Source organism: Ahaetulla prasina, chromosome 1, assembly GCF_028640845.1.
Source record: "Ahaetulla prasina isolate Xishuangbanna chromosome 1, ASM2864084v1, whole genome shotgun sequence".
NCBI lineage: Eukaryota > Metazoa > Chordata > Lepidosauria > Squamata > Colubridae > Ahaetulla > Ahaetulla prasina.
Window position 1 is genome coordinate 153979225 of NC_080539.1, and position 144179 is coordinate 154123403.

General features: G+C 40.9%; 1 protein-coding gene across 1 annotated transcript; it reads left to right on the top strand.

Annotated features, from left to right (window-relative positions):
- The first annotated feature begins 40680 nt into the window (after window positions 1–40680).
- On the top strand, window positions 40681–44378 carry KCNF1 (potassium voltage-gated channel modifier subfamily F member 1). Its single transcript, XM_058178432.1, has one exon. It carries the CDS (start codon window positions 42069–42071, stop codon window positions 43530–43532), a length of 1464 nt encoding a protein of 487 aa, XP_058034415.1. The 5' UTR covers window positions 40681–42068; the 3' UTR covers window positions 43533–44378.
- Window positions 44379–144179: the final 99801 nt, after the last annotated feature.

Sequence of the window (144179 nt, forward strand, 5' to 3'; positions counted from 1 at the left end):
ACACTTCTTCAGTCACCTCCAACTGCTACTGTGAAGTGTAATGTCAGCTCAATTTTGAGATGGCCTTCCAAAGACTACCATTAATGAATGCTCTTTCACTTTTAACTTTAGATTATAAAACAGTCTTGAATACCCAAGACTATATTTTATCTTTTAATCCTTTCATACAATTTTAATGTTACTTTAAATGCAGCATTTATTTTTAATCATTGTTTCACATTGATACCTTTTGTCTTGGTTCTATTTTTCTGGGCAATCAGCCTTAAGATTCAGTATTAGAACTATTTCTTTGAACACCTTCATGCTGACAGCAGCTTCACTCCCCCAAAGTCAACATCAAGTGGCTTGAAGATTATCCATATTGTTTCTGTTTCCGTTAAGAGGAAATGTTGAGAGCAAGAAACAAAAGTTGCTACCTCGCTCTGAACTTCTGAAGGAATCTTCTGACTTCTTAATATTGCTGATGAGAAGTAAAGTAGGCTGGGCCATTTTACCCACCGGCTTATTATGTGCTGAAGTAAAGAATTTTTTCTTCCATTTGGGTTATGGAGTTTCTGCCTCCCTTCCACCCCTCTCTCTCTTTCCCTGTCTCATTCTCTCTCCCATTCTCTCCCATTCTCATTTTTTTTCATTCTCTCTCTGATTCTCTCATATTCTTATTCTCTTTCTCATTTTTTCTCTCTCTGTGATTCTCTCATTCTCTCTCTCTCTCTCTTTCACACACACACACACTTCAGTTATCTCTTTCAGGTTAAGCAATGCTATGCAAAGGCAGACAATGAATAAATACTACTGTTGGAGGACATATCCATCTGGTTCAGTTCCAAGCCAGGAGAAAGACACTGAAAACATGGAGGCTGCTTGGAAAGATGGTTTCATGATGAAGCAGAACCACCAAGTATATGATTCTGGCTAGCTGAACACATGGAGTTGAGAGTGGGGGAGTATTTATACCTTCTCTTGGTCTTTGCACTTGAGCTTCCTGTTCCTGTGCAAGAACATGTATTCTATTGGCTGTTGTCAGACTCCCATGGTGCCATGTAGAAATCCTAGGAGTTTGTCTGAGCTAACTTTGGTTGAAGTTTGAACTGCTGAGATGATGCAATGAAGGCTTGTGTTGGGCAATTCCTATTGTGGCTGGGGGCTAATCCTGCCTTTGTTGGACCCTTGGGTCAGGGTATTTGCTTATGAATAGAGCTAACTATCTCTTTGTCTCTTAAGTGCTAACATCTGCTGAGAGCTATTAAGAAAGGTGGGGGCTGCTTTCCAAGAGCATGTTTCTCCATTTCTCATCCAGGGGGAAATATAATATTCTGCCTTTTTAATATTTCTCAAAATATTTCATTCTTCTAGGAGAGGGGTGGGTGCTAACATTCTACACTACATAGCAAAAGAATTAAAGCAAGGCCAGAGAAATATAGCTAAATCTAACTTGCAATACATTCACTATACTTTTCTTATCTTTCTATGGCTACAAACTGTACTGTAGTAGGTACTTACCTCCTATTTGTTCCCTATGACTATCATTAAGTGTTGTACCTTATGATTCTTGACAAATGCATCTTTTCTTTTATGTACACTGAGAGCGTATGCACCAAAACAAATTCCTTGCGTCTCCAATCACACTTGGCCAATAAAAAATTCTATTCTATTCTATTCTATTCTACTCTATTCTATTCTATTCTATTCTATTCCTAGAAATTCAGTGTAGTAAATGTAAGAGATGCAACCGTATGCATCAGAATTGGGTTCTTTTAGTCCTTTTCGTTTTGTTCCATAGCCATTTCCCCCTGTGATTCATGTTTGTCCCTACTAAAGAATGGTCTTTTTCACATTTAGAACTTCTTATCAAGATGAGTGGAGTCTGCAGGAAGGCCAAAAAAATAAAATAAAATAAAATAAATGCCAGAAATGATGCAGTGGTGCAAACCCCATTCCTTTTGGATATGGACTGCGGATATCTGCAAAAAGAGGCTGTACTTACAGTGTGATGCTTCTTCCATCATCTTGTTTTGTTCCCTCTGAAGATATGTTGATTAATCTTTCATCACGATCAGAGCAATCATGCCATTCCATTTATTCCTTAATTCACATCATTTCCCAAACTGAGATTGTTTTGTAGAAGTTTCAGTGAGGCCACAGCTGACCAAGTGTTAGATTCGGGCAATAACGAGGCAGGAGACCAGATGAGTGACAACAGCTCTTTAGTTTATAGTGAACCCAGCAGCAAACAACGGTAAAACCCCTCCTTATATACAGTTCAGCTGGAGGCTTCAGCCAATTAGCAACGTGCTATTTCCCGCTCTTATTTTCCCTCCAAAACCCTTAAAGATACATTACACTCCTCCCCTCCCAGAAAACATTTTACCCCTATTTACATAAAATTAACATTTACTTTTCTACGTAATCACGTAAATACGCAGGGCGTCTCCTGACTCTTTCGGACCTGCGCAGTTCATTATCTGGGAGTGAGTCGAGCTGGCCGGAGGGACTGTTCGTTCCTCTCAGCTCCTCCTCCAGGCCATCCGGCCTTGGATTACTTGCAGACTCGTTCCTGCTTTCCTCAGGAGGGACCGGTTGGTGTCGCTGGACTTCATCGAACTCAGATAAGTCCCGCGTTTTTTCCGGGTTTGAGTTAGCTGTGGATTCAATCATTGAGTAGTCAGGGCCTGTTTCATCTATTTCTGGTCTTGTGATTATTCTTTTTCTTAACTGGTCTATGTGGCGTTTCCAACCCCGGCCATCCTCTATCTCTACGAGATACGATTTGGGCCCGGTTATTTCTAGGATTGTTCCCTTTTTCCAGTTTGGGCCGTCACCATAATTGTGTGCCCATACGGAACTCCCGACTGTCAATTCCCTTGTTTTGCCTGGTGTTGTTTTGTACCCGTCTGGTGTGTAGTTCGGGTTTAAACGGTCTAACTGGCATCTAAGCTTTCTCCCCATCAATAGCTCTGCTGGGCTGCGGCCAGTCGCTACGCAAGGGGTTCTGTGTTGTACCGCTAAGAAGGTGTCAATTTTTAATTGCCAATCGCCTGGCCTGAGTCTGGACAATGCCTCTTTCGCACTCCGGACGAAACGCTCTGCAAGGCCGTTCGTCGCAGGGTGGAAAGGCGCCGAGAGGACATGCCGGATGCCCTCTTCCGCCAAATACCCCTCAAATAGGGTTGCAGTGAACTGCGGACCGTTGTCTGAAACTAGGGTGTCTGGTAACCCGTGTGTTACAAAAAGGTGTCTCAGTACTGAAATGACAGCCTCGGCGGTCATGGATTTCATTAGAATGATTTCCAGCCATTTGGAAAATGCGTCTACCACTATTAGGAATGTTTGGCCGTGGAAGGGGCCGGCAAAATCGATATGGATTCGGGACCATGGGCCCTGGGGTTTTTCCCACTCTCGGATTGGGGCCGTTGGTGGTAGTGGTCTGGATTCCTGGCATGCTTGGCATTTCCCAACCCTATCGCTAATCTCCATGTCCATCAAGGGCCACCACACATAGCTCCTGGCTAAACCCTTCATTCTCACGATCCCAGGATGGCCTTCGTGCAGAAGTTCCAGAACTTTTTTCCGCAATTTCTCTGGGACCACCACTCTATCCCCCCAGAGCAAACACCCCCCTTGCACCGATAATTCCCCGCGCTTTTTAACATATTCCTTAAAACGCTCGCCCGGCGCAGCGGGCCAGCCTCTTTGAACCCAACCAATTACAGTTCGCAATGTAATGTCCTTGTAAGAAGCCCGAGCCACCTCCTTGGAAGTGACCGGACCAGAGTCCAAAGAGTCAATTAACAAGACGGGTGTGCCCGGGGTGGGGTCTTCGATAGTCACTGGTAGTGGGCATCTGCTCAAAGCGTCTGCATGCCCTAACTCCTTTCCTGGCCGATGTAGCAGTTTGTACGAATATGCAGCCAGAAAGATAGTCCATCGGGTCAACCTGGGCGAAAGTGGTATGGGCGCTGGGCGGTCGCCAGCCAGCAACCCCAGTAAGGGTCTATGGTCTGTGATGATTTCGAAGTCACGACCAAAAACATATTCATGGAACTTCTTTACCCCGGAAACTATGGCCAGGGCTTCCCTATCCAACTGACTATAGTTCCTTTCAGCCGAGGACATTGTTCGGGAGTAAAACGCTATGGGTGCTTCTGTGCCATTTGGTAGCCTGTGGCTGAGCACAGCCCCCACCCCGTAGGGGGATGCATCACAGACTAGCACCAATGGCAGTGTGCTATTGTATTGGATCAATAGGCTATCACTGGACAGGAGGTTCTTTACTGCTTCGAATGCTCTAGCTTCCGCCTTTCCCCAAGACCATGCAGCATTTTTTCCTAGTAATTTGTGTAGCGGCTCGGCTATAGTAGCCTTATGTTTTAAAAAAACCGCGTAAAAATTTACCAGACCCAAAAACGCCTGCAACTCTGTTTTGTTTTGGGGTGCTGGGGCCTTTCTGATTGCCCTAACCTTGCTCTCAGTGGGGTGGATCCTCCTGTCTATCCGGTAGCCCAGGAATTCTACGGATCCTACCCCGATCTGGCACTTGTTTAATTTGACTTTTAGACCGGCGGACCGGAAAATATTCAAAACTTTTCTCAGTCGCACCCCTAGTTCTTCCATATTGTCAGCGGATACCAGTACGTCATCAAAGTACGGTACCACCCCGGGGAGCCCCTGCAGAAGCCGCTCCATTAAATTTTGAAATAATCCTGGTGCCACACTGACCCCAAACTGTAACCTGGTGCATTTGAAAGCACCCCTGTGCGTTACGATTGTTTGTGCTTCGGCCGTGCTGCTATCTACGGGCAACTGCTGATAGGCTTGGGCCAAATCTAGTTTGGCAAAAACCTGCCCCTGCCCTAGCGAGTGCAGCAAGTGTTGCACCACTGGGATGGGGTAAGCGCTTTTTTGCAAAGCTTTGTTTAGCGTCGCCTTGTAATCGGCGCAAATCCTGACTGACCCGTCTGGTTTCACTGGGGTGACTATTGGCGTCTCCCACTTCGCATGGTCGACTGGCACTAGTATCCCCTGGCTTACTAGTTTGTCCAGTTCCCGGTCAATCTTGGGCTTCAGGGCGAAGGGAACCCTCCTAGCCTTTAAACGGATAGGGGCAACTTGAGGGTCTAGGTTGAAGGAGATAGGGGTCCCCTTGTACTTGCCCAGGCAGTCTTTGAAGACATCCTCAAACTCCTTCATGAGTTCGTCCTTGAGGTCGATTTCATTTCGGAAGACTCCTGTCACTCCCATGCCCAATTTCCGGAACCAGTCCAGTCCCAACAAACTCGGTAGAGTCCCATCGACGATGGTGATGGGCAGAGTTTTTTCGAACTGTCCATACTTGATGTGGACGGTCGTCACCCCTCGAACAGGGATCCTGTTCCCTTGATAATCCTGCACTCTTAGCTTCTGCGGCCGCAGTTTGCGTTTCGCGATGGCAGGCAAGTTTTTTTCTAAGTTGTTCCAGGACATGATCGTAATTGAAGATCCAGTGTCCACTTCCATTCGGCACGGCACTCCTTCGATGAGTGTTTTAATAAAGATTTTTTCTAGGCGTTGATGCCTGGCCCACTCTACACCAGTCTGGTTCAGCTTCGCCTTTTTAATTGACCAATCCCGGGCGTTTGCGGTTCCCGCGCTTTGATTGGTCAGTTTGAATTTTTGGCGGGAAGGTTGGGGCGCTCGGCAGGCCTTCGCGATGTGCCCTTTTTTTTCACATCGCCGACACGTGGCATCCTTAAATTTGCACTGCTGCTGTTGGTGTTGGCCTCCGCCACTCGCGATTCGCCCGGTCTTCCTCTCCGCCTCCCAGTATGGAAGACTTCTTCCTCTTCCTCGCCTTCCGACTCGGTCTGGACTTTCTCGTTGTGGACCGGGGTTGCTTTTGCTCCAGCTCCTGGCGCCGTCGGCTTTTGCAGGGTTTCTGCCGCTTGGGTAGACATCTCGTGAGCCCTTGCCTCGTCCAAGGCGATCGCGAGCGTCAGGTTGCTTCTAGACAGCAGCCGCCGTCGCAAACGGATGTCCCTGACCCCACAAATTAGCTGGTCGAGCAGCGCGTCTTCCAAGTCTCGGTACTCGCAATGGTTCGCGGCTTTCCTCAGTGCTGCCATGTAGACACTGATGGACTCGCCTTCACGCTGCATGCGCTGCCTTAATTCGAACCGTTGCACAAACTTGGAAGGCGTTGGTGCATAATGGGCTTTCAACGCAGTCTGCAGAGTTTGCCACGGTACCGACTGTACCGGCGTTGGCTCAGACAGCGATTCTGCGGTGTCGAAGACCTCGGGACCGCAGTGACTCAGGAAATATGCCCGTTTCCTGTTGTCCGAGACTCCTTGGAGCTCGTTGGCTTCGAGGAAGCACTCGAAGCGAGCCATGTATGACCCCCATTTTTCCTTTGCTGGGTCGAATGGCGCTGGCGGTGTATAGCTAGACATCGCTATTTGCCGCCTCTTACTTGCTGGGTTCGTAAACTCCTGGCGCCCTTCATGCCTCAAAATCCCATCCTCATCGCCAGTGTTAGATTCGGGCAATAACGAGGCAGGAGACCAGATGAGTGACAACAGCTCTTTAGTTTATAGTGAACCCAGCAGCAAACAACGGTAAAACCCCTCCTTATATACAGTTCAGCTGGAGGCTTCAGCCAATTAGCAACGTGCTATTTCCCGCTCTTATTTTCCCTCCAAAACCCTTAAAGATACATTACACCAAGCAATATATCAGTTCAGCTTTCCAACACTGACCATCTCTGATATTGCTTTGTTCCCTATTATGGAAAGAGAGAGATCCAGGTGTCTTTTACCGTGTGCAGATCAATGCTCCACTGCTTTCGATTGATGTACCCTGCCATAAAGAAAACAAGATTGGAATACAAGAGCAGGCATTTGGTGGGAATCTGTTGGACAGTGTCCATCATGCTTCTGATGGCTTTATACAGCGTCACAAAATGGTTTTCAATTTTGTCAACATCCTTTTATTGTGTGACACAAAACACAAAAGTGAGCTCGGTGTGCCAGGTGAGATTTGCAGGAACTGAGCAGAACAGAAGTTTTACGTCTCCGAATCTTGGATGCAGTTTCTATAAAATGTAAAATCTAATAGACTTTTACACAATTAGCTTTGGTTCATGTTCCACGTGTTACAGCTCAGTGCAATTTCTCCATCGACCAAGCTACTTAGAAATTAATGGTAAAAACTCATTTTGTTCAATGGAGCTCATCGATGTCAATAAGTTTGTACTTTTCTTTAACCCATCTTCCTCTTTGCTGAAAAGTGCAATGCATATGGACAAAAAGCTGCATCCGTTTTATCCACAAATTTCTATTCTTGTAATGTGATTTTCCTTTCTTCTCTTTTTTACTTTCCATTCCAGATGTTCCCCTTTCTTTTATCCCAAGCTCTTCTCCCCAACTTTCTTCATCTACTTGGAGAACGTGCAGAGAGAATGTTGAATGAGAAAGAATATATGTTCCACTGTCAAATGCCATTCCATCAGCCAAATCATTGGCTACAAATTATCCTAATATATTGGCTTCTTGAAAGTATTGTCAATGCTCGAATGTGTGACAGATGAACAAATTGGGTGTTCCTTTAATTACGATGAGGGAATAATAGTCCAAAACAGGGATGCAAAAAATGTAATCGAAAGACCACATGTGTCCGTTCAGTATACATTTGTCGATCTGGGTACCCTAAATTGCGGTGGGAAAAGTGTTTTGATCTTTCTTTAAATTTTGAAGATTTGGAGACTTTTAAGGGACAAAACAGTACTTTAAATATCACAGATGCTTAAGGTACCCATTGCAATCTTGAATTTCCTTCTAGCAATTTTTGGAGTGTGGTCTTCTACGTGAAGTGCAGAGCCTTGTATAGTCCTTAAGCTTATGCAAGGAATAAAGTAAAATAAATAAATAAAATAAAAATAAAGTAAAAAAAATAAAGTAAAATAAAGTAAAGGAATACTTTACCTGACTCTGTGGTCTCTTCCCATAATCCTAAAAGCTTTAACCAAAAACTTTCTACTATTGACCTCACCCCATTCCTAAGAGGACCATAAGGGGCGTGCATAAGCGCACAAACGTGCCTACCGTTCCTGTCCTATTGTTTTTCTTTTCTTCTTCCTATATATGCTTATACCTCCTAATATTTACTCATATATATGTTTATATACTATATAACCTTTCTGTATGATACTTACATATATTGTTGTGACAAAATAAATAAAATAAAATAAATAAATAAAGGTTATGTTCTGATCTAGAGGCATCTTTAATTACATTCTTTATGTAATGCTTTGAGTAATATATGACTAGAATCATGATAATGATCATTTATCCTACTTCAACCAGGGTGTGTTTTATCTCTTTTGCCATTTCTATCTGAAAGTTATATTCCATATGGAATGTCTTAAATTCAGGACTGAAAATGGGATAAGGAGATATTTACTTAAACATATGATGATAGCAGGCATATAACATCTGCATGTACAGTATCAGAGGTGGGTTTCAGCAGGTTCTGACCAGTTCTGGAAAACCGGTGGTGGAAATTTTGAGTAGTTTGGAGAACCGGTAGTAAAAATTCTGACTGGCCCCACCCCTATCTATTCTCTGCCTCCCAAGTCCCAGCTGATCGGGAGGAAATGGGGATTTTACAGTATCTATCCCCTGTAGTGGGGTGGGAATGGAGATTTTACAGTATCTTTCCCCTGCCATGCCCACTAAGCCACGCCCACCAAGCCATGTCATGCCCACCAAGCCACACCCACAGAACTGATAGTAAAAATTTTTGAAACCCACCACTGTACAGTATGTTAATAAGGCATGCAGGTACACACTCATACACACAGTTGCCAGATATGCAAACACAGAGAAAAATCAAGACCAATTGGAGTTTGAAAAGTATAAGCACTTCTGATCAAATTGTATATTTCATTCTCTCTGTAAACATAGGAAATTAGGATGTGTGCTTACTATTTATATGGAGTTGTTTACAGAGTCAAAAATAAGAAAACAATATGGTACAGACATTTGAACACCCTTTCAGTCAATACTTTGTAACACCTCCTCTGGCAAAAATAATAGCTTCCAAATGATTCCTTTTGCCAGCTAAGAAAGTGAGTAAGACGATTTGTCACATGTTCTGCCATGATCTTTGCTTAAAAGGTTGGCTTCTGTTGTGGGTAAATAGCGTCAGGGAGGAAGGATAAGGGGAAGCACTTGTTCTTTTCCCTTTAAAAGTGCAAAGTGGGCAAAGTCGGCTACTCCAGAGGACCTTCAGGATCCCTTGATGTTTGCAGAAGAAAATATTGTCTTTCTATCCTTGCTGGAAATATCTTCTTCTAATGCTGCTTCTACTAATGGAGTTTAATCTATTTTTCAGTCACCCAAGAAGTAAATGTATAGACTAAAGTTAACAGATTTCTCTTAGGATGGAAGGAGCTAAACAGACAAAATGCGTTTTTGCAAATGGCATTGAAGGCTTCCTCTTGGGAAACTGGGGGCGACCAAAAATGCTGTTGTCTTATCTTGGCATTAATACCTTAAGTTGTGAATTGCAGCATAAAGCATTTCTACTTTCCTTTGCCCTAGATTAGACTTTATCCCACTTTATTATTTAAATAAATAACTCAAGGATAAATAACTCTAGACCCACTAAGACCCACCTTAGTGGGTCTAGAACTCACTATCTCCTGGTTTACTTGGTCAGCACCTTAGCCATTAGGTCAAATTGGCTCTTTATTGTATAATGTACAGCAGGGGTGAAATGTTCCCGGTTCGGACTGGATCGCCTAATCCGGTAGCGATGGCGGCAGGTGGTTCAGAGAACTGGTAGCAAAAAACCCTGCCCCCCCCCCACCAATGCCCAGCTGAGTCGCGGAATCATCAGAGTTTTTTTTAACTTTTAAAAGCATTTTTTCTTCGGCTGAAAAAATGCTTTTAAAAATACAAAAAAAAGCCTCTGATGATCACACAGCTCAGCTGGGATCGTCAGAGACTTTTAAAAGCATTTTTTCTACAACTTAGAAAAAATGCTTTTAAAAGTAAAAAAAAAAAAGTTGGCCATGCTCACCCAGTCACATTACTCCCCCTCCATCAAGCTATGCCCACAGAACTGGTAGTGACAAATTTTACATTTCATCCCTAATGTACAGGTAAATCCTCAACTAACAACCACAATTGAGCCCAAAATTTCTGTTACTAAGTGAGACATTTCTTAAGCGAATTGTGCCCCATTTTACAATCTTTCTCCCCACAGTTATTAAGTGAATCACTGCAGTTGTTAATTTAGCAACACGGTTGTTAAATGAATCTGGCTTTCTCATTGACTTTGCTTGTCAGAAAATCATAAAAGGGGATCGCATGACTCCAGGGCACTGCAACTGTCATAAATATGAGTCAGTTGATGAGCATGTGAATTTTGATCACCTGATGGTGATGCGGATGGTGTAACGGTTATAAGTGTGGAAAATGGTCATGAGTCACTTTTTCAATGCTGTGGCAACTTGAAATAGTCGCTAAATGAACTGTTGTACACTTAAGGACTACCTGAAATCTCTCTACCTTTTCAAATATCATAAAGATGCCATCTGGTCCACAAGATCATGGCTGCTTGTTGGCTTTGCTGTCAGGTAGAAGTAAACGTGTGCTGTGTGATGAACAGGAAAATGTTGTTTTCTCTACAAAAAGGGAACGCCAATCCCAACAACTTATGAACAGGATGCAGAGGCAACCTGACATTGATTACTCCAGACAAAGTTATTCTATTTATCCGAGTCTCAAGTCCCCACTCTTGCAGCGAAAAATGACATAGAACCTTCTACCATCTTCTCTGAACCTTCTAGTTCACAGAAAGAGTAGTGAAAGCTTGGAACCAACTTCCAGTGGAGCAGTGATGGAATTCAATTTTTCTTCTTCTGGTTTTGTGGGCGTGGCATGGCTTGGTGGGTGTGGCTTGGTGGACGTGTCAGGGGAAGGATACTGCAAAATCTCCATTCCCACCCCACTCCAGGGGAAGGATACGGCAAAATCCCCATTCCCTCCCCACTCCTGGGGGAAGGAAATTGCAAAATCTCCATTCCCACCCCACTCTGGGGCCAGACAGAGGTGGTATTTGCTGGTTCTCTGAACTACTCAAAATTTCCGCTACCGGTTCTCCAGAACCTGTCAGAACCTGCTGAATTTCACCCCTGCAGTGGAGGTAGTAGGTCAATCATCAGTAACTGAGTTTAAACTTGCTTGAGATAAACACAGGTTCATCATCCGACATTAAAACTAAAATGAAATAAAAATTAGTAAAAACACAACAATAATTAAAAATAATAAATAAATTAAACAGAAAGCAAAAAGAATCAATAAACTCAAAGGGAAGACTTGATGGACCACTAGGTCTTTTTCTGCCATCAGTTTTGATGTTCCTATGTTCTCAGCTGCAAATGAAACTGGTGAGATTGCCCAGGTGTGACAGATGTTCTCTTTGTCTTTGTATGCAGAAGGAGGAAGCTAAAGTTCTGGATCCAGAAAGCTGGAAAGAAGTAGAAATCAAGTGACAAGTGGATGAGCTGCCAATAGAAAGGGCAAAGCAATTTATAACTTTGAGCAAGAATAAAAATAGGTGGCTAATTAGCAGTCTGTCTCCAAGGGGAACATCTTTAGCACTTAAAAAAAAAAGGAAAGAAAAAAGAAGCCATTATTGCATCTTGCTCAAATCATCAGAACGCTAATTGGGAAAATTACTTGCCGTGCTATAAACTCTGAGAATGTTTCCAAAGTCCTGCCAGTGTTACTATTGCAGAGTACCATATTTGATGTTGGTCTCAGCCTTTACGTAGCATCCAGGCTGCCAGACATATTGGGCTATGCAACTCAGGGTGGAGAATTTTGAGTAGGATAGGAGGTATAGCTCTGAAACTTTACATACAGAAAGGCTGCCATTGTTGTTTCAGCCTTACACACTGCTCTCCTGCTAAGAAATTAATGGGCTTGTTTTGTAGTTTTAGCAGCTGGCTGACCTTGTTGAGGCTCAGAAGCTAATTGGAATTAGGCCAGGCTAGGTATTTGAATAGGAGGCAGGAAGTTCCAAGGCTGAATGTGGGAATGAAAAATAAAAATGAAAAAAAAATGTGGTAGGCCAAGTCAGAATTAACAAGTGCTGGGATTTTGATTTTGATTAATACAGGTAATAACAACCGGACAGTGGTAGGATTCAAATAATTTAACAACCAGTTCCCTGCCCTAATGACCAACTGGGTAGGTGTGGCTAGATGGTCATGTGACCATGTGGGCATGGCCAACTCAACGTGACTCAGGTTGATGGGTGCTTCACCTGAGCTGTTACAATGTAATAAGGTTTAGCCAGAGAGGCAGTTTCTGTAAGCAGGGCAATAAAGATTAGGCTAGAAACAACACCAGAATGTTTCCTTCCTGCCTTCCTTACAGGATTAGCCCTGTAAAGTGGAAAAAAACAGAAGGAGATTTCTTCCAATAACCGGTTCTCCGAACTACTTAGAAAGTTAACAATCGGTTCTCCCAAATAGGTACGAACTGGCTGAATCCCACAACTGGACCTTGATAGCCTGACTGGAATTCTCTCTTCCTCTTACATCAAAGAAAATCAAGGCAGGTTAATCTTAAATTTCTTTCTCACCCTCTTGTTTTCAAGAAATGACAGTGGCTTGTTCGGCCACAAATGGGGACAATGCAGTGGTGGGTTGCCCCCGGTTCGATCCGGTTCTTGTGAACCAGTAGTAAAACCAGGGGAGGCTCCACCCACCCACCCAGATGTCATCACAGATGATCTGCGCATGCGCAGAAGCTCAGCACGCGCGCAATCCCGTTGCAAACCGGTAGTAAAGGTAAGTAGAACCCACCCCTGGGACAATGCCTTTGCTTTTATAACCAGGAGATCAAGAAGCTACCTACAGTGTGGCCTTGAAAGCTCAATCACGCAAAGCACTGTGGGAAAGGAGAAACATCATTCTTATTTACCAAACTTTTAACATCGCCAAGGTGAACAGTTCCCCAGGGTTGATAAATGCATTAATGGAATTGCACATGTTCCTATCACATTTGTGAAAAGGAAAAAAAGAAAATACAGACAGATTCAAAGTGGTCTGAAGAGATGCAGGATTAGCTGAAGCTCTGGGGACTGATGGAAATCTCTTGCATACTTAATGGATTGATTGCTCAAGCCATTCTCTTATAAATAGTTCAATTGAGTGGAGATTATGGAGTCACTATGGTAGATTATACATTGGGCATAAAATCAGAATATATAATCAGCAAGTGGACCAACTATAATCAGAAAGTGGGCCAAGTGGCATTGTGAGATTACAAAGCCATTTATTTATTTATTTATTAGAATTTGTAAACAAAAATGTGAACAAAAATAAAAGAATAAAACTACAATGACAGGGACGATAGGCATGTTAGTGCACTTATGCATGCCCGCTCTACTATTTATGATTTATAAAGTTGAATTGCTGGAATTATTTAATAACTCAGAATAAAGAAATAAAATAGATTGCTGCTAGGAATGTAAATTAAAAATATCTTTGTCTGGGAGAATAATATTAGAGAACGTTGTCTTGAAATGCAGAAAATAATTATCTGCCACTCCTGCAAAATAAACAAAATAAAATAATACAACCCGACATTAAAAACTCAAGAACAAAGAGAATTTGTTCCCCATAACCGCATAAGGGACCAGTTTAGAAAGGAAAACAGTAAACTAACAATAAACAAAAATCACACAGTGAATATGTGATGTTTTTAATATACACTTGTCCCCTCCTTCCAACACTTTTTCCATATTGCTCCAGCTAGGCTGTAATTGCACTTTAATATAAAGAAAAAAAAACCCAAAACTGATAAACAAATACAAGGAGAACTCTGTAAAGAAGACAAACCAATATGAAAATCTTATCATCTGGGCACTGCAAATATAAGTACCCAAAGAACCTAGATCAGTGGTGGGTTTCAGCAGGTTCTGACCAGTTCTGGAGAACCAGTAGCTGAAATTTTGAGTAGTTCGGAGAACCGGTAAATACTACCTCTGACTGGCCCTGCCACTCTCTATTCTCTGCCTCCCAAGTCTCAGCTGATTGGGAGGAAATGGGGATTTTGCAGTAATCTTCCCCTGGAGTGGGGAGGGAATGGAGATTTTACAGTATCCTTCCCCTGCCATGCCCACCAAGCCACACCACGCCCCTACCAACCCACACCCATAGAACCGGTAGTAAAAAAATTTGAAACCCACCACTGACCTAGATGACTGAGAATCTCCATAGACATTTACCCAAAGAATGGAGACTCCATAGAAAGTAAAATTAATAAGTCATTATTAAAACAACAAAATACCTTATCCCACCAGACTTGAAATCCTAGGCTTAGAAAACTTGGAACTCCGTCGCCTTCGACAAGACCTAAGTTTAACTCACAGAATCATCTATTGTAATGTCCTTCCTGTCAAAGACTACTTCAGCTTTAATTGCAATAATACAAGGGCAACCAATAGATTTAAACTTAATGTAAACCGCTTTAATCTAGATTGCAGAAAATATGACTTCTGCAACAGAATCATCAGTGCTTGGAATACTTTACCTGACTCTGTGGTCTCTTCCCATAATCCTAATAGCTTTAACCAAAAGCTTTCTACTATTGACCTCACCCCATTGCTAAGAGGACCATAAGGGGCGTGCATAAGCGCACAAACGTGCCTACCGTTCCTGTCCTATTGTTTTGCTTTTCTTCTTCCTATATATGTTTATATGTGTATATACTATATAATCTTTTTGTATGATGTTGTGACAAAATAAATAAATAAATAAAATAAATAAATAAAACAATATTCTTGAAACAATCAATTTGGTCTAGTGGTTAAGGAGCTGGGCTAGATCAGGGAAAACTGAATTTTACTTCTGACTTAGGCCCAGAAGCCACAGGCCATTCTTTCTCAATGTAATGAGAACAGCCACAGGAGGACACTTTTGAAACTGTTGCCTAGAAAGCTGCATGGACTTGTCCAGACCGCCAACAGGAACCAACACTGACTCAGACAGAAATATATATGTATATATAGCACTATATTCTTAATTAAGGAAATCATTGTAGAAGAATCCTGATGACAGTTCTGAAGAACAATTTCTCCAACCCACTCATGAGTGAACTATGATGGCCATTGTTCGCAGCCAGCATGAGTTTGATTATAGTTCAACTTATCTGGAAAGTTAATGGGTTAGGAAAAGCTGCAGTTAAGACACAGAACAAATTCCTGGAGTTCCAACTGAAAATTTGGCAAAATTCTGACATTTTCCAGCCCTAGGAAGCGTTTATTTTTTGGTGATGAATTCAACTGTCATGAAAGATGTATTATTATTTTTTTGAAATGCTGTAGTATGACTGAAAAAGGTAATTTTCCTTGAAGTAAACGTTGGCTTCATCACTACTTCAGCTGCCAATTTTTCCTACATTATGATTATTAAAATAATCATATCCATTAAAATAATAACGGATAGGGTAGAAACTTAAATATTTTAGCATTGTATAGTGGTGAAAGTGTTAATCACTAGAAGTGAGGAGAGTCACATTCACATCCATTGTGAGCCATAGAAGTTCACTGAGTGATTCTGGGCTTGCCATTTTCTCTCAGCCCAACAAACCTCTCACAGTTGTTGATGTGGGAAATTATGGGAGGACAGAGGACTACGTATACCTCCTTGACCCCCTGAAGAAAAAGCAGGACATAAATCTATCAAGCAAACAGAAAATGCCAACCAACCAGGAGGGCCTCTGAGGCTGATTAGGGCAGTCAAGCAATCCTGTGTAAGAAGGGGTAATATCTCTGATATTAGTCCTTACAGGATTGGCAGAATTGGTTGTGAGGCAATCTCTTCTCTCTTGATGTTGTGCCTCCCTTCCAGCTGGAGAAACTAGGGAAGTATCTTCTGAGCCTTTTGCCACCCCCACCCCCACTACCTAGCGACAGGCTATTATGCAATTTCTTATCTGATCATTCCCTTGGCATGTTTCTTAGCTCATTCTCCCAAGATCTTTCCCACATACCATTCAGTGGGTTTCAAAAATTTTTACTCCTGGTTCTATGGGTGTGGCTTGGTGGGCGTGGCTGAGGAAGGATACTGAAAAATCTCCATTCCCACCCCACTCCAGGGGAAGGATACTGTAAAATGTCCATTCCCTCCCCATTCCAGGGAAAGGTTACTGCAAAATCCCCATTTTCTCCCGATCAGCTGGGACTTGGGAGGCAGAGAACAGATGTCAGAATTTTTACTACTCTCCGAACTACTCAAAATTTCCACTACCGGTTCTTCAGAACTGGTCAGAACCTGCTGAAACCCACTTCTGATACCATTACAGATTGTTTGAAACCAACAAAGAGGTACAATAGACCAAATTGTATGAATTAGAAAAGTCCCAAATTTCTTACAGAGCCAGCAGAAAAAAAAGCCTTCTGATATCCATTCTTTTTAAAAACAATCAGGAATCAACTATTGGAATCATCCGTTGGAAAATCAATAGATGCAGAATGAAATCTTCTTAGGAATTAATACTATCAAATTGACATAAGAAGTGCATTTTACATTTCGTAAAACCCAAATTCACTGATTTGCCAAGAATGGATTTTCCAGTTCCTTATTCTATAGTTCATACATATTACAAACATATATTTCATCAATTTCATAGACAGCAGACATACTTGGAAGCGGAAGAGATATTATATGTATTTGAACTAAAACTAATTATTCAATTGTATAGGTAACTAAGACATAATTAAGATAATTTATAAATGATGGTAATTGTTAAGGGTAATCTGGGTTCACAACCAAGGTTGTGGACTGTTGAGCAGAGTACCCTACGCATGAAAACGACTGAGACTGGTTGTATACAATAACAGTCACTTGCAGACAAACTGGGGTTTGATATTCCTTTACTTTTAGGGAAAAGGCAAAGTCATAGTCCAAAAACAATCCAGGTCGTACACATATAAAGCCAGTCAGTCAGTCTTCATACCAATGTAGACTTGCAAAACAAACAAGCAAGGTCTTCTTTCAGTTTGGCAAAAACAGTTCAATACACAACAGTCAGTATCTTGAGGAATCAGTAACTAACCATGATCAAGCAACGATCATAAAGCTCAAATATACAGTTGCAGCATGTCATTAGGTTACAATGCTGTAGCGTCACTCTAGATTCCCTATAGTCCTTTTATACATTGGCTACAGAGCTCAACCAATCAGGATGCTTGCATGATGCAGCAAAGCCTTAAAGCAATATCATGCTTTTCTACAAACATACATAGTTAGTTTATATATTGCCTGGCCAACTAGTTAGGCAAACAACAATTTCCTGACAGTAATCCTCAAAAGAACTCTAGAACTGTATTGTGCATTTAGCACAGGGGTGTCAAACTCGTGTTGTCATTCAGAGTCACGTGACGTATCGGGACTTTCCCCCCCTTTGCTAAACCGGGAGTGGGCGTGGTCAATGTGTGACGCATCTGGCCCGCAGGCCGCGAGTTTGACAGCCCTGATCTAGCATAATACACAGAATTGCAGTAACATTTCAGCTTTGTGTTGTATGTGAAATCTGCAATTCATGATTCAGGGACTTGAACCCAGGAAATTGAATGGAGGAAATTACAATTAAGCTACCTATGGTTAAATGTGTCATAAGAGCTCAGCCTTTGATCTATTTTTCGTTTGAAAAATAACCTGACAATTTCAATCAGTTTTATTTTTTTTTCCTGGCTGGCTTAAGAGGTTTCATTATGATTTGATTGCAAGATAATTGGTGAATTCTGTCAGATTAATGTATCCATCTGGCTACTGTAATTTTCATTTACTCCATAATGGCAAAGAAAGAATCTAGTAGCTTTATTTGAATAAGTAAGCAGAGAAAGTAAAGTCTTTTGTAAGATTCCATAGCAATAAGGAAGATCAACATTTAAAACTTAGCTAACACATCGTTTCAATAAATATTTGTAAACTGTGGTTGGGTATTCACAAGACATGAGGCTAAGCAGAGATTGGCTCCTTAGGCTGGCTCAGCAAACTGTGTGTACCAGCCGGTGTAGTTATTTGATGTTTCCATTTGTTATGTATATTATGTATTGTGTGATACATATTATGTGAACCAAATTACGGTAACGTGGTGGCATAGTGGTTAGAATGCAGCATCACAGGCTAACTCTACCCACAGCCAGAGTTCAATCTAACGGGCTCAAGATTGATTCAGCCTTCCATTCTTCCAAGGTCGATAAAAGGAAGACTGAGATTGTTGTGGGCAATATGCTGACTTTGTAAATCCTTTAGAGAGGGCTGTAAAGCACTATGAGGCAATATATAAGTCTAAGTGCTATTGCCAGTTAATTTAGTATGTCATTTTATCTACTTCATTTATTTATTAATCAAATTTTTATAACTGTCCGTCTCATATATACTTGGCTTTCAGTGGCTTACAAGCAATTAAAAGATATAAAAATGACAAAAAAGCACAACACAACCATTTAAAAACAAGGGAAACAATATAAAAACATAACATTCATAAAATTAATGCAAGGCAATTAGATCAGGGTGAAATCCAGCAGGTTCTGGAGAACCGGTAGCGGAAACTTTGAGTAATTTGGAGAATCAGCAAATGCCACCTCTGGCTGGCCTCAGATTGGGGTGGGAATGAAGATTTTGCAATATCCTTCCCCCAGGTGTGGGGTGGGAATGGACATTTTGCAGTATCCTTCTTCTGCCGCACCCACCAAGCCACACCCACCAAGCCACACCACGCCCACCAAGCCATGCCCATAGAACCAGTAGTAAAAAAAATTGGATTTCATCACTGAATTAGATACACATATGCACACACAGAAAGACGCAGGCAGACAGGCATCCTATTTTTTTTTTTGGAAGGAAGTCCCATGGATTCTGCTGATTTGCAGCTTCTGTAGCAGAAATTTTATACATTTTATTTATTAATTAATCAAATTCATATTCCCTTGCAATCACAGGATTATGGCAGCTGACAAAATAAAATATATAATAAATGGAAGAACATAAATGAACTGAATCCCAGACAAAAAACATGGTGCCAGTCTTCAGCTATTTCCAGAAAATGGACAGTGTTGGAGACAAGACTTCCCCTGGGAGGTGATTCCAGAGGGCTGGCCCCATCACTGAAAAAACAATGCTTCTGGGCTTCAGCAGGCACCTGGAAGCTAATAGGAAGCCAGTGCAGGGTCTGCAGAACAGGCAGTAATATATGAGCCGCTTTGATCCTGTGATTAAGGCACCAGGCTAGAATCCAGGAGATTGTGAGATCTAGTCCTGTTTTAGACATGAAAGCTGGCTGGATGACTTTGAGCCAGTGGCTCTCTCTTTCGAAGTTTCAACAGCACAGAAAAAAGTGACTTCTGACCATTTGTCGCACTTAATGACCGTTGTAGCAGCCCCATGGTCACAGGATCAACTTTTGGCTGGCTGGCAACTAGTTCATATTTATGACGGTTGCAGTGGCCGCGGGTCATGTGACCACTTTTTAAGACCTCCTGACAAGTAAAGTCAATGGGGAAGCCAGATTCGTTTAACAACCATGTTTCTGACTTAATAACTGCAGTGTGGCAAGAAAAGTTGAGGGCAAAAATGGGGCAAAACCCATTTATTTTAATTATTTATTTTTTAAATTTTATTTATTTCGTCAAGCATGTATTTTATGACAGATACAAGTGTAAACATAACTATAAATACAAAGGGTATTTATGTAAAAGGTATGAATAAAAGAGAACATTAGGACAGGAATGGTAGGCACACTGGTGTGCTTATGCATGCCCCTTACAGACCTCTTAGGAATGGGGTGAGGTCTACAGTACACAGTCTAAGGTTAAAGTTTTGGGGATTTGAGGAAGAAACCACGGAGTCAGGTAGTGCATTCCTGGCGTTGTCAACTCTATTACTGAAGTCGTATTTTCTGCAGCCTAGTTTGGATAGGTTTACCATGAGTTTGTATCTATTGTGTGCTCTTGTATTGTTTTGGTTGAAGCTGAAGTAGTCATTGACAGGTAGGACATTGTAGCTGATGATTTTATGTACTATGCTTAGGTCAGACCGAAGACGGCGGTCTTCAGTTTGACCTAACAACTGTCTCACTCAACAGAAATTTTGGAATTAGTCACAATTTGAGGACGACAAGTACATGCTAAATAACAAAGGGAAGGGAACTAACTCTTTGAGGTACCACACAAGGGAGCAATAACACTTCTCTCTCTCTCTCTCTCTCTCTCTCTCTCTCTCTCTCTCTCTCTCTCTTCCCCTCCCCCATCTGACTGCCCTATGTTTTAAATTCAATTTACAGGGAAACTGTAATTTGAGTAATCATAGGTTTTATCACTGAGCATTTAGTAGGCCATTATGATTAAGCTTTGGCAAGGAAACAAGGAAGGTGAATATATTCACAAGAGTGATTCATACTCTAGTGAAACCAAGTATGGACTCCATGTTCCATTTGTTCCAAAGTGTGGTATACAAACTCAATTATCAGGCCTCATTATCAACGTCTCAGCAAAGTTGTCAGAGCATAGTATTTCAGGATGGATGCTCTCCAAGATACTAATGAGATTCCCAGTGCTGTATAAAATCATTGCAATATTTTTAAAGTGTACTAAAAACTGTTCCTTGGTGGACAATAAGCAATGGCTAATCTTTCCTGGTTTAACTGGAAATGTATCATAGGGGATAAGACGATCCCTTGCCATTTTTTTTACAGACCTACAATAATTTTTTCCGGAATACTAATGATGCATGCAGGCAATAATATGGAAATACTATGTTTTCCAAAATAATGTCTATGTTCTTAATAAATGTTCAGTATTGTTTTACTTTTAGTGTTCTTCTCAGGCATGGCCCCCTTGTGAATTGTATTGCGTGAGATGAGCTATTTTAGTGATGGATGACCTTCAAGGGTTTTGCCATCACAAGCCTTGGGGGATGATATATAACAGGGGTCTCCAAACTTGGCAACTTTGAGATTTGTGATTTCAACTCCCAGCATGGCTGGTTGAGGAATTCTGGCAGTTGAAGTCCACAAGTCTTCAAATCGCTGAGTTTGGAGACTCCTGAAATATAAAATGGAAGATACTAGGTCTATAATGTCCAAGCACTTACAATTTTCCAGCTTCAATGGAATGTAACCTGGAGTATAGCTATTTTGAGAAGGGCTCTCTGTCACTACAAACAACAGTAACAACAACAATCAGGTCTCTTTTTACCTTCCCCACTTCAGTGTCTTCAGTGAAAGAAAAAGGGACAGAATCAAGTTTCTTCCCTTATTTTCTTATTTAGAAACCTGGCTCAGAACCAGCAGGACAGCTGGAATCCCTTCTGAAAGTAAGGTACAAAAAGATCCACAGAGGTGGAAAAGGAACCTGAACATTATATCAAGTCACATGAATCCAAAATATTTGCCACCTCTTTGCCAACAATTCTCTTCTTGCCCATTCATTTCATGTTGACTTCTGGAACTACTCCAGAAATTTGGCTTCAGCTGAAAGTTGATATTTCCTCTTCAGAATTAAATTACATTTCCATTCCATCGTTCACAGTAGGAATTGGGATTTCTTTTAAAGGGCCTTACTTCAGCAATACAGTATGTCTGTCACCCTTTTATCATTCTTGTAATTTAGCACAGTCCCAAAGAATTTAAAGAAGCTGACTATACATAGGGATGTTCAACAAGCTTATTAGGCTGGTCTAAGGTGACCCGAGGGCTATATTTGCACAACATGCCTACTCGCTGTTCAACTATCCTGGTAGACTCAATTAATCCCATTTCCTGCTTTCATAAGCGATACTATGTCATAAATTAACAACTGTGAGTTGACACTTGGGTAAAGCGTGGTTGGTTTATTTATGGATCAATGTGCCATATCAACCATTGTGTTTCTTGAACAAGTCTCTGAATTTCTCCAATTTTGGATCTGAAATGCTACTCACTACACCAAGATATATAAACACAAAAGAAGAACATATGTTGAAACCTTTTTATTTGCTCCAGAGGGAATGCTGGTTTTCATACGATGCAAAAATTAAAATCAGCTTATTTATTTATTTATTTATTGAAAAGAGTTTTTTTAATTTTTTAGAAACATACAAACATAAAAACATCTTCCATTCAAATTTCAAATACAATGTGTCGGTGTGTGGGTTACATTTTTTTGTGCAAACAACAATTACCTATCATTAATTTAGCCTATTTTATTCCATCATTTTAAAACAATTATATCATTCAATAATTTTTACCTTATTAAAAACTCTAATCTTCTTTATCATAATTTTCCTTCGAACCATTGGTAAAATAAGTCCCATAACTTATAAAATTGTTTATCTTCCTGATCTCTAATTTCAAACGTCAATTTACTCATTTCTGCACAATCCATTATTTTCTTGATAATTTCATCTTGCAATGGCAATTTCTCATTTTTCCAATTCTTTGCAAATACAATTCTAGCTGCAGTTATTACATTCACAATCAAATATCTCAATTGTCTACTACTATATGTTTCAGGTATAATTCCCAGTAGAAAAACTTCTGGTTTAAAGTCTATATGTTTTTTTATCATTTTCTCCAACCATGTATGTATTTTACTCCAGTATCTTCTAGCTTCTATGCAAGTCCAGCACATATGGTAATAAGAACCAGGTATCTGTTGACATTTCCAGTATTTTTCGGATGTTGAACATTCTGGCTATTCTTATTGGGGGTAAATGCCACCTGTAAAACATCTTATACATATTCTCTTTATATGCAGTAGACATTGTCATCTTATAATTTGGCCTCCACAATTTCTGCCATATTTCTAGATCAATGCCGTGCCCTAAGTTTTTCCCCCAAGCAACCATAGTCTCTTTAACTTGTTCTTCTTCTAATTTAATCTCTAACAAGTAACCATATAACTTTCTAATTAAATTGTTATCCGTACCTGTTAAAATTTTATCTAGATTAGTCAAGTTATTATAAAAACCTTCTGTTTTAAAATCGTTATCATATCTGGAACATATTTGCAAGTATGAAAGCCAACTCATTTTTATACCCTTTATCACCCTTTTCATTCAACAATTCATTATATCTAACAATTTGTTCCTTTTTAAAAATTAATGAATATGAGAATGCCTCAATCATTGATACCCAGAGTGGAATTTTTAAATAATGTTCTTTCTTAATTCTTTCTTAATTTAATAACAAAGCCTCTCTTATAAGGTGTCTTCTAAAGTACCCTTGTATTTTAGTTCTCCATACCATAGAAATGCATGCCATCCAAATAATAAATCATGACCTTCCAGTGTAAGTATTCTAGTATTTCCTAGGGTTATCCATTCTTTTATCCACATTAAACTTGCAGCTTGGTAATATAACTCCCAATTTGGGAGGCCAAAAGTTGGTTCTCAATGGATTTGCATCTTTGTTTTCAATACCTCGGTATCTGCCATTGTGAATTTTGTCTGAAAATTGTACAACCACAACTAATATTGTGATGCTTCTCTCCCTTTTTGGAGAAGAGCTTTCCCTCTGATATCTAAACTGCCCCATTTTAGCTCAACTTTGGAGGAAGATTGAAGTCATGGCTCTTTAGGAAAGTGGCTGGGGAGAATGAGGATTGAGTTATGTCTCATTGGGATGGGCCATGAATGGATATTGTTTTCCTTATTGTGATTCCATGTTAAAGTTTTTGTTGCTTCTTGTAAGACACTTTGAACTGCATGGAGAGGAGCAATGTGCAAGCCACAATAAGAGTAAATAAAATGAATGTCTTAATATCTCTTAAAATTATACACATAAAACCACCAGTACAGTATTAGCTAAAAGGCTGATTTTAAGAGATTTGAATCCACATCATAGGAGTCATGATTGCCAGTAGTCAGTTCACTAGTTTGACAGATCACTGCGTATATCAGTGGTTCTGGTGACATCTTCAAAACTGTGCTATTAAAAATGTATGTCACAGCCACAGATAGTATTAAGGGCACCTGCACCAATGATGATTACCATATTCTTCTATTCTTTTTTAAAAAGTCAGATATTCTAGGAGAACAAAAAAGAAAAAGGACTGGAAAAAGGACTGGAAAAAGGACTGGAAACTAACTGGTGGATCAAAAATGATCAATGATCTTGCCTGAATCTGACTCTAAAAATTAAATTAAGAAAACTGTTCCGGATTAAATGGCTCCAGAGAAGACAGCTCTCATATACATTTTTTCTTGTCATCTCCTCATTAAAAACTCCCTCACCCAAAAAAACCCCCAAATCATCAGTGCTTAAAGACCACTGTTTAAATCAGTTTGGTTTCTCATCTGACAATTTGGTTGGAGTAATACAGTTGCGAAACTGATTTCCACAGCTAACAGATGCCACCTCCAGATTATAATTACACCCTTGGTAACAGAGGAAGAAGATTTGAACTGTCTGGCACTTCTTTTTTCTGAAAGCATTTATTAAAAAGTACCACTATTTTCCCTTACTTTAAAACGAATGCCTAGTTGTACAATGAAGAGAATCACAAAATGCAAATCCCAGCAAACTACAATCTTCAGTCACTAGCAGTCACCTGTTGCCCTTCTCCATGTCCTCTCTTTTTTTTGGAGCGGGGTGGGTGGACTTAATCTAATTATGGTTTCCACTTCTCCCCTCTCTGCCTGCTGTGGTATAGCCCAGTGTATGACAAATGTCAGGTTTTGTAGCATCTCCCACGTTGCTTTGGAAACATAACTTCCAGCTGAGGAGGTTTGCACTATACAACTGAAATAGCCTAGCTGAAAGAGGAGCACAGATTTGTTTATACGAACCTTTCACTACCACTGCAGTTTTTGCTAATAACCTCTGGCATTTGCTCACCTCAAGGATTGATGAAAGACAGGTGTTTCCATCAGGGTCTAAAACTGTGGAAGCAAATTGCTTGTAAAGTGTACTGACAGAGAACACGGTCTTACTGGTACCACTGATTCCAAATCTGGTCTCAGAGCAGCTAATTTAACTTCCAATTGGGCATACTTGTACCAGTCCCATTGAAGTTGATGGATCTCATTCTGACTGGAGGCATTTAGGATTGTCCAGCAAATGTATAATGGGACCTTTTGGTCCCCTATATAATATATATTATATATAATATATATATATATAATATATAATTATATTATATAATATAAGCAGGAATGGCCATGGCATTTACAACAGATGCTGAATTGTTCTGTCTTTATAGCAAGGTCATACCATTGAGGTTTGGTAATATCAGCTAGCCTTGCTTTAAGCACTTTTTCCACATGTTGGTGAAAAGCTTAGGTGTGTTACCAAAGCTAGAAATAAAAAGAAAGAACTAGCAGAGCTTGTTTAGACTTAACATGGTTTCTTCCAGATATATTTAGATAAGAACACCGGTGATCTCTGATTAAGATGAAGACATTTGGTGTCGAGATTCAAACACTGATGGCCATTGGATGATACAGAGAGTTGTAGACCAGTATATCTAGAGGGTTTCAGATTGAGAAAATGGCATATATAGATTTGTAGAGCAGTGCAAACAGTTAAAAAGATTATGATGGAGCTTTATAATCCTTATTTCTGTGGAAACTATAGCACTAAAGCAATTTAAAAAATCCTTAAAGAAAAAGCATGGGTGTCTATGAACATTATTCAAACAAGCTTCAAGGATAGGAATACATATGCACATTCATACTTTCAGTTATTCATTTATAGTTTAGGCTATTTAAATTTCCAATACACTGGATTTAAACATAGGACTGTCATATCTGAGCTGTAAAATTCTAGTTTACTCCTACATGGCAGGAAATTGTTCTGAAGACATCTTATGTTCATCAGAATTTTTCAGCCCAGTTTCAGAGCGAGGTAGAAAGAAAATAAGACGGTTACACGGATGGGGGGAAAATACCTTATAACTTAACTTTCATTGCAATATATTTTTATTGTTGTAGTCAGCATTAATGGTGGCCTTACAATTTAGTAGAATCTATTATTTGTTCTGTCTATAAATGAAGAACAATAAAGGAAACTATTCAGAAGTAACTCTATGTATTGTTCTTGGAGCCTGACACTAACCTTGTCAGATTAAAGCAACTATTTGCATAACTACAGATATATAATCTGGGAATCACTAGGGAGGAGCTATTTTAACCCTCCTCCCACTGACCAAACTTTCCAAGCTGCGCTGCCTCTTTACCCTCTGGAAAACAGCCCATACCTGTTGGGAATTCAGACTATATTCCACCACAGTTACATATTCTCAGCTGTTCCTAAATTTGTTTATCTCTGTTCTCCTGTGCAGCTTCCAGTTTCAAGAATACTTTCCTACAAGAAGTTATATTCCTAGCTTTAGTATTTCTCTCCCTCTCCCTCCCTCCCTCCCTCCCTCCCTCTCTTCTCTTCTCTCCTGTATGTTATTGTATTGTTTCTATGTATAAATGGCTTTATACATATACCCTCCCTTTCATGGGATAATCTTCCTAGGCTTGTTCATGTTCTGATTACCAAACAACTCCTGGTCCAGTACCTTGCACCATTCTGGAGCTTCTCCAAACTATCCCTCCCTCTATTGTCGGTCCCTATCATTAGCTTTCGATTGCAGAAAGGTACCAATTTAAGTTGCTGGTTCAACTCCATAGGCCTTGAGCACAGCCACCCCAAGTGATTTGGAAAATCGGCTTGTCCAGCCAGACCCAACTGGCATCTGTTGGTGCTAAAATAGCACTGTCACAGTTGAGAGCTTTTTCTCTTAACTGAATGAAACTGGTTTAAGGATAATCTAAAGAGGAGGAAGGAGTATTAAATATGGTTGCTGCCTTGAATTACTTATAAAAGTAATAAAGGGGGGGAGAGAGAAATAAACATCAAATAAATACGAATGGTGGAGTGGAGACATATATGAATATGTTGGTTGAAACTAGTTTTAGCTCTGTTTCTTTTTCTGTTTTTTTAATCTCATGATTTTAACTTCTTTGGTTTATTATTTCTTGCTTACTCTGGAAGGGAGTAGTGTTTTATATATACATATGTAAATATGTGTTTCTGAAAACTGATGTTGACAATCTAGGATTAGTTATTAATTCTCATTTGAACAGTAAATAGTGAATCAGTAAGCTGAAGGCTTCTGATTTAAAATGCCAGTTATGTTCCGCAAAATGCTGCAGGTTTGACTATTTTTGGATTATAATTATGCCCTCCGCTAGCCACAGCCAATTTCGTATGAAATGCCATGAAATCAGAGAAACCTTAAGGCACATACTTAAAACAACTCAAGCAGCCTGCTAATGTGTGATATTTTTGGTTCAGTACTTCGGATTTGAGCACTATGAGAAAAGCAGCCCTGAAGCGAATGGAAGTTTTATCAAAGTGAGAATTGCGGGATTAGATCAGCGTTTACTGTTAAATTTGGTTTCCCCTCCCCCAAACTTTTGTGTGTATGGTGTGTATATATAATGAATAGAACCTTTTCACATTAAAAAATTGATATGGGCCACAGGGTTTGGATTTAGCCTTACAGTGCTGCATCAACCTAAAGTTGTGTTTATGAAAGGAATCAAATAGGATGATATGCAAGTAATTTCTGTTGACTAAATTCCCTTCCACTGGCAGAATTTTATTCTGCGGGATTGGGAAACATCCCATTTAAAATCCCACCGATCTGCAGACAGAGAAATCAGCCCCTGGATCTATAGGCAGAGAGGATATAAAAATATGATACGGAAAAAGCAGAAGGAGGATGTTATAGCTAAAGGTAAAATCTGAGAACAGACTTAATCAAAGCATTATACAAATAACTCCTTAATTGCCCCTTTGAGGCATATCCTGAAACTGAGCCACCAAATGGCTAAGATTAAGATGAAATACAAATTGCCACTAGTCAAATCTTGGTTTAGATGAAGTACAGGCAATGAGGAAGTCCACTGTTGCTTTGAGGAGTTTAGTGACATATTTTGATTTCTCCTTCATATTAAGAAAAGTTTAGAAGTTTGGAGCTCATTCTGAGCTAACCTTGTTTTTTGCCCTTGGTTTACTGAAGGAAGGACAATGGCTCACTGGTGGGAGAATCTTCACATAGCTTTTCTTGCTGTGAAAGTCTCAGACTTTCAACTTTCATTCCAGTCATTATGTATTGAATATATATAGCTGTGTTAAGCCCTGCTAAAGTGAAAATAACCTTTAGATGACCCTAACTGCTAACTTCAACTGTTTTGGAGGGAAACGTAGAACATTCATATTTGGGCGGGCTTTTTCAAGGATTATGATTGGTTAAGGCCTTGGGGTCCTAGAGTATAAATTACAGGCATTTGCCTGCTCTTTCCTCAGTTCCAGTTTTGAGTCAATAAATGTTGTTATAGCTATGCTGATCTGCTTCTTGCCTACTGAAGCCCACTACACAATACCCTGTTTCCCCCAAAATAAGACATCCCCTGGTAATAAGCCTAATTGGGCTTTTGAGTGCATGGCAATAAGGCCAAGTGCTTATTTCAGGGTTCAAAAAATATATAAGGCAGGGTCTTATTTTGGGGGAAACACAGTACCAGTCATGTGCCACCCAGTGAGGGTCAGGTCTTGCAGTCTGTTGACCATCGCACGGCCATAAAATCATAGAGCCCAGTTTTGATTTTAAAAAAAACACCTTGGGATTATTGTTGCTTGTCAGAAACTTCTGCATGGAACCTAGTACTGAGTACTGTGGAAACTGGCCACTTTTGGGATATCTCTGCTGTTGTTATTAAGGAGATCCTGGCAGCTTGTTAGAGATACTTGAACTAATAAGAAAACTTAAAACCCCTTTATTTACTGGCATGCTTATTGCCTCTGGATCCAAAAAAACCAGTTGCCTGGGTACCTGGGCACTGCCCTGATACTTGGCAAACCAGATGGCATCTGTCCATTCTGGCTAATTGGGATTGGATTGTTATTAATACTAACTTTCGTTCTATTTTATTTATTTATTTCTCAAATTTCTGCACCGCTTATCTCACTTAAGTGACTCTGGGTGCTTGAAACAAACACCATAATATAAAAACGTGACCAAAGCACAATTTAAAGAAGAGTTACAAACAAAGTTAAAATTTACAAGTTAAAAAATAAAATGTTAACAAGGCTAAAAGTTAACAAGGTTAATTTAACAAGGCTCCAGCCATTCCCAAGGTTGCATAATACTCTTGGATTCCCTCTGCCCCAAGCTAAGTGGTAGAGCCAGGTCTTAATACTATTCCAGAAGACCAGAAAGGATGGGGGCTTGCCTCAAATTTTAATCAAACTATCCTGAAGTATCACTTAAGGTAATTTCTGAACTAGTGGCTTATAGCATCTTCCTTGTATCACCTAACTAGTATTGAAGTGATAAAACTTGTCTGCATTATTACTACTCCTCACACATCCCTAAAGTATCTGACACACAAGGGAGAGAGAATGGAATACACTTGATCATAACTTTGTTCCCCAATATACATTCAGAATTGAAGCCCTTTGGTAGAATGGTTTGTCCACTTACAATTTTGCAATTAAAAAGAAAGGTTAATAGATCTGTCCTTTGCCATTAAGCAATTTTCTGGTTTGCTGACTCAATCTATAGGCAGAGACATTATTTCTAAATGTTCTAACCTAAAGGATGAAAAAGACAGAAAAAGAAAAGCAAAAAAGAAAGAGAAAAAACAAAGCTGTGATTTATGGAAGGCTAAGCATCTCCACTTTATAAAATTAGAATGAGAATTATGATGTTCAGAAAAATACACATCTGCCTTCCTGAACAATTTGTTCTCACAGTGATGATAAAGAGACCGAAAGGATATTATCAGATGTTATCACATATCCCAGAGTTCCAGATAATTTCGCTAAAACAGCTTTATAAATAATAAGTTAGCATTACATTTTAAGTGGAAATTTCTTAAAAGGTATGGGACAGGCAGCAATCACAATTTTGTTTCTCTGGCACGATGGTGAATATTAACATATGTATGTGTGTATCAAGCTCATCAGGATTTACTTTTACACTGAGATATAAGCAATGCAGCAATATTGAGTTAACAAGTCCTTTGAACCTGTTTTAGTCATTGCCAATGTTGATAATTCAAGGCAGTCAAAGTCTACCATCCCTGCGAAATTCATAAGATGCACTCCCTTTTGTTGTTTAGGAAGGTGGTGAAAATGAAGGTTTTTCATAGTCTTTTAATTCACAATCGGCAGGTCTTCATGGTGCCAACTGGATACATTCAAGATCTTTTGGACTATAATTTCCAGAATTTTACCTCTATTGGTTGCAATAAAAGAATTAGGGAATTAATATCAGCCTATCTTAAAGGCAGTAGGTTGGGAATACATACTCTTGTCAAAGCCACCTGCTCAGTGAAATGTCAAAGAAGTACACTTATGTTTTGTCGTAGAAAATCCATTCATAAATTAGTTCATTTGCTTCTACTATTTTAAGCCATCAGATATAGCATTGGCACCACTTACTGTCTTGTAAGGTGTTGATGACAAAATCTTCTGCCTTAAGTAGGTATTTGTGAATTATAACAAGTAGGGTGTATCTGAATCTCACTTGAAGAGAAACAAAGAGTTTTATCTCAAGCATAATGGGAAAAGTAGCCTCCTTCTTTCTGCTTCGTTTTAATAACCTGGATTGCTGGGAATTAGTCTCTGAGTAAACTAGATGAGATTTTGAAAAATAAGCTTGAATTGTCAGTCTGCAGTAAGAATTTTTAAAAATTAAACAAATATACAAATCATGCTAAGTGTACATTACATAATAAAGTTTGTGTGCACAAACAAGTGTGTGTGTGTGTGTGTGAAGCCACAATTTCAGAACGTAACATTGGTTCTATTTCCTCTGCATTTATTATTTTATTTATTAAATTTATACACCACCCATCTTGCCAAGGGGACTCTCTGAGCTGTCCCTGACACAATCCCCCTTAAACCATTTGCCAGAGTTATTTAAATGGAAAACATAGGAAAACTGAAATGTCAGTTTTATATTAGTCTTAATGCATCAAAGCAAAGAAAGAATGATCTGAAGAACTGGCTCTTTTCTCAGGTCTTTGGTGAGAATTCTTGAAGCTGCCTGTTGATCTAGATTGTTTTCTCTTGTTCCATCCAGTTGTATTCTGACATCATTACCCTTTTTTGCTTTTTTTTTTTTTGCTTGTTGTTTTTAGTGTCTTATTTTCATGTTCAAAATCATTTGTAAACCACTCAGAGCAGGGGTGGGTTCTACTTACCTTTACTACCGATTCGCAACGGGATCGCATGTGTGTGCTCGCTTTGCTTACACGCATGTGCGCGCTTCTGCACATGCATAGATCGTCCATGACGACATCCAGGTGGGTGGGCAGAGCCTCCCGTTGGTTTTACTACCGGTTCACAAGAACCAGATTGAACCGGGGGCAATCTACCACTGACTCAGAGTCAATGGGAGTCGAGCATCATACTGTACAAATTTAGTAAACCTTCATCTTATCAACCAGGATAATATTGAGCATTTTGGCCTCACACATGTGATATTCACATCTCTAGCCATATAATATCACCTATCCATTACAATACTCTTCCTGCACAGATTTACACTGGTGTGACAAAAGTTCATAGTGGTATAATAGAAATTTACAATTCATATGTAGAATATTCAAAATCGCAGTACTAAAAGAACAGCTGAGAGAGCCCCTGTGGCAACCAAGATGAAACAGTATCTACATCACCATCCCTGGGTCTGACTGACGCTCCTTGAGAATGCCCCATATAACCCAGGAATAGAATGCCTTGGTTAACTTGAAGCAGTGGAAAGAACTTTGAGATGGTGCCACGGACGAGCCAACATCTTGTCCTGATGTGATATTTCCCAAAGCTAAACCTCATGAAACTATAGAATTTTCATTTTCACTGCTGCTTATACTAATTTTCATGGGGGAGATAAGGGTGCCAGATTAATAAGAAAGAACAGACCAATGTAACAACCGTTTTAGTCAGTGAGGTGGCTGGAAGTTCAGAAAGACAGAAAACTTCAAGAGAGAGGGGCTATAATCCCAATGCCAGAAGATTTAAGAATAAGAATAATTTAATTTCTATACCGCCCTTCTCCCGAAGGACTCAGGGCGGTTTCCAGCCAGGTAAAAACACAGTAAAACATACAATATACAATTAAAAACCCATTAAAAAACCTATTCAATTTGTCCCATTAGTTAAAATACACACTAAAACCATAAAAAACCCAATTAAAATTACTAATAGTTTTATGCCAGCCCTGCGCGGAAGAATAAGTACGTCTTCAGCTCGTGGCGAAAGGTCCGGAGGTCAGGAAGCTGTTGAAGTCCTGGTGGAAGCTCATTCCAGAGAGTAGGTGCCCCTACAGAGAAGGCTCTCCCCCTGGGGGTCGCCAGCTGACATTGTTTGGCTGACGGCATCCTGAGGAGGCCCTCCCTATGGGAGCGCACAGGTCGATGGGAGGCAAACGGTGGCAGCAGGCAGTCCCGTAAATAACCCGGTTCTGAGCCATGGAACGCTTTAAAGATGGTAACCAACACCTTGAATTGCACCCGGAAGACCACAGGCAGCCAGTGCAGCTTGCACAGGAGAGGTGTTATATTGGAGCCATGGGTAGCTCCCTCTATCACCCGCGCAGCCGCATTCTGGACCAGCTGGAGCCTCCGGGTGCTCATCAAGGGGAGCCCCATGTAGAGAGCATTGCAGTATTCCAGGCGGGAAGTGACGAGGGCATGAGTGACCGTGCATAAGGAATCCCGGTCTAGAAAGGGGCACAACTGGCGGAACAGGTGTACCTGATAAAAAGCTCTCCTGGAGATGGTCATCAGATGTTCTTCAAAGGACAACCGTCCATCCAGGAGAACGCCTAAGTTGCGGACCCTCTCCATTGGGGCCAATGACTCGCCCCCAACAGTCAGCAATGGCTGCAGCTGACTGTACCGGGATGCTGGCATCCACAGCCACTCAGTCTTGGAGGGGTTGAGCTTAAGCCTGTTCTTCCCCATCCAGACCTGCACGGCCTCCAGACACCGGGACAACACTTTGACAGCTAACCATATTGGGGTGGTTAGGTGTGGAAATGTACAGCTGAGTATCATCAGCGTACAGCTGGTACCTCACCCCAAAACCACGGATGATCGCCCAGCAGATGTTGAACAGGAGAGGCGAGAGAACCGACTCCTGTGGCACTCCACACATGAGGTGCCTTGTGGTCGATCTCTGCCCCCCTGCCAACACCGTCTGCGATCGGCCAGAGAGATAGGAGGAGAACCACCGAAAAACGGTGCCCCCCACTCCTAAACTCCCCAACTGTCACAGCAGGATACCATAGTCGATGGTATCAAAAGCCGCTGAGAGATCCAAAAGGACCAGGGCAGAGGAGTAACCCCTGTCCCGAGCCCTCCAGAGATCATCTACCAACGCGACCAAAGCCGTCTCCCTGCTGTACCCAGGCCTGAAACTGGACTGGAACGGGTCTAGATAGACAGTTTCATTCAGGTACTGGGGTAGCTGCCATGCCACCACACTCTCAACAACCTTCGCCACAAAGCGAAGGTTGGAGACAGGACGGTAGTTCGCCAAAACAGCTGGGTCCAGGGAGGGCTTCTTGAGGAGAGGCCTCACCACCGCCTCTTTCAGGGCGGTAGGAACGACATCCTCCATCAAAGAGGCGTTGATAATTACTTGGAGCCAGCCTCGTGTAACCTCCTGTGTGGCCAGCACCAACCAGGAGGGACACGGGTCCAATAAATATGTGCTCGCATTCAGCCTTCCCAGCATCCTGTCCATGTCCTCGGGAGTCACAGTATCAAACTCATCCCAGATGGTATCACCCCGGGTATTACCCAATTTTGGTCCAATCTGTCCCGAATCTGAGCGATTTTATCGTGCAGATATTTTCCAAAATCCTCAGCACGCCCTTGCAGGGGATCATCCCACACCTCCTGATGCAGGAGGGAGCGGGCCACCCTAAACAGGGCGGCTGGGCGGTTATCTGCCGATGCAATAAGGGTGGAAACGTAATCACGCTTAGCCACCTTATTGCCACTAGGTAGGTCTGAATATATGACCTAACTAGTGTCCGGACAGCTTCCAAATGGCTGGCCCTCCATTCATTCTCTAGGCATCTTTTCCGGCGCTTCATCTCCCTCAGCTCCTCGGAAAACCAAGGAGCCGGTTGAGATCGACGCCAGGTCAGAGGCCGCAAAGGCACGACACGGTCCAAAGCCCCAGCCGCGGCCCTTTCCCAGGCCGCGACTAGTTCTTCAGCCATTTCTTCTGGACATACAAGAACTAAATAACTTGGAGGAAGTTTGTGAGTGCCAACACTTTCATACAATATGGGAAAAGGATAAGTATAATTTCACATAAAGCCTCTCGCTACAGCAAGCAACATGCTAATTATTCGGCTATAGGATCTGTTAGATGACATTGTGATGGAACTAATGCTGTCTCCAGACAGCTATCAGGGCCTACTGCCAAAGGGGAGGTCCATTGCCAACTGTAGGCTTACTTGGCTTTCCATTCAGTGCACCCAGCAGCTTCGGGGATTGGTATTATTTTAGGCCCTTTCTATATGTTAAGAGTTACACCCAAAAGAACCGGGGACCTGAGCTGGCATCTTAGCTAATTAACCATCAACCCAATTCTTCTCACAATAAAAGCTGCTTCCCATATGAACTGGCAGAAAAGTATCAGGAGAAGTGAAAATTGGTCAAGTCTTGAGGGAAATTATAAAAATGGACAGAAACCCTAATAGTTTGGAGCCCTCGTCCATAATGAGATACCAAGGATGGCTGCCTCTTGCTGTGATTCTTCTAGAACAAAAATCTGGCTTTGACCACAAAACTTTGAGGAGTGTGTATGTTAAATTGGGGGAATGAAGAGACGGGAAAGCCAGACTCATACAACTGTTCTTTATTGTAGCTCGGTATCATCCACCAAAACCCTGCCTGACAGCTTGCCCTTATATAGGGAGCTGTCAGGCATCTCAATCAATCAGGTTTAAGTATTTTTTCCTGCTCGTTTAGCAGACCTGAGTGAAGCCTACTGCTTCACTGTTAGTATTTAACAGTGTATGTGTAGCTTTTAATTCAGAAACTGAAGAATACAAGTTGTAAACCTACATTTGTTTCTAAGTCTCCTGAGTTTCTGGAGACTTCAGAATCTTCAGAAGTCTGGAGATTCTGGAGTCTCCAGAATCTGGAGAATCTTCAAACAAGATTCTTTTTATCCTCAGTTTGATTTCTGTTTTCCCAAACTTCTCCCATTTAATCCTTTTTATGCAATGGCATAACTGGTAAAAATGCGTTAGCGCTTGGGTCATTCAATCAGAGATTCATTAAGGAAGTGGGTTCATTTGAGCCATATCAGAGATGGCGCAGAAAAACCATAGATTTCCCAGAGAGACAGCTTATCTATAAACCTGTGAAAATAATACTCAAAACAAAGAATAAATAAGAAGTAAAGAAAAGCCAAAATGAAGTCTGGCTGTTTCTGTTTAATCAACTTTTCTCTTATGAATTCTGAACATATTCTGAAAATCCAAGAGCCTATTAGAGCAGGGATGTCAAACTTGATTTCATTAAAGGGCCACATCAGGGTTGTGTTTGACCTTGGGGGCCCAGGGTGGGCGTGGCCAACTCGGTGTCACTTGTGTCGGGGGTGCCCTTGGTGGGCCGAACGCTCTGCCAGCAAAAACGGGCTCCCAAGCTCTGTTTTTGGCTGCGAAGGCTTCCTGCAACCCTCTGCCAGTGAAAACAAAGCTCAGGAAGGCCACCTGCGGCCCTTGTGAGCTCTATTTTCGACTGTGACGGCCTCCTGCAATCCTCTGTCAGCGAAAACGGTGGTCGGGAGGGCCATGGGTGGCCCTCCTGAGCTCTGTTTTTACTGGCAGAGGCAACACAGGCTGGTCCTTTGCTTTTTCCAGGGTGGCCCTGCAGGCCAGCTCTAAGCACACTGCGGGCCGGAACCAGCCCCCGGGCCTTGTGTTTCACACCCCTGTTTTAGAGCAACCAATATGTAACTAATTTATAATTAATTTTATTCGGATTGCTTTCCTTTTTGTAACAAGAGGTTTAGCTACTTTGTTTTTAAGGTAAGTTTGTATTAAAATCTTACCATGCATAAGACTGCACAGTTCAAACAGCAACCCCTTGTTTCGTCATGAAATTCAAGGTTTAAGTTCTATACTTCTTCAGTCAGAACTGAAGAAGCTTATGGGATGATAAGCGAAACTTCTTCAGGGAAAAACAAATCCCAATTGGGGGTAACCATGACTGAGAATCTCCATAGATATATACTTTTTAAGCATCTAACAATCTAAAGCTTCATCCTTTCTAATTTTCTTGTTGAATTGAAGGTAACAAATTGACTGGCCCATCACAGTTAAATCCCCTCCTCTCAGACAAAATATGTTTCATACTGACCCCATTTAAAACTCAGGAAATTTTGGAGGCCCAAAAGGGTTGCACCTTCTCCCATTGCATACAGACCACTGGTGGGTTTCAGCAGGTTCTGACCAGTTCTGGAGAACCGGTAGCGGAAATTTTGAGTAGTTCAGAGATCCAGTAAATACCACCTCTGACTGGCCCCGCCCCCATTTATTCTCTGCCTCCTGAGTCCCAGCTGATCTGGAGGAAATGAGGATTTTGCATTAATCTTCCCCTGGAGTGGGGAGGGAATGGAGATTTTACAGTATCCTTCCCCTGCCATGCCCACCAAGCCATACCTACAGAACCAATAGTAAAAAAAATTGAAACCTACTACTGATACAGACCCAATGTTTTTTTCTTCTCCCTCCTGTTGTGTTCTTTTCTAAACTATGGTACCTATATTCTGAAAATATCCCAAGCTTTTTCTGTTTTGCAGAACTTGCAGGGCAACCTTTTAGCAGCATCTCAGTGCCCTAAGCTTTTCCCTTTATTGGAATAAGTGTTTTTCCCCTGGAAGATTCCTAGTTCTAGCAATCAAAGGGCACTGCAGTTATTTCTTCTTTTCCTCATTAATAGATTTTCTCAACCATCAAGTTAATCAATTATTCCTAATTAATGTATTGTATTGGATGATGAGGATGGAGCAGATAATTGAAAAAAGCAAAATAACATCAAATGAAAGACGTTTTTAAAAATACCGTGCCTAAATTAGACAGATTAAGCATCTGGACATTTTTGAGAAAAGTTACAGAGAAATTTCTCCGAAGACAGTTATACTTTCTGAGATGAAAGAATGGGATGGGGAACCAGAATGGGATTTTAAAAAATCGCTGCATTGCAAAAACTTAACCCTCAACAGCTCTGTTTGAACATGTCACAAAGACACTTTGGAGGACGCTGTGCCAAGCCAATTAGCTTGGTGACATCTTTCCAGCAAGATGGCCAGTTCAGTTATCATCAGCTGCTTTCTTTTACGCACTCAGGCCTCGCAGCAGCTGTTTCTGCTGGCTAAGAAGCATGTAAACAGGATGACAAGCTATTCACAAAATGAAAAAGCAGGACAGGGGTGGGTTCTACTTACTTTTACTACCGGTTTGCATTGTGCCCGCACGTGCGCTCTTCTGCACATGCGCAGAAGAGTTTTGATGACGTTTAGGTCAGTGGGTGGAGCCTCCCGCCGGTTTTATTACCGGTTCTATAGAACCGGTTCGAACCGGGGGGAAACCCACCACTGGACCTGTCCCAATCTGATGGCCAACTCATGAGGGTGCTTCCCCTCCTGCTATCTGAACTCTCCTGCCCAGGGGTGAAATCTACTTACCTTCCTTACCGGTTCAGAAGTGCACGCGCCGCAGATTCATAAGTTCAGATTCTCTTAATATATCTACCTCTCTATTTATACCTATTATAGCTTTGTGAATAAATGTTTTTCCCCCTCCAGATGAAATTATATGACTAAGATAGAAGAATATTTTAAGAAGTGTAAACCACATGTTTTCATGCTTTTTGGGGTTGATTTAGGCAGTTATTTATAGGATTGTGGCTCAATTAATTATTTTGTTCACAGCAGCCCACAAGTGACAGTAATTATCTAGCAGGTTTTTTGTCCTCTTGCAGTGTATACATCCTCATCTCACTTGTGCAAAGAAGAGTGTAGGTACGTGGGCATGGTGTTACTTATTTTTATTTGTTTGTTTTGATACCCTGGTGTGATAAGGACTTTGGAGATTGGGTGGAGAAAACTGGAGGGTGAAAATACAAGTGCATCCACGTGGGAATAAAAACAGCCCTTTAAATCAGGAAATTGGCTTGTGGCTTGGGAAGTGTCTAAGTTATGTATCTATCCATCTCTGTGACTAGCAACAAGCAGGCAAGTTTATACCTCCAGGGAAACAAAACGGGCTTAGCGGGGAAGAATCTGCCAGGATGAGACAGATGGCATTTCTGAATGCCTTCCCCTTTCTGATGGTGTCTTTTTCTTGTTTTTCTTTTCTTTTCTGGAGTTTGAGCTGTCTTGGTGAAGTATCCCTGTGTTGGTAGGGTTTTGTTTTCTGAGCTTGTTGTTTAGTTTCCGAACGTTTCTTCACTAGGCTAAGTAACCACATTGGGTTGAAGTGTCTTATTTCAGTTCTCTTTTAGTAGAAGTATCCCTGTAATAGAAAAGCAACCCACCACTGCCAAAATATACCACTGTGGTTAGTGGTGGGTTTCAATTTTTTTTTTACTACCAGTTCTGTGGGTGTGGCTTGGTGGATGTGGCTTGGTGGGTGTGGCAGGGGAAGGTTACTGCAAAAACCTCATTTCCTCTCGATCAGCTGGGACTCGGGAGGCAGAGAATAGATGGGGGCAGAGGTGGTATTTACCAGTTCTCTGAACTACTCAAAATTTCTGCTACCGGTTCTCCAGAACTGGCCAGAACCTGCTGAAACCCACCTCTGTGGGGTTTTTCCCATGCAGTTAGTTCCCCTAAAAATGCTGTCCTTGATTAACATGAGATTGTGACCCTTCTCTATCTGAGTGCAGGCTTGGATGAAGTGTGGGTGACAGCAAAAATAAACATGCATCCATTGTCCAGTAAAAGAAAGCCCATGCCTTGGTTGGATCCATGAGGTTTCCTCTCTTGCCCCAAAGTGGTCAGTTTTTCATCTGTCAACATTTGAGGAAGAAATGAAGAACTTTCTTTTACCTAATCACATAATGATCTCCCTGGAAGAGCATTTTGAAATAAATTCAGTTTTCACTGACTGAAGGATTTTACAAGGGAAAACAATCTAGTCCTAGACTAAATTCGTGTCCCTTTTGATAATTCTTAGACTCTGCTGACCCTAAGAGTTAAAAACGAACAGCAGTTTCCTGTATTGTCAGGGAGCATAACAACTGCATGAGAAACATGTATGGAGACTTATCATAGTCTTGTAGGATATAAGAAAATTCAAAAATAAAATAGTATGGTTATAAATGCCTATAAGTGGAGATTCAATTTTGCTTAGGCAAGGGTTTGGACTGGATGACCTGCAGGGTCCCTTCCAGCTCTGTTACTCTGTTAAATTTGTTAGACATTATTCTGCTTTAAGATAGTGGAGAAAAGACATGCTGAAAATGTAACAATGTTGTGTTAGAATAAATCTTCCTTGTTTGAGGCCCATTAGAAAGAGGTCCAGCTAAAGGGAAATTCCTTAATGCCAGGGCAGTAGAGATAAAGAAGAGCCATGCTTGCAAAATATTTTATAGGTAGTAATAGGGAGGTGTTGATGAACATGAAATTAGAGAAAGAGATGATTTTGTCTCTGAAGGCGTAGCAGATTAGTGGGGATCGGTCACTGGATCCAATGTAGGGGGGGCATGGGGGACGTCGGGCTAGGGAACTATAAAATGTAATGCTTTTGAAATTTCAGGTGTGCCTTCCTGGCTCAAACTCCTTGTTGAGGTTTCTGCTGGGATACCACCCTATTTTGCAAGTTTTGTTGGCTGAAATTCATTTCCAACAGTCTTAGCCAAACAGCTCCTAAACTTATCCCTCCCTAAAACACAGCTTCATCTACATTTACTATGATGATGCTACTCTGTATCACCTTAAACTTTTCCTCTGTAATAATGGGAATACATAATCAAACTTCTTATCCATTGCCACTCCTTTGAGAGGCATGTGGAGGAAACCTTGATTCTCTGTCCAACACAATATTTCACAGAAAATCAGCTTTTTAATCATATCCAAACCCTTTTGGAGTCTTCCTTCCTCTTGCTGCTGTCTAGATGTCTGTACAGGGATGCCATAACGGGAGATATATTTTTGGATCTCACATTGTGCGAAGCCTCGGGTTTTTTTAATTTGTTAAAAATGATATGGTCCAATAGTCTATATAAAATGCTTAGACATGAACTGCTGTTAACAAACCACATATAGTATATCTGGAGGTAAACATCACTGCAATTTAATGAGCTCTTAAGTTTTGCGTTTTCTCAATCCATATAATTGTTGAGATTCCATTTTAAAGGCACATTTAAGTGTACAAATGTTATCACTAACTACTCTTAACTGAGCTAGAGATCAGTCGGTATGCATGCACACATATATCACATTTGGGTTTATTGTTTGGATATAAACACAGATAGCTAAGAATGGGTCATGTTCTTCTTTGAATTAGCTACCCAAAACAAATTTTGAGTAGCAAAAATCAGAACTCTGTTAGCACCTTTTTCTGATACACATTTTTATTTATTAAAAGGCATACATTTTCATGAACTGTAGCTCACTTCATCAGTTATATGGATGTTTAGCAAAACAGATTTATTAGAACCAGAAAAGAAACTGTTCAAACACATTGCAAGGGATGTGCGAATTTGCCTGGAGAACACAATACATTAAAATTGTGTCATACATGGTAAGTGTAACCTCCTGCAGCAGAATGATAGTTTGTGGGTTTTAAACAACTCCTCTCGATTCGACAATGATTCCAAGAGAAGCCAAGAGTGTCATTTTGGGATCTGTCAATTCTAACTGCACAAGTAAAGACAAATGAAATTGCCCATTTAATTAAGGTATTGCCAATTAGTTCATCGAGGCAGTAAAATCAACATAAGGGAATTAGAATGTGGATGAGGCGAACTGAAGTTAGGATTGTGACCAGGCTCAAACAGTAGGTGATTGTTTTGCTCACACCAGGACCCGGAGGAATGATCTGCTCCCTTCCTTAAAATAGACATTGTGCCTATGGACTGGCACTGGGGAAGGCATATTAATCTCCCCCCCCCATTATGTCACATACAATAAGCAGTAATGTTTTCCTTTTAAACAGCCCTTTCTTCTCCAGCTTCAGTTTCTTCCAGCCTCAGAGATAATTGTCAATCATTTAAGACCCTTCAATCTTTCCGGATAGCACCCAGATCTTATTGTGTTTTTTCCACAGATCTTGAAAGAAAGAGACCACGAAGAAGAAAACGGTGCTGTCCATGCTTTTCATTTGCAGTGCAAAAATGTGTTTTTGCTTTATTCCGCCGGAAGAGGGTGGTCTTTGGAAAGCACTTCGCGTCAGCCTGGGATTCCTATTGTGCTTAAAAACAGCAGAGGGAAAACAAGCACAACTTTTCTCCTTGGCACCTTGCTAGACCTTGCCTGGAGCAGACGGTGAAATGCAAAAGATTTTCCCTTGGAAGCTGGGAAGCCACGAGATTGCAAAAGCTGCCAGTGGAACTTAAGATTGTTTTCCTCTTTCTCTCTGCCAAAGGTGTCCTGTGTGGGTACTTTTTGTTCTTCTTGAATACAGCCTTTTCTCTAGGGACGGATCTATTCCTGATGGGGAATCCGTGTGCCACTTTGAAAAAAAGACAGGAGCAATTTCCCAGCGCTGGGTGAGTTTCCTTAAGCATTTCTTTCTCTGCGTTGAAATTTGTCAGGACAATTCAAATAAATGTGCTCTGACTCAGCAGCAGCCAGATGCTCTGTCTCTTTACCGAAGCTTGTTGCACACTTCGCAAGGCTTCGCAACCTGCAGATAGATTTCCTAGCCCCACTGAAAGTCGTTGGAGTTCAGAGTGGCTAAGACACAGCGAGTGTTGGCTTTTTGCAAAATTACTCTAGGTTTTGTCCAAGGGAAGAAGCTGTTGGAAACACAGCTACAAGAATTTTTAAAAAATGACTGAGGATGTTAGTTTGCAAGAGCTGGACAGCGACAAGTCAGAAAACAGTGAAGAGATGGAGATTATTGTTAATGTTGGAGGAGTAAGGCAGGTGCTGTATGGGGATCACCTGAACCAGTATCCCGACACAAGGCTGGCAGAACTTGTGAACTGTTTATCAGGCGGCTACGATACGATTTTCTCACTTTGTGATGACTACGATCCTGGGACAAGAGAGTTCTACTTCGACAGAGATCCAGATGCTTTTAAATGCATCATTGAGGTTTATGATTTTGGGGAGGTTCACATGAAGAAAGGCATCTGTCCCATTTGTTTCAAAAATGAAATGGAATTTTGGAAAGTGGATCTGAAATTCCTGGATGATTGTTGCAAAGCTCATCTGAGTGAAAAAAAGGAAGAACTTGAAGAGATTGCCCGTCGGGTCCAGTTGATCTTGGATGACTTGGGAATGGACTCCTCCGAAAACAGCTGGACCAAGTGCAAAAAATGTATCTGGAAATTCCTGGAAAAACCTGAATCATCCTACTCGGCTCGCATTGTAGCCGTCACCTCTTTTCTACTCATCTTGACCTCATCTGTAGTGATGTGTGTGGGAACCATCCCGGAACTGCAGGTGCTGGACTCTGAAGGTAAATCCGTAGAGCACCCAGTTCTGGATAAGATCGAAACAGCTTGTATTGTCTGGTTTACTCTTGAGTATGTCCTCAGGCTCATCTCTTCGCCTAATAAGTTGCACTTTGCTCTTTCTTTCATGAACATCATTGACATTTTTGCAATCCTTCCTTTCTACATCAGCCTCATCCTGACCCATTTGGGCACCAAATTGATGGAGTTAACCAATGTACAGCAAGCTGTCCAAGCACTTCGGATCATGAGGGTGGCCAGAATTTTCAAACTGGCTCGCCACTCCTCAGGACTACAGACATTGACCTATGCGCTTAAGAGGAGCTTTAAGGAACTGGGGCTTCTCCTGATGTATCTAGCAGTTGGGATCTTTGTCTTTTCTGCCCTGGGTTACACAGTGGAGCAAAGTCATTCCGAAACGTTGTTTAAGAGCATCCCTCAGTCCTTTTGGTGGGCAATCATCACCATGACCACCGTGGGTTACGGAGACATCTACCCAAAGACAATCCTGGGGAAACTCAATGCTGCTATCAGTTTTCTTTGTGGGGTCATAGCCATTGCCTTGCCCATCCACCCCATCATTAACAACTTTGTGCGATACTACAACAAGCAGAGAGTGCTAGAGACAGCTGCCAAGCATGAGTTAGAACTGATGGAGCTCAATGCAGGGGACCAGAAAAGCAGCGGTTCCCATGATAAATCAGCACACCTTCTGGGGGATGGAAACGAACATTTCCGATGGAGCAGACACCAGAAATTCTCCCACAGTGACACTTTCATTCACCTTCTGTCAGACGACAACTATTACCGAACCAGGCTTCAGAGTTGCAAGTAGTCTGCCTCCATTTAGAAGCCTGGAATAAAAGAGAAAGAATAGAGAGGACCCCTTTGAGGTCAGTCTCCCCCACCACCACCACAGGCTTAAAACATGCAAATGTCTCAGCATCTCCTCAGCATTTCTTTTGGTAAGTCATGGATTGGAGAAACTGAAGAGTGCAGAGAATGTATAGCCAACCCTGCTGATGCAGACTGCCACTTTCAGAAGCCAAAAAGATAAATAAAAATAAAGATCTGTGGGTCTCTTGGCCGGTTCATATTTCATGATTACTTGTGCAACCATATAAAATCGCAAAAGATGTCCTGCATAATAATAAAAGCGAAAATACATGTGTATAGAGCTGGTCAAAGATGTCTCTAAGTGGCTTGATGGAAAAGTCATTTCAACATTTCTGAAAACTTGGTATATATAGATTTTTACAAGTGAAATCCAGCTGAATGTATAATACTCTGGGAAGTGTGTTAAAATCTGTGAGATTTGGTGATACAAAACTTCCCTTGTTAGCAAAGAAAAAAGATTGCTCCTGAAGGAACTATAATAAAATAATATTTATGCCAAACAAGAGGATCTTCATTGGATCTGTTTTTCTTATTATAATTTCATTCAGTTCCATGTAGGAAAGTTCCATACTTTAAAATTTTACACCAGCCTTTCACCCTTTTATAAGTAACACTACATGTTTCCCCGAAAATAAGACCCTGTCTTATATTTTTTTGAACCCTGAAATAAGTGCTTGGTCTTATAGCCATGCGCTCAAAAGCCCGATTGGTCTTATTATTAGGGGGTGTCTTATTTTGGGGGAAGCAGGGTAACATTCATTTGCCTTCGGTCCTGCCAAAAAGGAGAAATAAAAGTGATCAAAGGAAAACTTATCACAACAGCATGTATTCTATTTATAGTGGTAAGATGTTTGTGTGATTTCTAGCAATACACAGCATTTGATTTCTTAACAAGGGGACAAATGTCTCATGCAGCCTAGGTTCTGAAGGATGGGTATACAGCTTGGAGAATTTATACAGTGGTATCTATGGACCTAGCCAAATATAGTCAAGCAAAATATCTTATAAAACTAAGGGACTTTAAATGGCCAGAGCCATTTACTTCTGGATGGGGTGGCTTTATTGTGCTTAGAATTTCATGGTACAATTCAACCCCAAAGTGTGATTTCAAGAGTGGTGGAAGAGAACTGAGTAACTGAAGTTCTGGCAATATCAAAAAGGATACCAGGTTTAAGCCGCTGTAAAAAAAGGAATCATGTCTTTTGGTAAACAGAATGGCTACAATTGCAATGAAATTTATTGGAACTGGAGCTTGATTTTGAAAACTTATATTTCACTCACCAGCACACTCAGTTTTACAAGTTATGTGATAAGAACGCCTTGGATCATTTTCTACAGTGAAGACTATAGACTTGCTTTTCTGAGAAGCTCAGTCACATTGTCCAAGGCTGGGATAGCTGAGGCAAATAGAAAATGATGACAATCTTTTAATTTTGTAACACTCTTTTGACAGATGTAATAAGAGGAATGCAAATGTCCTCTGCCATTGTACTTGCTCTCTTATGTTCAATTCTGATCCATTAAATTGGAGGGTAATTTTTAAAAATTAATCCTCGTACTTCTACTTTCTTCTATTATTTGTAAGAGCTCGATAAGATGGCATGCTATATGTGGCTCAAGTGGAACCCCTCAATTTTTTTTTAAAAAAAACTTGATTTTAATTGATTGCATTACAAACAAACAAAGTTGCATAGAATGTGTGCCCTCTTTTTCTAGTCTGATATCCACCCCATAAGATCAATGGAAGCAGAAGCAGTGATTCAGCAAAGGACATCTGACTTTAGACTCATGGTCAAATGGGATTTTGAATCATAGTCTTAGGGTTGCTGATTGAATGATTATTACATTTGGAAACAAATTATTTACCACCAACTCAACAACAGGAGGTAGATTCTTGTGGATGGGGATAAAGATGTAAAGTAAATTTTACGCTTCAAGGTGCGCTTCAAGGTGCGCTTCAAGGTCTTGGTGACCACCTTTAAAGCGCTCCATGGCATTGGGCCGGGTTATTTACGGGACCGCCTACTGCTACCAAATACCTCTCACCGACCCGTGCGCTCTCACAGAGAGGGTCTCCTCAGGGTGCCGTCAGCGAGGCAATGTCGTCTGGCGACGCCCAGGGGAAGGGCCTTCTCTGTGGGGGCTCCCACCCTTTGGAACGAACTACCCCCCGGACTCCGTCAGCTTCCGGACCTTCGGACCTTCCGCCGCGGGCTTAAAACATACTTATTTAATTGTGCAGGACTGAGCTAGATTTTAAATTTATGGGTTTTAATTGGGTTTTATTTGTATATTTTAATTAACGGGCTTTAAAATAAGTTTTTTAATTGTTTTTACTCTGTATTTATGTGTTTTTAAGCGCCTGTGAACCGCCCTGAGTCCTTCGGGAGATAGGGCGGTATATAAATATGATTAAATAAATAAATAAATAAATAAATAATAAATTGTAAGTAAAAGGATTTGGAATTCTCCAAATGCCCCCAAATGCAAGGGCTAAATAAAATCGCCGACTAAGCATTACTGCAGCCATTACTGCATCATTACTAATCAACACAACTACTCTCGTGTAGCATTAAATTCATCTGGCAAGGATTCCTTTTATTAAAAGTAATTAATTCTTAAGTTAGAGGTCCGAGTAAGAAGCAACGCATACATTTCACCACTCCAGAAGTACAATACCGTAGGAAGTTACAGGGGCTTTTCTAAATTAAAAACGTCCTTTGTGACGTTGCTTGGGGTTTGGCCATGACAGAAGATAGCATCAAGACTAGACCAGGGGCAGACCTATATCTGCCCAAATTCAGCTCCACAAAATTCTAGAAACCCCTTCACCATAACAACCGTAACAGCTTTCAGCCATACCAGGTAAACCAGACAGGAGACATAACCAGATAACTTTACTGTGAAGCTATATTAAGAGAATCTTGCAAGCCTGAAAGTATCATTCTCTTGCTATCACATTTACAGCCCAATAACTTAGGGAAGGTCTCCTGTGCTTCTTGCTTTGCCCACTATGAAGCTGTGGGCTATGTTGCCTCTTATCTGACCATTCCCTGGACAGCATTCTCTTTGCCTAATAGCCCATGGTCATTACTTCAACAGAGGCTGTGTGCCTTCCCTGGGGGGCACTTTTCCTTTTTTACTCCCTTCTCCACTTTTTGGGTACAGAACTGGCATTGGTAGAGCATCAATTAATTATTTATTTTTCAAATTTGCGCCCAGATTTGAAAGCCAAGAAAGTCAAGCCCACTGTTCCTAGCTGATAAGCAATCATAGTCTGAGGCATCTGCTGCTTCATCTTGGTTATACATAAAGTCTCCTTTCATAGTTTTAATGCTGGATTTTGACTAAGTTGGCCCGGATTCAAGTCTACCTTCAGCATGTAAGTTCACTGGGTGATTTTTGGGCCAGTCACTCCATCAGAATCCAGTCTATCTTAGAGATTGTCATTGTGGGATAATGGATGGAACTGGTCCACCACTAGAGGAAACATAAGATGGAAATTTATCACCAAACAACCTTGCCTTGAAGTATTCATTTAAGCTGTTAGAACATAAACAGCAGCTTATAGTTTCTCTTGGAATAAGGATCTTGAGCTTCCCACGCTTATTCTGTTTCTCCAAACAGTGAGAAGTTCAAGAGATACAGCACTTATCGAGATCTCGCTATATTTGAAAGAAAGCCACTGACTTTCACGATTTTATAAATTTATAAAAACATTGATTCAATACAGTTGAACATACTGATTGATTGATGACCAGAGCCCACTTCTTCCATTTCAAGTCTTGGAAGAAAGAGTTACTCCCCCAAAAGCCTCTCTCAATTTTCTGTAGCTCTTTCTTTCTCTATTTTGTAAAAAGAACAGTCAACCATAGCCCAGTGAGACAAATGCTTATCTCCCTTCTTTCAGGTGAGAGAAGATTTACAGGTAATAGAAGAGACTGCTACACCAATCCAGCCAGGACTGCTGTTTAAATATAATATGAATTGACTGGAAATAATCTCAGATCCTCAGATCCCTATTTCTGCAATCCAAACATGTGGGAAGAGGGCTCATACTTCTTCCCCTCTGCCCAGCTTCTCCACCTGCTTTCAGTCTTGTGGACAACAGCTTTACCATGTTGCACAAACATTAACTCTGGACTGACTCAAGAGATATCTGTATGTTGCACATGAGTGGCAGGACCCTACAACATCCCTGGATCCCCAAAATTAAACAAAAATGCATTAACATATATCAAATGTTATATTAAATAGTTTTAATATTAAATATTACGAGTAGCAGAAAACGTGAAAGATCTCAGGCTTTTAGCATAGCAGTTTACAAGATTTGGGACATTTTTCATGCATTTTTTTGACGCCCTCACCTGCAGAGATCGTATTCAGCCAGTTCGGACCAGTTCAAGCGAACTGGTAGCAGTGACTATGGGTGGGGTGCCCCCCTACCCATCCACTCGCCCAGATGTAATGTATTTAATGTAATGTATTTAGCCATGTTTTTGAGGCCGGGTGCATGTGTGGAAGGCATGCACATGAGCAAAGCGCATGCACAGAAGGCTGGGCGCATGTACTGGGCACGCGCACAAAAGGCACATACATGCAAGTGGTGCACTCGTGCGGCGAACCGGTGGCAACAATATGTGAAACCTACCCTTGTTCACCTGATAACTCACAGTTCCTGTGGCTTGTTTGCTTAAACCTGGCAGGGGAGAAGCTGGAATGTGGGAAGAATCTTTCTCTTTCAACAATTTCACTGGTGTTACTGGCCTCAAGTGGACTCCAGGCAAAAACCTTTTATTTTTAATTTTTTTATTTATTTTATTTTGTCACACAGTATATATAAGCATAAGCATGAAATAACTATACAATATATAAGCATGCATATAAGTATGAGTCTGTAATAACTATATTAATTGAATATAATGAAAGAAAACAATAGGACAGGAACGGTAGGCACGTTGGTGCTCTTATGCATACCCCTTACAGACCTCTTAGGAATGGGGTGAGGTCAATAGTAGATAGTTTTTGGTTAAAGCTTTGGGGATTTTGGGAAGAGACCATAGAGTCAGGTAGTGCATTCCAGGCATTAACAACTCTGTTACTGAAGTCATATTTTCTGCAATCAAGATTGGAGCGGTTAACATTAAGCTTAAATCTGTTGTGTGCTCGTGTATTGTTGCGATTGAAGCTGAAGTAGTCTTCGACAGGAAGGACATTGTAATAGATGATTCTATGAGTTAAACTCAGGCCATGTCAGGTTGCTCAGGAGTCTACAACATACAGTGGACTATTCCACTTTTCTATCTCTTACTGTTTGAAAAGATAAGTTGTGTGCTACCATTGCATCCAGCAGCATTTTCACTCCTCCAGAAGATGAGAGAAGAGGAGGAGGTGGAAGGGGGAGCTGAAGACAGGATCTCCCTTGGTACAGATTGAAGCGAAGCCATGGACTTCCACCTGGTGATTTGTGGCACTCCATAAATTTGCAAGTGACGTTTATTTTCCTCCAAGACGCTGAAATTGGTTCGGTGCCACAGAATCACTTATCTTTTTGAAGAAGCAACACTACGGAGTCCCATTTTAGGAAGTTCATTATGGAACTATCTCACGTCAGGAAAGAGAAGCACAATCTTTCTTCACATGCCGCTGTTTCATTTCACCGTTCTGATTTCCATATCCTTCTCTCACCGCGAGAGGAGCGTGCTCTTCATCCGACCCCCTTCAAATTTGTATTCTTTCATTTGAAAATACGAATGCTTTACATGGTACTTTAAGCAATCAAGGTAACATTTTTATGGAAATGAGTTTATAATGAAGATGAATTCAGAAATTTGTGCGGGGGAAGAGTAGTGCTCTGCCAGTTATATTACACTAAGATATTTATGAGGAAAATGAAACATGCAATCTTGCGCATGTTATTGTCGTGTCCCACTCCTCCGCTGACAGCTGGGTCAGGGAAATCCGAATCAGGCTTGCCTCTACAGCTCTGCCCAAAGTCCTAGCAAAGTCCTCAGAGCAGGCAGGAGACCAGTAAGTGACTTCAGCAAGATAAGTTCGACTTTTGCCTGACTCAGAGACTGCCAGAAAGTAGATCCTTTATATAGGCCATGGGGTGTGGCTCCATGACTCAGCACTCATTAAGGCCTGCCCCTCCCTTCCCTCTGTTGCCTCCGCCTATCCAATCTTCTGATGCGAGGGTCACACCAATCAGCTGTTGGTAATAAACCCTCCTCAGGCTCACATGCTGTGGAGGAGGGGGAGGGGTCTAGCTGCTCCGTTTGCCTGGGCATGGAGTCAGGGCTGGGGCAGGGAGATTCTCCTTCTTCTGCAGTTTGTGTGGGCATGGAGCCAGGACTGGGACCGGGAGGCGTACATTCCTCAGTGTTCGGGAGCAGGTAAGAAGGCCCCGGCTGCTCTGAGGGCGGGCAAGACACAACAGTTATATTATCTGATGGAACCTCCATAGAACCGAGGCAAGCTGTATTGATTGGGTCCTCGATTACCTTCTCTGGTAAATATGCTACAATGTGAGCAGTGCAGCTTCCTGGGGAGAAGATTGCCTCCAGATCAAGTAGTAACCAGAGGTGGGTTTAATATAAATTTACCACCAGTTCACTGTGTACCAAAAATGTGAGTGCACGCAGGCCTTCTGTGCGAGCGCTTTTGTAATGTATCTTTAAGGGTTTTGGAGGGAAAATAGAGCGGGAAATAGCACGTTGCTAATTGGCTGATAGCCTCCAGCTGAACTGTATATAAGGAGGGGTTTTTACCGTTTGCAGTTGCTGGGTTCACCATATAGTAAATAGCTGTTGTTACTCATCTGGTCTCCTGCCTCGTTATTGCCCGAATCTAACACTGGCGACGAAGGTGGGATCTCGAGGCAAAAGAGCACCAGGAACGAACCCAGCAAAATAAGGGCGGTTAGCAACGATGTCCAGCTATACACCGCCAGCGCCATTCGACCCAGCCAAAGAAAAATGGGGGTCATACATGGCTCGCTTCGAGTGTTTCCTCGAAGCCAACGAGCTCCAAGGAGTCTCGGACAACAGGAAACGGGCGTACTTCCTGAGTCACTGCGGTCCCGAGGTTTTCGACACCGCGGAATCGCTGTCTGAGCCAACGCCGGTACAGGCGGTACCGTGGCAAACTCTGCAGACCGTTTTGAAAGCCCACTATGCACCAACGCCTTCCAAGTTCGTTCAACGGTTCGAATTAAGGCAGCGCATGCAGCAAGAGGGCGAGTCCATCAGTGTGTACATGGCAGCACTGAGGAAAGCCGCGAACCATTGTGAGTACCGAGACTTGGAAGATGCGTTGCTCGACCAACTAATTTGCGGGGTCAGGGACATCCGTTTGCGACGGCGGCTGCTGTCCAGAAGCAACCTAACGCTCGCAATCGCCCTGGACAAGGCAAGGGCTCACGAGATGTCTACCCAAGCGGCAGAAACACTACAAAAGCCGGTCGCGCCAGGGGCGGCAGCGAAAACAACCCCGGTCCACAACGAGGAAGTCCAGGCCGAGTCGGAAGAGGAGGAAGAGGAAGAAGTCTTCCACACCGGGAGGCCGGAGAGGGACGACCGGGGCGAATGCGCGAGTTGCGGGGGCCAACACCAACGGCAACATTGAAATTTAGGGATGCCACGTGTCGGCGTTGTGAAAAAAAAGGGCACATCGCGAAAGCCTGCCGAGCGCCCCAACCTTCCCGCCAAAAATTCAAACCGACCAATCAAAGCGCGGGAACCGTGAAACGGCCCGGGATTGGTCAAGGAAAAAAAGGCGCGAAGTTGAATCAGACCGCCGTGAGAGTGGGCCAGGCATCAACACGCCTAGAAAAAAAAAATCTTTGTTAAAACACTCATCGAAGGAGTGCCGTGCCGAATGGAAGTGGACACTGGATCTTCAATTATGATCATGTCCTGGAGCAACTTAGAAAAAAACCTGCCGGCTATCGCGAAGTGCAAACTGCGGCCACAGAAGCTACGAGTGCAGGACTATCAAGGGAACAGGATCCCTGTCCGAGGGGCAACGACAGTCCACGTCAAGTATGGACAGTTCGAAAAAACTCTGCCCATCACCATCGTCGATGGGACTCTGCCGAGTTTGTTGGGACTAGACTGGTTCCGGGCATTGGGCATGGGAGTGACCGGAGTCTTCCGAAATGAAGTCGACCTCAAGGACGAACTCATGAAGGAGTTCGAGGACGTTTTCAAAGACTGCCTGGGCAAGTACAAGGGGACCCCTATCTCCTTCAATCTAGACCCTCAAGTTGCCCCTATCCGTTTAAAGGCTAGGAGGGTTCCCTTCGCCCTGAAGCCCAAGATTGACCGGGAACTGGACAAACTAGTAAGCCAGGGGATACTAGTGCCAGTCGATCATGCGAAGTGGGAGACGCCAATAGTCACCCCAGTGAAACCAGACGGGTCAGTCAGGATTTGCGCCGATTACAAGGCGACGCTTAACAAAGCTTTGCAAAAAAGCGCTTACCCCGTCCCTGTGGTACAACACTTGCTACACTCGTTAGGGCAGGGGCAGGTTTTTGCTAAACTAGATTTGGCCCAAGCCTACCAACAGTTACCCGTAGATAGCAGCACGGCCGAAGCTCAAACAATCGTAACGCACAGGGGTGCTTTCAAATGCACCAGGTTACAATTTGGGGTCAGTGTGGCACCTGGATTATTTCAAAATTTAATGGAGCGGCTTCTGCAGGGGCTCCCCGGGGTGGTACAGTACTTTGATGACGTACTGGTATCCGCCGACAATATGGAAGTTGGGGTGCGACTGAGAAAAGTTTTAAGTATTTTCCGGTCCGCCGGTTTAAAAGTCAAATTAAACAAGTGCCAGATCGGGGTAGGATCCGTAGAATTCCTGGGCTACCGGATAGACAGGGAGGGGATCCACCCCACTGAGAGCAAGGTTAAGGCAATCAGAAAGGCCCCAGCACCCCAAAACAAAACAGAGTTGCAGGCGTTTTTGGGTCTGGTAAATTTTTACGCGGTCTTTTTAAAAAACAAGGCTACCATAGCCGAACCGCTACACAAATTACTAGGAAAAAATGCTGCATGGTCTTGGGGAAAGGCGGAAGCTAGAGCATTCGAAGCAATAAAAAACCTCCTGTCTAGCGATAGCCTATTAATACAATACAATAGCACACTACCATTGGTGCTAGTTTGTGATGCATCCCCTTACGGGGTGGGGGCTGTGCTCAGCCACAGGCTGCCAAATGGCACAGAAGCCCCTATAGCGTTTTACTCCCGAACAATGTCCTCAGCTGAAAGGAACTATAGTCAGTTGGATAGGGAAGCCTTGGCCATAGTCTCAGGGGTAAAGAAGTTCCATGAATATGTTTTCGGTCGCGACTTCGAAATCGTCACAGACCATAGACCCTTGCTAGGGTTGCTGGCGGGCGACCGCCCAACGCCCGTGGCACTTTTGCCCAGATTGACCCGATGGACTATCTTTCTGGCTGCATATTCGTACAAACTGCTACATCGGCCAGGAAAGGAGTTAGGGCATGCAGACGCCTTGAGCAGATGCCCTTTACCAGCGACTATCGAAGACCCCACTCCGGGCACACCCGTCTTGTTAATTGACTCTTTGGACTCTGGTCCAGTCACTTCCAAGGAGGTGGCTCGGGCTTCTTACAAGGACATTACATTAAGGACTGTAATGGGTTGGGTGCAAAGAGGATGGCCCGCTGCGCCGGGTGAGCGTTTTAGGGAATTTGTAAAAAAGCGTGAGGAATTGTCGGTGCAAGGGGGGTGTCTGCTCTGGGGGGATAGGGTGGTAGTCGCAGAGAAATTGCGGAAAAAAGTTCTGGAACTTCTGCACGAAGGCCATCCTGGGATCGTGAGAATGAAGGGTTTAGCCAGGAGCTATGTGTGGTGGCCCTTGATGGACATGGAAATTAGCGATAGGGTTGGGAAATGCCAAGCATGCCAAGAATCCAGACCACTACCACCAACGGCCCCAATCCGAGAGTGGGAGAAACCCCAGGGCCCATGGTCCCGAATCCATATCGACTTTGCCGGCCCGTTCCACGGCCAAACATTCTTAGTGGTGGTAGACGCATTTTCCAAATGGCTGGAAATCATTCTAATGAAATCCATGACCGCAGAGGCTGTAATTTCAGTCCTGCGGCACCTGTTTGTAACACACGGGTTACCAGACACACTCGTTTCAGACAACGGGCCACAGTTCACGGCGACCCTTTTTGAGGGGTACTTGGCGGAAGAGGGCATCCGGCATGTCCTCTCGGCGCCTTTCCACCCTGCGACGAACGGCCTTGCAGAACGTTTCGTCCGGAGCGCAAAAGAGGCATTGTCCAGAATCAGACCCGGGGATTGGCAATTAAAAATTGACACCTTCTTAGCGGTACAACACAGAACCCCTTGTGTAGCGACTGGCCGCAGCCCAGCAGAGCTACTGATGGGGAGAAAGCTTAGATGCCCGTTAGACCGGTTAAACCCGAACTACATACCAGACGGGTACAAAACAATACCAGGCAAAACAAGAGAATTGACAGTAGGGAGCTCCGTATGGGCACACAATTATGGTGAAGGCCCAAGCTGGAAAAAGGGAACAATCCTAGAAACAACCGGGCCCAAATCATATCTCGTAGAAATAGAGGATGGCCGGGTTTGGAAACGCCACATAGACCAATTAAGGAAAAGAATAGCCACCAGTCTAGAAACAGACGAAACAGGCCCTGACTATCCAATAATTGAATCCACAGCTAACTCAAACCCGAGCAAACCGCAGGACTTATCTGAGTTCCAGCGACACCAACCGGTCCCTCCGAAGGAAAGCAGGAACGACTCTGCAAGTAATCCAAGGCCGGATGGCCTGGAGGAGGAGCTGAGAGGAATGAACAGTCCCTCCGGCCAGCTCGACTCACTCCCAGAAAATGAACTGCGCAGGTCCGAAAGAGTTAGGAGACGCCCTGCGTACTTACGTGACTACGTTGAAAAATAATTATTCATTTTATGTAAATAGGGGTAAAAAGTTTTCTGGGAGGGGAGGAGTGTAATGTATCTTTAAGGGTTTTGGAGGGAAAATAGAGCGGGAAATAGCACGTTGCTAATTGGCTGATAGCCTCCAGCTGAACTGTATATAAGGAGGGGTTTTTACCGTTTGCAGTTGCTGGGTTCACCATATAGTAAAGAGCTGTTGTTACTCATCTGGTCTCCTGCCTCGTTATTGCCCGAATCTAACAGCTTTGCTCGCGTGTGGCTTAAAAACCTGGCTAAATAGGACAGCATAGCACCCGGGTGGGTGGGCAGGGGTGCCCACCCGCAGGTCGCTACTACCGGTTTACCCGAATCGGTGCAAACCTGAGGAATACCACCACTGGTGGCAACTACTGTATGGTAGGACAGCCATGACTGCATTGTGCATAATAAAACGGAATCTTTTATATTTGTTCAATTTTACTGTTTTGGTTTGATAAACTACTATATAATAATGTGCTTTCTAAGCCAACTGAAAAAAAAATATTTCTGTGAAAGGCAACATATACATTTTGAAGATCAAATATAAATATTCGTTCTTGGGTTCAGGATTCATGCCGAGACTGGTAACTGCATTTTGTAGAGAGATTTCGCCCCCCCCCCCCGGGTTCTGCTTTTATCTTCAAAGTGTTAAATTAGCATAGTCATTCAATAGCAGGTGGATGGGATGTAAGTCTATAGCAGGAAGGCAGACACTTGCATTCTCTCAAAATGTTTGGACAACCTAATGTCCTATTCATGTCTTTTAGAAGCCTCTCTTAATTATAAGTTAAAGTCAGGTTGACAGCAAAGCTGTTCTACAATCCTGATCAGTGAGCATTTCAATCAATCAATCAATCAGAATAGAGCTAGAAGGGACCCTGGAGGTCTTCTAGTTCAACCCTCTGCTCAAGCAGGAGACCCTATATCTGTGATGGCGAACCTTTTAGAGACCGAGTGCCCAAACTGCAACCCAAAAGCCACTTATTTATCACAAAGTGCCAACACAGCAATTTAATCTGAATACTGAGGTTTTACTACCAAAAATAATGATAAACAAGGCAGAGTTCAGCTAGTTGTTCTAAGAAAAACGTGATAAATGCACTTTTATGCCCCTTCATTTTTTTCCTGCTTTTGAAATATTACATTTAGGAACAATAAAAAAGAAAAACTTTTGTAATATATTTCTTTCCTCCCTCTCTTTCCCCCTCTTTCCCCCCTCTTTCTCTCTTTTCTTCCCCCTCTCTCTTTTCCTCCCTCCCCCCCTCTCTCTCTCTCCCTCCCCCTTTCCCCCTCTTTCTCTCTTTCCCTTCATATTACCTCTCTGCCTCTGTTTCTCTCTTTCCCTCCTTCTCTTTCCCCCTCTTTCCCCTCTCTTTCTCTCCATCCTCCTCTCTCTCTTTTTCCCTCTCCCCCTCTCTCTCTTTCCCCCCTCTCTCCCCACTGGGGGGGGAAGGAACCCCTAAACTTGTGTTGGGTGGTGGGAATATGAAGTCCAGAAGCCTGACATCTGGGAGGCGAGAGTGAGCTGACAAAAACGCAGCATTGTGGCTCCACATCGTAATGCGCTCTCACAGAGAGGGCCTCCTCCGGATAACGTCAGCCAAACAATGTCGGCTGGCGACCTCCAGGGGGAGGGCCTTCTCTGTGGTGGCTCCCGCCGTCTGGAATGAGCTGCCTCCGGGGCTTCGTCAACTCCCCGACCTCCGGACCTTCCGCCGTGAGCTGAAGACGCTGTTGTTTCGACGTGCGGGACTAGCTTGAACATAGTTTTAATTTCAGGGTTTTAATTAGGGTTTTATATGGGGTTTTTAAATTGTATTTAAATTTTTAGGCCGTTATTGAATCAGTTTTTTATATAGTTTTTAATTTGTATTGGGTGCATTGTGTTTTTACTGGCTGTGAACCGCCCTGAGTCCTTCGGGAGAAGGGCAGTATACAAAAATAAATAATAATAATAATAATAATAATAATAATAATAATAATAATAATAATAATAATAATAATAATAATAATAATAATAATAATAATGGGCTTCAGGAGGAGGGGACCCTGTCTCCCCCGTTGTGAAGCGTGCTAAATTCCAGTTCCAACTTTGCGAGATCTTTTTTTTTTTTCCCGTGAGAAATTGGAATTGATCGAGCTAACTTTTTTCTTAGTTCCACAAACTTTTGCTTCCCTGCAATGGAAACGCAATGGAGAAACTCAATGGAGCTGGGCTGGGGCGACAACGCCCGTGCCCACAGAGAGGGTTCTGAGTGCCACCTCTGGCACACGTGACATAGTTTGCCGCCACATATCATTTCAGATAGGTGGCTGTCCAATCTCTTCTTAAAAACCTCCAGCGATGAAGCCCCCACACCTTCTGAAGACAAGCACTTCCAGTGGCAAATTGTCCTCACTGTTAGGAAGTTTCTCCTTCATTCCAGGTTGCTTATGTCCTTGATTAGTTTCCATTCATTGTACCTTATCTTGCCTTCTAGTGCTTTGGAGAATAATTTGACACCTCCCCTTCTTTGGGCAGCCCCTCAAACAGTGGAATATTGCTATCATATTTATTTATTTTTATTTATTTATTTTGTCACAACATCATATAAAAAGGATTATATAGTATATAAACATATATATGAGTAAATATTGGGAGGTATAAGCATCTATATATATATAGGAAGAAGCAAAGAAAAACAATAGGACAGGAACGGTAGGCACGTTTGTGCGCTTATGCACGCCCCTTATGGTCCTCTTAGGAATGGGGTGAGGTCAATAGTAGAAAGTTTTTGGTTAAAGCTTTTGGGATTGTGGGAAGAGACCACAGAGTCAGGTAAAGTGTTCCAAGCACTGATGATTCTGTTACAGAAGTCATATTTTCTGCAATCTAGATTATATATTATATATTATATTATATCACCCCCAATTCTTCTTTTCTCTAGAATAGCCAAACCCAAATCCTGCAACTGTTCTTCATATGTTTTAGTCTCCAGGCCTTTAATCATTTTAGTTGCTCTTCTTTGCACTTTTTCCAAAATCACAATATCTTTTTTGTAAGATAAAATTGGATGCGGTATTCCAGGCGTGATCTTGCAAAGGATTTATAAAGTGGTACTAACACTTCATGTGATTTTGGTTCTATGCCTCTGTTTATACACCCAAGAGTTGTATTAGCTTTTTTGGCTACTGCCACACATTGCTGGTTCATATTTAATTGATCATCCACTAGGACTCCAAGACTCCTGAATTTGAAATATATAGAAGAAACACATAGCGGAAGCTCATAGCTCTAAGAAGATCCAGTCAAAACAAGTAAGGACGAGAATAGATCTACAGCAGTCAAGTTACAGTAGACAAAGTGAGACACAGTGGTACAATCAACAGCAGAAAGGCAGAAAGTTGAGAGGCCTGTATATGGTCATCAGATCTGCTGAGGAATTGAATCCAGGGCTATATCCCCAAGCTGGAAGCTACCATCCTTCCTCTGGATAACATGATAAACATAGTTTTCCTGAAAAAGAACCCTGAGCTTCATCCTGATCATAATCTTGTCCAGGAAGCAAAACATGGGGTGAAATCTGGACCAAATGGGGCTTATGAAAATAGTCAGTGTTCCATATTGAACTCTTCAAAATATAAAAACATAACCACCAAAGCATAAATGTTAATGTGAAAGCAAGGAAAGTGTCAATCCAGACCATCCAGTCCAGTCCAGTCCTGTCCTGTCTAGTCCAATGCAATCCAATCCAATCCAATCCAATCATTTTATCAAATAAATTCAATTTTAATGTTAGTGAATTTTATATGTAATTTTAATAAAGTGAAAGCGAGTATATTTTATTTTGAGCCCACTTTATTTTGAGACTTACCACCCCCCTACCATGACATTCAAAATCAAATTCTCAGACATTTAAAAATGCCATTCGTGAATGAAAGTGAATATATGTATCCCAGGATAATGTTGCAAGATCCAATCTGGGTCACTCACTAGGACCAGAGGTTTTGTCTTCCGAGCTCGGAAGAAAAAAAAACTGTGGTCCCAATGACCAGCCCAGATTGGATCCTGCAAATTCATTCATTATTATTATAATGCCTAGGAGCAAGAATATATGACAGCTGCCACTGTAGTACAACTACCATTGAGAAAAAAAAAATTCACAGATCTCCATATGGCAGATGATGCTGTAGCTCAGTGGTAAAGAGCATGCTGTGTAAGACGTCATCCTTGGCATCTGGAATTTAGACGGATAATAGTTAGAGGGAATTGAGAAAGAAATGTGCCTGATGAGCTGGCTCAGTAGAATTCATTGGTACGTGGAAGTACCAAAAGCTATGGTTGGGCCATGTTCTAATGGCATCTCTGTGTTCTACAGATGAACCATCCTGTTGATGGCTTACTTGTCTGGTATGGGAACAAAGCACAATAATCCCTGCCAATGGAGCTTCTTTATGTCTACTTCTGGTCATCATATGCATTGCAGCACACACACCATTTCCAGCCAATCAGCTGCAAAAGGAGATCTTTTTTCCTCAGGAGAGTTATGCCAACTAATCAACCAATGGCTTTTCAGTCTCCAGAGCTTTGCCAAGTAGCTATTTGTACAGGGTAAGAGAACCTAATTCCCCAATGGAAAAGGTAAAGTTTACCTTACAAGGAAATTCATCACAGCCATTTTCCATACTTGCTTCTCTCCCATTCTTCTACTGTCAGCAAAAGAAACACGGATTGTTTTGGCCTTGCAAATTTGTTCAGCTGTTGGCCAAAAAGGGCATCTTATTTATTTATTTATTTATTTAATTAATTAATTAATTAATTAATTAATTTTGTCATAACAATATATACAAGCATAACACAAAAAGATTATATAATATATAAACATATATATGAGGAGAAACAGGGAAGTATAAGCATATATATATATAGGGAAAGAAACAATAGGACAGGAACGGTAGGCACGTTTGTGCTCTTATGCATGCCCCTTAAAGTCCTCTTAGACATGGGGTGAGGTCAACAGTGGATAGATTTTGGTTAAAGCTTTTGGGGTTATGAGAAGAGACCACAGAGTCAGGTAATGCATTCCAAGCACAGATAATTCTGTTACAGAAATCATATTTTCTGCAATCCAAACTGATCTTATGAAGAGGGGCAAGCGTCCAGGATGAACAGAGCGAGTCTTCAAGATTTTAAAGCTTTCCAGCTTCCCAAGCATTGTAAGCAGAAGTGATATTCAGCCGGTTTGCACTGGTTCGGGCAAACCAGTAGCAGTGATCGCGGGTAAGGCCCACCTGCCTGCCCACCTGCCTGCCCACCCACCCCCAATTCATGCTATTTAGCCATGTTTTTGAGGCCAGGTGCATGCATGGACAGCGCACATGTGAAGCACGGAGGTGTGTGCATGGTGAACCAGTGGTAAAGGTAAGTGAAACCCACCCCTGACTGTAAGCACAGAGATTCTCCCACCTCAGTCCCACAGTGAGTAGGATGGAAGAACAGCATTAGTAGGGAACATACTGTACGACAGCCAGTTTTCATTTTGTCATTTCTGTCTGCCTTTCCATGGCCTCAGCTCTGAGTCATACATGGCTCCTCAGGTGAGAATGCCACTATACACTAGTTTTCTTATATTTTCAAGAGGTGAGTGCATGAAAGACACATCTTCATTTCCTACAACATTTGTCTAACCAATTTCCATTAGAGGAAATCATATTTTCCAGAATCCACCAACCATATTATTTCTAAACTTTTAAAAGGATGTAAGAAACCGTTTTAAATTTAGTCAGGAATATTGTACATCTTTATTTTTATTCATACAGTACAGACATTTCTGGGATCTTGCTTTTATTTTTGCTCAAGCTGCTTTTGAAGACTTGGATCAAAATCTATTTGAGCATAGACAATAACATAGTCTTATCACTGCTATTTATAAATTACCATATAACACAGTTTTTGGCTGTGAGACTGGTGGCTTAGTGCCCAGTGCAAACCTAATACGGTGTCTGGAAGTATTTTTTCATGGGATTTTAAACATTCTACTAAAAAGTCTTGTAGTGTCTTTCAAACTAGCTGAAGCATTTTTAAATTAGTTTGCTTCATCTGATGCACGAAGTTTATATCTTACATAGGGTAAGTAAAGTCTTTTAGTAATTTTTTGTGGCAAAAACCAATCATGGCTACTCTTTCTCCTTTTTTCTCACAGATGTAAATGGTGCGATTTGGTAACACTTTCTATCCAATTGAACATGTACGTGTATAAATGGTATTTTTTTAAAAAAATTATCTGACTCATTAATCTCTGTCATTATTCAACAACTACTACTGAGAGTTACCTGGAGCAAAGATTCAGTGCAAATAATGCAACCGTGTCAGTAGCTAAAACGGTCCTAAAAAAAATTGTGCGATTTCTTTCCACATCTAAATATATTACATCACTATTTGGAACAATAGCAACAACAAAAGAAGAATAAATAATGTTGATATCAAAAATACATTCTCATACTTGATCACATCACTCCCACATCTCAATTTAAGAATGTATGCTTAGTCCTTGAAAATAAAATTCAAGACCTGTCTATCTGGTACAATGTCTCATACTTGTTCCAGAGTAGAGTGTAAATTACTACTAGCAAAACACACTTTGTGTGATGGACAGAGGAGAATGACAGATGAACAGCCTGAATATTATGCAGTTTCTTAAGGAAAATACTTTATGTGTATCTCTGCCTTGTTGGTCCACTAACATACAGCTCAAGAACCTGTTTTGTTCATTCTTGGGAGAGATTACTCAAATGAAACAAACAAAATGTTAAAAAGTTAATGATATTTATGCAGTCACTTACCAAGCATATCTAAATATTATTAAAGGAACCAAAAGATCCTTACAATCCCCAAGGCATGTCATAACATTTGAGCACCCTTAATGTTTGGAAATTTGAAAGTTGAAACATTTGACACGCTCTACGTTTAGCCCTTTATTCCTGATTGGATGATAGTGATAAATGTCGAGTTTTAAGAAGCAGACAAATCCACGGAGAATGAAGCTATCACTGCCTGTTAGCTCATCTTTAAAGGCAGCTTACTCTAAATTCTAGCAACTCTGCTCTCGTAGTCTTTTTGCAAACTTCCAAAATGCCCGTTGTTGGAACTATGCAACCTAGACAGACATAGACACTGATTATGGGACAGATCCTACAAAGCTGCCCATATATCTCTATTTGTGGTTGTTTTTTTTTTGGCTAATGTCCTTACTTTTTAAACTAGCACAAGAAATTGTTTGAAAATATAACAAAAGCTATAGCACCATCCTCAGGGAAAGATTATGCTTCAGAGTGCTTCTAAAGACACCAAAGTTACATCAATACGTCACCTATTTTCTTAATAAAATATTTCTATTTCATTAAATGTTCTAATTAAAAAACGGCATTAAATAGGCTTTGGAGTTGGCGGGTTTATTAATATACACAGCTTGATAGCTAAGATTGTTTTTCTTCTGTCAATGCAACTGATGACATTCCATTCAGACATTCTGTCTGAAATCATGTGGACATCTTTCTTCAATGAGTAGAAATCCACAAGTCTTAAAGTTGCCAAGGCTGGAGATCCCTGCTCTAGATTCTGCTTCTTTCTGAAGATAGCCAAGCTTGGGCCTAATCTCATCTGAAGCATAAAGTCATTCTAGAGGACCAAAAAGCAATGCCGCTGGGCATCACTTCCTTTGACCTGCCTCAATGAAGAGTAATCAGCTGTAATAAGGCTCCAACAACTGGGCTGATTCCAGTAGGGAGATATGATCTAGTGGGTAGCCATGTCCTACAGCCAAACCATGCAAAGCTTCATAGGATTAATACCAATACCTTAAATTGCCCTTCAGCAGCTAATTGGCAATAAATACAGGGCCTGAACCAGAGATCTCATGGGTACCCAGTTGTGGTTGCCAATGAGTATCTGCGTTTTGTATCAGCTTTCTGGATGGTTTCTAAAGGCACGTGCACATATACTGCATTGCAATAGCCTAGTTGGGTGGTAACAAGAACAGAGCCTGGCACAGAGTGAAATTCCCAGATTTGCACAGGTCTCCTGGTCAGACCTATTCTTAAACTCTGAATGGGTCTGCTCTATGAGTTAGACATTTTGCTCAGCTTTAGAGCTACAAATCAAAGCGAGCAAATCAAACACAGGAAACAGAATCAAGCAATATAATATTTAAAATGAAAACACCGAAATGAAGGTCTAAATAAACCAGTCGCGCCAACGGTAGTAACCAAGACGCCAGATTGATCTGACTAGAAAAAAGCATCGTCTCCACTCAATTTTTACTTATTTCCATCTGGTGTCATGGTTGTCCAAGAAGACAATGAAAACGTGCTATCGTCTCAGCTTTTAATCAGTCCAACCTTCCGAATATAATGGCGATCCCATTGTTTACTTGATAGCAAAAGAATAATGCCACCCTTTTCCCCCTCACAAAATCAATACACAATGTGCTAACTTAGATTTTAAAAGTGATATGGGAGATGTCTCCAAATCGACTTTACATCCAGATCCCTATTATGGGCTGAATTTCTACATTCATTGAACGTACATGTGTGATATTATCTAAATGCTGCCTATTTATATCATAAAGGTGGGAAGCTCTACTCATCGGAAGCTGCAAATCCAGCACCTGCAACTCATTTCAGCAGCCCCAGGTGGAAATGTATTTTCAGGTGATTCATTTTTCAGTCATCCAGATATCAAGGAGAAGGTCTGCTCCTACTGATTTCAGGGTCCCTCTTAGTCAATAGCTGATCTGTTTGGGAGCGCAGCATGCCCGACTTGAGTCTTTTCCAGTTCCAGGCACCAAAACTAATTTACAGTGTTTTTAATTGCTTTCTTTCAGTCCCTCCGTTGGCATACGACTTCATACTTCAGTCCTGGTGTTTGATGTTTGAGTGCCTGAAAATTAAGGCAGCGCTCCATACATAATACTGTTTTATCCCATCACTGTGACAAGTCATAAATTAAGCCTGCTACTCATGATTGACTTCTTTCCTCCAAACTTTCCATCATTGCCAATAATTAGCATTTATTCTTTTTTCACATTGTTTGCTTTTTTTTAGACTCCCTAATCCTTAATCCATTCTTGAAAATTGCTATATTTATTTTTGGAGGCACCAGGCTGGAAGAACTCTAGCCTTTCTTGGACTACTAGTGCAGCCTTCTGTCATCTCCTTGATGGACATTCTAGCTAAGGATTATGGAAGAAGTAATCCTCCACATATACAGTTGTCATACATGGAATGGAAACATCTAGATCAGGGGTGTCAAACTCGATTTCATTGAGGGCCACATCAGGATTGTGTTTGACCTTGGGGGCTGGATGGGCGTGGCCAGCTTGACGTCACTTATGTTGGGGGCATAAGCCGGGTGTTTTGCCAGCGAAAACAGAGTTCAGGAGGCTGCAATGGGCTCCTGCAACCCTCTGCCAGCAAAAATGGAGCTCATGCAAGGCCCTCCCTAGCTCCATTTTCGCTGGCAGAGGGTTGCAGGAGGCCGTCACAGACTCACAAACTCCATTTTTGGTGGCAGAGGCACCGTGGGCCAGTCCTTCCCTGTTTCCAGGGCAGCCCTGTAGGCCAGATCTGAGTACCCCATTGTGAGTCTTAAGTTTCACACCCCTGATCTAAAGACAGGACTGTAATGTATTTGAATTTTAGGAGGGAAAATTGGGCGGGAAAATGCACGTTGCTGATTGGCTGATGCCTCAGCCAAAATACTATTTAAAGAGGGGTTTTTGCCTGTTGGCTTTTGCTGGGATCACAATAAACTAAAGAGCTGTTGTCACTTGTATCGTCTCCTGCCTCTTCATTGCCCGAACTTAACAAGGACCAAAGAATTTTCTGCATCTCTTTGCTGTGATCCAACGGCATCCACTAAACCAGGGGTGTCAAACTCACATCATCATGACATCATCACATGATATGCCTTTTTACCCTTTGCTAAACTAGGCATGAGCATGGCCAGCGCATGACACATTTGGCCCACAGGCCACGAGTTTGGCAGCCCTGCACTAGACCCTTGCAATTGTGTTTTGATAGCTTTTACCATTTTAGATCATCTATGATCCTGAAGGGCGCCTTGTCCTCTACACCTGGGGTAGCTGGCTGAGGAACTCTGGGAGTTGAAGTCCACAAGTCTTAAAGGGACCAAGGTTGGAGACCGCTGCTCTACACTATCCAAACTACAGTTTTCTTAAAGATGCAAATGTTCTTGATCTGAAGCACCCTGGTAAGAGTCCTGGTTCTATTAACATAACACAATTGGACCAATGGGGGAGTCAGGAGGTCCTATGCTATGGGAACAGCAGAAAGGCCTCCATTGACCTGGAATTGTAAATCAATGCTTGGCAATTTTTTTTCCTTTTCTTTCTTTTAATAATTTTTATTAAACATTTTTCAAAAAACAAAAAAGATCTTTAAACAATAGTTTCTTTCCAACAATTTTGCAACGGTTAATCATTTCTTACTCATCCATTTTTTCTCCCTTATTTCACTGTATCCTTTATATATACAAGTCTAATATTAATTTATTTACATATATACATATAAATAACAATGTACCCAATTTCATTTTTACAAACTTTTTTCCTGCTTCCTCTTATTTGTTGTTACATTTCTACTCCTATATCTTCTTTATTTGAGCTTTCCTTGCCTTTTATCTCTCTCCTCTAGCCATTCGTACCGTTTCTCCCACACTATATAATATTCCGTTTCCTCTTTTTCTTGTATCTCCTTTGTAAGTTTATCCATTTCTGCACATTCCAAGACTTTTCTAATCAAATTATCTTCGGTCGGTATGTTATTGTTTTTCCAATTCTCTGCGTATTTTATTCTTGCTGCTGTAATAATATGATTAAATATTGTATTTTTTTTCCATAAGACCTTGGGAATATTCCTAATAAAAATGTTTCCGGTTTCATCTCAATATATTGTTTGGTTATTTCTTCTAATTATAATTTAATCTTACTCCAATATTGTTTTGCTTTGGGGTACATCCACCACATGTTTGGCAATTTTTAAGGTGTGTGGACTTCTACTCCCAGTCAGCACGGCATCTGGGGAATTCTAGGAGTTGAAATCCACACATTTTGAAAGTTGGGAAAATTGAGAAACACTAATCTAAATAATGGAGAAGTAGGTGTAGGCCAAATCATGCCCAGCCTTGAATAAGGTAAAGCTAACTCCACCCAATTAGCTATGCCCTAGGAGTACTAAATCCTATTTGGTCTACCTAGCCCTCCAAGAAAAAGAGCCGGAGAGAAAAAGTAACTAAAAAGCTAGTTTTTAATACAGAACTTTCTGGCCATGTCCAGCAACACAAGTACAATTCCCAAGCCACACCTATTGCTATGTGGAAAGAGCAAATGCAGAGCAAAGGGAAAATGCCAAGATCACATCCTTCTCCTTTAAATCCGCCCTTCCTCTCTCTGTAGGGCATAGACATCTGCAATGCTAGATAAACTGGAAGTGTAGAGGCCACTGGTGTAATGGGGTGTAATGGAGAAAGGAGTGTGGTATATGAAAGAGAGGAAGAAGCTGGAGGGCATCTGCAGTGGTTGAAGGCTCAGTTCAGGAACTGGATGAGGGCTGCTTCTACTGGAGGATTGCCAGAGGGACAGAAGATGTAAAAGGTCAGTTCAGAAGGATGGTGGCAACATGGAGCCCAAAAGTGGTTGCATTACACCAAGGAATGAAAAGAATCTGAGTTACTCCCACCCCTATCCCTTCTAAAAGTACTAGCAAGCCTCGTGACACCCCAGAGCAGGGGTCTCCAACCTTGGTCTCTTTAAGACTTGTGGACTTCAACTCCCAGAGTTCCTCAGCCAGCTTTCAGTTGAAGTCCACAAGTCTTAAAGGGACCAAGATTGGAGACCCCTGCTCCAGAGCCTTAGCAAGCTTAGGGAAAGCTCAAAGTACTGGCAAAATGTGAAAGGAAGAAGCGTTTCTGCACCAAGGAACTTCTTGAAAAAAGATAGCCTTGTGCTTTAAAATTTATGTTGTGTATGTGCATTATCCTGCCAAGAACTTGTGACATATTGCCAGTCTGTATCTTACTCTATCTACCAATGTGACTAGGTGGGCTTGGCCAACTTTTTTTTTTACTTTTAAAAGCATTTTCTCAGATGGGATTGCCAGAGTAGCCTTTTAAAAGCATTTTTTACAGTCTCTTCGGCTGAAGAGGTTGTAAAAAAAATGCTTTGAAAGGGTTCTGACGATCCCAGCTGAGTTGGCTGATCACCAGAACCAGTGGTGGGATTCAAATAATTTAACAACCGGTTCTCTGCCCTCATTATTTCTTCCAACAACCAGTTTGCCAAACTGCTTAGAAAGTTAACAACCGGTTCTCCCGAAGTGGTGCGAACTGACTGAATCCCACCACTGACCAGAACCCTTTAAAAGCATTTTTTACAGCCTCTTTTGCTGAAGAAGTTGTAGAAAAAATGCTTTAAAAAGGTTCTGACAATCCCAGCTAAGCCGTGCAATCATCAGAGGCTTTTTTCTTTTACTTTTAAAAGCATTTTTTTGGCCGAAGAAAAAATGCTTTTATAAGTAAAAAAAAACCTCTGATGATCGCACGGCTCAGCTGGGCATGCAGGCGAAGAGGGGGACAGGGATTTTTGCTACCGGTTCTCTGAACCACCCGCCGCCATCGCTACCGGATCAGACGATCCGGTCCAAACCGGGAGCATTTCACCCCTGAATTCAACCCTAATAATCTTGACATAGTGAATGCTGAGAAGGTCATTCTTTCCAAAAATGCCACTCCCCATGAAAAGATTGACAGGCCCTGCAAAAACACAAAAGCTTTGGGATATTTGAAAATCTTAAGTGCTATTATAATAGATGTCTACAACTAATACCCACATTTTTAACCTTGCCCCTCAAATCTATGCACTCTGATGCTGATCTGGGAGAAAACTAAGAGTACAAAGAGCAGGGAGGATGACTTGTCCCCATGGTGTGAATTGAGGTCTACTTGCATGGATTTATCCAAAGCGCAACCATGTACATTACTGGCACAAACTTTTGTGAATGATCAACCAGGAATCTTGTTCTCTGATGTCTAAATCAGCTCCATCTATAGTAGGCTTGAGGTATTTCAGAAATCCTGTTGACTCCCATGGCTGCAATGTCACCTTGCATTCGTTTCATTCATTGAAGGTTAGTTAAACTTAGACGCTTCCTCCTGAGGATCTTGTGCCAACTTGAAAGAAGATCCTAACCTCTACACTTCCACAATAGAAGTGGTGAAAAGCCTCGCTGATTTATTTCCGATTCAACTGACATGCAATCGGAACCACTGCAAACCCACTTATTATTACAGTTGTTTTGGAAGCCGTTTTGCCATTGGAAGAAACTCTGCCCTCATTCCTGTTTCTGAAGGGGAAGTGCTGATGGATAACTTTGTAGATTCCGCCTGATCCTTCAGGGAAAGCCAGCAACAATGCATTTGATTTTGAGTTTCTCCTTTTCTTCAATAGGCACGCAGAGCATGGGATTATTAAGAGTCCTCCCGTTTTGCCTTTTGTGTTGAATGGGAATGAGGGCAGGAGAGTGTTGGTACCAGCAGTTCTGTGGGCGTGGCTTGGTGGGGGAGGGCAATGTGACTGTGTGGGCATAGCCAACTTTTTTTTTTTACTTTTAAAAGCATTTTTTCTACAACCTCTTCGGCCGAAGAGGTTTTAAAAGCCTCTGATGATCCCAGCTGAGCTGCGTGATCATCAGAGGCTTTAACTTTGAAAGCATTTTTTCTACAACCTCTTCGGCCGAAGAGGTTTTAAAAGCCTCTGATGATCCCAGCTGAGCTGCGTGATCATCAGAGGCTTTTTTTTTAACTTTTGAAAGCATTTTTTCGGCCGAAGAAAAAATGTTTTTAAAAGTTTTTTAAAAAAGCCTCTGATGATCACACGGCTCAGCTGGGCATGGGGGGGCCCAAAGATTTTTGCTACTGGTTCTCCAAACCACTCACCACCATCGCTACCAGATCAGGTGATCTGGTCCAAACTGGGAGCATTTCACCCCTGGTTGATACCACAAAGTTAGGACAGGACAGTAGTTTTCACTGCTCAGCATGTCTTCTTGGCATTGCTTTTAGATTTCCTTGCAGGGTTTAGGCCAGAGGTCTTCAAACTTGGCAGCTTTAAAACTTGTGAACTTCAACTCCCAGAATTCTCCAGCCAGCTATGCTTAATTAAGTTCACAAACCAAAATTGCAAGCAAAAATACATTCAAAATAAAATCATAGTAAAAGCAAGATAAAGTATTACAATTGGTGATGGCTTGTCAGTGGATAATCAAAATCCGTTGAATTTTACAAACAGTGTAACAAAATTTAGCTGGGTCCAGGAAGACTGAATCAAAGTGATTTGATAACAACAGCACTTTTAAAAACAACAACAGATCTTTTACCAGATAAGAAGCTATAAGGCGGGTCCTTGAGCCCTTTTAGAAGGCACTATACATTGTAGCAGGACATGAGCTGTAGTTCCACAGCCCCTTATCGCAAGGGCACAGTTTTAGCTCCTGGGAAGGTGGGGAGGAAACATTCTTCCTCCAAAATTGCTGCGGAAAGAGTGTTGACAGTAGTGCTTTTCAGAATTTGGAAACAGTTATGTGGTGTATCACACTGGTTTATAAAAAAGGGGCTTGAGTGCTGAGAAAAACTTTCTTAGTAGAATAGGCAGGTCCTATTGTGTTTCCAGGTCTTTGATGCGTTGCTTAAATGTGCTGAGTGCAGACTGATGACATTAGCGAGTGCAGACTGATGACATTAGCTAGTTTGGTATTGAAATGTCTGCAAGAAAACCACCAAGCTCAGAAAGCACCAAAGAGCCCCCTGAGTATATACACATAGCCCATCTATAGGAACACCTCCCTGAAAGTGTCAAGAAGACAAATTCCCAACTAAATTTAGTACATCAGCCATCTGATTTAGTGGACTATAGCTTACAGATATTGTGTCTGGCTTAATTAAGCCATCTGGGGTTCTTGGTAGGCAGCTACTACGGCTACTAATCAAAAGGCATTGGGTAAGTTTCATCTTTCTCTTTTTCACTGCAGTTAGGAACATGGGGAGATTTAAAATGATAAATGATGTTGCCTTGCATATAATTTTTATTAAGAATTGTGATTATAACAGTAAAATTTAGCATAAACAAAGCTTAAAGAAAGAAAATAGAGAAAAGAGGCTGCCACATATCTTATTTTAACTTTGAACAAATAAACCAACTTTGTATTCTTTCCTTTTATTTCTAACAGTCTTAATCTTTAGTTTTTTCAAATAATTGGAAATACCTGGAGCAACTTAATGAAAAACAAGCTGTATCAATTTTCTTGGATGCAGCTAAGGTCTTTGACAATTGTATTTATTATTTTTATTTTATTTTATTTATAAAATTTAGAAGCTCTCCATTTCTCTTATAGAAGGATTTTCATTGAGCTTTCCTGTTTAAAGTTTGGGAAGATATGAACTTTGGAAATAATTTAATTTTTTTATACTAATTTTTGTCAAAGTTTTTTTCTTAATATAACAGTCAAATGAAAATAAAGACAATGGGAAAATGGTAAAAACAACAAGCTAGAAACTTTTGGGCTCAAATGCATATAGAGGATTTTAAATATTAAAAATTGAAATCACAGCTTTTTGTCCTTGGACTGATAGATAAACCATTACAAAAGAGCCATGCTCTTTTGTTTTTATATATATGATAACTGCAAAAATATTATATGCACAAAGATCTAAAGATATGGTAATACCTACCGAGGAATAGTTAATGAAGATCAGAAGAACTTGCTGAAATGGATAAATTGACTTGTTTGATTAAGGGAAAAAAAGATAATATCTACATTTATTGATGACTGGAAACCCATTATGGACTTTTTGCATAAAAATAAAATAATATGATTTATGATTTTGATGACTAGACAGGACAGAGTATATAGCAAGGAGAAAATCATGTATCTTTAGAGAGAAAGAGAGCTCACAGGGAGAGAGAGGTTGAAACATAATTATAATGATAAATGCTATGAAGAAGATCACTTCTCCATATCTTCATTTATCTTTTTTCTTCTTTTTATTTTATCTTCTACACTTTTTCCTCCTGTACTTTTAGCATTTCTTTTTTCTATCTCTTTTCTTTCTTCTTTTTCATTCTATTTTTTTTGTTTGTATTAGTCTGTATTATTTATTGTTATTATTTATTTCTTATTGTTTATTTATTGTTAAAATTTTCAATAAATATTCTATATAAAATATTTATCTGGGTATGAAGAGATCTTCCCTACATCTTTTTCCAGCTGCTCTTGAAAGTTCTTCTTAAAATTAAATTGTATCATACACACGATGGGTCTAGGCTGGATGCACAGAATCAGATCATCAACAACTTTTGTGCACTGTGCTGTGATCTTCTCGCTATCAAAGATGTTATCCATACATTCGTATTTGTACTTTATAATTAGTTCTAATTAAAGTTTCAATCTTCCAATTTTATCTGGAATCTTAATTTGTTCATAACTTTGTAAGATCAAAATCTTATCTAGCTTTTTGCTGTTTATTTCGGATTCTTTAAATTCTTAAACTATAATTAAAGGTTTCTTTCATTCAGGATTAAAAGCAGGCTTGTTCAATGCTTTCAGATTTGTCATTCTGAAGGTCTCTAATAGCTTAGAAGTATTAATGAGCAATTTCTGAAAGTGATTAGAAAGTGAGGAATGCAAACTTAGTGTCCTTGAATTATAATGATAACTGCTATGAAGAAGATCAGAAGGCACTTCTTCTCCATTGAGGTTACCAGCAAGGTGACTAATCCTGTTTTCTCCTGAAGCACAGGCCTGCAAAAAACTGCTATCCACTGGTTTTCTCACAGGGAGCAGCTGTCTGGAGCGCAAGTGGGTAATCTCCCATCCTTTCTTATCTGGAGAAGTACCAAGGAATAAGTCTTTCTCAGTTCTTTGGTCTTTACCCCAAGTCATCAGTTTTACTTTCACAGATTTTTTGTTTTTGTTTACATTTATACCCCGCCCTTCTCCGAAGACTCAGGGCGGCTTACAGTGTATAAGGCAATAGTCTCATTCTATTTGTATATTTTTACAAAGTCAACTTATTGCCCCCCCAACAATCTGGGTCCTCATTTTACCTACCTTATAAAGGATGGAAGCTTGAGTCAACCTTGGGCCGGGCTTGAACCTGCAGTAATTGCAGGCTTTGTGTTCTTAATAACAGGCTTTACCAGCCTGAGCTATCCGGCCGGCTTGTTTGCCTTCAGTTTGCCATACCTCACCTAAAATGGTAAATAATGTTGTGTCGACCGCCTAAACCCATGATGGTGAACCTATGGCACATGTGCCAGAGGTGACAGGCTCTGTGGGCATGCGAGCCATTGCCCCAGTTTAGCTCTGCTGTGCATGCTTGCGTGCCTCCCACCAGCCAGCTAGTCTTTGGGTCTCTGGCACACATGTACTGAGGGCAGGGCGCGTGCGGGGGCGCGGGTGTGCATGTGCAGGGGGCGGGGCACACATTGCATTTTGGGGGGTTGGGTATGCATGCATCTTGGGGCTTAGAGGAAGTCAAGCATCTCCCCGAGAGACCGAGGTGCAGGAGCACCAACAAGGGCCAGAAGAAATGGCTGTGAGATCCAGCAAGAGACGAAGCATTCACGCACATGCACGCTTTGGCCACTTGGTCCGGAAAACGTTAGCCAGCACTACCCTATACAATTTTATAAATGAGGCAGAATAAAACCTTGCCTGGAAACATTTTTCTACTGTTGGAGACCTTTTCCTTGGCAAAGCTTTTGTACCATCAACAGACAGATGGGAAGTTGAAATTCCACAAATTAAAACATGTCCTGGCACGGCAAAGTTTGCAATTGAAAAATCTGCACATTTCTATATTTCTGCACGCTTTCAGAAAGCCTTTCAAAGGAAACATCCTCTCTCAATGCTGTGGGGGGGTAAGGTGGGCAGTTAAAATTACTACTCTGTGTGCTCACACAGTCCAGTGTTATTTTTGACAGATGTCACTGGGAGATGTGTGAATAGGAAAGAAGATCTCATTCCGATTCATAATTAAACTTGGAAGCCAGTTTCACTGTGTTTTGATGTTTTGAAATTCACTTACTTCTGCTCTTGATTGACAAATGCCTTGTTGGCAAATGTTAGTACAACTGCAGTTTTAAAAACAAAACTGTTTCTGCTAGCAGTTGGTTGTTGATGAATGCCAGATTTGCCAATGCTTCTCCTTGCTTTTCACAATACAATGATGCTGCTTGCATTCAAATTGTTAACCATATTACTTAGTCAGACCAAGGAACAGAATGTTTTAAATAAAACAAACAAAACAAAACAAAAAACAAAACAAAACAAAAGACAAAATGTCTTTGCAAAGTCATTGAACATTCGGGTTATAATTTGCCATTAAAAGTAGGGAGTCTATAATTTAATACTGCTATGCATGTATTAAAACTTCCACTTAGAGAGCTGAGTCAAAGCTAGTTCAGTCCAATCTCACCACTTTTCCGAATCAAATTGGAAAATCAAATTTGAGCACATTAGAATCTTTGAATTGATTAGAATAATTCTGCTTATCCAAGTAAATTGGCTTTTTCTAAATTGACTCAGGAATCGGAATTAGTCTGAATCAAGTCACCCTGAGTTTCACAAAGCTATGCACAACTGAAATAACAAAATCTAGTTATCAAATATATGAAATATAGGTAGCATTCAGAGAACAAATACATCTTTTTTTGCTCAAATATTTTTTGTAATACTGTTATTGCTTTACCTTTAAGGCAGGGTATTTTTGTACAGTTACAGAAGAGGGTCTTAAAAACACCAAAGACTGCAGAGGCGTGTTTATGATGGAAAGGTGTCAATCATCACAGTGAATCATCTAGATTCTAGAATAACGCACCTCTATTTTTCACTAAGAATACACAGGTAAAAATTCCGCAGCCTATCACCTATTTCTAAATTTTTATTTTTAAATCATTTTAAAGCTAAATAAGCCCCCCTAAGATGATTAGGGGATTCGAGGATAAAACATATATAGAACTGTTGCTGGAACTGGATATGTCTAGTCTTATGAAAAGAAGGATTGGGGCAGGGGTGAAATGCTCCCGGTTCAGACCGGATCACCCAATCTGGTAGCAATGGCAGCAGGTGGTAAAGAAAACCGGTAGCAAAAATCACTACCTCCCCCCCCAGCTCAGCCACACGATCATCAGAAGTTTTGTTTTTTTAAACTTTTAAAAGCATTTTTTCTTCAGCCAAAAAAATGCTTTTAAAAGGTTCTGGCGATCAGGCAACTCAGCAGGGATCATCAGAACCATTTAAAAGCATGTTTTCTACAATCTCTTCGGCCAAAGCAGTTGTAAAAAAAATGCTTTTAAAAGCCTTTGATGATCAGGCAACTCAGCTGGGATCGCCAGAGGAAAAAAAGCTTTTAAAGGGTTCTGGTGATCAGGCAACTCAGCTGGGATTGTCAGAACCCTTTAAAAGCTTTTTTCCCTCTGGCGATCCCAGCTAAGTTGCCTGATCATCACAGGCTTTTAAAAGCATTTTTTACAACCTCTTCAGCCGAAGAGGTTGTAGAAAAAATGCTTTTAAAACTAAAAAAAAGGGGGAGGATGGTTATGGAAAGTAGAAGAAGGTAAAGAAGGAGAGTAAAAGGAAAAGGAAGGGGGTGGTGACCAGGCAGATCCGATTAATTGTATATGAGGGTACATTAAATATGTTATTGGATATGTTATTGGATAAGAATGTCAAAATAAAACTTTTTTAAGACAAAAAAAAAACTAAAAAAAAAAAGTTGGCCACGCCCATCCAGTCACATTACCACCACCACGCCCACAGAACCGGTAGTAACAAATTTTACATTTCACCCCTAATTAGGGGTGACATGATAGCAGTGTTCCAGTATCTCAGGGGTTGCACAAAGAAGAGGGTGTCAAACTATTCTTCAAAGTACCTGAGGGCAGGACAAGAAGCAATGGGTAGAAACTAATCAAGGAGAGAAGCAACCTAGAACTAAGGAGAAATTTCCTGACAGTTAAAATAATTAATCAGTGGACAACTTGCCTCCAGAAGTTGTAAATGCTCCAACACTGGAAGTTTTAAAGAAAAGATTAATCATTTGTCTGAAGGTTCCTTCCAATTACAGAGTAATTATCTCTGTACTGGAGAAATTAATAAAGAGCAACCCAAAAGTGCCCAGCTAACATCATAACCATTTTACAGAGTTTTATAAAAGGTTTGTCAGTAAAGTAGTTGATAGGCAATGAATTTCTTATAACCCCAAACACACCTGCATACTAAGCTGGTATTTGTTCATTCATGTCACAGCACTAGCTCAAAGGGTAATGAACCCACTGACTGGGTGGTGGATCCAAGCAGATGAGCTTCTGCCAAATTTGTCCAATGTTTGTAGATGGTAACTTCTCATGGACATTTCAGTTTCCATTCTCTAGAAAAGGGCTTTCCAAACTTGGCAGCTTTAAAACTTGTAGACTTCAACATCCAAAATTCTCCAGCCAAAATGGCTGGCTGAGGAATCCTGGGAATTAAAGTCCACAAGTCTTAAAGTTGTCAGGTTTGAAGACCCCTGCTCTACAACAGCATTTCCCAACGTTGCTGGCTGTGGACTTCTGGGAATAGAAGTCCATATAAGTTCAAGTGGATAAGGTTGAGAAAACAGTTCTAGAGCCTTCTCTGGGGAGCATCCCTTTTCAGGAATGTGATGATCTAGTTGATCCTAAAATAAACAGAAAGGATGTTATTCTCTAAATTATCTCCTGTCCATCAGCATTTATTTATTCATTCAATTTATTTGGCTACCCACCTGCTGTGCGATGTTGAAGGCTAATAGAGGGTTAGAAACATCAAAAACAAGCAACACTCTATACAGTCACACTACATCAGAAATAACTCACATTTCTGTCACCCTGGCCAGAATCTGGTGTCAGAACCAGGCCTTTCAGAGGCCACCTGAACCTCAGGTGGGAGAATGTTGCTTAGTATTTTTCTTCTTTTCCCAAATGCTTACATAAATATTTCTTTAGTTTTGTAACATAATATGAAAAGCAAAATTGAAATAATGTCTCTTTTCTGCTTATTATAGGAACGATGACTCCATAAAAATAGCATTTTGTCACAAATATCTATATTTGTCAATCCTGATGGGAGAATTGAAATCTTGAGATTATTGGCCTGCAACATAATCCCATGCAAATGTTCTAGGACTACCACATACCTCTGGGTTTTCCAAGACATGCCCTAATTTTATGTTCTTAATGCTGGGGATCTAAGTGGGATTTTTTAAATTCCCCAAAAGTCTGCTTATGGCAATTTTATCATTTGGGATGCTGCTGACTGAGATCAACACTCCCAACATGCAAAAACAATGGAAGATTCCTAGGAACTTGACAAGTGCCAGAACTTCTTTTATGACTCAGAGGGCTGTGTCCATGTTGGTAGCCCTTCCAGATTAATTTGCTTTGTCAACACTAGAGTTGCTAACTTTCTTGCGTGGCTCTGAACTATTCTTTTTTGCCTTTCCACTGCCATGAACTTGTTGGAAGAGCTAGTATGGACTGTGTACGTCTAAAGGCTGGTTAGTTGTGTGGCAGAGGAAATGGTGCAGCAGAAAGAATTTGTCAAGGCGAAATTCTTAGGCGAGGTGAGGGCATTATGGGTATGGGTAAATAAAGATGGCTTCCTGCTCCCTTTAGATCAGTTGATCAATAAATCCTAGGCAGATTAGATAACTATTTATTTATTTATTTTATTTTGTCACAACAATATATGTAGGTATCATACAAAAAGATTATACAGTAAATAAACACATAAATGGGTAAATATAAGGAGGTATAAGCATATATATAGGAAGAAGAAAAGAAAAACAATAGGACAGGAACGGTAGGCACGTTTGTGCGCTTAGAACTGAAATCCAAAATATCTGGAAAATGGTGGACCGGGGAAGGGCAAAATAAAGAACAGAGAATCAATGCGGTATAATGTTTAAAATGCTATAATGCGTTGGGGGATCCCAGGTTCTAATCCACCCTTACCAGTGGTGGGTTTGAAATTTTTTTAGTACTGGTTCTGTGGGTGTGGCTTGGTGGACATTGCATGGCTTGGTGGGCATGGCTTGGTGGGCATGGCAGGGGAAGGACACTGTAAAATCTCCATTCCCACTCCACTTCAGGGGAAGGATACTGTAAAATCTCCATTCCCACCCCACCTCAGGAGAAGGTTACTGCAAAATCCCCATTTCTGCGCGATCAGCTGGGACTCAGGAACCAGAGAATAGATGGAGGCGGGGCCAGTCAGAGGTGGCATTTACTGGTTCTCTAAACTACTCAAAATTTCCAGAAATTTTCAGCAGGTTCTCCAGAACTGGTCAGAACCTGCTGAAACCCACCTCTGACCCTTACTCACAACTTAACTTCCACTGATTAGTCTTGGGCCAGAAACTCTCTCAGCCCAGCCTACCTCAGAGATACTTTTGCAAGGGAAAAAAGAAAAGAGAAACATATCCACTGCCTTGAATGAGAGGCAAAACATCACTCTAAGTAAAAAAAAAATTATGAAGACAACAGTTCTGCTTTGTTTTCCAAGTACAGAGTAATGCATATAATAAACAGGTTTTTCTCTTCTTCAAAAGCCAGCTGATAAGATTGTAGGAAACAACACAGTAGCTTTTTTTTTAAAGAGAAGATAATATTGTCACTTCTTAAAAATGGGAGTGATCGTATTTTAGGGGATAATATTATAGCTGCTTGGAAACGGAGGAACTTGTGGCTTTGTGAAAAAAGAAAAAGAGCTCTGATACATTGAAAACTTGGGAGGGATAATTTATCTTTGGGTCAGCTATATGGAAGAGCGGGGAGAGACTAATCACCAATTTACATACAAAAATAAGAGAACTGAAGCATTGAATGCAGACAGTGGAAAGGATAGGTGGACAAAAATAAATGTTGCATTTTGGACCATGCATGATTTTAAAAAACAACCACCACCAATCCTCTCAGGAACGTCCTTTTTCTTGAAAGGTAAAATTTGGTGACCCACAATGCATTCATGTTCGGATATCTCTGATTTTTAAGTGAGACCAGCTTGTCTTCTTATTAAACTGTAGTTCCTAAATAACAGCTGCATTACTTATTCCTTTCTAGAGCTAGGAAATCCATTGTGTTGCTAACTCTGTTGTCACTTCTATTTTGGTTGAGGTTCTTATTTTTTGCTAAGAAGTAAAGCCTTTCTCAGCTGAGGAATCCCATCAAGGCCACTGTTGATTTTAAAAGAAGCTTATAAACTGCAAATTGGCTGGCCAACATTTTAGAATATAATTTCAAAGTAATGTGGAAATTGTCTGCTTAAGGTGGTCAGTAAGAGTATGGAAGAAGCAGAGACATCTTTATTATTGATCACAGGGGATCTGTTCCCCCCCTCCCACACACACACACACTCAAAATTATGACTGTGACTCTCAATCAAAGTTTTGCAATCACCATCTTGATTTTTTTGCCTTGCCCCTGGACTATGGCAATAGCACTATATACTGTATATAGACTTATATACTATTTCACAGTGCTTTATAGCACTCTCTGGGCAGCGTATAATGCCACCATATTGCCCCCAACAATCTGAGTCATTTTACCAACCCTGGAAGGATGGAAGGCTGAGTCAACCTTGAGCCGATCAGGATCAAATTCCTGGCAGTGGGTAGAGTTAGCCTGCAATACTGAATTCTAACCACTGCGCCACCACAGCTCCTCAATGAATATTTTAAAAAAACGTCTTCAAATTTCATCCCCTCTCTCAGGTTCTTTGCATGTCTTGTGCATCAAGCTCTGTAATTCATCATGAAACAGCCAGTCCAACATTCTGTAGGTGGGTGCATCAGCTTGGTAGAACTACTGGTCTTCTCTATAGAACACCTGTATCCAAGTTATATAACATACTCAATCAAAAGTCTTGGACTTTAAGAGAGTCTTGGACTTTAAGAGAGCTAATTTCAATAAACTTAGAGAGATCTTGAGAAGGATTCAATGGATGAGAATCCTCAGGGGGAAAACAGCTCAAGAAGCTTGGGAAATTTTGAAAAGTGAGATTATAAAAGCACAGTCTAACACAATACCAATGAAGAAGAAAAATAGTAGATCACAAAAGAAACCAGCATGGATGCATAAAGAACTATCTGACAAATTGAAAGACAAAAAGGACAAATATAAAAAATGGAAAGAGGGGCAAATAACTAAGGCAGAATATCAGCAAATAGCCCGAGCCTGTAAAGATGAAGTGAGGAAAGCTAAGGCTCACAATGAACAAAGGCTAGCGACAAAAGTAAAAATAATAAAAAGCTTCTTCCAACATGTTAAAAACAAGAAAAAGTCAAGGAAACAATTGGCCCATTGCTGGGAGAAAGTGGCAAGAAGATGACAAGCAACAGGAGAAAGCAGATCTACTTAACTCATATTTTGCATCTGTCTTTACACAAAAGGAAAAACAATCCAACCTATCAAAAACAGCACTACAAAAACAGATTAGAAACACAAGTTAAAATAGGAAGAAAATGGTAAGTGAACACCTGTCTACCCTAGACGTGTTCAAATCACCAGGACCGGATGGATTACACCCCAAGGTTCTGAAGGAACTGGCAGGCGTGATCTCAGAACCACTGAACTATATCTTTCAAAGATCCTGGAGCACAGGGAGCTGCCAGAGGACTGGAAAAGAGCTGATGTAGTTCCCATCTTCAAAAAGGAAAAACAGATCCAGGAAACTACAGACCTATCAGTCTGACCTCAATACCGGGAAGATTCTGGAAAAGATAATCAAGCAACGAATCACCGAACACCTAGAAGCAAACAAAGTAATAACCAAAAGCCAACATGGGTTTGTCAAAACAGATCATGCCAGACTAATCTTATCGCATTCTTTGACAAAATGACAAAATTAGTAGACCAGAGGAATGCTGTTGATATAATTTACTTGGACTTCAGTAAAGCATTTGATAAAGTAGACCATAACCTACTACTAGATAAAGTAGAAAATGTGGGTTAGACAGCACCACCACCAGATGGATTCGTAACTGGCTGACCAACCGCACTCAACGTGTAGTCCTCAACGGAACTACATCCACATGGAGGAAGTATGCAGTGGAGTACCCCAAGGCTCTGTTTTAGGCCCAGTACTCTTCAACATCTTCATCAATGACTTGGACGAGGGATAGATGGGGAACTCATCAAATTTGCAGATGACACCAAGCTGGCAGGAATAGCCAACACTCCAGAAGATAGGCTCAAGTTACAGAAAGATCTTGACAGACTTGAACATTGGGCGCTATCTAACAAAATGAAATTCAACAGTGAAAAAGTAAGGTTCTACATTTAGGCCAAAAACAAAATGCACCAGTACCGTATATGTGGTACCTTGCTCAATAGTAGTACCTGTGAGAGGGATCTTGGAGTCCTAGTGGATAACCATCTAGATATGAGCCAGCAGTGTGCAGCAGCTGTTAAAAAGCCAACACAGTTCTGGGCTGCATAAACAGAGGATAGAATCAAGATCACGTGAAGTGCTAGTACCACTTTATAATGCCTTGGTAAGGCCACACTTGGAATATTGCATCCAGTTTTGGTCGCCACGATGTAAAAAAGATGTTGAGACTCTAGAAAGAGTGCAGAGAAGAGCAACAAAGATGATTAGGGGACTGGAGGATAAAACATATGAAGAACGGTTGCAGGAACTGGGTATGTCTAGTTTAACAAAAGAAGGACCAGGGGAGACATGATAGCAGTGTTCCAATATCTCAGGGGCTGCCACAGAGAAGTGGGAGTCGGGCTGTTCTCCAGAGCACCTGAGGGTAGAACAAGAAGCAATGGGTGGAAACTGATCAAGGAAAGAAGCAACTTAGAACTAAGGAGAAATTTCCTGACAGTTAGAACAATTAATAAGTGGAACAACTTGCCTTCAGAAGTTGTGAATGCTCCAACACTGGAAATTTTTAAGAAAATGTTGGATAACCATCTGACTGAGATGGTGTAGGGTTTCCTGCCTGGGCAGGGGGTTGGACTAGAAGGCCTCCAAGGTCCCTTCCAACTCTGATGTTATGTTATGTTATGTTAAAAGGTCTTATGGTGTACATAGATTATTATAGCTCTTTATAAGGTAAAGGTAAAGGTTCCCCTCGCACATACGTGCTAGTCGTTGCCGACTCTAGGGGGCAGTGCTCATCTCGGTTTCAAAGCCGAAGAGCCAGCGCTGTCCAAAGACGTCTCAACGCCAAAGGCGCACGGAACGCTGTTACCTTCCCACCAAGGGTGGTCCCTATTTTTCCTACTTGCATTTTTATATGCTTTCGAAACTGCTAGGTTGGCAGAAGCTGGGACAAGTAACGGGAGCTCACCCCGTTACATGGCAGCACTAGGGATTTGAACCGCTGAGCTGCCGACCTTTCGATCGACAAGCTCAACGTCCTAGCCCCTGAGCCACCGCGTCCCTATAGCTCTTTATACCTACATTTATTTCTATAGTTTGAACCACTTAAGAAATGCCTTTTAACTGACCCCAACAACACCAACAACAGCCAAACCTCCTACAACTAACCACATCCCATTGGGTTCACAACTCCTAGTGATCACGAAAAAGGAAGTGCAAGACCTATTTCACAGACAAAAGCCAGGAAAAGCTCCAGGCCCAGACAAGATAGAACAGAACAGAACAGAACAGAACAGAACAGAACAGAACAGAACAGAACAGAACAGAACAGAACAGAATAGAATAGAATAGAATTTTTTATTGACCAGGTGTGATTGGACACACAAGGAATTTGTCTTGGTGCATATGCTCTCAGTGTACATAAAAGAAAAGATATGTTCATCAATGTACAACATTTACAACACAAATGATGGTCAATATATCAATATAAATCATAAGGATTGCCAGCAACAAAGTTACAGTCATACAGTCATAAGTGGAAAGAGATTGGTGATGGGAACGATGAGAAGATTAATAGTAGTGCAAATTTATTAAATAGTTTGACAGTGTTGAGGGAATTATTTGTTTAGCAGAGTGATGGCCTTTGGGAAAAAACTGTTCTTGTGTCTAGTTGTTCTGGTGTGCAGTGCTCTATAGCGTCGTTTTGAGGGTAGGAGTTGAAACAGTTTATGTCCTGGATGTGAGGGATCTGTAAATATTTTCACAGCCCTTTTGATTCGTGCATTATACAGGTCCTCAATGGAAGGCAGGTTGGTAGCAATTATTTTTTCTACAGTTCTAATTATCCTCTGAAGTCTGTGTCTTTCTTGTTGGGTTGCAGAACCAAACCAGACAGTTATAGAGGTGCAAATGACAGACTCAATAATTCCTCTGCAGAACTGAATCAGCAGCTCCTTGGGCAGTTTGAGCTTATTGAGTTGGTGCAGAAAGAACATTCTTTGTTGTCCTTTCTTGATGATGTTTTTGATGTTAGCTGTCCATTTTAGATCTTGCAATATGATAGAACCTAGAAATTTAAAGGTTTCTACTGTTAATACTGTGTTGTCTAGTATTGTGAGACGTAGAAGTATGGAAGGGTTTCTCCTAAAGTCTACCACCATTTCTACGGTTTTGAGTGTGTTCAGTTCCAGATGGTTTTGGTTGCACCACAAGGCTAGTCGTTCAACCTCTCGTCTATATGCGGATTCGTCATTGTCTCGAATGAGACCGATCACTGTTGTGTCATCTGCAAACTTCAGTAGCTTAATAGATGGATCGTTTGAGATGCAGTCATTGGTATACAGAGAGAAGAGAAGTGGGGAGAGCACACAGCCTTGGGGGGCCCCTGTGCTAATTGTACAGGTATTTGATGTGATCTTGCTTAGCTTCACCTGCTGCTTCCTGTTTGTTAGGAAGCTTGTGATCCACTTACAAGTCTGTTCTGGTACCTGTAGCTGGTTTAGCTTAGTTAGAAGAGTGTCTGGAATGATGGTATTGAATGCTGAACTAAAGTCTACAAAGAGGACCCTTGCATAGGTCTTTGGAGACTCAAGATGTTGTAGGATGTAGTGCAGAGCCATATTAACAGCATCATCTGTTAATCTATTTGCTCGGTATGCAAATTGCAAGGGGTCTAACAGCGGATCCGTGATGGTTTTCAAGTAGAAAAGCACTAGCCTTTCAAAGGTTTTCATGACTACAGATGTTAAAGCAACTGGTCTGTAGTCATTCAGACTACTTAGTCAAAAATTACAGACCAATCTTTCTGTGCTGCGTCACCTGCAAAGTCATGGAATCAATCATCAACCAATCCATTACCTCACACTTAGAAACCAACAACCTACTCTCTAATAAACAATTTGGTTTCAGGAAAAAATTATCATGCAGCCTTCAACTTCTCCACTGTAAAAACATATGGACTACAAATCTTGATCAAGGCAAAACAATAGATGCAATCTACATAGACTTCTGCAAAGCTTTTGACTCAGTAGTACATGATAAACTTCTCCTAAAACTAAAATCCTATGGCATTTCAGGACCCCTTCACAAATGGATATCTGCTTTTCTGTCAAACAGACAACAAGTGGTCAAAATTGGCAATACTCTATCAAATCCTGTTCCTGTCAAGAGTGGCGTTCCTCAAGGCAGCGTCCTTGGACCAACACTCTTCATACTATACATTAATGATCTTTGTGACCATATCTCAAGTAATTGTGTTCTCTTTGCTGACGATGTCAAACTATTTAACACCACAGACAATACATCTACCATTCAAAAAGACCTTGATCATCTAACCGCTTGGTCTAAAACTTGGCAACTCCAAATCTCAATCAGCAAATGCTCAGTCTTACATATTGGAAAAAAGAATCCAAACACTAAGTACATACTTGATGGACATTACCTTACAGATGACCCCCACCCTGTTAAAGACCTTGGAGTTTTCATATCCAATGATCTAAGTGCCAAAGCCCACTGCAACTACATAGCAAAAAAGGCTCTAAGAGTTGTAAACCTAATCTTGCGTAGCTTCTTTTCCAAAAACACTACACTACTAACCAGAGCATATAAAACATTTGCTAAACCAATTCTAGAATACAGCTCGCCTGTCTGGAACCCTCACCACATTTCTGACATCAATACAATTGAACGTGTCCAGAAATATTTTACAAGAACAGTTCTCCATTTCTCTGAAAACAACAAAATACCTTATCCCACCAGACTTGAAATCCTAGGCTTAGAAAACTTGGAACTCCGTCGCCTTCAACAAGACCTAAGTTTAACTCACAGAATCATCTATTGTAATGTCCTTCCTGTCAAAGACTACTTCAGCTTTAATTGCAATAATACAAGAGCAACCAATAGATTTAAACTTAATGTTAACCGTTTTAATCTAGATTGCAGAAAATATGACTTCTGTAACAGAATCATCAGTGCTTGGAATACTTTACCTGACTCTGTGGTCTCTTCCCATAATCTCAAAAGCTTTAACCAAAAACTTTCTAATATTGACCTCACCCCATTCCTAAGAGGACCATAATAAGAGCACAAACGTACCTACCGTTCCTGTCCTATTGTTTTTCTTTTTCTTTTTCTTATATATATATATATATATATGCTTATACCTCCTAATATTTACTTATATATATATGTTTATATACTATATAATTTTTTGTATGATACCTATATATATTGTTGTGACAAAATAAATAAATAAATAAATATAAATAAATAAATTCAGTTCCTTGATGGTGGGCTTCTTCGGCACTGGGATGATGGTAGAGCGTTTGAAGCAAGAAGTAACATAGCACATCTCTAGTGATTTATTGAAAATATGGGGGCCAATTGGTCAGCACAGACTTTTAAGCAAGAAGGAGTTATCTTGTCTGGGCCTGAGCTTTTCCTGGCTTTTGTTTGTGAAATAGGTCCTGCACTTCCTTTTCTGTGATCACTAGGGGTTGTGAACCCAATGGAATGGGGTCAGTTGTAGGAGGCTTGGCTGTTATTGGTGTGTCTGAGATGGGGGTTGTGGAGATAGGTGGCTGTAGTTTCCTTTCAAACCTGCAGTAAAACTCATTCAGGTCATCTGCCAGTTGTTTATTACCTTCAGCAGATAACTCAATGTCTTAAGATAACACTTTGCTTAAAAATTTGTGCTGACAATTGGCCCACATCTTCACCTGTATCTTCAATAAATCACTAGAGATGTGCTATGTTCCTTCTTGCTTCAAACGCTCTACCATCATCCCAGTACTGAAGAAGCCCACCATCAAGGAACTGACTACAGACCAGTTGCTTTAACATCTGTAGTCATGAAAACCTCTGAAAGGCTAGTGCTTTCCTACTTGAAAACCATCACGGATCCGCTGTTAGACCCCTTGCAATTTGCATACCGAGCAAATAGATCAACAGATGATGCTGTTAATATGGCTCTGCACTACATCCTACAACATCTTGAATCTCCAAAGACCTATGCAAGGGTCTTCTTTGTAGACTTTAGTTCAGCATTCAATACCATCATTCCAGACACTCTTCTAACTAAGCTAAACCAGCTTGCAGTACCTGAACACACTTGTAAATGGATCATAAGGCTCCTAACAGACAGGAAGCAGCAGGTGAAGCTAAGCAGAATCACATCAGATACCTGTACAATTAGCATAGGGGCCCCCCAAGGCTGTGTGCTCTCCCCACTTCTCTTCTCTCTGTATACCAATGACTGCATCTCAAATGATTCATCTGTTAAACTAATGAAGTTCACAGACGACACAACAGTGATCGGTCTCATTCGAGACAATGATGAATCCGCATACAGATGGGAGGTTGAACAACTAGCCTCGTGGTGCGACCAGAACAATCTGGAAACAAACACACTTAAAACTGTAGAAATGGTGGTGGACTTTAGGAGAAACCCTCCCCTACTACCATCTCTTACAATACTAGACAACACAGTATCAACAGTAGAGACCTTCAGATTTCTAGGTTCTACTGTATCTCACGACCTAAAATGGACACCAACATCAAAAACGTCATCAAAAAAACACAACAAAGAATGTTATTTCTGCGCCAACTCAGAAAGCTCAAACTGCCCAAGAAGCTGCTGATCCAGTTCTACAGAGGAATTATTTAGTCTGTCATCTATAACAGTCTGGTTTGGTTCTGCAACCCAACAAGACAAACACAGAGGATAATTAGAACTGCAGAAAAAACAGTTACTATCAACCTGCCTTCCATTGAGGACGTGTATACTGCATGAGTCAAAAAGAGGGATGTGAAAATATTTACAGATCCCTCACATCCTGGACATAAACTGTTTCAACTCCTACCCTCAAAACGATGCTGTAGAGCACTGCACACCAGAACAACTAGACACAAGAACAGTTTTTTCCCGAAGGCCATCACTCTGCTAAACAAATAATTCCCTCAACACTGTCAAACTAGTTACTAAGTCTGTACTACTATTAATCTTCTCATCGTTCCTTTCACCTATATCTTCCCACTTATGACTGTATGACTGTAATCTTTTTGCTGGTATCCTTAAGATTTATATTGACTGTTTCCCTATGACTATCATTAAGTGTTGTATCTTATGATTCTTGACGAATGTATCTTTTCTTTTATGTACACTGAGAGCATATGCACCAAGACAAATTCCTTGTATGTCCAATCACACTTGGCCAATAAAGAATTCTGTTCTGTTCTGTTCTGTTCTGTTCTATTCTTTGGCCCTGAGGCAGGGGTGAAATCCAGCAGGTTCTAACCGGTAGCAGAAATTTTGAGTAGTTTGGAGAACCAGCAAATACCACCTCTGGCTGGTCCCAAAGTAGGGTGGGAATGGGGATTTTGCAGTACCCTGCCACGCCCACCAAGCCACACCCACAGAACCAATAGTAAAAAATTTTGAATTTCACCACTGCCACCAGGTACTTCGAGCTGCACAATTTGCATATAGATAAATAAATTGTAGGCCCATTCATATATGCATAGATCGAATGGTACGGTAAATCAATTTGAATACCATTCTCTGATTAAAAAGAAAAAGAGGAAAGGAATATAAATTAAATAAATCCATAGTAGGAACAAGAATCTGTCAGGATGCCAGTAGTTCAGTTAAAAGAACTGTGTTTTTTTTTTTAAAAATACGCTTTTTATTTGACATGATTCTGAAACTAACAAGAGTTCTTAGTAAATTCTGAACGTGTGACAGAATGTTGCTACCAGCGCTTTATGCTGTAAATCAAACATTAAGTTTTGTTAGTTTGGCATATATCAAGGGCCTAGAAATATATAGTACTATTTTTAATGCAAGCCAGAGCTTTATTTATCAGCAACTTGTGCATTAAACTTTATGATGGATGGTTGCTCCTGCGACACTTTGTGGGTAGGGTGAATACGAGGCCCATAATAAATACGTTCCCCTTGAAGGAACTGAAGTTCACTCTGTGGAAAGTAATTTAGTTTGATTAAAAAAAAAAAATTCTGAAGACCCAGCCTGGCCTTTTATTTCCACTCTTTTGTTCTTTTTCCATTATTGCAATAATTACTTAAAATTATAGCTGCTTCCTCTTTTCAGTTCACAGTTTCGCACAATCCTATTTCAATCAACATTTTCATCATAACCCAAGAATGGCTGTGATCTTTCGCACAACCAGCAGGGGTTTGTGCATATCACCCTGGGGAGTAGAACTTCACTGAATCCAGTGCAACTTGTTTAAAGTGTCTACTTGTGGGAAGTGACTATGTGCCATCAAGTTGTTTTCAAATCTTGGGGACCACATAGATAGATTTCCTCCCTGATCATCTATTCCTTACCTGGTCCTTCAGCTTTTTCAGTGGTGCACCCATTGCCATTGTAACGTAGTCTCTCCATCCTGCTGCTGGTCATTCTCTTTTTCTCTTTCCTTCCACCTTTCCCAGAATTAGAGCCTTTTCCAGAGAGTCTATATCTGTATCTAAGGGAATGCCACAAAGACGAGAGGGTCAGCATATTTCTCCAAAACACTCAAAGGCAGGACAAGAAGCAATGGATGAAAACTAAACGAGGAGCGGGCCAACCTCAGGAGGACTAGGACTAGACGACCTCCAAGACCCCTTCTAACTGTTATTCTGTGTTTCTGTTATACCTCTTTACAGTACCCAATATTACTATTGTCAGTTGATTAGAATTTTTTCTTTAAAAAAGAAGAAGCAAAGAAGATAACTTCTATGCCGGTATATTTGAAGGAAATAAATAGAAGGACCAATAGGACAAGGGCATCAAAATAATAAGGTTGAGAGTCTATGGGCAGGAAGCTGTGGGTCCTTTTGAAAACCCTGAGATTTATTTCTAAGGAATCCTAAATTGTTTTTCCTTCTCTCTTTCTCTCTCTCTCTCTTTTTTTATAAAAAAAAAGTTTTATTTCCATTTTCCAACAACATATTCAATGTACAGTCTCTTATTCAACATCAATCATTAACTTTCATTTGTTACTTATTCAGGCCTGCTCAGCTACCACTTCCTTCCTTAACACAACCTTTCCTCTTCCCTTCTCTACCTTCTTCTACTTTCTCCATCCTTCCTCTCCTTCACTTTTCTACTTCCTCTCCTCCTTCCCCACTCCTCTCTTCCACCCTTTCTAACCCTCTCTCTTTCCCCTTTCTTCTTCCTCTCCTTTCCCCCCTTCTACCACTCTCTTTTCCTACCTATTTTCTTCCTTCACTCTCTCTACTCCTCTCTCCCTTTCCATTTCCTTCTGAAATGGCAGCTGAGCAGCCCCGATTTCATTTCAAATTGTTCAAATTATTTCTATTTTTTAATTACATATCTTCAATCATTCCTGTACATTAATAATCCTTCATCTTCCCCCCTCCCCCTCCCTCCCCCTCCCTCCCCCCCCTGCCGGAGACTTCCCAGAACAAAGTACAGGGTATAAAATTAACAATCATAAATTAAAATACAACATAATCCCTATCTCTCTTTTTAATAAATTGTTTGAAACATTTAAAGAACAGAATCAATAGCTATATGAAAGGGGGAGAAGAGGGGAAAAAATATTGTGGGTGAACAATAAAACACCAGTAAATAAACAAAGGATTTACAAGTATCCTAACATTTAAAAATTCAATACTTCATTATGTCACCAGTTAATTAATCAATTAAATGTGTAGAACTACATTCATTATAGCCTCTTAAGACATGGCTAAAAATATCTATAAAACTCTAAACTTTAATACTGACATTGGTATTACCGCTATTTGTCATTATTCCCCAAATAAACACTCATATAATCATGTAAAGGAAAATAAAAGGAAAAGGGAGGAAAACAGAAAACAGTTGAAAAAAGCAACAGACGAGTGAGGACCATGGTTTCTTTCTCCCTCCCCTTCCCCAACTGCCTTTGAATTTAAAGCAATTTATATCATCTATGCTGACAGCATTTAAACATTTTTGTCTTGTAAAGCCTAAATTGGAAGCTTTCCTCCTGCTTCTGAGGCCGGCAGATAATTATACTGTGTCTACTTAAGAGAGAACAATTTGATGTGCAAAACAAGGAGCCTCTTTATCATGTATCCCAAATTACAGCACTTGGTTTCAGTGTGATGCTGTTTACAAAGTAAAATAACAACCAAAAAAAAAAATCTGAAAGAATTGAAATTGTTTTGTGGCCAAGCAAAGGGGAGATTTGCTGAGACTAAAAGCGACAATCAGATATTATTACTGCTACATATTCTTGCTGATCAGTCCAACATGGTATTTTAGATTAATTATATTAACCAGGTGGCTGGAAACATCTTTAATTGGTATGGACTCTAATATTTCTGCACTAATTTATGTAGGTTTTTAACAAAACCGTCTTTTGCCCTTTTCTGATGGGGGCAAGTGACTCTATTTCCTATGTTTTATTGTGGCACTTGTTTTACCAAGTTTTGTGCCTTGACCTGCGAACTCTCAGCTAGCTAATTGTCCGGTCAGGTTGGATGAAAAAAATGTAACCTTCTTCTTAGCTAACTTCTCAGCGAAACCCTCTAGAAGGGTCAATGAGTGTGCTTTGATTGCAAATGTTAAAAGGCAGTTAAACCTTTAGATCTGACAGACACCTTATTCAGGAAAAAGATGTTGGAATTGTGGCACAGATAATTACATGGCCAATTAAGTTTAACTTTTAACTACTAATTTTTTTAATGAATTTTTTCCCTTTTCCTTTAGTGTATTAAGTAAATTGCAGCTTGGAAAAATCCCAAACTTTAAATATATCTATTAATAATACTTTATAGACAGTGGTGGGTTTCTACTGGTTCGTCCCAGTTTGGGTGAACTAGTAGTGGTGGCGGTGGGTGGGCGGAGCCTCCCGGATGTCATCATGGACGCTCAGAAGCGCCACACGCTCACAGTTCCAAACCAGTAGCAAAGGTAAGTGGAACCTACTACTGGTTATATTTGGCCTTAACTACCATTTCTTAAGGATAGAGCCAATTTGGTATAGAAGCCCCAGGCTGGAAACCAGGAAAGCGAAAGTTCTAATTCTGCCTTAGGCCCAACTCTAGCTGGGTGACTTGGGCACAGTCACTTTCTCTCATCCCTGGGAAAGAGATCATGGCAAACCCTTTATTAAATCTTGCCAAGAAAGCCAAAGGGACGTGTCCAGGCAGTTGCCAGGTTGGAAGACACATTTGAAGGCGCATATGTGCACACACACAAATACCTATTTCTTAAACCTAACTGACTTTGTCCTATCACAATTCCATAGGTTTATTAACATTCATGCATTTTTCAATTCTATTTTCAAAATTTGTAAACCTCAGAAATATATCTATTCCTCATTTATACCTGGGGTACAGGGGTGGGTTCTACTTACCTTTACTTCCGGTTTGCATCCTTTCCAAATCTGTTCTTCTGTTATCTTGATTAGAACATCTCTGCCCCTTTTCTTGATGAGACCCCTCCATCAACAAAACAGCCTATTTCAGGGGTGTCAAACTCGATTTCATTGAGGGCCGCATCAGGGTTGTGTTTGATCTTGGGGGGCCAGCATGGGCATGGCCAGGGTGGGTGTGGCTAGCTCAATGCCACTCATGTCGGGGGCACCTGTGGCGGCCCGAGCACTCTGCCAGTGAAAACAGGCTCCTGAGCTCTGTTTTCGGCTGCAACGGCCTCTTGCAACCCTCTTGAGAGGGCTGCCCTCCCGAACTCCGTTTTCACTTCCAGAGGCACCTTTGCTGTTCCCAGGGCAGCCACACGGGCCAGATTTAAGTACCCCGCTGGCTGGATCCGAGCCCTGGGCCTTGAGTTTGACACTCCTGGCCTATTTGATTAACTCTGATAAAATATATAGGCACAAATACTTCAACACTAAAATAATAATATCTTTGTGGGTTGCCCCCCCACGCCAAAGAATGAAATATTTTGGTGAATATTAAAAAGGCAGGCTATAATATTTCCCCTAAAGAAGAAATGGAAGAGGGAAGGGAGGCAGAAACCAGCCCCAATCTCTGTGCCCCAAGCAGAAACTGAGGAGGCCAGCTTTTAGAAATGCAGATTTGGTAATCCATTCAAAAAGACTGGGTCAGACAGAAACTCCAGATAAGCAACGCAATTAAGACAAAGATTGACAAAATTAGCTCAGACAAACACCTAGAATTTGTATTTCCCCTTTTGCCTATAGAGACAGGCATGACTCCTAGGAATCCAGAAAGTATAAAATCCCACCCACTCTCAACTCTGTTTTGCCAGCTGTTCCAGAATCACATGTGGTTGCTGGTTGTGTTCATCAATAAATGGATTTTCTTTCCAATCAGCATCCAGCCTCCATGTTGTTTCTAGTGTCTTTCTCCCAGTTTGGAACTGACCTAGATGGATTTTTCCTTCCAACATCTTCTTACAACTTACAGTAGAGGACTTAAAATTTCCATTAGTAGTTTTGATCTGATTAGTACCTCTTTTCACAGGTGCTCATTATCAAAATTTAATGGAATATGAACTGTAGTGTCTAATATCTTATTTTACTCTTAAGTATATTTTTAGACAAATTACAGGTATTGTTATGCCAGAATTATCATGTTTCAAGCAAATGAATTTTTGAATGTTCCAGCTATACCTCAGTGCTGATTAGATTATGCCAGGTATTCATAAAAATATCTGTATGGAACAAGTGGATTCTGTCCAACAGAGATAACCAAGCTATTGTTTACCTCAGCTTTCCTTATATTGGCTGAGAATTCTGGGAGATGCAAACCCAAAATATGGATGCCAAGATTGGAGAAAGCTATTTTATATAATAACAAGGTCTCCGGAGTTTCTAGGGATAGTCAGAACAGGTGCATAATTATACAAATTGTGATAAAAAATTAATGCACTTTCTGGGAGATTCATTTTAATTAAGATTGGTACTCTTCTAATGGCTAGTTAAAGACTAAAGATAAAATTAGCACAAGAGCTAGTTTTAATTATTCTAGTAAGGAAGGATTATAGCAAACAACATGAGGCTATAATGAGCACTTCTGACAAAGCAAACTGCAGAGGCCCTCATTTTACCTTCTAGAGTTAGTAAGGAAGCCAGAATGCTAAATCATGGACAAACACAACTCCCTTCCACTTGAATGTGAATGGCAAGGAAAGAATTTGTGGGAGAATTTTGATCTCAATATCATTTGTAAAGTACATTGTTGGAGGAAGAAAGAAGGAATCTAAGTTCAGGATTGCCAGGTATAATTCTTCTGGGATTCAAGAAGGAAAATAGTGGCCGTGGTAGCTCAGGCTGTAAGAAGCCTGTTATTAAAACACAGCAGCCTGCAATTACTGCAGGTTCAAGCCCCACCAGGCCCAAGGTTGACTCAGCCTTCCATCCTTTATAAGGTAGGTAAAATAAGGACCCAGATTGTTGGGGGGGCAATAAGTTGACTTTGTAAATATACAAATAGAATGAGACTATTGCCTTATACACTGTAAGCCGCCCTGAGTCTTCGGAGAAGGGCGGGATATAAATGTAAAAAAAAAAAAATTCAATGTTTCCCTAATTCTTAGATAGAGTAGTTAAGCAGATAATTTGCATGAGTTCATACCATTTTATTTTGAATGTGGTCCCATTATAGCAATTTTCCTTGAGGCTCAATTTCCATTTTGGATAAACCTATCCATCATTTATCCTCATTTTCTGAATTCAATCTTCCTTCTCTAAACTTAATATCACTTGTGATATTAAGTTTATAATATCACTTGTAATATTAAGTTAATATCACCATGTATCACTTCTTGTTTTGGATTGACTAATACAAATAAATACAAATTTAAACAAAAAACATTTAATGAACCCAGAGTCACTTCTCTGAGATAGGTTGTTCTATAAATGTGATAAATAAATAAGTTAATACAGATATGCATCTTGAGGGTTGTTTTCACTTAGGTAGAATTAGTATATTTGGATTGCAAAACCTTGGACAACCACTAGGCAGCAAACAAAATAGCTATATTTCTTTGCTGCCACCTTGTAGCTATGTGGATTTTGAAGCTCAGGGCCAGTAATTTCAGTCTAGGACAGTGGTCACCAACTGGTAGTCCATGGACCACTGGTGGTCTGCGAGAAAATTTTGGTGGTATGCAGAAAAATTATTTGCATTTTTTATATTGCACTAAATCAGGGGTCCTTAAACTTATGCCCCTGGGCCGGATATGTGCAATGAACGTTTGTGTTGCTGCAGAGAGTCTCCCCCTTCTGGGTCTTTTTGTGTGGGTTGGAGGGGGCAGAAATTCCGACTTGGGGTTTGCTTCAGCCTCTTGGTGTGAGACTTTGGGCGAAGGCTGGAGGGAAGTGCCGCTGGTGGTGAAGAGCTGGAGGACCTTGTTCCAGTGGAACATCATGGCCTAGAACTGGCTGACCATCTCAGCCCATTGAGCCTACAGGCACCAGTACCTGGCCTTGCACTCCTGCAGGTCTTTCTTCTGCTTGGAAAGCCTATGCTCAGAGTCCTAAGTGAGGTGCTTCTGCTGAGCCTCCTTTTTGGTCAGATCCGATTCCAACTGAGCTGTTTTGCCAACTTTTTCTCATGGTGGCTGCTTAGCTCCAGCAACTGCTTCCTGTTGGGGCTCTAAGGAGCCCGGGCGGGCAGGCGAGGAGTAGCAAGTAGAGGCTGGCAAGGCACCCCTCGATGTGAGTGACATCAAGTTGGCCACACCCACCCAGTCACATGACCACCTTGCCAGGCCCACCCAACCGGTCATTAGGCAGATCATATTAGTGGTCTGTGGGATTTAAAATTATGAATTTAGTGGTCCCTGAGATCCAAAAGATTGGGGACCCCTTGTCTAGGACTAGGTCTTGGCAGATTAACTGCTAATGCTAAACTTAAATTCCTTCATGTCTTTTAATTAATAGAAAGGGGAAGACACAATTCTTCTTTTGATCATGCTCCTGTTTGAAAAACAACAGAAGGCATCCAGCAAAGATTAGTAAAGCATTAACTACTCTAATCCCCTTCCGTCGTGAGCTCAAAACATATTTATTCATTAAAGCGGGACTGGCATAATTAGTGATGTATTTTAATTGGGTTTTTAATATTTTTTAACTTTTTAATTTAAATTTTAATAATCGGCCTTTAAAATTTGCTCTTTTTAATTGTTGTTTTAAACTGTATATATCTTTGTTTTTACTTTGGCTGTACACCGCCCTGAGTCCTTCGGGAGAAGGGCGGTATAAAAATTTAATAAAATAAATAAATAAAATATGTCTGGTGGCGAAATATTCTTTGTTTTACAAATGCTCAGTATTTAATGTTCATCAAAATATTTCAGTAATATCATCAGAAAGTGAAAACAAAGAAGATTGGGGGGTGGGGGACAAAAAACAATGTTTGACGATGTTACAGGTAAGAAAAAACTACAATGCAATAGAAGAGCTAAAAAGGCAGGCAGATTAAGTATCCCAAATGTAGTATTCTGCACTACTTGTCATTTTAAATTTGCTGTGAGTTTTTCATAATGATTGACTCCTAAAATCACTTGTGAAGAGGCTAGTAGAGTTAAAGGGCTGCTGAAAAGTTGGGACTTGGGTCATGTAAAAAAGCCTTTCCCGTGTTGTCTGTTCAGAGCCTTTCTTCATCCATGACCACAGAGTGGGTCAATGTCAGAAGTTCTGACTTTATAACGATTGGCAACTCTTTCTGAAGAATCTATCAAAAAGAAGCCCAAAAAGAGAGACAGCAGTGTAAAGATAGTTGCACAACCGTGTAAATCTGAGGTTCAGAAGTTTTATGCCTGCTTAGGGTGTTCCTTGTTTCAGTTCTTTATTATCCATTTTTAATAAAAAAAAAGTCAGTCTTGTTCACTGAGAAACTCATTACCTCACTTTTATTAACACATCTGTCCTGGTATGATGTTTTATTGGTTTCAAAACAAGACTAATTACAGGAAAATATAGTTAACTTTCACTTCAGTCAGATTGGGGAAAACATTGTAAAAGAAAATGCATATGAATGATTTTATTTATTTGTATACTGACTTTATTATGTTTATAAATAGCTGAAGGCAGTGAATGTACCTAATACTCCTTCCTCCTCCTGTTTCCCCTACAACAGCAGCCCTGTGAGGTGATTATGCTCCCTCTAGATTTGTTTCAACCAAGAAAGTGTTTCAGAGAAAGCTAAATCTTGGTTGGCCTAAACTAAACAACGGCTATTCTTTTTCTCTCCAAATGGGCTTATTTAAGCAATGACCACCTCCTGAGACTTGGCTATTTTCAAAAGAAAGCTACCCCTTGGGGCAGAGAGAAAAAGAGGATTTTTGTAAAATCATGGCACAATATCCTTCTCATTTTCTTTGCCCAAGCTAGAACAAGCTGGACGAGGGAGTTCATTGATCTTTCTGTTGTGAGATTAGAGTAACATTAAAGCAAATTTATATTTGAAACACCTGGATCTTTTATGACTAAACTCAGCACAGGTGTGGGGGAAGAGAACTAAGACTGCTTAAGCAAATTGACCCAGTAGAGGTGATAGTAAAACAGTGAGGATCTTCAGCATTGTGCAGAATGAGGATTGAAATGTGCTTTTCTTAATAACAGGAGATTGTTCGGGTTGACATTTCCTATGATTTGCATTACCTTCTCAAAACTGGAAACAGATTTGTCTTTAACAGCACCATTTTACATTTCTAAAAATGAAAAACCCCTCCACAATGACCTGCTTGATATTTGTTCTTGGCAAGTTTTTAATGCAGTCCTTGCTGCACTTTCATAATATTTCTGTACATAATCCAAAATATACAGAATTTATCACTGCAAATTCTTTAGTACTCCATTAAAAACTGGCACCTGATTTACAGACGGGGCTCACACATAGGTTTTATCCCCTTTTCCTTGGATGTCTGGCCATCTTCTTTGATGAAGTTTGGGGGGGAATTCAAATATTTGCTTTTGTTTTGTAAAATTATTTGGCCTAATAAAAACAATGCATTCATAGGGATTTGGGGTTTACTTCCTTCTTCACATGTGTGCTTTTATTTTTAACTTGATCTGAGTTCTGATGCTAGCAGCCAGGATTGCTAGTTGAGTGATCTGCTCTTAACGTTTGAATTTATAACGTTATTTCCTCAATGGTAACGAGCTAACTAATCAAAATTCTGCTCAGAGAGACAATGCAGCCAGGTTTGCAGAAAGCATGTTTGACACCTGTTACCTAGCTTCAATCCTGATTTTCATAAAAGCTTGTTTCTAGCTTTTCAGACTTGAAGGAAAAGCTAAATATATGTCAGCACTTCTCATATTTCAGCTAGGCTTTTTTTCCCTTTTTGGGGAAAAAAGAGTTTGCTGGAATCTAGAATGGAAAGCAACAAGCCTGATTCATTCTCGCTTCCTACCAAATGTGCTTTGTCACAGATCCGGAAAGCTTCACTTATGCAAATAAATGCTAAAAGGAGCAAATGTGGAAAAGGAAACAGTATGCTGAGACTATTTTGTACCATAAAATATTTTCTAATTACAGATGAAATTTGCTGGCCTAGAAAAATCACATCATTGTCCAGAGTTGTAGCTTTCCCCAGCGTGGTGTCCTCCAAACTACAATTCTCATCATCTCTAACCACAGTGATGAAATAGTGAGAGTTGTGGAGTGCTCTGCTTAAACTACATAGGGTGTCAAACTGGTGGCCTACAGGCCAGAAGCTTCACTCAGAGGCTACGCCCACCCCAGCTCCATGAAGGGGGGAAAAAACATTGCAATGCATCATGTGATGGTGACGTGATGCCACAAGTTTGCGACCCGTGGCTTAGAGGGCATTTTATAGGGAAGTTTTTTCTCAACTTTGGCAACTTGAAGATTTGTGAACTCCAACTCCCAGAATTCCTCAGGCAGCACTCTGGCTTGGGGAATTCTGGGAGTTGAAGTCCATACATCTTCAAGTTGTCAAAGTTGAGAAACATTGAAGGGGAAGGGGGGGGGAGGCAGAATGATAGAATTCTGATGGTACAATAGGTCAGTTATCCTCTTAATATTCTTCCAAAGAGTAACGTTAATGATAGCAAAGCATTTTGATTTTTTTTTTTTAAAAAAATCTGTTTTTGTTTCCTAAATTTAAACATTGAAGGTGGATCACATATCTTTTTATATATTTCAGGAGCTTAAATATGAAATAATGCTGCCTGGAAGTAATTTAAGCTCTTAAGAAGTGCACCTGATGTGGTTTCCAGAGAGATATTTAGGTTAGACTGTTACTGGGAAATTGAAACAATATCCTGGAAGAAGGCAATGACAAACTGCTTCCGTAGTGTTGCTGGAAATGTGTATGTCCATAAGATTTTCATGCATCTGATTGAAGGGGTCTCTACTCTTTCTACTGCAGCAAAAAACAATAAAGGGTATTCCATGTACCCATATTACTCAAGAAGAGAATCCATGATAGTCTACTTATGATCATGATACCAAAGGCGTTCTCACCTTTGTGGGATGAAAATGCCTTCTTCCTCATTGCTTCTGCAAGGAAGGAAAGATTCCCTAACTTGCCTGAAAGCTCTCACTGTATTTCCATGGGAGATCATTTCCACTTTATTGTTTCTCCCACGTTTAGTGGTCACTTTGCTGCTGAAATGAAGCATCTTCTCGCTGTACTGGTACTCACTTCCAGCATCTTGAAATACAGCATCTTGTTCGTGGAGCTTCCACTGTGTATGCATTCATGCATGTTCCTTCACCCTCTCCTTTCATCATTCCCTCTTTGTGGCTATTAGGAAAGGCGCTCAATTGTAACATTGCTGGAATGGCACCATCAAAAGTTTGCTAAAATTGTTGTGGCCCACCAGGCCCAGGACTCGAACAATGAGGAGGTTGGGGAGGAACTTGGGCCAGTTCTGGAGTCTGGGGAAGGCTCTGATGGACACTCTGCGTCAGATGCAGAGATAGAGCCAGGGTTGTCTGACATTTCCCAGCCATCGGAGAGGCAGCTGCCTTTGGAGGCTGATATGAGTGAGGAGGAAGAACAGCTGGGGCCTCTTCCAGATGCACATATGCGCAGAACAGTTAGGAGAGGTGAACAATGGAGGACAAGGAGTCGACTTGGGAAGAAAGGCACACATGGATGCTGAATGGATCCTCCCTGGCTGAGGAATAAATAGAAGGATAGGGGAGTGGTTGTTGGAGGAGACAACAGTTCATATTTCTGAAGATTTTGCTCATTGTGTTTTGTGCCATAGACTGCTTACCAGAACTTAATTTGCAGCCTTTTGGCTGAGAGCTCACGGCCTTGCAATGATCACAAGGAACTGATAAGGTCTGTACTGCAGTTAACTCCTTGAAGGACTCTTGGCTGGACTTATCAGTGGGTGAATGCAATTAATTCACAAGAGATAAATAAAGAAGGGTTTTTCATGACAAGGAGTCTGTTTCTTGCTTCTGCTAAAGCTAGATCAGAACAAAAATCCTCAAGAATTTTCAATATGTATGTGTGTGTGTGTGTGCACAACTTATCATCCCAATGCAAAGTTTTGCCATCAAACTTTTTCTGGCATGTTTTATAAAAAAAATGGACAAATTTATACAAATTTGTGGCCGGAGAGAAAGAGAGAGAGAGTGTGTTGGTAATTTTCTTTTTTTCCCTTTTATTGTACTTGATGGGAAGATATAGTGGTTTAATCATGGACATGAAACTCTCTGAGGAATGCAATAGGACAGTCCACGCCAGGGACTGCATAAGGGGCGTGCATAAGTGCACAAAAGTGCCTACCGTTCCTGTCCTATTGTTTCCTTTCAATATATGTGCTTGTATATAATGTTGTGACAAAAATAAATAAAAAAAACTTGAAAAGAGAGGGGGAAAAAAGCCTTAATTGATTGAAATCATCTTGCAAAGTCTGGCCTAAATTAGTATTTGGAGTTCACTTTTCCTCTGGATGCATTTCATAAATAGAATCGGCAGCCTTGGATGATTTCATCAAAGCAGAAGTTTTTAAAAATGTCATTTCAAATGTCACATAATTTTCAAAATGTGTTCATCTCTTTTATATTGGAAGTAAATAGTCTTTGTATGTGCTCCATTTTCCTCAGCAAGAAATTCATGCTTACATTTTTGATATGTCAGCTCTCAGGAGCAAGTAAAAGCAAGTGATTAAATTTTCATTTCATACTCCAAAAAACTGAAATATAATTTTATTCTATAATGAAAGTGTCTATTTAATTTTAATAATTTATTTTATCCATATTTTCTTATTATCAGTAATTATGTACCATAAGATGTATAAAGCAGCAGCTAATATATGGATTCGTGCTGTATTTAATGTGCAACAGAATAAATCTAAACAGAACAATAAGATACCTTAGTACTTAAGACAACAATTCATTTAAGGTTTTGTCTAGCTTTGTTTCTACGTGGAAACCATTTTGGGGCTTTTTGCTAGAAACTGAAAGAAATGCTATTTTAATTTTAGGGTTTGACCATTAGAATTGTTTATGGTTATAGAAATACTGTGTACTATTGAATTTTAGATCAAAAGATTAATGTATTTTATATTTGTAAATGTATCAAAGAACGATGAAAGTTCCCATTTTTCTATTATTATTCTTTTTCTTATTCCTTGACATCTTCTCAGTTTATTAGGCTAACTGTAGTTTATAGAATATAGCTATTGTAAACTTTTGAATTTCCAAGAATTTTTCAATGGACAAGATGATCAATGAGAAAAAAAATGGGATGGAGGAATTTTATAGACGTCTGAATCATATCCATAGCAGGAAAAAGTATTGGATAAAATTCTGGAGATCCATCAGATGTGCAAATACAATCTCAGCATAGTTAAAAAAAAAACATACACTGTTTTGCAATTTTTCACTTAGCCTGATACAAGGATGGCTTCAATATATATTTGTTTTTATTGTCAACAATATATGACCATTACTTTCAATGTACCTAATTTAGTTGCTCAACAGTCAGATTCTGGGCATGAAAGAGAGGATAGTATCCATCTCAAATCATTCTATCTAATTTGGCTGTGGTAGGTCATCCTTTTGCTAGTCAAAGTTCCCACATTGCTTTTGGGACCCATGGTAGAAAAATGGCTGGGCCTCCAACACACATTTGGAGAACACTGAATTTGGATTGCTTGTGGTAGGTACTTTTTGCTAGTAATATATACCATCTCAAGACTTACGGCTCGATTTTCATGGTGACCATCAAACAATGCCAGAGAAACATAGTCTTCATAACAGCAATCTTGGTATGAAGGGACTCCAAGAGCTATCAAGAGAGAGTTTAGGACTTACAAGAATCTCTGGGGCTGCAAATGTCTCACGTTTGACCTAAGATAGTGTCTTATCTCTGGCTTTGTGCATGTCAAGACTACGTCGCTGTTCACCTGTCTGATTTTTTTAGACTCTTTTACTGAACTGCTACTATGAACAGGTGGTCTTCATTTAATGGCCCTAACTGGGGTCAGAATTTCCATCGCTAAGTGAAGTAACCACACAGTTTAGTTAAGGCAATTCTGGTAGTCCTGGTTGTATTGTTAAGTGAGGACCATGCTGTCATTAAGTGAGGCTTCTCCTGATGCTTCTCCTGCCCTGTCACACTCACTTCAACTCCCCGCCACCATCGATCATCCCCTCCCATCTGTGACCTTTAGGCTATCCCGCATCCTCCCATCATTGCCGCCCTTGGCAGCTTCAGCTAGCAATCTGCTCCTTCTCACTGCTGAGGAGGCAGGCCCAACCAAGACAGCTGTTGAGCCTTCGCAAGGAAGGCCTCGTGTCGTTGCGCAAATGGCCAGAAGTTGCCTTGTTCAGCCACAGTTCATCAGCACTGGGAGAAAGATGACAGCGAGCTGGCTGCCAAGCAATCAAATTTTGATCACATGACCGTGAGGGCACTGCAAGAGCTGTAACCTTGAGGAGTATCCATAACTTCCATTTATTCAGCATCACCATAACTTTGAATGGTCGCTGAACATAGGGTCATTAAGCGAGGATTACTTCTATTTGAAGGGATTCAATTTGCATGCCTTGAACATTAACAAAAATGCTTCATCCACCCTGCTTTCCTCCAAATTTGTAACCATTTTGCCTAATGAAGAAACGTGAAAGCCTGCAATTATTTTCTAAATGTTTGGTTGGCCTGATAAAGCTATTGCCTGAATAAGATCCATGGTATATTATTATACCAGGGACCTTATTGAGAAATACCATATTAGAAGTTTTGAAACAGGAAGATATAAATAAAGGAACCTTTCCTAAAAAAAAATGGTTAGATGTGAAAAATATTTAGAAAATAAATGATACGGTTTTTAAAAGCCTTTCAAATGGAACATTCTTTAATCAGTTCACATTTCCTTAATGTGGTAATTTGGGTAATTTATAAACAAAATCAATTAACCATCTGTACAAAGCGTCCTAGCGTCATTTGATACGCAATTTCTCTGGATGCTGGTGAGTAAAACAAAATTAGCCCAGAAATTAAGCAAGCCATTCATGGTGACTGGAATTAGATTGCCATATGTATTAGGCAGACATGAATTGCTAGTGGTACTTAACTCTACACTTTCTGTATATAGAGTGTTAAATTCAGGATGAGAATGGAAGCGAAGCCAGAGTGATTTCAGCAAATCTCTTTTTATTTAGTTCATACAAACAACAGCAACAGCCTGGCTGACAGTGCTCCTTTTATAGATTAAAGTATTTTCCCGCTTCAATAGCAGACCTGAGTGAGAACTTCTGCAACTAGTTTCAATTACTCATTTCAATATGTAACATAGAACGTATCTTCAGTTGGTCTGTAATTTTTAATTAAATTTACAGCATGAACCATAAAGAAGGTTTTTTAATTTAAGCATCCAGAAAAAAACAAATTCACCAGGGAAGAGTGGATGGAAGATATGTTCAAAGCATACAACTTGTGAAAATATTTATAGACCCCTCACATCCTGGACATAAACTATTTCAACTCCTACCCTTAAACAATGCTACAGAGCACTGCACACCAGAACAACTAGACACAAGAACAGTTTCTTCCCAAATGCCATCATTCTGCTAAACAAATAATTCTCTCAACACTGTCAAACTGTTACTAAATCTGCACTATATTAATCTTCTCATCGTTCCCATCACCCATCTCCTTCCACTTATGACTGTATGACTGTAACTTTGTTGCTTGTATTCTTATGATTTATATTGATATTATTTCCTAATTGCTTATTTGTACCCTATGACTATCAATAAGTGTTGTACCTTAGAATTCTTGATGAACGTATCTTTTCTTTTATGTACACTGAGAGCGTATGCACCAAGGCAAATTCCTTGTGTGTCCAATCGCACTTGGCCAATAAAAAATTCTATTCTATTCTAATCTAAAAATTCTTACCATAGCTGCTTATTTAATTTGAGGTAAGGTTTTCTGTCAAAACTGAACACCAGTGAAGAGCCCTGGAACATAGTTGTGTTAAAAAAGGCAACATGTTTAAGCACCTTCACTTTTTGATAACAAGAGAGTCCACTAGCCCATTATGTGAAAGTACTTCTATACACAAAATGTGTGAAAGGAACTTACTTGCTTTTCAAAGGTATCTTGCTTGGTGTGGTCAGTACCCTACACTATGCAGAGGTCAGGATTGGTGAAAGTGAGAACCCTCTATTTTTCTTGTATATTTTCTTGTGAACAGAGGGTCAGGGATGACGAGCTTGCTTCTTTGTCCACATATCCACCATCACACCCCAATAACTGAAGAGTGGTTGGATATAAACATGTACCGGTACATACATATGTCTATGTGTCTGGGTGTGAGGCCTCGAGGCAGTGTTGATTCCTGGTGACTGCCTGGACTTCCCTAATATTCCTACTTTCCCCACAACAACTCTGTGAGGTAGGTTGGGTTGAGGCAGAGTGACTGACCCAAAAAAACCCAGCTAGTTTTCATGCCCAGAATGCTGTTACCTTCCCATTGAAGTGGTACCTATTAATCTACTTGCAGCTGCATGCTTTCAAACTGCTGGGCAGGCAGGAGCTGGGGAGAGGAACAGAAGCTGACCCCATTGTGCGATGCTTGGGTCTTGAACTCAGGCTGTCAGCTTTCCAGCTGACAAGTTCAGTGTCTTTCCACATATACAAAGACTATACCTAGCAGTTTGGCACCAGCCTGGTATTGCGAATTGGCAGCCACTTCCCCCGCGAAGAAAATAAATTGCCTAAATCAGTTGTAACTTCTAATTACCAATGCAGAAATCCAACTTAAGGTCTTGTTCTCAAAAAGCATTTTGCCTCCATTTGCTTTGCATTTGGCTCCCAAAATAATAAGAAGAATATCAAAAGGGCAAACTAATCTTTTGTGAAAGTACTATAATGTGAGTGATATGAAGCAATACTGAAAGAGATAACTGCAGATAATACAGTTATGAAGCTGTTGAATTAATCCTGCAGGAAATGATTCAAAACAAGGCAGATCATGGAAACGAGCTTTATTGAACTGAGACCTGAAACAATTTGGATTTTTTTTATTGGTTATCTGCTCTTCTAAATGTTTGCCGTCAAGACATTTAAAAAGAAATAATGTAAAATTCAGGGAAAATAGGAAGGATAGTTTGTTTGGAATAACCACTTGTGATGCAACTCACATGATTACAGTATAGCAGTGTTGGCAAACCTTTTTGGCACCAAGTGCTGAAACAGGAGCGGCGCATGCGCGTGTGTGCGCATGCAAGAAACTGGAAGAGCAGCCTCCCGGTGCACATGCATGCACCAGGCGACTGCTCTTCTGCTTTTTTGGGCGGGGGGACAATGCACCTACTCCTCTCTCTATAAAGTTTGTTTATATTAGACTAAGAATATAAGAAAAATGAGATATGTGGTTTGTCTGTGTACATAGCTACTAATCATGTTACTTCTTGGATCAAACAGAAAATGCTAGTTATTAAGAAACAACAATTGGAAGGATGCTTGTGTCTATTATAGTGTATGCTGAAAATTATTTATTCCAAATGAAGTCTTTACAACAGAGAAAAGAATATAAAATATGGAACTAATTGTATTTGATATGAAAGGTTCTCCCTCTGATTCCTTCCTTAGCTTAGTGCTTGAAGAAATTGTTTCATAGCAACTACTTGGAACAAAATTCTTTTCCTCTGACTTTAAAAAGAAACTATGCTACCACAATTACCAGAATATTCTGGTAGCTTAATGGGTTTTTCAAAAGCATTTTTTTTAAAAAGCATTTTTCTTGCAATTGTTATATGCTGGATATTTTGCACGAGAAATTAATAAAGTCAATTTATATTCTTTCAATCTGTTTTCCCCCCAGAGTTTTGAAAATCATTTTAAAAAACAGTTGCTGTCAAGATTTAATTCTTTACTCATCAATGCAAACTTTTTCTCGAACTCTTTGCAACAACCAAAGATTTCCTCTCCTATTTGCCTCTCCTATTGCAACCCTTGCCTCTCCTATTTCTAGTAATCTTTAATCATAGATTAAGTTGAAATCCCACAATTTCTGGGAAATCATCCATCTCCAATCTCAGGATTAAGAGATGTTGTTCAGTGACAGGATATTCTTGGGCCATATTTTCTAGCTTTGCCATTTTTTATGGGCACAGGAAACGCTTATTTAAAATATTTAACAGAAATGGGAAAGAATCATTTCCCAATCATTGCAGATGAAAACTAGAAAATAACTTTACGTAGAATCTCTACACGTATTTTGTCTTGAGGCAGCAAGACATATTGTTGTTACTATGCATTCAGGCATCTAATAATTGTAAAATATTAAAATCACTGTACCTAACTGTGATGATCCCTTATCTTGTATACATTTTGTCATATTGGTTTTACACTTCATACATTTTCAATACAATTTAATAAAAAATGTTTTCTAACTTTAGAAAACTTTATTGATGTTTTGGGCTTTTCAAATGATTTAGGAATAAATAACCTGAAGCTTGAGAAGATGATCTCCTAAATAAGAATAAAACAGCAGAATCTTGTAATCAGTTAAAGTCCAGAAGGTGAAAAGGTCATACTGGAATAGCCCATAATTGTCATAGTGGTACGACATCCTATTTCATAGACTGTATAAATCAAAAAGTAATTTTCTCTCGCCACTAAAAGGACTCTGCTCTCGGTGTGAGAAGCAGACCGTATATATTCCAAAGCTACAGTATATACTTAATGCTGCTATTTGTAGGCAGCCAGGCAAAACAATCGTGCTTGATCATTTAAAATATTAAAACATCATAAAACGCCCTTGCCAGCACATTGAGCTCTAGAAATATTTACATAATCGCAAGGGGATGTTCAGTACAATTTACTGTAGATAGCAGCCCTGTCAGAAACACCATATCCTTTTATTATGACATATTTTTTTTGCCAAGGTAGGCCTCGTTTGGGATCTCCTCAGTTTTTTCTTAGAGAATTGTGAGTTGGACTGAAAGGGATTGATTAGCCCAAAGTCACCCAACCCGAACACCTGGGATGTACCTCACCTTGACCCACTGTTTTATGTGACCAATCACATTTTTGATTTTTTTTTTTGCCATTGCTATTTTAGTTCATTGTCTAGACATCAGTTACTAGCAGTAAAATCAATATAAGGTATAGATATTAATTTAGGCTGGTCAGATTCATCTTAATTGGTACTTTTTATTACCAACTTTTTTTTTACCAGTTTGTTACTTGATTGGGCAACTCTTTCCTACTTGATACCCTGTTTCCACAAAAATAAGACATCCCCTGACAATAAGCCCAATTGGGCTTTTGAGCGCATGCGCTAAAATAAGCCCTCCCCAAAAATAAGCCCTTCCCCGAAAATATTTAAATGCATGCGCAGCCGGTCCCCGCCATTTCCTCTGGTTAGGGTTAGGTAGAGAGAGCTGGAAATCAGGTAAGATAGCTTGAGGAGCCCCAACTTACTCCACATGCTCCAAAATAATAAGACCTCCCCGAAAATAAGACCAAGCACTTATTTTGGGGTTCAAAAAAACATAAGACAGCGTCTTATTTTCGGGGAAACATGGTACTCTCAGATGGGCTGCTACTTACTGTGGAGTCATGTTCATCCCATTACATTGGCCCATCCCACCTGATCAGTCAGGAAAGGTATGCTGTGGATCCCATCAGTCAAAGAAATATGACTGGTGGGATCCATGAAGAGAGCTTTCTCTGACATTGCCCCTGCTCTATAGAACATTCTCCACCACCAGTGGTGGGTTGCTCCTGATTCGGACAGGTTCTATAGAACCAGTAGTAAAACCGGTGGGAGGCTCCACCCACTGACTCAGATGTCATCAAAAGCGATCTGCGCATGCGCAAAAGAGCATGTGCATGTGCAAGCGAAGCAAATACGTGTGCGCGGGCATGATGCAAACCGGTAATAAAGGTAAGTAGAGCTCACTCCTGTCCATGGTGGCCAGGCGCCCACTCTCCTGGCCTTTTGGAAGTGCTTGAAGACCTGGCTCTGCTGACTTGCATGGGTCCCACAGAAGAGGACGCAGCCATGGGGCTAATTAGCACCCCAAAGCCCATTCCCGATCTTTTTAATTGTAATTAAATTATTCTTGTTTTTTAAATTTTATTCTGTTTTTATTATACTGTTTATATTATAATATTTTATGCTTAATATTTATTTCTATACTGCCCAGGGTGGTTTTGTGAAGATGCACAGTTTCTAAATATGACATATATAAAATAAATAAACTTACCAGAAGCATGGCTGTATGAGTTGCAGTCTCAACATATTGGAAGGCACTAAGTAGGAGACACAGATTTAGGGTATGCTAAATATAACAGAATAACACAATTGGAAAGGAACTTGGAAGTGTTCTAGTACAACCCTCTATTTCAAGAAGGAGACTGTATACCATTTCAGACAAATGCTCGTCCAATCTCACACCTGTACCACAGGTGGATTTGTGAACAATATGATAAAAATAAGCTTGGTCTGTTAGGTTATCGTTTGCTTCCTGCAGAAATGTACTGTCTTTTTCAGGGCCTTCCATGATGTGTCAGGTGGAAGCTCAAAACAAGAAACCTGACAATAGAAGCACATTCTGATCAGTGGTGGGTTTCAAAATTTTTTACTACCGGTTCTGTGGGTGTGGCTTGGTGGGCATGGCTTGATGGGTGTGGCAGGGGAAGGATGCTGCAAAATCCCCATTTCCTCCCGATCAGCTGGGACTTGGGAGGTAGAGAATAGATGGGGGCAGGGGCAGTCAGAATTTTTACTACCGGTTCTCCGAACTACTCAAAATTTCTGCTACCGGTTCTCCAGAACTGATCAGAACCTGCTGAAATCCACCTCTGATTCTGATCTGATTAAAATGTAAAATACATTACTTATCCTTAGTTGTATGATTCTTGTAGAGGTTCTAGAGAAGATTGCACCCAAGCTCTTGAAATGACAAAAATAGCTTTAGGGCCTTAGATGGTGCACCTACAGGGAATGTGTAAATTTGGACACACAAAAACCAGATTTATATTCTGCTTTTGACACTTTGGCACCATATAGATTTTGTAGGCCATTCTGGTCTCTTAGTCTGTGCTAGGTCTCAGGGCTACTTCCATTTTGTACACACATCTTGTCTTTGTTAATAAAAACCCTCTAGGAATGTCTGATGCTCTTTCCTCCACCGACCGATGTGAACTCTGCCGTTATGAAATGAAGAGGAGAAATGACATTTCAGCGGCATGCTAACAGAGAGCATTAGATGAAAATGTTAACAGACAGGCTCATTCCTGAATATTTGTCAATGTCCAGTATCCCATTTTAATTTAAAATTTTAATGCATATAGTTCTTTCTACCTCATTCAAATTTTGAGAAGATTATATCTTTCTTTTCTGTCCTTCCAGGGACAAAAAAAAAATTAAGCTGCTCTTTCTGACTGGCAGACAACTTCACAGAAAAATGAAAATCACAGCTGCAGCCATCCAGAGGCAAAACAAATGTCAGCACTACAGATTTAAAATTAAAATCAAGTTTGGGCCTTGCTGGCAGTTTTTTTTCCTTTATCGTCTTGTGGCCCAATTCACTTTCTCCTTTAAAATGGTAATCGCTCCCAAATTATTTCCATGTTAATCGTATTCTAAATGTTATCTGCATGATTTGTAACACCCACTCAACTTTTGAAATGTCAATAATTGCCATGAGCCACAGCGTGGTACCTTTTCCTCCTGGTATTTTTTATTCTCCCAGCAACAATGGTGCAGCCAGGTCCGTGGTAGTTTTATCAGCAGCTGACTGCCACTCAATTTTGCTTTGATTTCTATCTCCAAGGAAACCTGTTTTAAATGGATAGGGCAAAATGCCCTTTCAATTTTCTAGACTACAGTTTCCACAGTGCCTTGCAATTGGTGATTGTAATGCACATCTAAATCATCTGAAGCCCATCATGATGCTACTTCTTTCAAAGGCAGCATGGAGTAAATAAAATACCATCTAGAGTACTGTATCCTGTTCTGGGTGCTGTTATTCAAAAAGGACAGTGACAAATTTGAGCAAGTTCAAGGAAGGACTACCAAGATGGCGAATGTTGTGAAAAATCAAGTTTTTCTGAGGAACCTTTAAAGAATGTGGGATATATTTAGTTTATAGGAAAGATGAAGGGAGGTATGATAGCAGTTTTTGATACCTGAAGATTTGCCACAGAGCAGGGAGTGAGTTTATTTTTTGTTGTCCCAGAGGGCAGGATTGGGACCAAAGGGTTAAAACTACAAGGAGGAAGGTTCAGGCTAGAAATCAAGAAGAACCACCTGAGAAGTTGTCAGCCAGTGGGACCACCTGACACACAATGGATTACATTTTCATTTACATCAGATTTTCAGAACCTGGATGGTCTGTCTGTCAAAGATGTTCTAATGCACGGTGTGTCAAACTCAATCGCTTCACGTGACACATCGTGACGTTTTTTGCCTTTGCAGAGCTGGGGTGGGCGTGGCCTGCGCATGACGCATCGGGCCGCCAGTTTGATACCTCTAATCTAATGGATCTGTATTCGGCAGGAGAATGATGACTTCTAAAGTCTTTTCCAACTCAATGATTCCATTATTTCTAAGTTTTTCTGTCTCCTCTGATCTACCTGAGAGCACATTTTTTACGTCCACCCTTATTTACCATGCTATTGAGGCACACATCTCCACCTTCAACTGTCTCTCACTTATGGTGCTCCTCAAGCAAATTGAGTCTCCCAGCTCCATGACATGGTTGGCATTATCACCCAAAGGTGGTCACCACAATGTAAATAAGATGTTGAGACTCTAGAAAGAGTGCAGAGAAGAGCAACAAAGATGATTAGGGGACTGGAGGCTAAAACATATGAAGAACGGTTGCAGGAACTGGGTATGTCTAGTTTAATAAAAAGAAGAACTAGGGGAGACATGATAGCAGTGTTCCAATATCTCAGGGGTTGCTACAAAGAAGAGGGAGTCGGGCTGTTCTCCAAAGCACCTGAGGGTAGAACAAGAAGCAATGGGTGGAAACTGATCAAAGAAAGAAGCAACTTAGAACTAAGGAGAAATTTCCTGACAGTTAGAACAATTAATAAGTGGAACGACTTGCCTGCAGAAGTTGTGAATGCTCCAACACTGGAAATTTTTAAGAAAATGTTGGATAACCATCTGACTGAGACGATGGTTCCTGCCTGGGCAGGGGGTTGGACTAGAAGGCCTCCAAGGTCTCTTCCAACTCTGTTGTTATATTATATTCCAGAGGAGGCTCAAGGATCCCTAAATCAGTAAAGGAAAGCAAACACTACAACAAACCATAATTTCAAATCCATGAGTTTGGGTCTTTTTTTTATGGACCCAAAGAACTACAGTCTTCTCCCTGACCATCCAACTAGCATGAACAATTGATGATCTAACAGGGAACTATGGAAAATATAGTCCAACATATTCAGAGAATGCCAAACTGTGGTTCCCTGTCCTTGGTATAATTTTTCATTTTCCAGAGAGACTGCTGGGGAGGAAAATATGCAAATTCCACAGCTGCTATTGCTATTTTTCTCAAAAGTTCAAGCTTTTCTGTCTTTCCAGATTTCATCTGTCGAAGAGGAATGTGAATGTTGTGACTATATCAAATAATTATAATTCACATCAAGGGATTCTGGTAATTCAAAATTAGATACACAACCATATTATGAAGAAAACAGCCTAAAAAAGGAGCTTCATGAAGTCAGCCCTAATTCTGTTTTTTCCGCCCTACTCAGAAAACAAGTAAAGTCACCTTGAGAGGAGGGGCCAGTTCCTTTCCTTTGAAGAGACATACTATTAAAAAATACATTTTTCCCTAGTGTTCTCACATAAGTTCAAGGCTTGTATTCCATCAGCACCCCCAGACCAACTGAATGTTTGATCTATTGCAGAGATGGGTTTCAGCAGGTTCTAACCAGTTCTGGAGAACCGGTAGCAAAAATTTTGAGTAGTTCAGAGAACTGGTACTAAAAATTCTGACTGGCCGCACCCCCTTCTATCTCTGCCTCCTGAATCCCAGCTGAACAGGAGGGAATGGAGATTTTGCAGTATCCTTCCCCTGCCACACCCACCAAGCCACACCCACAGAACCGGTAGTAAAAAAATGTGAAAGCCACCACTGATCCATTGGTTGCCACAGGAATTGATTGACACTGTGAGTTGGGAGAGTGTGACTGGCCCAAAGTCACCCAGCCAACTTTCATATCTAAGGCAGACAGTCTTCTGGTTCCTACCCTGGTACCTTAATCACTATTAAATGATTTATGATCACTATTAATTTTTTAAAAACAAATCAGCCTTGCTTTTAGCCTGGGGGGGGGAGAAAAAAACAGCTAAGATATTGTAGCATGCATATCATATGATTATATGAAAGCCAGGCTTATAATGCAGACTTTCTTCAAATGATAAGATTTTGATATTAAACGATGACATTAGTTATTTTGAATCATTCTGCTTGTTGTTGTGCTCACAGAATTGCAAATATTTTCTCTGACAATCGCCTTGATTAGGTGAGTGTTTTGAGGGGTATGGATCATTTATAACCACTCACTGTTACAAGTCTTACGTGCCTTAGTTAAAACAAACACACCTGAGGTTGTACCAGGCACAAAACTAAACTGTTTTTGTGTTGCTGCATCTACTCTTGTATAATACATGGTTAAATAAAATCCTTTCAGAAATGAAGTGATTTGAGAAGAGAATAAATGGTCATTTATGTATGTCACAGAACTCCCTCCATTCTCTCTTTCCTTCTGGTTTCTATAACTGCCATCCTGCCACATTCATGTATTCACAGTTAACACAAGGAATTAGTGCATTTCAAATGCATTGATACCTGGAGGAGAGAAAAGAAAAATCTAAATAGAATAGAATAGAATTTTTTATTGGCCAAGTGTGATTGGACACACAAGGAATTTGACTTGGTGCATATGGTCTCAGTGTACATAAAAGAAAAGATACATTCATCAAGAATCATAAGGTACAACACTTAATGATAGTCATAGGAAACAAATAAACAATCAAATAATATTAGGAAACAGTCAATATAAATCTTAAGGATACCAGCAACAAGGTTACAGTCATACAGTCATAAGTGGGAGGAGATGGGTGATAGGAATGATGAAAAGATTAATAGTAATGCAGACTTAGTAAAGAATTTGATAGTGTTGAGGGAATTATTCGTTGAACAGAGTGATGGCGTTTGGGGGAAAAACGGTTCTTGTGTCTGGTGCGCTATAGCATCATTTTGGTGTGCAGTGCTCTATAGCATCGTTTTGAGGGTAGGCGTTGAAACAGTTTCTTTTTGACTTGTGCAGTATACAGTTCCTCAATGGAAAGGCAGGTTGGTAGCAGTTGTTTTTTCTGTAGTTGTAATTATTCTCTGAAGTCTATGTCTGTCTTGTTGGGTTGCAGAACCAAACCAGACAGTTATAGAGGTGCAGATGATAGACTCAATAATTCCTCTGTAGAACTGGCTCGTCAGCTCCTTGGGCAGTTTGAACTTTCTGAGTTTGCGCATATGAATGTAACTTCCAATTTCAAGTATATACCAGCTCAGAGAACATAGGATCTCCTGCCATGGGCAGAGGGTTGGACTAGAAGACCTCCAAGATCCCTTCTACCCCTATTATTTATTTATTTATTTATTTATTTATTTAATTGTCAAAAACAACAGTATATATAAATATAAGCATGAAATAACCATATGAATTGGATACAATCAAAGGGAACATTAGGACAGGACCGGTAGGCACGCTGGTGTTCTTATGCACGCTCCTTACAGACTTCTTAGGAATGGGGTGAGGTCAATAGTAGATAGTCTTTGGTTAAAGCTTTGGGGATTTTGGGAAGAGACCACAGAGTCAGGTAGTGCATTCCAGGCATTAACAACTCTGTTACTGAAGTCATATTTTCTACAATCAAGATTGGAGCAGTTCACATTAAGTTTAAATCTATTGTGTGCTCGTGTATTGTTGCGACTGAAGCTGAAGTAGTCTTCGACAGGAAGGACATTGTAGCAGATGATTTTATGAGTTATACTCAGGTCATGCCGAAGGCAGCAGAGTTCTAAATTTTCTAAACCCAGGATTTCAAGTCTGGTGGCATAAGGTATTTTGTTGTGAACAGAGGAGTGGAGAATTCTTCTTGTAAAATATTTCTGGACACGCTCAATTGTATTAATGTCCGAAATGAGGTGTTCTATGTTCTGTACATTCTCACAAGCCCCAAAGATGCCTGTTTTATATTATGAGTAGATAGGCATTGTTTTTAACCTCAGGAAGAGTGATTAGTTTTTCCACCCAGTTTTGCATAATTGACTGATATAAACATTAGCACTGACCATCTGCAAGCTGTGCTTAAACACCACTACTCCTTGGGGTGGGGAGTAGGATGGCATATGGAACCATGCAGTATCACAGGGCAGGTATGCAAACCGTTGCTATCCTAGTAGGGATAAGACTGCTGTGTAATATAAGTAGTCCTCGATTTATGACCATTCATTTAGCAACCCTTTCGAAGTTTAAAAAAAAAAGTGTTGCACAACTGGTTGTCATGCGTGCGACTGCTGCAGCGTCCCCTAAGTCACATGATCATAATTCAGTGACTGGGCCTGCATTTGCTATAATTGCCGCATCCCATGTGATCACCATTTTCAATCTTTGCATCTGGCTTCCGACAAGCAAAGCTAATGGGGGAAAACTGGATTTGCTTAATGACCACGTGACTCACTTAACAACTGCAGTGTTGTGTTCCACAACCATGGCAAAGAGGTTGTAAAACTGGGCATGACCCACTTAATAAGTACCATGCATTCTGGTCTTTAGTCAAGGACTTTCTGTAATCAGAACAACTAAACAAGTTTGTTCAACTTTAATGTGCTACAAGGTCACGCCAGCACTGCTGGTCCCAAGGGAGCAGGGGGGCATATTTCATAACTGCAGCACTTTTCTGACACTTTTTGCATAGAGATATTTTGCAACAGGTTGTCTAAATTAAAGAAATGCATTGTATGTGGGGAGGCTTCTGAAAACCACATAGAAATTCCAGTGGAACATTAGCAAGCCAGTGATTGTTACAAAACATTTTAAAATACCATATTTTTTAGACTATAAGATGCACCGGAGTATAAAACGCACCAAGATTTCGAAGAGGTAAACAAGAAAAAATGTTTTTGTCCTCTCTGGCCCTCAGGAGCACTCTGCAGGCCCCCCAAAGCCTCTGCATGTCCCATTGGGCCCATTTTTTGCAAAAATGCAGAGAGTTTGAGAGGCCTGCAGAGTGCTCCTGGAGGCTGGAGAATGCAAAAATGTGACATGTGGGGGGTTTGGGAGACCAAAAACGGGCCCATTTTTCACAAAAACAGAATGCACAGAGGGTTTGGGAGGCCTCTGTGGCTCCTGGAGGCTGGAGGAGGGCAAAAATGTTCCTGTTTTTGCAAAAAAACCTGATCCATTTCCGCAAAAAAACGGGACCATTTTTGGCCTCTCAAATCCCCCATGTGTCACGCTTTTGCCCTCCCCAGCCCCCAGGAGCACTCTGCAAGCCTCCCAAATGCTCTGTGCATCCCATTTTTGCAGGGTTTCAGGAGGACAAAAATGGCTGTATTCGGTGTATAAGACACACCAACATTTCCACCCTCTTGTGGGGCGGAGTGCATCTTATTCTCTGAAAAGTACAGTAGGTACTGCTAGAGGCACAGTGGCTCAGTGGCTTAAAAGATGCCAGAAAAGGTCTATACTCCAGTGGTTCAAGTCCAGGGGTAAAATGCTCCCAGTTCGGACGGGATTGCCCGATCTGGTAGCGATGGTGGCGGGTGGTTCAGAGAAACAATAGCAAAAATCCCTGCCTCCCATCCCTGCATGGAGGTTGTAGAAAAAATGCTTTTAAAGGGTTCTGATAATCCCAGCTGAGTTGCCTGATTGCCAGAACCCTTTAAAAGCATTTTTTTCTACAACCTCTTCAGCTGAAGAGGTTAAGAAAAAATGCTTTTAAAAGTTCAGACAATCCCAGCTGAGCCGCGTGATCATCAGAGGGTTTTTTTTTAACTTTTAAAAGCATTTTTTGTTTGGTTGAAAAAATGCTTTTAAAAGTTTTTTTAAAAAGCCTCTGATGATCACGCAGCTCAGCTGGGATTGAACCTTTTAAAAGCATTTTTTCTCAACCTCTTCAGCCGAAGAAGTTGTAGAAAAAATGCTTTTAAAAATAAAATAAAACAGTTGGCCATGCCCACCCAGTCACATTACCCCCACCACCACCACCAAGCCACGCCCACAGAACTGGTAGTAACAAATTTTATATTTCACCCCTGTTCAAGTCCCATCACTTGCGTCAGCTCCTGCCAACCCAGCAGTTCGAAAGCATGTAAATGCAAGTTGACAAATATGAACCACTTTGGTGAGAAGGTAACAGTGTTCTGTGTTTTGCCATACTCTTTGAGCTGCTGTGTGATGTCATGCTAGCCACATGACCGCGGAAATGTCTTCAGATAGTGCTGGGTCAATGGCTTACAGAAACGGCGATGGCTATGACTAGCAGAGTTAAAATCTGCAGAGACTCCTTTTATTGCCAATTTACAATTTGTGTCCTGATGGAATTCAAAGTGTAAATATTCCTCTCTAAAAGTTGTAAGGTTGAGATGCTCCCACAAACTGGGGGGGGGAGGGAGTGTATTTATCAGAGATGAAGTGAATTGTGATTTAAGATACGCTTCACGTGCTCATATGTTAATTTGCTTTTTCCTTTGGATGAGGAACAACATCTCGTGTTTTATCTTCACTGTTTCTGCCTTTATCGTGCTTAAATATGTTCTTATCAGACAATATCAGAGCATAAATGAACTTTATAATTTTTTAAAAAATGAATGGAAATTGAATTTATGTTGTTACAAAATGCCTTCAATTGATGGTTATGAGCAGCTAAGTTTCAGGAAGTTAAGCATCTTAGACTTTGAAGTGATTCTACTAATTTATCTGCTTTGGTCAGAAAGGAAGTAAGAGCTGACAGCTTTTTTTCTTCATTTTGGGTGCAGATCAGTCAGTGCTATGACATTCTCATTTTATGTGCAAGGCATATCTTCAAGCCAGTTTAGTCACAGAAATAGAAACTCAACCCCAAATAATTCTTTTTAAATGTTTTATCACGGATCTGGCCTCTCTTCTGCCATCTATTTTTCTAGCCTCTCGTCTGCTGTCTACATTTCTTTCTGTTGAACTTTTAAAAAAAGCTGATGAATGGGATTGAAAACAATTAAGTGTCAGGAATGATCCTTTGTAAATTAGAGCTCTTGCAAAAAAAGGTGTGGGAGCACGCATGTACACCGAAAATTTCAGGTTTGGATTGCAGGCACCATTCTGAAAAAAACAGAACCAGCCACATTTGAGGTACAACAATTTGTAGTTTACCTTAAACAATTATTGAGCTCCTGGATGAAAGAGTGCAAATGCAAGACATAAACACATAGATAGATCATAGATAGCTTTGACTGTATCCTATAAATTAGGGGTGTCAAACTCGATTTTATTGAGGGCTGCATCAGGGTGGTGTTTGACCTTGAGGGGCCGGGGCATGATGGCCATGGTGGGCGTGGCTAGTTCTATGTCACTCATGTTGGGGGCGTCTATGGCGGCCCGAGAACTCTGCCAGCAAAAAAGGGCTCCCAAGCTCCATTTTTGACTGTGATGGCCTCCTGCAACCCTCTGTCAGCAAAAACAAAGCTCAGGAGGGCCACACACGGCCCTCCTGAGCTCTGTATTTGCTGGCAGAGACACCGCAGTCTGGTCCTTCGTTGTTTCCAGGGTGGTCCCGCCGGCTGGATCCAGCCCCCGCCCTTGAGTTTGACACCCCTGCTATAAATGGTCCCATTTTGTTGATTGAACACTCATTGCTTTGGAGTTTTTGTGAACTTACTAAATACAATAAATCTTTTCCAGGGCCACCTGATCATTAAATGGGATGAATCAGCCACTTTTGATAGCGAGCTGAAAGGGATTGCAGATAGGGACCAGCTTGTCCCATCTTTCGTTTTTCTTAACATTGAACAGCTCTGCCTTGCCTGCTGCTTTGGTTAGCTCTCTCAGGTGAATCCTTCTGCAAGGATCTCTGAACAAGACGCAAATGAGAAGACTGGCTCTCGTCTTTCACTTCTTGAGTTTTCATTATTATTTTAACAAAAGGGAGGTGTGAGTATGTCCAAAATGGGTACAAATGGCATTGGTGCTCACTGGAAGCAAATAGCAATAGCACTTAGACTTATATACCACTTCACGTGGTTTGCAACCCTCTCTAAGCAGTTTACAATGCCAGCATATTGCCATAACAATCTGGGTCCTCATTTTACCCACCTCAGAAGGATCTGGATCAACCTTGAGCCGGTCAGGATTGAACTGCTGGCAGTTGGCAGAATTAGCCTGCAATACTGCATTCTAATCATTGTGCCACCACAGCTCATACTTCATCCCCCCGGCCAGTTTTCATGAAAATACCTTTAAAAAGCAGGTATGTATGAAAGAAAAGTATAACTAGATCTGACTCAACACAGTGTTATCAGCCTGACAAACTATGACCTTCAAAAGCTGGACTTTGCGAAACCACAATTTCTTATCACATCCAAACCAACCAATATTCTCTCTTGCTTTTTATTACAGTTATAGCTTAGACTATAAATATGTTGATACCTACCAAAGATAGAATTCTCTTCTCGAGAGCAATTTGACCCAGTCTGGATATAAATAAAGCATTTAACAAGGAAAATTTACAGATAGAATTGACAGATACAGATTTACAGATGCAATAAACAAAACAAGCTGCATTAAAAATAGGCAATGAGCAAAGTAGACTGAGCCTCCTCACCTATTATTTGTAACAGTTTAAGTCTAGAGAAAAGCCTTCTAATTTCTAGTTCTTTCTAGTACCAAGAATTTGACAATTGTCAAAGAAACTCAGGGATTTTTAAAATAAAAAATAATCCTATACTGGCTTGGTCATTGCCTGAGTGAAGAAGGACCATGGCAGTTGCTGTTTCTGAGCAGCTGTCAACAAGTAAGTTACAGGATTGGAAAAAGACCTGGTGACCTCCTCCACAAACTCACCATGAAAATTCAATGGAAAGGGTCTCAAACATGTTAGATAGGGTGCCCAACCATAGGACAAGAGGAATCCCAGTTGCTGAGGCAGCCAGTAGCATAAGTAAACATCTGTGATGTACAGAGATCTATTGGCTAGCTACATGAATGTCAAAGGAATTATATATGGTGAAATGAGAGACGATCAGGTTGGAAATTGATCTTCTTGGTATCAGTGAGCTACACTGGTCAGACAATGTTTTTTTTCCAATCTCAGCATTTCATTGCCTATTAATCAGGACATGATACCAGGAAAACAAATGGAGAATCAATTTAGGATCATGAATATGTGGTTCAAACAACACAACTGCTGCTTATACCCTTGGATCTCACCAAGTGGACTTCACTATAATCAGATGGGACTATGTCCCATACGGTCATCGATGGATCAGTTCAGGGGAGAATATGATGGCTGGACACCATCGAAGCTGATATCAACCAGAGCATGGAAAAATTCAAAGAAACAGTGCAAGACCAGAAGATGTCCTAAAGATGCCTTTTTTCAGACCTAACTCTAACCCAGTGGTGGGTTTCTACCGGTTCACCCCAGTTTGGGCGAACCGGTTGTGACAGTGGCAGGGGCAGGAGGCTCCGCCCACCCACCCGGATGTCATCACGGATGCTCTGTGCATGTGCACACACACGTACGCTCCCGATTCCGAACCTGTAGCAAAGGTAAGTGGAACCACTACTGCCCTAACCCTATCTATATTTTAATTGTCAGTGGGATTTCCCCATGTATTTTACTGTGGTCCACCACTAACTCTGAATGAAATGATGTGAAGCTTCTTATCCTTAGAAAACCTCTAGGAAACTATATCTAGGGCTCGTTTTTGGCTGGGATTCCAAGTAGAACTAACCCTAACCCTAATGCTAGATTGATTTTTCTTGCTAATGGGATTTTCCCATGTATTTTATTATGGTCCACTGTTAAATCCTAATGCAATGATGTGAAGTTTCCTATCCTTGGAAAACAACTAGGAAATGATCCTTGCATTAGTTTGGGCCGTGATTCCAAATAGACCTAACCCTAACTCTAGATTTATTTTCCTTATCAATGGGATTTTCCCATGTATTTTACTGTGGTCCACCACTAACTCTGAATGATACAATGTGAAGTTTCCTATCCTTAGAATACTTCTAGGAAACTATAATAAGGATTATTTTTGGTCCATGACTCCAAGTAGACCTACCTCTAAGCCTAACCCTCACCTTAACCCTATCTGGTTGATATCAGCCTCTGGTGGCTCAACAGACTAATGCAGTCTGTTATTAACACAGCTGCTTGCAATTACTGCAGGTTCAAGCCCCACCAGGCCCAAGGTTGACTCAGCCTTCCATCCTTTATAAGGTAGGTAAAATGAGGACCCAGATTGTTGGGGGCAATAAGTTGACTTTGTATATAATATACAAATGGATGAAGACTATTGCTTGACATAGTGTAAGCCGCCCTGAGTCTTCGGAGAAGGGCGGGATATAAATGCAAAAAAAGAAAAAAGAAAAAAAAAGAAAAGAAAAGAAAAACCTGCTGCTTATCTATTAAATACCTAGTCGTGGTATTGGGAAACCAAGGCTGCATAGCAATATGAATTTTCTGAATTCTTTCAGGCATGCATTGTTGTTTTTCCTCCCACGGTTATTATTTTATTTTATTTTTTCTGCTTTGTGGGCGTACAAAGCCACAGATGACATAATAAGCAATTTTTATTTGCTTGATGCCTTTAAAGCCTAAGAATGAATCTGTTCTCAATGTTTCTCTTATTATTTGGTACAACCTCTAAAGCGGTTATTTCTGGCTTATTAACTTGCAGTTTAATCTGAGAGGTTGATAGGTAATTTGAAAGAGTATTTGAGGTAACCTCAAGCTGTTTGTTTTAAGGCATATTCTTCTCCCTTTTCTTCTTTTTCAGGAGACAAGAATTCAGAAGAAAAATGATTAAAATGGTAATGTTGCATTATTTAAAATAAATGAGTGCAGATATCAAATTATGAAATAAAAATAGATGAAGGTCAAATATTTAATAGCCTTTGGTGAAATTATAGCCTTTGAGAAATGCCAGCAATACATAATACATAGTTTGAATAGTTCCATTAGTCCTATTATTAATTATTCCATCTAGAAGTGCAAACAAATAGCTGCAAATAATTTTGCTTCAAGGGAAGGAAAATGCTAATCTAGCATATGCATCCTGAAACAGGGTTTTAGGACTTACAAAAACACCTGCAAAGCTTTTTTAAAAATCATAAATAATAGAGAGCTAAATAAAGTAATGATGTTTTTACCATACCCCTCTCTGTTGAGCACTAGACCTCCAGGGTATTTATTTATGTATTTATATCCCACCTTTATTATTTTTATAGATAACTCAAGTCAGTGAACATATCCAACAATCCTCCTTTTATTTTCCCCACAACAACAACCCTGTGAGGTGAGTTGGGCTGAGAGAGAGTAACTGACCCAAGATCACCCATCTGGCTTTCATGACTAAGGCGGGACTTGAACCCACAGTTTCTTTCACTTTCTAGCCTGGTGCTTTAACCACTAGACCAAACTGGCTTTATTCCAAACATATATCATTTTTTTGGCTTACGATGAAAATATTTTGCCTATTGGTGGTTATTTCTATGCATTTCAGTATGTCTTCTATGTATCTTCTTCCCATCTCTTTTCCTCAGATTTGCATTCCTTTTACAGTCCCTAATAAAATCTCTGCCATATTTTTTCAGCCTCTTTTCATGGAAGGGGGTTTTGCTCAGTACTTACCTTTGCTACCGGTTTGGAATTGTGAGCGAGCATCCGTGATGATGTCCGGCCGGGTGGGTGGAGCCTCCCGCCCAGTGGTGAAATTCGATTTTTTACTACTGGTTCTGTGGGCGTGGCTTGGTAGGTATGGCAGGGGAAGGATACTGCAAAATTGCCACTCCCACCCCACTCCAGGGGGAAGGATATTGCAAAATCTCCATTCCCGCCCCATTCTGGGACCAGCCAGAGGTTGTATTTGCTGGTTCTCCAAACTACTCAAAATTTCTGCTACCGGTTCTCCAGAACCTGTCAGAACCTGCTGGATTTCATCCCTGCTCCCGCTGCAGCCACTATCTGTTTGCCCAAATCGGGGCGAACCAGTAGAAACCCATCACTGGTTCTTTCTGCATCTCTTCAGAGAGCTTCGGGAATGAAATAGATCCCACCCATGTAAATATAGCATCGGCTTCCTTGCAAAGTGCTAGAAATTTAGTTATACTTTATGCATAACTGTAATTTATATATAACTTATTTTCATCCATTCCTTCCTTTCTATTGCTGAAAGAGGTATTAGCAATGCAGGCATAGCAGGAGACCACCAAATTGGCAGGTGGTTCAGAAAAGCTTCTGCACACAAGTAGTTATTCCATCTCCAGGAACTGTCATTTACATATTATCTTCCTTCACCTTCATAAACCCATATCTCCAAACAAGGGTCTTGTTTTGTTCTATCCAATCCTCCAGGCAAGTATATGGATAGTGAGGACATACCAGCTAGTTATTTGATCTCTTTGGAGCAAAAGGAACCGACGTTTGTAATTTTACAGTCAGAGGCAAAGTTGGAGGAGGACCTGTGGGTGACTTAATTAGCTGCTCAAATATTAGGTGGTTTCAATAAAAGCTGGGGTGAAGCTAGGTTCTTGTCCTTTGAAGTTTTACACTTGGAAAAATGTCAGCACAACCCAAATGATAGCACCTTGTTGGTCATTATCACTCGGGGAAAACAGAAGGCCGTTTGGATTTATTTGTTTATAGTGTGTGGGGTAAAGACTTGGGAAGGAGATAAGAGGTGACCTGGTCAACCTCAAAATTAAACCTCAGAGATATGGCCATTAACAATAAAGCTAGGAGCAAAAATCAAGTGAGGTTCATGTGGCATTTAATCCCAAATAATTGGTTAATGGGTTAGTTTGTAGGAGGAAAGGAAATAAAAATCACTGTATAGTGTATGCATGGATATGTGTGTCCGTGTGGAGGGAGGGAGGGAGGGAGGAAGGAAGGAAAGAAGGAAGGAAGGAAGGAAGGAAGGAAAGAAGGAAAAATTTAGTACCACGTAACAATAAGTAAACCACAGAAGTAAACCATAAGTTTTCCATCATTTTGGTATTTCCCTTCAACGAAGGCTGGTCTTGCCTTACCTTCTATACTCACAGTAGCCTCCTGGATGGCTCCAAGAAGCAGGGCATGAAAAGAATTGCTGCTTCTTGTTCCTTAGCAACTTGAAAAAACACCAAGTGCCTTTATCTCTGCTAGTTTTTGAGCCATCATGACTGGTTGTAAGATCTACCTCAGATCTTCAAGGTCTACTGCTACCTATTTTTGACTTTTTGCAATGAGAGAATATTATTTCAACATCCCAGGAAAGGAGCAATACAATTTCACTAGCTAGATTTTCCTATACCAGAACTTTCTGAACATTGTGAATTAACTTGGCCATAGGTAACAGAAGCAAGGGGATAAAAATATGAATATATAAAACTGAAAACCTGCCTTGTTCCTATTCTACATTTCCATACACGTTCCCACTGTCCAACAATGTTTGCCATTCATACCTGGAAGAAAATAATTTTGCAATTTTTTTAAAAAAATCATCCTGAATTAATCTTTCAAATGGTTGAATGTAATCTGAATCTCAGCAAAATCCATCCCAGTCTTTGCTAATTAACTTTGGAGCTAATCCCAAGTGTGATTGGACAGACAAATTCCTGGAGTGTCCAATCACACTTGGCCAATAAAGAACATTATTGCATTGCATTGCATTGTACAGGCAGCTGCATCAGTCATTCTGCATAACATAGAAAAGGACCCGACGGTAGCATTCTCATAGGAGAGAGAAAATGAGTGACACTTGGACATTTTTAACTTTCTGTATTTGCAAGCTGGATTTGTTTGAACCAGGAATTCCATAACAAGCACTGCAGCTTTGTCAGATGAAACAGACAGAAGCCGACAGCTTTAATTCAAAGAAAAACGAGCACTGATGTCTGGGTAAAATAGAGCTCATTCCCCTGATAACCAGCGTCAAGCTTCAGTTAAGTTGGCAGAGAATATTTGCAGTGGTAAGAGGTCTCCGTATTGGAAGGATCCGAACGCCTTCTTTTCCCAAGTTTCGTGGTCAAACAGAATCCAATAAAATACATCAAAGAAAATATGTTTATTCAATTCAGGTTGGGTGGCAGCTGTGATGGACTGGTCCTCTTTCTCTCTTCTGGTAGGTTTTTACTTTAAAGATTTAGCTAATCATTACCAATACGATGGAATGTGTCAGCTTCTTACAACAGTGTCTGCTTTATCAGCAGGAATCAGGAGGAATCTTCCTCCTTAGCAATCCTATACAGATGTTTCCTTATCTATATAAAATGGGTATCTTATCTTTCCCATGTCTTCCTTCACATAAAATAGATGTCTCATGTAGCTTTTGCTGTGTGATATGCTCATTTGTTTATAATGGCAAGAGCCAGTCTTTTCTTTTTCTAAAATGGCATTACTACTGCCTAGGCAGTCTTTCATCAATCCTTATTTTTAACTTCACTGTAAATATATAAGGAGAATATAGGAGACAGTGAGTTCTAGTTCTGCCTTAGGCATGAAAGCCGGCTGGGCAGACTGACTTGGGCCAGTCACTCACTGTCAGCCCAACCCACCTCACAGGGCTGTTGTTGTGGGGAACTTTTACATTGTTGCAAGGACTCTGCATAAGAGTGTACATAGATACCAAGCTTCAAGCTCAAGATGTACTTATGGAATGTTTTGCTACAATCTGCATGTATAATACAGATAGTCCTTGACTTATGACTGGTCACTTAGTAACTGTTATGATAGACGTCCCCAAAGCTACCTATGGCCCAGATTTGAACTTACGATGCTTGCACACACACAGTCACATGAACACATTTTGGGCACTCAGCAACTAGCCTCCATTTATGGTTGTTTGCAGCATCCTGAAGTCACATGGCTGTGGTTTATGACTTTTTGTGCGGCAAAACGCACCCATTGCAGACAATGGATTCACTTTGTCAATTGGAGCATTCGCTTAATGACTGCCGCAAAACAAGTGGTAAAATCTGACTGGGTCAAATGGTGATCTGTTTAACAACCATCTGTAAGTTGCTGGTAACAACTGGCATTTCGGGCTCAATTATGGTTGTAAATTGAGGGCTATATGTATCAGGTGCAGATGCCAACAGCCTCTGGCTAATGTCGCAGTCACAAATATCTCTCAATACCCGAAGGATCCCACCATCAAACGTGTGGTAAAATGGGCACTGCCACTGACATAATTTTCCACACTTTATTTTTATTTTTTAAAAATAAGGGCAGGTGCCTTCAAAAGAATAAAATTGCCATTTATGCTCTTAATTAATTGTCGCCATTAAAAGGGGGGCTGAAAAGGTCTCCATCTGTTCTAGCAGAGCTTTTAGAGACCAGTCAGGGGTTTCCAACCTTGGCAATTTTAAGACTTGTGAACTTCAACCCCCAGAATTCCTCAGCCACCAAAGCTCCACCAGTTGCCAAGGTTGGAGACCCCTGGCCTAGGCCATTCAAAAGTTATCCAACACCTGCTTTTGATTCATGTTTTCCTAATTTGTGGAGGATTAAGATAGCCGTTTTTTTGTATTGCCAAACAAGAAAAGATATTACTCAAAGAATAAATTTTTATATTTCGTATAAAAATATATGCATACAGATGTAAATTTTGTATTGTACATTTTTGCATGTTGTAAAATCAAACAGAAATACAAATGATTTCATTGTAGCAAAGGTGATTATGCCCTTGGACCAGTGGTGGGATTCAGCCAGTTCGCACCACTTCGGGAGAACCGGTTGTTAACTTTCTGAGCAGTTTGGCAAATTGGTTGTTGGAAGAAATCATTAGGGCAGAGAACTGGTTGTTAAATTTCTTGAATCCCACCACTGCCTTGGACCTTCTTAGCCCAGCACAAATGATGGATCACCCACTAAGAAACAGGATCCCCCCCATTCTGAGAAGGAGTAACCTAGAGAAATGTCATTATATAACATGTTAATTTGAAATGAGGAAATGGGATGACACGTACCCAAAACTGAATAGGAAGTCACAAGGCTTGGCAACAGAGGTAGAATGACCAAATATGGATCAATCGCAGCAAGTGCCACTAGAGGCAGAAGGACACGTAGTCTTGAGCAAGCTCTAGAGGCAAATTGACCCGTTGACTTAAGCAAGGTATAAATCCATAAAAGGTAATAAGAATGGACTGACTTTTATGAAATTTCCCTTCCTTGTTTCCGGCATCCAATTGCATAAATGATCATGCTTTGCTGCTTTTTGGAGTCTCAGTTCCTATAGTGGCCGCGACCCTTTTACTGAAGCGCTTCAATAAAAGTTTTGCGAAAGGCCATCGCTCATATCTAGCACTGGCACATTTTTGGGACAACCCTACCAACTTAAAAGCTATTTGGAGGCCACTAATGCTCTCCCACTTATGGTTCTTAATTGTTAAGCCAGACTGAGACTCAGTTAATTCATGATTATGTGTTAATAAGATTCATTCTCTACAACCATGATGGTGAACCTATGGCACATATGCCAGAAGTAGCACTCAGAGCCATCTCTGCGGGCATGCAAGCTGTCACCCATTGCTGTTCCGAGTTCTGGAGTGCTGGCCAGCTGGTCTTCACGCCAACAGGAGCACTGGAAAGCAGTTGTCCAGTGCACATGCACACGCTGGGAAGATGATCTTCCGGTTTCCGGCACACACATGTGCACCGGCCACCTGGTCTTTGTGCATGCATGCGTGCCAGAAACCAGAAGACCAGGCACATGCGCACCGGGTGGCTGCACTTCCGGTTTCCAGCACACGCCCACGCTCCCACTTTGGCACTCGGTACCAAAAATGTTCTCCAACACTGCTCTACAACATAAAATCTACTTTTACATTTAACTATGCATGCTGTGAAGTTAAGGAAAGTATTATTAAATGGAAAGCATTTCACTGAAGAAACTAATGTTTGCGAAGAGATACAAACAAGATGTTTTTGAAATCCAAGAAGAATGTCCCTGACACTGCAAGAAAGATAGGAATTTTCTAAGCTTTCTCATCTTTAATTGCTGCTAACAGCTCTTCAAGGTGTCAAAACGCAACTTGTTCATAACATCTCGCTGTTATTCCAGTTTTAAATAATGCATAGGGCCCTGCAGTGATCTGGATTCAAAAGGCAAACTGTGATTTGAAGCACATTTGAGTGTGCACATAGCACCTGTTGGGAACACATTAACGTGATGATGAAAACTGCCCACCCACACACTGAATCACTTTTTGCCCTTTGAATCCAGATCTCTGTAAATCCTCTGCAAAAGTACATGTTAATAAAAAAAAAAAGATAGAAGCACAGTTGAGAATGTTTCAGCTATTTATATCAAAAGATAATAATCTTATCTGCAAACAAGGAAGCACACTTTGGAATAGTACTTTTCTCATCCATCTGCTCAAATCTCTCTCTCTCTCCCTCTCTCTCTCTTTCTCTCCCTCCCTCCCTGTTTTTTGCTGGATCACATCTGTAAGTTGCTAGTAACATTTAAGTTTATTCTTAATACCATAAAATTCGATACTTTCAACTTCTATTCTTCATTCTTTAGTTGTTCTTTTTACACTGCTAATATGATCTGGTTTTTTTAATTTTTCTATTTTCTTAATATTATTTTGGTGCATTTTAAAAATCTGTATAATATTTTAGACAGGTTTTTCATTTAACGTTTTTTGTAGGCCAAACACAAGGATCATGCTACTCCTTCACTCTCCTCCACAAAATAATTTCACTAAAAGGTCAATGGTTTTAGCTGTGATTCCTGAGTATAGTTATTTGAATTTATTTTTATTTGAAGTTAGGATGACCATTTTTCTTCCTTAAATGACCAGCTTAAAAGTAATACATGTTCTTTTTTTTCTGAGTAGAAGTCTTCTTTGTTACTTTTGGTATTCATATGACAATCTGCTTATACATCTCAGAATTCCAAAAAGCAGTGCTTTGTGTGGTTTCACAATAGAAGGGAACACGCATATATTATGTAATGAGTTTTATGCTGGTTTAGCTGTCTGTGTGTAAGAAAGCTAGCATTATGCAATGGTTAAAGGTTTGGATGATGATCAATTAGGGGCTGGTTCAAGCCTATCCTCAGTTATGGAAAAACCACTGGGTGACTTTGGAAATGCCACTGCTTCTCAGTCCAGATTTCTCCACAGGTTTATTTTGGGAAAAACTGAAGGAGGGAGCCCTATGTATGGCATATTGAGCTCCTGAAATAAATAAATAAATGGAATGAATTATTCTATCAAAGAAGGGAATACATTTAGCATAAAATACATGTATAAGCATGTGTCTTGAGAGAAACATTTGCAGATAAGTATTTCATGATTTAAGAATGCATAGTTAAATAACACTTCTTGTGCAGACTTCAGATTAAATTTGCAAATGGAACAGAATTAATTTATGGCTGAACACATATGAATGGGAGAGAGACTGGAAGTAAACTGATCATCCCTAGTTATTTTAGAGTAAAAAAAGGCCAGCTTCAAAATATGCAGAGAAAATACACACTTTGTGCATCCCAATTTACAGACAGAGAACTCGAGAATGTATATTTAAGAAATATGATACATTGGGAAAAGTGAAGCAGAAAATAATACTCCCCAAATTTCAAAAAGGAATGAATTCTAACTCAATGGCTCTAATTAACTAAGTAAATTAATTAATTTTACGTATAACCATTTTTTTTCATAAGAGACAACAATGATTTTTTTTCTGAGGAAGTTTCAAGATCCCCTTTGCCAATCTTGGCATATGAGCTGGAATTGAACCAGCATCAATGGTAGTCTTTGAATTACGACCACAATTGAGCCCCAAATTTCTATTGCTAAGTGAGTCAGTTGTTAAGTGATTTTTTACCCATTTTATGACTTTTCTTGTGAAAGTTGTTTAGTGAATCACTGTAATTTAGTTAGTAACATGGTTGTTAGATGAATCCGGCTTCCCCATTGACTTTGCTTGTCAGAAAATGGCAAAAGGTGATCATATGACTTCGAGACACCACAACCATCTTAAAAATGAGTCAGTTGCCAAGTGTCTGAGTTTTGATCACATGACCATAGGAATATTGCAACGGCTGTAAAAGTGAAAAATGATCATAAGTCAGTTTTTTTCAGTGCCATTGTAACTTCAGTCACTAAACAAACTGTTGTAAGTTTGTAGTATATACAAATAATGATCCACCCAGCTGGGAAAAGTAGTTTTAGTCAAAGTCTTAACAGAACAGAATTCAATTCTTACAAAACAATCAGCATGCGCTCTTATTTGAAAAGCAGATGGGACTTAATCTACTTCAAATAGAGTCAAAGTCTAGTCCTAATCATTTTGACTGGGATGTATCCATGAAAAAAAATTCATGAAACATCACTTGTATAATTATTTCTTTCTAAAAAATATGTGCTACTCTGTATAACACGGTTGTCCTAAAACAGGGGTCACCAACCTCAGGGACCACTAAATTCATAATTTTAAATCCCGGGGACCACTAATATGATTTTTTTAAAAAAAATAAATAGTATTTAGTGCAATATAAAAAATGCAAATAATTTTTCTGCGGACCACCAAAATTTTCTCGCTGACCACCTGTGGTCCAGGGACCACCAGTTGGTGACCACTGTCCTATAGAGTCTCATGGGTGTTTTATTTAGATATTTAGTTTAAGATTAAAATAATGATTAAGTAGAATACCAAATATAATTAATGGTGTAAAACAAAAACATTTAAGAAATTAACCTGTTTATAATTTAAAATGATTTAAAATGATTAATATGAAAGAGACACAGTGGCACAATGGTTAGAATGCAGTACTGCAAGCTACTTCCGCTGATCACCAGCTGCCAGGAGTTTAGCAAATCGAATCTCACCAGGCTCAAGGTTGACTCAGCCTTCCATCCTTCCGAGGTGGGTAAAATGAGAACCCAGATTGTTGGGGGCAATATGCTGACTCTGTAAACCGCTTAGAGAGGGCTGTGAAGCGGTATATAAGTCTTAAGTGCTATTGCTATTGCTATTTTGACTCCTCGAAGTGCTGGTGATCCTACATGGCACAGAGAGATAAATTGTCTATCCCCGTTGTCTCTACCAGCCCCACCATGGCTGACAGGATTATCATGCTTTGGGTTCCATCAATCAACCAATGCCATCTGATGAAGCCCAAGGACAGGCTTTCTCTGCCTCTGTGTCCATCCTGTGGACTAATAGCCTCTGAGATCCCGACATCTCCAACTCTGGGAAGCTTTTGTAAAGCACTGAAAAACTATTCCATCACCGCCACCACCTCTTGCCAGATCTGTCCCAGGATGTTGTGTGAATCTTCATGACCGTGTATTTGGAATTAATTGTCCCCTACCTGATCTATTTTTTTATACATGAATTATTTTGTCCTTTGACGGTTTTTAGTCAGTTGGCAAATAAACAGCCTTAAAAATCAAAGAAGCCAGTGACTAAATAAATATATGTGGAACCTGATTTAGTCAAAGTACCCTCTTCAAAAAACATTCTAGCACAATGGAGGAATGGATGATGAAGATGGTTGAGCTGGCAGAAGTGGCTAAACCAACTTGTCTAATTAAGGAGAGAATTACAATTACTTTGTATTATGTTTCTTTCATTTTTAAAATCTTTGTAGAATTTTCTTTTAATAAAAATATTCGTTAAATATCATTCCAGTAGACAACTGAATCTTGATTGGATTCATTGTCAAATTGTTCACTTTTCCAGTCTGTTTCCAGTTGGTTTTTCCACCTGTTTTTAAAGACATTTGGAGAAGATTATAGGCAGAATATAATAAAGTAGTTAGCTTGAACTCTGCACATGTAGGTCTGACACACTAGTACTATAGGAGCAGGGGTGAAATCCACTTACATTCGCTACTGGTTAGCAAATGTGAGCTTACACATGCCTCCTCCAAGCATGCGCAGAGCCTTCTGCGCATGCGCTGAGGGTCAAAAATGGGACGTGATGATGTCCAGGTGGGTGGGCAGAGCCTCCCGCTGCCGATGCTACTGGTTCACCAGAGCCAGATAGAACCAGCAGAATTTCATCACTGTATAGGAGCCTAACAACATCATGTCATAATTTTGTTCCCATTTTTTTCTATTTTAAGGTGTGAGCCCTTTCGTCTCACATTTTCGCATATATATATTCTTATAAATAAGAAACTTATTTAGTTACATTAATGGCTGGATATTTTATCTAATTAAATGCTCTGCAACTATACTTAGAGCTGCCTACTGAATGACATAATTTTACCTTTTTATTGGCTGTGTTGGGAGTTGAAGGATCACATTTGTGACTGTTTCAAATTTGTTTTAATAAGGCATCAAGAAAATGGATGCACGCAGCACTGAAGGGCCCAATTTGAATAGTCACACTTCCTTTCCTTTCTAAAAACACGGTGCTTTAAAGGGCAGCTGGCAATGCCAATTATAGCCCAGCATTTGCATGGGCACGATAAGATTCACTCCTTCCATCCTTCACCAACAAATTGGATTAGGCTGTGCATCCCTTCCACAGATGACATGCCTAGTGGGTGATTCTCTGCCCACTGCAGATGAATGGATCCCTCTTATCTTAAAAGGACAAGAACATATTTGGGCCCGGAGGTCACATTGAGAGAAATATTAGACATCTGAAAATGACTTGTCCTGCTTTGTCTACCATGGGTCCCTGAAGGAGAATCTGTTTTAGTGACAAAAAGCTCTCAACTTCCAACTCCTGGCTAAATTCACGACATTTTAACTGGTTCAATATATATATATATATATATATATATATATATATATATATATATATATATATATATATATATATATATATATATATATATATATATATATATATATATATATATATATATATATATATATGAAAGGCTGCAAAGCTAAAGCAGCAATCATTTTCACTGGAATTTTTTGGGAAGGGGCAGGGAGACGATAATTCTAAGATTATTCTTTGCAGGAAGACGGTTTCGCTTTGAACAAACTGCAGTATCTATTCTTCCATCGATTCATTAACATTCATTAACAGCCCTCTTACTTCAGATTTGAGTCTTAATGGCATCTGTTTATAGCTCTTATCCAAAGAGAGCAGTTACGGTTTTTAGAACCCATTTATAAAATGCATTAATATATTTTTCAGAAAACCTCTTGAAGAAGATAGAAAAAAAAAAAAGAAAGTTCATGGGAAATCGTACTGCCTAGCAAGATCATTCTTGCCCCCCCCCCCAATCTGAAACGATTTATTTTTTACATTTGTGGATTTATATTTCCACGAAATACACCAACTTTTGTTTTACTTAATTTAAAACAGCTTTAATCCCACTTTTCTACTTTAAAAGCTGGGACTGTGACAGTATTTCTCTGATCGAGACCTAAGCAGATCAGGATGTATAGAAATCTCAGGGTCCGTTTTATACACAATGGGGATCTTAGGGAAAGTGCACCCACTTTCTCTTCTTAAGAGTTTGGCCACACTTTCTGAGTGCCAATTCTGCTCTGTGGTACTATTAGGCCAGGAACTGGGGGCAGATATCTGGGAAACAAGGGCATGCACGGGGGGAGGAGGGCGGGAGGATGACACCTACAATGATTTCATCATACAAATACTGAAACTTGTACAGTTGCATCCAATGTGTGAAAATCTAGCTACATAATAGAATAGAATAGAACAGATTTTTTTATTGGCCACACAAGGAATTTGTCTTGGTGCATATGCTCTCAGTGTACATAAAAGAAAAGATACCTTCATCAAGGTACAACATTTACAACACATATGATGGTCAATATATCAATATAAATCATAAGGATTCCCAGCAACAAAGTTACAGTCATACAGTCATAAGTGGAAAGAGATTGGTGATGGGAACGATGAGAAGATTAATAGTAGTGCAGATTTAGTAAATAGTTTGACAGTGTTGAGGGAATTATTTGTTTAGCAGAGTGACGGCCTTCGGGAAAAAACTTCTTGTGTCTAGTTGTTCTGGTGTGCAGTGCTCTATAGCGTCGTTTTGAGGGTAGGAGTTGAAACAGTTTATGTCCTGGGTAAGGGAAGCATTTGCGTTCTGATGATGTTGTGCAATTGTTAACATGTTAACTGTTGTTATAACCAGTGTAGCTTGCTGTCATATGCCGTTGCTGGGGTCTCACTTGACAAAATAAGCAGAGATTTCTCAAACAGAGCCAGGTTGGCTCAGCATAGCATACAACCATATAAACCATTTATTGTACCATACCATCTAAGGAGATAAGTAGTGGAGGACCAATAAATACAGAGTATACAGCTATTTAACTGCAGCAATACTTCACTGGCTTCACTTTCTATATAGACTGCAATATGTTCGATTTCATTTCAAATACTCAGCTTCCAGGTATACAGTTGGAGGGGATCTGAGAAACTTCTTATGGAAGACAAAAAAGCTCCATTATACAATGCATTCTGCTTTGGGGTTTTTTTTTGTTTTGTTTTTTTGGATTTTATTCTAAATTGCATGGGTCATTTAATTTATTATCATTAGCGTCATTACCACCATCATCTCTAAATGTGTATGCTGCACCTGTTGAACATCTTCAGGGAGAGTGGAGGGAGAGGGAGGGAGGGAGGGATAGAGTACATCTTGTTCCTACACACAGTCAGTGGTGGGTTGCCCCCGGTTTGGACCAGTTGTATAGAACCGGTAGTAAAACCAGCGGGAGACTCGGCCCACTGACCCAAACGTCATCAAAAGCAATCTGCACATGCGCAGAAGAGCGCGAACCAGTAGTAAAGGTAAGTAAAACCCACCCCTGCACGCAATGTAATGTATGGGCTAGATCCAACAGTCCAGATCCCACAGAAAATCATGGAGAATAAAAGGGCTATAATCCTGTGGGACGCCCAGATCAGAGGTGGGTTTCAGCAGCTTCTGACCAGTTCTGGAGAACCGGTAGCAGAAATTTTGAGTAGTTCATAGAACCAGTGGTAAAAATGCTGACTGGCCCCACACCCATCTATTCTCTGCCTCCCAGGTCCCAGCTGATTGGGAGGAAATGGGGATTTTGCAGTAACCTTCCCCTGGAGTGGGATGGGAATGGAGATTTTACAGTATCCTTGCCCTGCCACGCCCACCAAGCCATGCCATGCCCACCAAGCCACACCCACAGAACCGGTAGTAAAAAAATTTGAAACCCACCACTGGTCCAGATCCAGCCAAACCGGCAGGTACTGGCCAATCAACTAGACACTGTGGTAGTAAACAAAGACCAGAAGACGGTGGTGGTGAGAGATGTAATAGTGCCAAGTGACAGCAGCATCAGGAAGAAGAGTAGGAGGTGCTGCAGAAGTACCAACGTCTGAAGGAGGAACTGGAGAGGATGTGGAAAGTGAAAATGATCCCAGTGGTGGTAGGAGCAGTTGAGGCTGTGGCTCTTACGCTGAGAGAGTGGCTCCATCAGATCTCAGGAATGACCTCAGAGGTTTTTGTCCAGAAGAATGCCGTGCTAAGAACAGCTAAGATCCTGCATAGGATCCTGAGTCCCAAACCTCTGCTGGAGGACCTGGAGGAAGACACAGACCGTCCATAGAGGTCAGAAAGGAATAGGAACACACCCACACCCACATAGACACACTGTCGTGTCCCACTCCTCCGCTGACGGCCGGGTCAGGGAAATCCGAATCAGGCGTGCCTCTGCAGCTCTGCCCAAAGTCCTAGCAAAGTCCTCAGAGCAGGCAGGAGACCAGTAAGTGACTTCAGCAAGATAAGTTTGACTTTTGCCTGACTCAGAGACTGCCAGAAAGTAGATCCTTTATATAGGCCATGGGGTGTGGCTCCATGACTCAGCACTCATTAAGGCCTGCCCCTCCCTTCCTTCTGTTGCCTCCGCCTATCCAGTCTTCTGATGCGAGGGTCACACCAATCAGCTGTTGGTAATAAACCCTCCTCAGGCTCACCTGCTGTGGAGGAGGGGGAGGGGTCTAGCTGCTCCGTTTGCCTGGGCATGGAGTCAGGGCTGGGGCAGGGAGATTCTCCTTCTGCAGTTTGTGTGGGCATGGAGCCAGGACTGGGACCGGGAGGCATACATTCCTCAGTGTGCGGGAGCAGGTAAGAAGGCCCCGGCTGCTCTGAGGGCGGGCAAGACACAACACACACATTAAAAATCACACTACACAAAACAGGCCAGCACTCTAAAAGGCTTTGATAAGTTTGTTCCATCCTATGATAAAGCAGCTATACAAAATAAAATAATTCTGTAGATAACTAAAGGGGCGTGCATAAGCGCACCAGCGTGCCTACCGTCCCTGTCCTAATGTTTTCTTTTATTCATACCCTGTACACGTGTTTATAATTATGTTTACACTTGTATCTGTCATAAAATACATGCTTGACAGAAATAAAATAAATAAATAAATAAAGCGATCATTTTGAACTGGTCTCAGCAATGGGATATTGGTACCGGTCCTTTCAAGACGCAGCCCTCCCAAGCTGCCACAATCTGGGCCAGCTGCAATTTCTGGACAACCTTCAAAGGCATATTCAGAAAAGCTCCTGTAAGGGGCTGGCAACGCGTTGCAAAGAAAGGAGAGGGGTGGGGGGAAATCTCTTGCTCAGTGCCCCCAGGAGAGAAAAAAGCTTTTCAAAAACACGTGGTCTCAAGGAAATTCTTTTTTAAGCACACTCTTAAATGGCAGCTTGCCATCAAACCGTGTGACAGTCTGGGGGGATGGAGAGGGAGAGCTGATTGACAGTGGCAATTTAAGAGTGCGCCTGAAATAGGAGTCAGTATGAAAAATGCTGAGCTCCATTAAAAATGTTTCTTTTTTTCTACACCTGGAGGTTCAATGCAACATTATGACCTTTGACGGCACACTTGTTTCACCTGGGGATGTCACCTGCAGAGGCAGTGCAGGACTGCTATCAAAATTTGCACTTGCTTCACCTGGGCAGACCCATAGAAGAGGTTTTAAAAGATAACCTAAGAAATGGTCCAGCGCCAGTCAAAACAACTGTCAATCACAGATTCCTTTCGTTTCCCTTTCCCTTCTCTTCCCTTTTTATGTGGACCTGGAATTGCAAAATATGAGAATCCTGGGTTTAAGAAATGTTCCTTTTGGGAGGCACTAGGTCAAAGACATCAAAATCCTCAGCTCATCCATTCCTTCAAGAAGTTTCAAATTATTCATCAATCCCCAAACATTTATTACATGGAAATAATGTTATAAATATCACTTTAACTAATAGTATTATGAATAGTAATAATTGCAATAGCAATAGCACTTAGACTTATATACCGCTTCACAGTGCTTGATAGCCCTCTCTACATGGTTTGCAGAGTCAGCCTATTTCCCCCCAACAATCTGGGTCCTTATTTTACTCACTTCGGAAGGATGGAAGGCTGAGTCAACCTTAATTAATAAATAACAATAATGAATATCCCACTGACCCTTTTTTTTTTTTGTTTGTTTACATTTATACCCCGCCCTTCTCCGAAGACTCAGGGCGGCTTACAGTGTATAAGGCAATAGTCTCATTCTATTTGTATATTTTTACAAAGTCAACTTATTGCCCCCCCAACAATCTGGGTCTTCATTTTACCTACCTTATAAAGGATGGAAGGCTGAGTCAACCTTGGGCCGGGCTCGAACCTGCAGTAATTGCAGGCTACTGTGTTCTTAATAACAGGCTTTTACCAGCGTGAGCTAAACCGGCCCTTGGGGGTCAGTACTGACTACTTTGGAAAACTCTGTACTAGACAATGATTTCTTCTGCCAACTCAAACATTACGGCTCCATATTCCTTTGATATTTATTTTTTTTACACTTGTGTCAGAAGCACCAAGTCGCTACCAAGTTGAAAGGATGACTGACATTTACAGCAGATTCATTTCGATCCATTTTTTCCATTGTAAAAATGTTCCAGATGGGAAGCAAATAAAGTGGCTGGACAAAACAAAACAGATGAGAAATTTGAAAATATTGTGAGTTTACCCTTTGCCAAAATCCTCATGTAAATGCATTCTTTAAGGCACATAGCTAATTATTATTTAGAACTGTCTCTTTGCCAACAGAGGCTTTTATTGGCAAGCGAATTCACTTGGTAGAGTTACTGTGACTCTTCTCGACGTTGGTGGCTATTTTGACCTATTTATCTGCTCTGGAGAAAATCCATTGTACAAGAAAGAGTTTGACATGGAATCAGCAGGATATGAAACGTATTTCCTAAAACATCACACAGGGAACAACTTTGTTCTTGCTGTTCTCATACATTACTACAAGTCATCATTTATTTAATCCAGTTTTCTTTGGACAGAATTATGCACAAAGTATAGTATAGTACCGTAATGATGAATCTATGGCATGCCATGTGTGCCCGAAGTGGCACACAGAGCCATGTCGCCTGGCACGCCAACCGTTGCCCCAGCCCAGCTCCACCGTGCATGTGCATGCCTCCCGCCAGCCAGCTGGTCTTTGGGTCTCTGCTGCGCATGTGCGGGGATGGGGTGCATGCAGGGGACACACGTGCACATGCATGGGGTGGTTGGGCACATGCGTGGGGGGCGCTCGCATTGCATTTTGGGGGTTCATGCATGCATGCCCTCCGCCCCCCATTTTGGGCCTGGAAGGCCTCCTGCACCAACCTTGAAGCCAAAATGGGGTATGGGGGGGCTGGGGCGCATGTGCAGTGGGTTGGGCGCATGGATGGCGGCGGGGTTCATGCATGGGTGGGGCACTTGCATTGCATTTTGGGGGTCCAGGCACACGCATATGCATTTGTGCACATGCACACACGCTTTGGGCACTCGGCACCAAAAAGGTTGACCATCACTGGTATAATATTATATGCAGAAACATAGTTGTTTGTGTTTTATATACCTTCCCTTTTATATCTGTATATTTCTATATTGTCTGTCTATCTATCTATCAATCTTCTATCGATCTATCAATCTCTCTCTCTCTCTCTATTGGTATCTATCTCTATCTATCTATCTATCTATCTTTCTTTCTTATATCTAGTTTCCCCCCCCCCTCGCCCTCATCCTCGCCCTCTCTTTCTCATAGAAAACCTTCATAGAAAGGGTTTTTTTTGGGGAAGCGGCTTGCCTTTGCCTGCTTCCTAGGGCTGAGAGAGAGTGACTGGCTCAAGGTCACCCAGCTGGCTTTGTAATGTATCTTTAAATATTTTGGCGGGAAACAAGCACGTTGCTGATTGGTTGAAGCCGCCGGTTAAACTGTATATAAGGAGAGGTTTTTCCCCAGCCCGGTTGCTGGGTTCACCCTATATTAAAGAGCTGTTGTCACTACCCTGGTCTCCAGCCTCGTTATTGCCCGAACTTAACACTGGCGACGAAGGTGGGATTTCGAGGTTAGGAGCACCAGGAACGAGCTGAACACACGAAAGAACCGAACCCAGCAAATCTCAGGGCAAGAACGCAGCGATGGCCAGCTACACTCCGCCCGCACCGTTTGACCCCTCCAGGGAGAAATGGGGAACGTATATGACCCGTTTCGAGAGTTTCCTCGAGGCAAACGAGTTGCAGGGAGTTCCAGACAACCGCAAAAGGGCGTATTTCCTGAGCCACTGCGGTCCCGAGGTCATCGACATCGCGGAAGCCCTGGCAGAGCCAACGCCGGTACAATCGGTATCGTGGCAAACTCTGCAAACCCTGCTAAAAAACCATTTCGCGCCAACGCCGTCCAAATACGTGCGGCGTTTTGAATTTGGAGAGCGCAGACAGCAAGAGGGCGAATCCATCAGCGATTACATGGCCGCCCTGAGGAAAGCCTCCAAAGATTGTGGGTACCGAGACTTAGATGAGGAGCTGTTGGAGCAACTCATCCGTGGGGTCAGAGACATTCGTTTGCGGAGGCGGCTGCTAGCAAAAAGCAATCTAACGCTGGCAAACGCTCTGGACGAAGCCAGAGCTCATGAGATGTCCACCCAAGCGGCGGAAACCCTACAAAAGCCACTCCCGCCAACGGCGAGCGCGAGCGCGAAATCAACCCCGGTCCACAATGAAGAAATCCAGACCGAATCAGACGGCGAGGATGAGGAAGGAGTTTGCCTCACCGAGAGAAGAGGCAAAGAAGACCGGGATGAATGCGGAAGTTGCGGAGGGCAACACCAGCGTCAACGATGCAAGTTCAAGGACGCTACATGTCGGCGGTGCGAGAAGAAGGGGCACCTGGCTCAAGTCTGTCGAGCACCCCAACCTTCCCGCCGAAAATTCAAACCAACCAATCAGAGCGCAGGATCGGCAAGGCGACCCGCGATTGGTCAAAACAAAAAGGGCGCGAATTCAAATCGAACGACCGTGATAATAGGCCGTGCAGCAACCCGCGTCGAGAAGAAAATCTTCACTAAACCGAAAATCGAAGGAGTGCCGTGCCGACTAGAAGTGGACACCGGGTCAGCGATCACAATCATGTCCTGGGACACTTTTGCGAAAGCTTTACCGAGAATCGCCAAACGCAAACTGCAAACACAGCGGCTACGAGTGCACGAGTACGAGTGCACGAGTGTACGAGTACGCGGTCTTTTTGAAAAATAAGGCAACCGTTGCCGAGCCGCTACATAAGTTACTGGGAAAGAATACTGTTTGGTCCTGGGGAAAGCTAGAAGCTAGAGCGTTCGAAGCAGTAAAAAACCTACTCTCGAGCGATAGCTTACTAATCCAGTACCATAGCAAAATGCCATTGGTATTAGTTTGCGATGCTTCCCCTTACGGGGTGGGGGCTGTGCTCAGCCACAGGCTTCCAAATGGCACAGAAGCCCCAATAGCCTTCTACTCCAGAACGATGTCCTCGACAGAGAGGAACTACAGTCAGTTGGATAAGGAAGCTCTAGCTATAGTGTCAGGGGTAAAAAAGTTTCACGAATACGTTTTTGGTAGAGACTTTGAAATTGTCACAGACCATAGTCCACTGTTAGGGTTACTGGCTGGCGACCGCCCAACGCCTGTGGCACTGTCGCCCCGATTGACCCGATGGACTATCTTTTTAGCCGCCTACTCCTACAAACTGCAACATCGGCCAGGAAAGGAGTTGGGGCATGCGGACGCATTAAGCAGATGCCCACTACCAGGGGCGATTGAAGACCCCACTCCGGGGACGCCCATACTGTTAATTGACTCTCTGGACTCTGGCCCAGTCACGTCTAAGGAGGTGGCTCGGGCATCATACCGGGACATTACGCTGAGAACTGTACTTGGTTGGGTACAAAGAGGGTGGCCCGCTGCGCCGGGCGAGCGTTTTAAAGAATTTGTAAAGAAACGTGGGGAACTTTCGGCTCAAGGGGGGTGCCTGCTATGGGGAGATCGAGTGGTGATCCCAGAGAAATTGAGGAAAAGGGTGTTGGATCTCCTCCACGAGGGTCACCCAGGGATCGTAAGGATGAAGGGTCTAGCGAGAAGCTATGTGTGGTGGCCCTTAATGGACTCAGAAATTGCTGAAAGGGTAGGGAAATGCCAGGCCTGCCAGGAGTCCAGACCACTACCCCCAACGGCCCCGGTTCGGGAATGGGAAAGACCCCAAGGGCCCTGGTCTAGAATCCACATTGATTTTGCCGGCCCCTTCCACGGCCAAACCTTCCTGGTAGTAGTCGATGCCTACTCCGAATGGCTGGAAATCATTCTCATGAGATCCATGACAGCCGAGGCCGTGATCGCAGTCCTAAGACACCTATTTGTAACCCATGGGTTGCCCGACACGTTAGTATCCGATAACGGCCCGCAATTCACGGCAACCCAGTTTGAAGAGTACTTGGCAGAAGAGGGCATCCGGCATGCCCTCTCGGCGCCTTTCCACCCTGCGACGAATGGCCTTGCAGAGCGTTTCGTCCGGAGCGCAAAAGAAGCATTGTCCAGACTCAAGCCAGGCGACTGGCAAACAAAGATAGATGTTTTCCTGGCCGCCCAACACAGAACCCCCTGTGCCACAACCGGCAGAAGCCCAGCAGAATTACTAATGGGCCGAAAGCTCAGGTGCCCACTAGACCGGTTAAATCCAAACTATACACCGGAGGGGTACAAGGGGGAACTCGGAAAAACAAGAGGGATGGAAATAGGCGACAAAGTGTGGGCACACAACTATGGAGAAGGCCCGACCTGGGTAGCAGGAAAAGTTTTAAACATAACAGGTCCAAAGTCATACTTGGTAGAGTTAAGGGACGGCCGAGTATGGAGGCGCCACATAGATCAAATAAGGAAACGAATAGCCGAACAACCCGAGTTAGACGAGACAGGCCCTGACTATACAATGTTTGAATCCACAGCTGACTCAAACCCGGGAAAATCGCAGGACTTATCTGAGTTCCCGGAGGTCCAGCGACGCCAACAGGTTCCATTAGAAAACAGCAGGGACGACACTGCCAATAATCCAAGGCCGGATGGCCTAGAGGAGGAGCTGAGAGGAGCAAACAGCCCCTCCGGTCAGCTCAACCCACTCCCAGGGAATGAACTGCGCAGGTCCGAAAGAGTCAGAAGACGCCCAGCCTATTTGCGGGATTACGTTGAGAAATAATATGCTAATAAGATGTAAATAGTGGTAAAGTGTTTTCTGGGAGGGAAGGAGTGTAATGTATCTTTAAATATTTTGGCGGGAAACAAGCACGTTGCTGATTGGTTGAAGCCGCCGGTTAAACTGTATATAAGGAGAGGTTTTTCCCCAGCCCGGTTGCTGGATTCACCCTATATTAAAGAGCTGTTGTCACTACCCTGGTCTCCAGCCTCGTTATTGCCCGAACTTAACAGGCTTCATATCTAAGGCAGAGCAAAGACTCACAGTATTCTGGTTTCTAGTCCAGTGACTTAACCATTATATCAAATCATCTCTCTAGTTTCTGTTTCTGCTTTGGTTTTTTTCTCGCAAAAGCCATTTACCCCAGTATAGTAAAAGCCAGAAAGAGTAGAGACTGAAATGTAGGGGTTTCCCTCTCCCTTTTGAATAAAACTTTATAGCTTCTTTTGATAACTCAAGCAAATCTTGTTATATTAAATGAGAAGCAAGAAGTTCTCAAGCGAATTTCTCAATTCCCCAGAAACTTTTCAGCTCATCTCAGTAGGTAACCAAATGCAGCTGAAACCTTTTTGATCAGCATCCAAAAAAATCTGTGCATCTGACTGGATCATCATGACTGCCTATAAAAATAATCCATGTGATTTATTTGCATTTAATGAGGTAGCTAGAGGATGGATCGTATAGCTAATGAAGCAGCTAAGGGGTGAAGCAGCGAAGTAGCATAAAAGAGAAGCCATTTGCTGAATTGTCTTCCTCCATTTGAGAAGAGATTGAGCTGACTGTCAAGTAAACCAATCTGCAGATTTCCATTGGATTGTGTTTTATTTTGGTCCTGAAATAAAATTTCTACTACAGCAACATGTATCCTTCTTGAGCTGGCTGCTGCCAGACTATTAACTTTAAAGAAATAGTGGGGAAAGATATTGTGGGGTAGAGTGCCAATACAGTGCCTGACAGTTGAAGAATTCCTCTCAGTTCAGGCCTGCCTACCAAGAAGAAAAATGTATGTTTGAAAAGTCTCTCAATGTGATGTAGCAATAGCAGGTTTAAGGTTCAGTTGAGCACTTTTACAGCTGCCTCTGAAGTTTGCATCTTCATGAGCTACCAAAACTCTGGTCCAGATGACGGTAATTGTGGTCAGCACTCTGTTCTTCCGGGATGTTACTTCCAGAGTCCCAACGATGACCCTGGAGGATCTGTGTCCAAGAATGGAACTAGCCATGATGTATCCCCAAGTTCTGAAGCTGTCTCCAGGCTAAGTTACTAGTTACTCTGATTACACTGGATGAACCTTTTAAATTTGCTGACTGCCGTAAACGTCACAGAACACAGTTTGTTATATAATAAGTTTCAAAGGGTTAAGGAACTCAACAGGAGAAACTCACAATGTAATTTTACTGAATATGGTAGCCATGAGATAAACAGCATTATCAAGTCACGTTGTCCAAGTGTCTATGAATAGAATAAGACACTTAGCTATGTTCTTAAAGCAGCTTGCTTATGTTCTTGTCAAGCTAACTCGCAGAAACAATTCCTCTGAAAGTACATGTCAGTGAGAACAATGACAATGACAAGATGTCCATCATTTTAATGGCATTCGATTAAATAAACCAGACAACTGGAATGGCATTGAAGATGAAAGAATCAGACACTCCACAATAAAGTTCTGTGTAAGTGCATAAAACTACATTAAAGTATTTCTTGCTTTCTTTTTTTCAAAAGTTAATTAGAACAGTCGTATTCCACTGCTGTCAGACCAGATTTTCTTCTGAATTCCCTTTTATTTATCAGCCATGAATATTAGTTTGATTATTTTTCATGCTGCATTAATTTTCACCTCTCCCCTTTCGATGCTATTTTAACCTCCCTAAAAATGTTCACTCTTTCCATGTACCAATTATTACTGACAAAGATCAGTAACATATTCCATGTACCAATTATTACTGACAAAGATTACTGACACGGTGGCTCAGGGGCTAGGACATTGAGCTTGTTGATCGAAAGGTCGGCAGCTCAGCGGTTCGAATCCCTAGTGCTGCCGTGTAACGGGATGAGCTCCCGTTACTTGTCCCAGCTTCTGCCAACCTAGCAGTTTCGAAAGCACGTAAAAATGCAAGTAGAAAAAATAGGGACCACCTTTGGTGTGAAGGTAACAGCGTTCCGTGCACCTTTGGCGTTGAGTCATGCCGGCCACATGACCAGAGAGACATCTTCGGACAGCGCTGGCTCTTCGGCTTTAAAACGGAGATGAGCACCGCCCCCTAGAGTCGGCAACGACTAGCACATATGTGCGAGGGGAACCTTTACCTTTATTTAAATATTTATTTATAAAATAAATATTTTATTTAAAATATTTTTACACCAAAATAGATAATTTCAGCATGATCTTTGATCATATCTTATATTAGGGAAACTTCTCTAAGAGCCCTGAAGAAAGCATGAGAACTCACAAAGTTGGAACTTGTAGAAATGTAGCATGATTGCCATTCTAATTTTCCTTATACTAGGGAAAAAAAGCAACAATCTAAGAAGAGATGTTTAGGTCCCATGTTCCTATCATCAGTTGTACATAACTTGGCAGCCCACTGGCCACAAAGATCAAGGAGGTTGACAAATAATAGCACAGGAGAATTTACTGCTATGGAAAACAGATTAAATAATTCCTTTCTACTATAATTCACTTTGGTGCTAGAATCATTAAGCCTAAGAATAAAATGTTTTAGCTAAATTTTAATGGGGTTTTTAACCGTTTTTTACCGTTTTTAGTGATTTGGCTATGATAATATTTAGTTGTTTTTTTTTATTGAAAGAGTTTTAAAAAACAAAAACATTTTCCCCCCTTTTTTCCCCCTCCCTCCCAAAAAAAAAACAACACCCTTCCCCCCTCCCTCCCCCCCCCCCGGCTTCCCGGGTCAATCACAAGGTATTGTTATACATAAACCAAACATAGAATAAAATTTTCCCTTCCCAATCCAAATAACCACATCCAAAGCTTTTCATCTCCCAACCCCCTCCCCATTACATAAAATAACTTTCTAATTATTCAAAGGCAATCTGATATTTCTTAATCTGATATCTGTTTTGTAGATAATCAATCCATTTTTTCCATTCAATTAAATATCTTTCCTGCGTATTGTCTTTTAAAAACGCTGAGATTTTAGCCATCTCAGCCAAATTAATAACTTTCAATATCCATTCTTCTATTGTAGGTATCTCTTCTTTCTTCCAGTATTGTCCAATCAACAGTCTTGCTGCTGTTATTAAATTCAGAATCAATTTAGTCTCAATCCCTGTACAATCCGTTATAATTCCCAAAAGGAAAAATTGTGGCAGGAACTTTATCTTCTTCTTCAGTACATTTTGAATAATCCACCAAATTCTTATCCAAAAGACCTTAATTTTCTTGCAAGTCCACCAAATATGAAAATATGTAGCATCATCACAATCACACCTCCAACATTTCGCTTGGATATTAGGATACATACATGATAATTTTTTGGGATCTAAGTGCCATCTATAAAACTATAAAATTTTCCCTTAAATTCTGTGCTTGTGTAAACTTAACATTTCTAACCCAAATTTTCTCCCATGTTTCCAACATTATTGGTTCCTGAATATTCTGTGCCCATTTTATCATACAATCCTTTACCAAATCCTTTTCCGAATCTATTTCAAGCAACACATTATACAATCTCTTTATATGCTCCTGGGTCTGATTTCTAATTTGCTTTATTAAATTTTCCTCCCTTTGCATTATACCAATTTTTTGATCTTCTTTCCATCTAGCACTTATTTGCCCATATTGAAACCAAGTATAATTCCTCCCTTCTTCATTTAATACCTGTAATGATTTTAATTGCAATCTACCTCCTTCAGCATACAAAAGTTCTTTATATGTAATCATTTCCTGTTTCTGTTCTATATTTATATTCTCTATTGCATGTCTAGGGCTCGCCCATATAGGAATCTTGTATTCTAATTTATATAAAATTCTGAGAATGCCTTTTTAATTTTATC

Bases quoted from the DNA above. Each gene is read 5' to 3' on its own strand.
- KCNF1 (XM_058178432.1), top strand. From the start codon at position 42,069: ATGACTGAGGATGTTAGTTTGCAAGAGCTGGACAGCGACAAGTCAGAA.